The following is a 142,362-nucleotide window of genomic DNA, read 5'->3' as shown; positions in this document are numbered from 1 at the left end:
AAAATATACGTTATGTCGCTACGCAATATGTCGCTAAGTTCACTTTTGGTTTTCGCTCTTATGTCGGCATTGTTCATCGCAGTTTTTTTTTTTTTGGGCAAACCCCACACCTGATATGTAAACTTTTAATAGCACGGCTTTATTATATGTTCTTCTTTCTTGATCGGCGTATTCGAATGAATGTGTGTTGGCATATCGATACTTGTCGAGGACAAGTATCGATATATCGAGTACATTGGTATTTCTTATAATACTATCGATAATATTATAAGAAATACCAATGTACTCGATTTATCGCTACTTGTCCTCGACAAGTATCGATATGCGAACACACATTCATTCGAATACGACGATCAAGAAAGAAGAACATATAATAAAACCGTGCTATTAAAAGTTTGTTATGATCCGCCTCTTTGCCACCCTGGCCTATCGTTCCCAGCTAGCACACGGGGAAGTCAGGGGTGTTTCCGACCCGATAAGCCAGGGGACGGATTGAACAAAACAAAAAAACATACAAAAAAAACAAATCTAATTTATAGGACAGACTTGTCCTCGTTGGCACTTTCGTCAGCGGGGATAGTTGGTTTCGTTATCCCTAGCAGGGTCCCACCCTTCCATGAGCGCCACCTTTTGAATTCGCTCCCTTTTCATATTCAGGGTCCCGCTCTTCTTCTCGCTCTCGTCCCACCCAACTACCGTTTTCTATTCACTCATGACTCTTTTCAAATTTTCATTTTTATATCTATTATATTTTCATATTTAACTTGAACATTATTAATTACTAATCTAAGTTTATATAAAGGAAACAAATACTAACACAAAAATACTAACAAAATAAACCCTATTTCGGCCGAATTGGCAACCCCCTTTGATAAAAGTTGTTGCTTCCTGATGCTTGCTGATGTTTACGTTTGATCGTGGTGTTTTTTTATATGATCGTGATATATTGTTTAATTGTGGGTCGGACGGGTGTAGATGTGCGAAATGTGGTGATGTTATGTGATGTGTTATGAATGAGGGTATACATGCGTGGGTTGTGTGTGATGTGGGTGGATGAAGGTGGGTGTGTGTGAATCGTGTGTGTGTATTGCTGCTTTGAAGTCCGGATTCTTTCCCCGGGGGGCTGGTGTGTGGGGACAGAAACGTGTCTCCAGTCGGTGCTCCGCTGACGGTCCCTTGGTGCCGGTGCTCCGCTGACGGTTCTCGCATCAGATTCCCGGCCTGGCCAGTACCGGGATGCTGCTGCCGATGTCCGCCGCTTCTGCTGATGTTGATGCCTGCCGCTGATGTCTTGGTGGGATCGTCGTCTCCACGATCACCAATTTTGTTTCCTTTTTTTCTTTTAGGGCACGTGCGGCCTCCACTATTCTCCACCGGAAACTCTCTCTTTTTTTTCTTCCTCGCCCCGTTTCCTTTTCTCCCACGCAACTCTGCCACTGCTTCCCAGGATCCACTATAGATGCCGCTGTCTCTTTCTTCTCCAGCCCTGATACCTATCGGCTCTCTCCAAAACCGCCCATAACACCACACTACCGTTTCCAGGATTACTCCGCCGAAACGGGAGTGCCAAGCTGGCGGGCTTTTTCAATTAAGAGGCCCCAAACGTAGGCCATCGCCCACACCCTGAGATTGAGAGTCTCTGGCTCCATCGACTGAGATGCCTGGGCTACTGCTTCAGATCCTTTGCGTGAAACACCCCAATACGTGAGCCTTGCAACGTCTCCAGCTCGTACAGACTGTTGCCCATACTCCGGATCACTCGGCACTTGACGTATTTTGGGCTGAACTTCGCGTTGATGTTGTTTTTAAATTTGCTCAACACGAAATTCCGCTTATATATCTCCTGACCCGGTGAGTACCTAATTTCTCGAGCTTTTCGATTATACCTGTTCTTCGCTCTGTTGTAGGCTTCATGAGAGTTTCCTCGGACCTCATCTCGGACTATCTCCATCTTGTCACTCCTCGCCAAGAGTGACATTTGTGCATTATTTAGGGCGCCCAGTCTGCGTGCCAATTTATAATCTCGGCCGCTAGTAAACATGTGCTGCCCAAACAACACAAAGTATGGCGACGTCCCGATACCCGTGTGTATAGCGCTCCTAGCCACACACTGGATCTCCGTCAGCTTCTCGTCCCAGCGCTTGTGATCCTCACTAGCGTATGTCCTTATTGCTGCCAGTACAGTCTGGTTCACTCGTTCGGCCGCGTTCGCCTGCGGTGCATAGTTCCCCGACTTCAGGTGCGTTATGCTTCTCCTATCCAGGAATTGAGAGAATTCAGCTGACACAAATTGCTTTCCATTATCGGTATGCACTATTTAAGGCACGCCAAACTGCGCGAAGACCTCGGCGTGCAAGAATCGGATCACGGCCGAAGACGTCGCCTTAGGCAAAGCCTTCAACCAGACATATCTGGACATGTGATCTAGGACTATTAGTATGACCACATTGCCACTTCGAGTCCTCGGATATGGACCCAGGAAATCCAGGTACAGTTTTTGAATCGGCCTCTCGGTTCTGGTTTCGGCCCCCATGAGTGGACGGTGAACCTGTGTTGAATGTTTTGTTTCTTTGCAGGTGTTACAATCAGCCACATATGCCTTCACCTGCACGGTCATCCGGGGCCAATAATAGAACTGTCGCAGCCGTCCCAGTGTCCTCGCGATTCCTCCATGCATTGCCACATCGCTGTCGTGAGCCTGTTGGATCAGTGTGCTCGTCAGGGCTTCCGGGATCCATAGCTTCCACGAAAACTCCTCTAATTCCGGCCGGCCAAATTGTGTGCGCTTAAACAGCAGTCCTTCCTCCACCTTCAGGTCTGGGAATTCATCCTCATCGCTCTGGACCGACTCAATTTTTCTTCGGTATTCTTCATCCTCGAAGGTTGTGGTGTCGAACTCCAGGAAGTCGATAGCGTCCACGTCAAAGGGACGTGACAGCATATCGGCGACGATATTTTCCTTTCCTTTGCGGTGCTCGATTTCGAAGTCATAAGCCTGGAGAGCCAACGACCACCTGGCTAGCCTCCCATCCAGTGCTTTGAATCGCATGAGCCACTGCAAACTCGCGTGATCTGTTATCACCGTGAATGGCATCAGTTCTACGTATGCACGGAACTTCTCTATGGCTCTTACCGCCGCCAGACACTCCTTCTCTGGCACGCTATAGTTGAGCTGTGCCCCTCTTAGCTTCGCCGAAAAGAATGCGATCGGGTGCTCTGCTCCTTCATCATCCCTCTGGAAGAGAACTGCTCCAATCCCCACGTGGCTCGCATCACACTGGTTGAAGAAGTGCTTCTTAAAGTCTGGGTGATGTAGCACGGGGGCACTGGTAAGTGCTTTTTTGAGCTCCTCGAACGATTTTCCTGCCTCCTCCGTCAGCTTAAATTGCCCTTTTCCTTTCAGACAGTCTGTCAGAGGAGCCGAGAGTGCCGAGAAATTTCGGATAAACCGCCGATACCAGCCAGCTGTCCCCAAAAATCTCCGGATTTGTCTCACGTTCCTTGGCATTGGTATTTGGGTGATCGCCTGTACTTTCTCCGGATCTGTCCTAAGTGCGCCGTCGCCTACGATGTACCCTAAATACTTTAAATATTTATAGCCGAATTTCGATTTTTTTCTTCCAATTGTCAGGTTTGCCTCCTTGAGACACTTGGCCACTTCCTCTAACAGGTGTATATGCTCCTCAAACGTCCGGGAAATAACTAGTAGATCGTCTAAGTATACAAAGACATGGCTTCGGAGTCGTTGTGGAATTACTCGATCCATCAACCGACACAGCCGTTGGGCTGCATTGCACAACCCGAAGGGCATCGATTTAAATTGATAGAGTGGTCTGCCCGGCACCGTGAATGCTGTGTACATCCGACTTTCAGGCTCCAGCTCTATCTGCCAAAATGCGTGCTTTAAATCGATGCTGCTGATGTACACCGTATCCTCTACGCGGCTCAGAATTGACTCGATGCTCTGCAGCGGGTAAGCATCCTTCACGGTTAATTTGTTTAGTTTCCGCGCATCCAGACACAATCGGTTTTTTCCCGGCTTCCGTACCAGCGTCACGCGGTTGCTCCACGGGCTCTCGCTGGTTTCGATGACTCCGAGGCGCAACATTTCGTCCACCTCGGCAAACAACAGCTCTTGCACCGCGGGAGACACCGGGTAGAATCGCTCCTTTACGGGTACGGCTCCCTCGATTAATTGAATTTCGTGCCTTTCGAGCGTCGTTCTTCCCAAACCATGTGTGTCGAATGCCCTGAAGTTGTTCTTCACCTGGTCCAGACGTGTCTGCTGCGTGTGCGTCAATTCGTGCGGTTCCGTTGGTCTACTCCTAGTCAGCACCTCAGCATCAATTTCGGCTAATTCCTTGTGTCGTTCTAGGCCTACTATATGCGGAGCCAGACCAAACTTCCGCCAGAAATCGACCCCTAGGTACAGCGGTTGTTTCAGCGAGGGACACAGGAACAACTCCATAGTCTGCTTCTGGCCTCCATACGTCATTACTGTCGACACATGTCCCAGTATTTTATGAGGATTGCCGCCCGCTGTTTGTACTGAGAATTTCTTTATGCCTTGAAGTTTCAGCTCCAATTCTCCTATCAGTTCCAGGCCACCTTTCCCCAGAAGGCTCACCGATGCCCCTGTATCCAGTAGTCCCATCAGCGTCCTCGGGCCCAACTTCACTCGTGCGAATGGCCTGTCATCCTGACGAATTGCCGAGTGGACTGCAGCACACACCTGGAGCCGCCTTCTCTTTCGCCCCTGCAACCTGTCCCGAGCCCGCTGTGCTCTGACTGCTCCCGTTCGGATACTCTCATCGAGTTCGTCCCCCATTATCCGATTCCTGGCCTGTTCGTACTGCCGCTGTCTTTCCTTTATCGGCTTGCGCTCGGACCATCTAGCTTCGGGTAATACCGCTTGGTTAACCTTATATATGGTAGTATAAATATTCTTATTGCTACTTCTTTCCTTAGGGGTATCTAATTTAACGTTGGAGGGCCTATCTATTGGCTGCTTCGCGGCGACGTGGAACTCGACTCCTCCAATTGCGTCGTGCTCCTTTTCGCGTTTCCCGGCCGACATTTAGGACATTTAGGGAGGATGACCCCGGCCAGCCCGCACTTGTAGCAGAACAGGTTACGTACGGCCGACTCACACTCAAAATAGGTGTGACCCGGCTGAGCGCAATTCCAGCACTTCAGCTGGGTGCGGTCGCCTCCGGATTCCCTCGTCCTATGGACAGCATCCAATGCCTCGGTCTGTTCCTCCGGGTCGTGAGTGTTCGCATCCAATTCATGTACTTTGTGATCTTCCCTGCGCCTACTACCCCCATGGTCTGGACCGCTCCTTGTCCATCGCGTCGCCAGCAGTTTCTCGGCGTCCGCACACTCTTCTCGCAGCTTCTGGAGATTTGGTATCTGCATTGGATAAATCACCCTCGAAATTGCATCCCTAATATTGATCTTTATGATCTTTATGATCTTTATTAGATCATAATCCGAGAACGGATTCAGCAATCTCGACCTCAACACCAACATCTCCTGGATCCAATCCCTTGCGTGGCCACTGACCAATGTGTGAAAGGCTTTCAACACCTCCGCCCACGGTACCTGATACGACGTCTGTAGATGCTCCACCCGGAATATGAATTCCGCCACGGGCATCCCCTTTGGATCGCCGTCGAAGCTAAGTCCCCATCTTCGTATCTGCACTTGCTCCTGCCTAGCCTCTCCGAAACTGGGTCGATTCCTGTTAGGGTTTGCTCCTGCGCCCATCCCGTTGAACAGCCACTCCTCCACGGGTCTCTGATCGGCTTGGGTCCTCTGATCGGCCTCCAATGTTCGGTTGTCCACGAACAAGTGCGTTGGATGTGCTTGCTGGTTCCCGGGTGCTTCCTGTTGACCTCCTCCCAGACTGGTTGCATTTGATCCCCGATTCCTTCCATTCGCATCACTCGCCGTTCGCTCCGCTTTTAACGAACCCACCACAGCGTTGATCTCTCGCATGAACTCTAGCATGTCTGCTTGCATTGACGATCTCAGCGCTTCCATTTGCTGCCCGAGCGACGCTCGGTAGGTCTCCTGTGCTTGGGCTAAGGCTGCGTTCACGGCTGAGCTTAACTCGGACGGTAACACCAGGTCCTTACGGGTTCGCTGTTGATCTCCTACCGCTCCGGCTTCTGGGTCCTCCTGGTACAACCCCGCATGTACGTTTTCCGCCACTTGCGACGGCCTATTCCCTATTTACTTAACTATCTTGGTGATAAATAAATTGGATTGTTTATTATCTGACTACCCTACTCCACTAAACACCTACTTCCTGGCTAATTAATCCTCAATACCTTCAATCGTAAGGAGAAAACAAATAAATAAATAGTGCAATAAATAAATAAGCGAATAATTAATTCCATGTTTAGATAACCAAATAAATAAATTTAAATCCATAAATCGGCTAATTTAAATCAATAAATTGATAAATCTAAATATCTAAATTGATTCAATCAAATAAATAAACACCTACATCTACAATTAATCGCCTAATTAAATGCAACACTAAATAACTAAATACTTCCTCTCCCAAACAAAAACTCTTTTTCCGATGACTTGCCTAATGCCTACTTCTAAAATTGCTTTTAAACAATGCTAGCGAGAATCGTCAGTCCTCAAAAAAAATGATTTCCCTTTGGGTTTTCTTGCTTCGGCTTTCCAATAGTCTGCTAAATCACTAACAAAAAAAAACATATAATTCCCAAACTGCTTCAGACAAAAATTCACCTTTAATTTGTTTGGTGGGACGAGAGACAACTGCATTAATTGTTTTGCAGGTGAGCGGACTCCCTTCTTTTCCCCTTGCTATTTACCTTCGCTTACTTTTTCTAAGTGCCAACTCCCTTCGCTGTTTCCTCCCTCAGATCACCGTGGATCCCCCAGAATCGGACAACGACGTTAATGCCTCTGGACATAACCCGGACCACGACTCGACAGATCCTCCGGCACCTCTTCCTCTTTTCAGATCCGGACAGCGAGCTCCACGAGTCGGACAACGAGGCTACTACCACCTGGTAATACCTGGACCACAACTCGGGACACACACTTCCTTCCCTTCTACCTCCGATACATAACTACCATGTCCATTTTCCTCTCTTCTACTCATCTCAGCGGCTACGACGGCTAGGATTTATTCCCGGCTCGCGGACCGGCTGAGTTTCGTTCTACCAGGGTTCCATTTTACACCGGGTCTTTAAGACTCGCGTTTAAAATCGATCTGTTCTATTACCATTGGGCGCCATTTGTTATGATCCGCCTCTTTGCCACCCTGGCCTATCGTTCCCAGCTAGCTCACGGGGAAGTCAGGGGTGTTTCCGACCCGATAAGCCATGGGACGGATTGAACAAAACAAAAAAACATACAAAAAAAACAAATCTAATTTATAGGACAGACTTGTCCTCGTTGGCACTTTCGTCAGCGGGGATAGTTGGTTTCGTTATCCCTAGCAGGGTCCCACCCTTCCATGAGCGCCACCTTTTGAATTCGCTCCCTTTTCATATTCAGGGTCCCGCTCTTCTTCTCGCTCTCGTCCCACCCAACTACCGTTTTCTATTCACTCATGACTCTTTTCAAATTTTCATTTTTATATCTATTATATTTTCATATTTAACTTGAACATTATTAATTACTAATCTAAGTTTATATAAAGGAAACAAATACTAACACAAAAATACTAACAAAATAAACCCTATTTCGGCCGAATTGGCAGCCCCCTTTGATAAAAGTTGTTGCTTCCTGATGCTTGCTGATGTTTACGTTTGATCGTGGTGTTTTTTTATATGATCGTGATATATTGTTTAATTGTGGGTCGGACGGGTGTAGATGTGCGAAATGTGGTGATGTTATGTGATGTGTTATGAATGAGGGTATACATGCGTGGGTTGTGTGTGATGTGGGTGGATGAAGGTGGGTGTGTGTGAATCGTGTGTGTGTATTGCTGCTTTGAAGTCCGGATTCTTTCCCCGGGGGGGCTGGTGTGTGGGGACAGAAACGTGTCTCCAGTCGGTGCTCCGCTGACGGTCCCTTGGTGCCGGTGCTCCGCTGACGGTTCTCGCATCAGTTTCCCGGCCTGGCCAGTACCGGGATGCTGCTGCCGATGTCCGCCGCTTCTGCTGATGTTGATGCCTGCCGCTGATGTCTTGGTGGGATCGTCGTCTCCACGATCACCAATTTTGTTTCCTTTTTTTCTTTTAGGGCACGTGCGGCCTCCACTATTCTCCACCGGAAACTCTCTCTTTTTTTTCTTCCTCGCCCCGTTTCCTTTTCTCCCACGCAACTCTGCCACTGCTTCCCAGGATCCACTATAGATGCCGCTGTCTCTTTCTTCTCCAGCCCTGATACCTATCGGCTCTCTCCAAAACCGCCCATAACAAGTTTACATATCAGGTGTGGGGTTTGCCCAAAAAAAAACTCTGTGATGAACTATGCAGACATAAGAGCGAAAACCAAAAGTGAACTTAGCGACATATTGCGTAGGCAAAACGTATATATTGATCAAGATGCCAACATACCCCAATTACGTACAGCAGTAAAAAAAATCATGGAAGACACGCATGAGCTAGGAAATACGGCGCCAAGCGCAGACGAGACTATGCAGGCAGACATTTTTGCAGTCCCGGTTGAGCGCGAGATAGATAGAGACAACCGTAGTGCACAACACGCAGTAAAAGCGGCGCCAGAAGAATATGGTGAAAATGTGCAGAAGGCTCGAGAAGCATTCATGCCGCGACAAGACAACGCTTGTTCGAAATTGACCATGCGATCAGATGAATACGAAGAAGAATCGCGCCGTTTGCAGCAGTTGGAACAATTGTACGTTTCTCGCAAGCGCTTAGCTGATCTCAAATTAAGCATATTGAAAACGGAGAAAGAGGCTATGGAGTTGGAAACGCCGAGAGATTGCATCGACTTGACACACATTGAGGCGTTGATGCGTCCATTTTCTGGAGATGACGACCAGGCTGTAACCAGTTGGATAAGTAACTTTGAGGACATTATGAATTTCCATGGTGTATCCGAGTCCAAATGCTGGATATTAGCGAAGCGGCTGCTATGCGGATCGGCGAAGGCGTACATTGACCATGTGGCGCCTTTGACTTGGCAATTGATGCGAGCAGAATTGCTCAACGTCTTTGAGCAGAAAGTGACAGCGTGGGACATTGGAAAGCGACTGGAGGCACGGAAAATTGCAAATAATGAAAGCGCATTGCAATATTTCGTCGCAATGTGCAGCATAGCGTCGCAAGCAGACATGGCCACGAGCGATGTGGTCAAATTCATCGTAGAGGGACTGCAGGACAAGACGGGCATGGCAGCATCCATGCTATATTGCAGCACACTCAACGAGTTGCGTGACAAGATGGTCACCTATGATAAGGTCAGAAGAGCTCCTGGCGTCGTAGCAATTCGTAGCGAATGTATGACAAAGGGAAAACTAAATGTGAGTATGGCAGTTGGGCAGCAGCAAGGTGGTGGCGCAATGCGTTGCTACAACTGTCGGCAATTTGGGCACGTTATGAAGGAATGCAGTCAGCCAAAGAGACCGGATGGGGCATGTTTTAACTGTTGGAGTACCAGCCACCTATATTCGCAGTGCCCGAAACGAAAGATGGCCACTAGGGTAGCTGCAGTTCAAGATGAGGAGCGACCAGGAGAAAAAAACAACGACGATTTAGCGGCTGTCCAGTTAATCACTTTATGACTTCCGTTTGGTGAACAAAGAGGAGTCAGTATTTTTAGTCTATTTGATACAGGTAGCCCTGTAAGTTTTATTCATAAGTCTTTGATACCGAAGTCGGCTATAGTTGAAGCCTATAATGAAGTTAGGAAATACTATGGAGTAGGAGGACAACCAATTCCCATAAGGGGTAAATTTAAGTGCCATATTGAATTTTGCACAAAGAAATATATCGTTTTATTAAACATCGTAGATGATAACATGCTGCCTTTGCCGGTATTGTTGGGACGCGATGCCCTTAAAGTTATTGAAGTAAAATTAGTTCATAAGAAAAATATCAATGCGAAGCAACACACACCATTAAGCTCGTTAAAGCAAAAAGCTATTAGTTTAACCTGCGCGTCTTTATTCACCGAACGTAAAAATAATATTAACATAAGACTATATGATAAGTTAGATGGTAATCAATCAGAAAGAAGCGAGCTAATCAAACGTTCTAATCCATTTAAAAATCAGACACAAGAAAACTCAAGGAATGACAAAATGGCCATCGAGAATATGAATCAAGGCGACGAATTCAGTAACTTTTGTGCGTCGGTAGAGATTGATGAAGAGGAACATATTAACGTAGGTTTCGAATTTGGCCTCACTCTTGCAGAAAATTGTAGGGAAGTTATTAAGACATACTATTTACACAATGAATTTGACTTTAAAGCACCACCAAAGTATCAGATGCAGATTCGTGTAACAGAAACAACACCATTTCATTGTACTCCGCGTCGTTTATCCTACCATGAGAGAGAGAAAGTAGCTGAAATAGTAGATGATCTGTTAGAAAAGAAAGTAATCCGTCATAGTGAGTCTCCTTATGCTTCCCCGTTGGTCCTAGTAAAAAAAAAATCAGGAGAACTTCGAATGTGTGTCGATTACCGTGGTCTGAACAAACGAATTGTTAAAGATAATTTCCCATTGCCCCTTATTGAGGACTGTCTTGAGTTTTTAGAAAACAAGTGCTGTTTTTCCATTATAGATTTGAAAAGTGGGTATCATCAAATAGGCGTAGAAGAAAAATCAGTTCCGTATACATCGTTTGTGACACCGCAAGGACAGTATGAGTACTTGAGAATGCCCTTTGGGTTAAAAAATGGATCCGCTATTTTTCAGAGATTTATTTCGGAGCTCTTGAGAGACTTTATTAGGAACAAAAGCATTGTAGTGTACATGGATGATATATTAGTAGCGACTAAAACAGTTGAAGAACACATGGATATATTAAAAAGACTATGCATTCGGTTTAGCGAGCAAAATTTAGAGATAAATCTAAAAAAGTGTAGGTTTGTCAATCGAAACATCGATTTCCTGGGGTATAAAGTTAATCAAAACGGAATAGTTCCTAGTGACTCCCATATTGAGGCCTTGAAAAAATACCCAGTCCCTCAAAATGTAAAAGCCCTGCACTCATGCTTGGGATTCTTTTCGTATTTTCGACGTTTCATGTTGTCATTTGCGACGACAGCTAAGCCCTTGGTGCAGTTGTTAAAAGAAGGTGGTCCGTTTCCCATGAATAGAGAACAGGTGAAGACGTTTGAAACTCTTAAGAATGCGTTGGCAAATCCTCCGGTATTAGCCATTTTTAGCCCAAATAGAGAAACGGAATTACATACAGACGCAAGTTCATACGATTATGGCGCAATACTGATGCAAAGACAAGATGATGGGAAGATGCACCCTGTGTCCTATTATTCCGGCAAAACAACAGAAAGAGAATCACGTTATCATAGTTTCGAACTAGAGACATTGGCTATAATTTATGCATTGAGGCGTTTTAGAGCATATTTGGAGCATAGGTCCTTCAAAATAATCACGGATTGTAATTCGTTAGTACAGACGTTAACCAGAAAGTCAATTAGTCCTAAGATAGCACGGTGGTCCCTAGAGTTAGAGAACTATGATTACTCCATTATGCACAGACCTGGAGCCAGTATGGCGCACGTTGATGCTCTGAGCAGACAAGATCAAGTGACGAATATGTTAGAGGATGGTTATAGAGTCAAATACGGTTTAGAAAAGTATAATTTAGAAAAAGATCTGAGTAGAAAGCAATATACAAGGAATAGTGTAAGTAGAGACAACACTGGTAGTGAGCATAGAGGTACCGTAGAGAACCCTGTGATTAAGTGTAGAGAATTAAATATCAATAGAGAGCGTAGTAGTACCGTACAGAACCCTGCGATTGAGTGTGGAGAATCAAGTGCAGTAGGAAGTAGATTGGGAAATAGGTGGAAGTCTGATGATAGAGAGAACCTTGGTGGTGATTGTAGAGATAACATAGAGAATAGTGAATATAGGGAAAAGGATGGATGGAAGATTGAAATTAGAGATTTGAGCCAATGTAGAGGAAGCGTTAACGATGTGGTGGGGGAGTAAAGTACATTAGTAGTAGGAATTCAGATAAAGAGAAAAAATGTGTTGAGGATACAGTAGAGAGGGACAAGTTAGAGTTTCAGGAGGAAAGATTACTAAAATCATTGATAGTTGGGGTAGTAGGTGCAACGCCAGAAGATGTTGATTTGATATTGCAAACAGAACAGATGCGAGACAAGGAAGTAGTTAGGATTCGAAAAATGCTAGAGGATGGAATTAAAGTAGATTTTGAAATGATAGATGGTATTGTTTACAAGAGGAGTTGTGAAAACAAACTATGTTTCTATGTACCAATGTGTATGGAAGAGCAGTTGATAAGGCGGTCACACGAAAAACTAGGACATCTGGCCGCAGAGAAGTGCGTGAGTGACCTTTTGAGGACCTACTGGTTTCCGTCAATTAGAAGTAAAGTGGCAAGGTTCATCAGAAACTGTCTACCGTGTATACTACACTCGATGCCTAAAACAATCCATAACAGAACGCTCCATAGTATCCCAAAGTCGTGTGTTCCTTTTCATACCCTACATGTTGATCATTTGGGTCCGTTGCCGAGTATTAGATCTAAGCGAAAACACCTCCTTGTGGTAATAGATTCATTCACTAAGTTTGTCAAATTGTTCCCGGTTAATAGTACCAGCACGCGGGAAGCACGTGGGACCTGTTTCACCTCGTTAGAGTTCTCTAGTTTTCTGCAGGAGAGAGGGATAGAGCACATTAAGGTAGCTACAGGTGCACCGCAGGCGAATGGCCAAGTGGAGCGGGTGAATCGTGTTCTTACTCCTATGTTAGGAAAACTGTCAGAGCCCCTTGAGCAAGCCGATTGGTATAGGTTGATGAGCAAGGTAGAGCACGCCATTAATAACTCCGTTAACAGCAGTACGAAAAAGACACCTAGCACATTGTTATTTGGAATACCCCAGAAAGGACCCGTTGTAGATGAATTAACCGAATACCTAGAGGAGAAGTTAGCGTCAGAACTTAGAGAGTTGGAAACTATAAGAGAAATAGCAAGTGAGAACATACGGTTGTCGCTGAAAAGAAATGAGAAGATGTATGCCCATAAACATAGAGCCCCATTAAAGTATGAACCTGGTGACTATGTAGCAGTCCGGCATGTGGACACAACACCGGGGATCAATAAGAAGTTCGCACCAAAGTATCGAGGACCGTACAGGATCAATAGAGTATTGGATAATGATCGTTATGAGGTTGTCGACATTGAGGACTGTCAGTTGACGCAAATGCCATTCCGAAGTATATTAGAACCAGCAAGGCTTAAACCCTGGGTAGAGTGTAAGGTTAAAACCATGGTCTCATGTTGTTAATCGATGAAATAGTATGTTAAGTAAGACAATACCGAATAAGAAATGTTTAACCAACTGTATGCCTTAGTGTGTAGATCGTGGGCGATCTGTAGTCAGGTTGCCCGAATGTAAGATATGAATATTAGTTTATAAGATTTGAATATTAGTTTAAGATTTACTCATCGATAATATTATAAGAAATACCAATGTACTCGATATATCGATACTTGTCCTCGACAAGTATCGATATGCGAACACACATTCATTCGAATACGACGATCAAGAAAGAAGAACATATAATAAAACCGTGCTATTAAAAGTTTACAAAAAATATTCTTTCGATACTATTGAATCGATTTTGCCAACGATGGTTCTCTGCAGCCCAAGAGAAAGATCCGTTATGTTATGTTTTGGCCGTCGCCTTGTTGTTATTGTTGAAAAATGGAGCGGGATCATCTACAACCTAATTTCCACTACTTCAGTGGAGAATTATCCGGTCATTTATCCGACGCGTCCTCGCTGTCTGCCGCATCGACAACAACAGTCAGTCCTACTGCAGAGCGGCAGTCCTTGCGAGCATTTGCCAAAAAAACCAGCGCAAGCAAGAGGTGCTAAGTTCAGGAGAGAAACGGAGGCTTTCTTCTCTTATAGCCGAATATTTCTTTAATAAAATGACATCAGAAGACAGCAGATATTTGGCGCTAAAGATGAAGAGAGTCTTTCCGTTGGTGGCTGAAAATTGGGCCCTGCAAAGCCAAGCAAGAAAATGTCACTGCTGCTGCCCGTGGATCTTCCGCATCACCAACGACACCGATCCAGACGATCCTGCTGTTTTTGAAAACATATTAAACAAGGTATGTATGTAGATATGGGTATTTGGTAATTTATTTAAAATTCTCAGCGTGGTAGGTGGACAAACAAGGATTAATTTCGCATAAGCAGTCTCACAAACCCACTCCCCTGGACAAAAGTCTTCCAAAATTTGTAAATTTACAAAATTTTGATTTTTGAAATAGACAAGGACAGGACTAGTGTTATGGGCGGTTTTGGAGAGAGCCGATAGGTATCAGGGCTGGAGAAGAAAGAGACAGCGGCATCTATAGTGGATCCTGGGAAGCAGTGGCAGAGTTGCGTGGGAGAAAAGGAAACGGGGCGAGGAAGAAAAAAAAAAGAGGTTTCCGGTGGAGAATAGTGGAGGCCGCACGTGCCCTGGAAGACGAAAAGGAAACAAAATTGGTGATCGTGGAGACGACGATCCCACCAAGACATCAGCGGAAGCGGCGGACATCGGCAGCAGCAGCCCGGTACTGGCCAGGCCGGAAAACTGTTAGGAGAACCGTCAGCGGAGCACCGGCACCAAGGAACCGTCAGCGGAGCACCGACTGGAGACACGTTTCTGTCCCCACATATCTTTTATATAAACCTAGATTATTAATTAATAATGTTCAAGAAGATAAATAAGAAAATATAATGGATATAAAATGAAAATTTGAAAAGAGTCATGAGTGAATAGAAAACGGTAGTTGGGTGGGACGAGAGCGAGAAGAAGAGCGGGACCCTGAATATGAAAAGGGAGCGAATTCAAAAGGTGGCGCTCATGGAAGGGTGGGACCCTGCTAGGGATAACGAAACCAACTATCCCCGCTGACGAAAGTGCCAACGAGGACAAGTCTGTCCTATAAATTAGGTTTTTTTTTTATGTTTATACCCGATACTCAAAATGAGTATTGGGGTATATTAGATTTGTGGTAAAAGTGGATGTGTGTAACGGCCAGAAGGAATCGTTTCCGACCCCATAAAGTATATATATTCTTGATCAGCATCAATAGCCGAGTCGATTGAGCCCTGTCTGTCTGTCTGTCCGTCTGTCCGTCCGTCCGTCCGTCCGTCCGTCCCCTTCAGCGCCTAGTGCTCAAAGACTATAAGAGCTAGAGCAACGATGTTTTGGATCCAGACTTCTGTGATTTGTCACTGCTACAAAAATATTTCAAAACTTCGCCCCGCCCACTTCCGCCCCCACAAAGGACGAAAATCTGTGGCATCCACATTTTTAAAGATACGATAAAACCAAAAACGCAGAATCGGTGAGGATGACCATATCTGACCAAAATCTGAACCAGATCGTATAATGATTATAGCCAGAATCAAGAAAACAATTTCATCCTTTCTCGCTCTGTCTCTCTCTAACACACAGGTTTCATGGTCGGTTTTGTCAATTGCAAAATATGAGTTCAAGGATATCAGAACCTATAAGAGCCAGAGCAACCAAATTTGGTATCCACACTCCTGTGATATCGGACCTTGACCGTTTCGTGTCCAAATTTCGCCATACCCCCTTCCGCCCCCGCAAAGGACAAAAATCTGGGGCATCCACAAATCTCAGAGACTATTAAGGCTAGAGTAACCAAATTTGGTATCCGCACTTCTGTTAGATCTCACTATAAAACGTATATCTCAGAATTTCGCCCCACCCCCTTCCGCCCCCACAAAGAACGAAAATCTGTTGCAACCACAATATTGCACATTCGAGAAAACTAAAAACGCAGAATCATAGATAATGACCATATCTATCAGACTGCGGAATCTGGATCAGATCGGATCATTTTTGTAGCCAAAAGCAAGAAATCAATTTTCAGTGGCTACGCAGCGCCCGACGTCACGCTCAGACTGATTTTCTGTCTCTCTCGCACGCACTATTTGTCGTGTGGTTCAATATTAGCGGCGTCTGCCCGTGAGCTAGCTGGGAACGATAGGCCAGGGTGGCAAAGAGGCGGATCATGACAAATGGCGCCCAATGGTAATAGAAGGGATCGATTTTAAACGCGAGTCTTAAAGACCCGGTGTAAAATGGAACCCTGGTAGAACGAAAGTCAGCCGGTCCGCGAGCCGGGAATAAATCCTAGCCGTCGTAGCCGCTGAGATGAGTAGAAGAGAGGAAAATGGACATGGTAGTTATGTATCGGAGGTAGAAGGGAAGGAAGAGTGTGGCCCGAGTTGTGGTCCAGGTATTACCAGGTGGTAGTAGCCTCGTTGTCCGACTCGTGGAGCTCGCTGTCCGGATCTGAAAAGAGGAAGAGGTGCCGGAGGATCTGTCGAGTCGTGGTCCGGGTTATGTCCAGAGGCATTAACGTCGTTGTCCGATTCTGGGGGATCCACGGTGATCTGAGGGAGGAAACAGCAAAGGGAGTTGGCACTCAGAAAAAGTAAGCGAAGGTAAATAGCAAGGGGAAAAGAAGGGGGTCCGCTCACCTGCAAAACAATTAATGCATGGATGGGCGCAGGAGCAAACCCTAACAGGAATCGACCGAGTTTCGGAGAGGCTAGGCAGGAGCAAGTGCAATCTGAGCAGCAGTTTCAAGTTCGTCGGACAGAGTACGAGCTGGAGACGTTGCAAGGCTCACGTTTTGGGGTGTTTCACGCAAAGGATCTAAAGCAGTAGCCCAGGCATCTCAGTCGATGGAGCCAGAGACTCTTAATCTCAGGGTGTGGCCGATGGCCTACGTTTGGGGCCCCTTAATTGAAAAAGCCCGCCTGCTTGGCACTCCCGTTTCGGCGGAGTAATCCTGGAAACGATAGTGTGGTGTTATGGGCGGTTTTGGAGAGAGCCGATAGGTATCAGGGCTGGAGAAGAAAGAGACAGCGGCATCTATAGTGAATCCTGGGACGCAGTGGCAGAGTTGCGTGGGAGAAAAGGAAACGGGGCGAGGAAGAAAAAAAAAGAGGTTGCCGGTGGAGAAAAGTGGAGGCCGCACTTGCCCTGGAAGAAAAAAAGGAAACAAAATTGGTGATCGTGCAGACGACGATCCCACCAAGACATCAGCGGAAGCGGCGGACATCGGCAGCAGCAGCCCGGTACTGGCCAGGCCGGAAAACTGTTGCGAGAACCGTCAGCGGAGCACCGGCACCAAGGAACCGTCAGCGGAGCACCGACTGGAGACACGTTTCTGTCTGTAATTTAATAAGAGGAAGAGAATTAGTGGTGGATATAATATGGTAGAGGGAATTATAATCCGAGCATAAGACCCTAAACGGTTCATGCAAGGAATAATTCGATCTACAAAGTGGAAGGAACAACGGTATAAAATTTCTAGTCAGTCTAATAGGAATCGTGAAGTTTATGCGGCTCAACAGATCAGGGCTGTCTATGTCACCCCTGATCAAGTTGTGCATAAATATCACACAAAGCATTTTTCTACGGTTAACTAAGGATGGGAGGTTTACTAATAGTAGTCTACTAGAGTAAGATGGGAGTCTTACACCCGCATCCCAGTTAAGGCCCCGCAGAGCAAAGAGTAAAAAGTTTTTCTGTACTGATTCTATACGGTCCTGGTGTACTTTGTACTGAGGGCACCATACACAGGAGCCGTATTCTAAGATCGGACGAACAAGCGAGGTATAGAGAGTCTTTGTTATATAGGGGTCGTCAAATTCCTTTGACCACCTCTTTATAAACCCAAGCACGCTCATGGCCTTATTTACCATGGTAGAAATGTGTTCGGAAAACTTTAACTTGGGGTCTAACATAACACCCAGATCATCCACCAGGGTAATTCTCTCAAGAGAACCACCAAATAGGGTGTAAGGAGCCAACAAAGGGCTAGAACGATGAAATGTCATAACTTTGCATTTCGAGGCATTAAGGTGTAACAAGTTTGCACAACACCATGACTGAAAGTTATTGAGATCGGATTGCAAGCGAGAATGAAATGAAATGTCCTTGTACTGGACACAGAGTTTAACATCATCCGCATACATAAGTACTCGAGAGTATGTTAATACTGAAGGTAAGTCATTAATAAAGAGTGTGAAGAGTAAGGGGCCTAGATGGCTGCCTTGTGGTACTCCCGAAGAAACCTTTACTGGGAAAGAGAGGGAGTTTTTGAAGAGGACTCTTTGAGACCTAGAACAAAGATAGCTAGAAATCCATCTCAGGAGGTTGGGCGGAAACCCTAAAAGGTCAAGTTTATGCGCTAAAAGGGAATGGTTTACAGAGTCGAATGCTTTACTAAAGTCGGTGTAAATAACATCCGTCTGTAAGTTACCTTGAAAGCCTTTAATAATGAAAGAGGTAAACTCTAACAAGTTCGTGGTGGTTGATCGCCGCCTTATAAATCCATGCTGAGTTGGAGATATAAGTGACATGCAGAGATGTTGCAAGTGCGGAGTTAAAACCCTCTCAAACATTTTAGGAATAGCGGATAACTTTGCTATACCTCTATAATTTTTTGCATCAGACTTGCTACCTTTTTTATGGAGAGGAATTATAAACGATTCCTTCCAGATCGGGGGGAAGCAAGAAGAATCAATGGATAGGGTGAATAGTTTAAGCAAAGGTCCACACGGAGCCTCGGCGCAGTACCTGAGTACACAACCTGGAACCCCGTCTGGACCCGGTGAAAACACCGGCTTAACTAGTCGAAGATCATGAAGTAGGGAACATTCATTTAACAAGGGACTGAAAATGCCGTTCGACCTCGGTAAACCGTATGGGTACGGATGACCAGAGTAGCTTTCCTCAGAATAGGTGGTTTGGAAGAATTGGGCCAAAAGATCGGCAATTGCCTGATCATTATTTGCCGACGTATTACAAAATGATAGCGAGGATGGGTGTGCGGACGTTCTACGCTTACTGTTTACGAAGCTGTAAAACTGTTTAGGGTCCTGAGAAAAACGTATCCTGCATCGAGATAGGTAGTTCTTATAGCATTGAGCATTAAGAACTGAAAAGTTTGACCGAGCTAATACATAGCGAGAGTGAGAAGTAGGAGAACCCACTTCTTGAAATTTTTTATAAAGTCTTGATTTTAAGTTTTTTAGACTGGATAACTCTTTGGTAAACCAAGGGGGTTTTCCAGATCTAGTCGGACAAGAAAGCGGGACACAAGAATCGAAAAATGTGCCAAGAGCATTGTAAAAAATGTTTCTGCCTTTTATGATATCAGTGCACAAGTACAAAGCGGACCAATCAAAATCCCTAATGAGTTTATTAAGCTTCGCAAACTCGGCTTTACGAAAGCAGGTAGGCGTCTTCAGGTATAGTGAGCGGAAGGGCTCGGGTTAACAACACTATGGTCGGATCCGATACAAAGCACAGATCAAGCAATCGACCCAAGGAATTATTCACATGGTTGACTTGAGACAAGGATAGGTCAAGCAAGCCGTCAACAAAGTCATGTCGTGACATGGGCACTAGGATACTAGACTCGTTTACCGAAGACCAAACAGTTCCTGGCAAGTTGAAGTCACCAAGAACTATCATACGATCTTTATCAGATAGCGAGGAAGAAACAGCGGTTAAAGCGGACAAGTGCTGCTCATAAATTGAAATATCCGAAGAAGGTGGGATATACGAGCAAGTAATGAATATAGCGAAAGCGGGAAGAATCAGTTTTACACACAGGAATTCCAGTTCCTGTTGAACTTGGACTGTGAAGTGTTCCGACGTGAAGTAAGAGTCCACTGCAATTAGAACCCCCCTGCCCGTCGAGACGAACGGTCCTTTCTAAAAGTTGTGTACCGACCTGCCAAAACCTCGGAACTAAGAATGTCCGGCTTTAACCAGGTTTCAGTAAACACAATAACGTGGGAAGCAAATGCAACACTATCCCGGAAAAGAATGCTGAGCTTACTACGCAAGCCTCTTACATTCTGATAGGTTACTAAAAGAGAAGTTAGTTTTTTGGAAAGGTGGAAGCAAGACGGGAAGTTGAGGAAGAGGAAGTTGAGGTTGAGGTTGAGGGTGGCACACTGGAAAGGTTTGGAAGGGATATGGGGGGCCTATTCTTCTTCTTAGCCTTAAACTCCTTCACCACCAAATGCTCCGGCCAAAATTTGGCGGAGCAAATGGTGTCAAATTGAGTTGGGGAGATGCTTATCTTAAACGAGGCTATCTCCCTGGCATAAGAGAAGTTAAATTTCTCCACCTTTAAACCCACGGCTTTTATTTTGCTTTGAATAAAAGCAATTACATCATTAGATGTGAGGTCAGGGGCCAGCCGTGAAACAAAAACTTGTCGTTTTGGTGGGACTCCCACCAGTGGTTTAGTCACCACAGGCCTAGTACCTGTGGTGGCAATATCCGGAGGTCCGGAACGTCTATTTACTGGTGGGATCGGTATAGACGGGACAACTAGCGAACTTGCGGACACCACGGACACGGACGCTGCAGACGTACTTGGCTGCACATTCTCCGAGGCGATGAATTCGGCTACCGAATCTGCGTCGCCAGCAGCTGTCGTTGCCCTTGGAGTGGCAAACGAGATCAACTGCTGCACACTTGGAGTGGTCGGAGTCAGTTTTTCGGCGGCGCACGGCTGAGTGACGGTTGGCAATTGCAGATCCCGCGGAGTGACCTTTTTGCGCCTCGGAGACTCATTCAGCAGTTTTAAGCCGCTAAACTGAGCCTCCATGGCTAGGAGCCGATCGTATTGGTTTTTAAAACCAACGGTCAGCTCCTTAAAGCCACTCCGCGTCTGCCTCATGAAAGCCACCATGTCTTTCTCCACCGCACGGCATGCCTCGCAACTGTAATGCAAGCCATTACGTTTGGCTATAGCATCACTCACGAGGCCAGAAAATCCAGCGCATTTTGCATGCACTACGCTGTCGCAGAGCCAGCAGGAGACATTCGGCTGATCGTGGGTGATCTGCTTCTTACAGCTTTTTTTGGCACAGACCACTTCGGATTCCGTTTTATTTTAATATTTATTTATATATATACTATTATTTGCAAAACAAATTGGTATCAGACCAATGTGCCACACAACGCTCAAAGCGGAATTGGTAAAAAAAAGAGAGCAGAGTGGAGAGCGGTTATAGCGAGAGCTACTAAGCAGAGAGCGCTATTGCTCAGAAAGTTTAAAGAGCGAGAGAGAAAGAACAGTTATTGAAGTTGAGGTGATAGCGAGAGAGTGATAAAACAACAAAAGCTACCAGACGAGAGCGGACTGCAATGCAATGTAATGCGTACTCACTCACTGCAACAACACAAACACAAGCACAAGCACAAGCCGACGCCGAAAAATAAAAAGTTAAATAATGTTTTAACACAAATCAAAAGGCATGCACTCGCGTAATAGAATAGGTTTCCAGATTGTTGTCTGGTTAGGAAGAAAATTTAGAATTTAGTTAGGAAAACACCGGCTGTTTATTCAAAACAAAAGGAAAAAATGCGGAGCGCAAAACAAAAACACGTCTGATCACTACGAAAGATACGAAATACCTTCATCCACCCACACCACACACAACCCACGCATGTATACCCTCATTCATAACACATGACATAACATCACCACATTTCACACATCTACACCCGTCCGAACCACAATTAAACAAAATATCACGATCATACAAAAAAACACCACGATTAAACGTAAACAGCAGCAAGCATCAGGAAGTAACAACCTCTATCAATTCGGGCTGCCAATTCGGCCGAAATAGGGTTTATTTTTTTTGTTAGTATTTTTTTGTTAGTATTTGTTTCCCTTATATAAACCTAGATTATTAATTAAGAATGTTCAAGAAGATAAATAAGAAAATATAATGGATATAAAATGAAAATTTGAAAAGAGTCATGAGTGAATAGAAAACGGTAGTTGGGTGGGACGAGAGCGAGAAGAAGAGCGGGACCCTGAATATGAAAAGGGAGCGAATTCAAAAGGTGGCTCTCATGGAAGGGTGGGACCCTGCTAGGGATAACGAAACCAACTATCCCCGCTGACGAAAGTGCCAACGAGGACAAGTCTGTCCTATAAAGTAGGTTTGTTTTTTTTGTTTTTGTTTTGTTTAATCCGTCCCCTGGCTTATCGGGTCGGAAACACCCTTGACTTCCCCGTGAGCTAGCTGGGAACGATAGGCCAGGGTGGCAAAGAGGCGGATCATGACAAATGGCGCCCAATGGTAATAGAAGGGATCGATTTTAAACGCGAGTCTTAAAGACCCGGTGTAAAATGGAACCCTGGTAGAACGAAACTCAGCCGGTCCGCGAGCCGGGAATAAATCCTAGCCGTCGTAGCCGCTGAGAGGAGTAGAAGAGAGGAAATTGGTCCTTCGAGCCGGATCTTCGCCTTCCCCATAAGGAGAAGCTTACCCCAGCCAGCATCGGCGGATCGCTCTAAGTTCAAGATAAGTAAGCCCAACACCAGTGCAGTGATTTTGTGCGAGTTTTCCATCCCAGTCCGAGTACCCGTGGCATACATATGTACATACATATGTATTAATTTCTCGCTCTAGCTCCAAATTAAACCATACTTCGTTCTGCCAACGGTTGTGGCCACCTACTTCTCCAAAGGTTTAATTTGATCCGAGCAAGCTCCTGCGGTCAACCTCCGATCCGGTGTATATATTCCTACCTCTCCCAGCTACCAGCTGAGCTTTGGTTGCTGACATATGCACATGCATACAAGCACATGTACACATCGCAACGCAATCCAAGCGGCTGACAACAATCATAAATTCATATGCTTGCAATTGGTTTGTTGTTTTTTTTTTCCATGCTCAACGCTCCATCGGTTTTCGGTTTTATAAATAGAGAAAATAAATCACTGCGTCTCCGTATTTAACTATTATATTGCCAACAAAAATAAGACACGATCCATACATACGGCACCACATATATATTTATCTTACATATACATACATACATACGTACGCATTTTAAAATTATACATATTGCATATAAAACGGTCATCCACCGTTTTAACCGTTGTTCTACATCTCGCCAAAAGGTTGGGTCGTCAACCCAAGCCACGGTACATAGCACTTACATCCATACGCACACACATACAAGCAGCAGCAGCGGTGCATTCGTTTAGCGCTACCCAGCACTTCGAGGGTATATTGTTTTCAACATTCGTTTGCAACCAACTCTATATAGGGGTACCTTGTGCATCCATATCATTGCTCATCCTTATTAGTCGCTCTTGGTTGGCCCTTTGTTTTTATACCCGATACTCAAAATGAGTATTGGGGTATATTAGATTTGTGGTAAAAGTGGATGTGTGTAACGTCCAGAAGGAATCGTTTCCGACCCCATAAAGTATATATATTCTTGATCAGCATCAATAGCCGAGTCGATTGAGCCCTGTCTGTCTGTCCGTCTGTCCGTCCGTCCGTCCGTCCGTCCGTCCGTCCGTCCGTCCGTCCGTCCGTCCCCTTCAGCGCCTAGTGCTCAAAGACTATAAGAGCTAGAGCAACGATGTTTTGGATCCAGATATCTGTGATATGTCACTGCTACAAAAATATTTCAAAACTTTGCCCCGCCCACTTCCGCCCCCACAAAGGACGAAAATCTGTGGCATCCACATTTTTAAAGATACGATAAAACCAAAAACGCAGAATCGTAGAGGATGACTATATGTTCTAGAGTGTAAAATCTCAACCAGATCGTATAATTATTATAGCCAGAATCAAGAAAACAATTTCATTCTTTCTCGCTCTGTCTCTCTCTAACACACAGGTTTCATAGTCGGTTTTGCCAATTGCAAAATATGAGTTCAAGGATCTCAGAACCTATAAGAGCCAGAGCAACCAAATTTGGTATCCACACTCCTGTGATATCGGACCTTGACCGTTTCGTGTCCAAATTTCGCCATACCCCTTCCGCCCCCGCAAAGGACGAAAATCTGGGGCATCCACAAATCTCAGAGACTATTAAGGCTAGAGTAACCAAATTTGGTATCCGCACTTCTGTTAGATCTCACTATAAAACGTATATCTCAGAATTTCGCCCCACCCCCTTCCGCCCCCACAAAGAACGAAAATCTGTTGCAACCACAATATTGCACATTCGAGAAAACTAAAAACGCAGAATCATAGATAATGACCATATCTATCAGACTGCGGAATCTGGATCAGATCGGATCATTTTTGTAGCCAAAAGCAAGAAATCAATTTTCAGTGGCTACGCAGCGCCCGACGTCACGCTCAGACTGATTTTCTGTCTCTCTCGCACGCACTCTTTGTCGTGTGGTTCAATATTAGCGGGGGCTGCCGCAGGAGAGCCATACTGACTTAGTATCGGGTATAACTGTAGAGTTGCGGTGTTCGCAGCAACTCACAACGTTCCCCCTCGTTTTTATTTGATCTTAGTATTTTATATTTATATATTCCGGCCACGGTGCCCGACTTCTACTATATAAATACTCGCGATAAATCCCGCCAAGGCCACATAACCACGGTTCGTCGTTCACAGCTTCCACTTCTCCATTTCCGCTCACCTGCTTTGCGACTCTGATACGCGCTATCGCAAATCCATCAGCCAACCATGCCCACTGGTGAGAAGAAATCTCGCAAGAAGTTTAGGCGGGGGAGTTCGCTGAGTTTGACCCATCCTCCCAGCTCCAACGGCTCAATCACTACGCCCACAGCTTCCCGTCCGGCCCCAGCTGAGCGAGGTCCGACCACGTCCAGGGCTCACACAATGGCCCAATCGGTCGCCAGTTCCGCACGGTCTAAGTTTGCCTTGGCTGCAAGCAGACTGACACGCTTCGACCAGAAGCTCAGCGCTCCAGATGCTAGCACACCAACCCGCTCGCTCTCCCAAGTCCATCGAGATCAACTCCGAAGCCTGTGGGCGAAGGTGGACGCGGAGTTCGAGGCCTGTGTGGAGGCGATAACGGAAGTAGATCCAGAGGGGGGCAGCTGACGTCCGGGGGATGTACGATGACTGCTACGCGGTCTACGCGCAATGCCTTGCCGAACTGAACGATCAGCTCGAACCCCCGACTATCCCTCACACGCCTCAACTGGCCATTCAAGTGCCGACTTCCGGCGGTTGCCGTCTTCCTCCATGTGATACTGATGTTTTCAGTGGGGACTACCAGCAGTGGCCCACGTTCCGAGACCTGTTCACCGCCATATATATAGAGAACCCGAGGTTGGCTCCAGTAGAAAAACTGTTCCCCCTCAACAAAAAAACAAGCGGTGAGGCCCACGACATAGTGGCACAGGCTCCACTCACGAACGAAGGGTTCGCGTCCGCATGGAGCGCCCTCCGTGAGCGTTTCCAAAACAAGAGGCTGATACTCAAAGCCCAGCTGAAGATCCTTTTCAGTCTGCCCCAAATCCGCACCGAGTCAGCTGCAGCGCTAAAAGAGCTTCAGAGGGCCGTCCACAAGTGCCTTACGACACTCAACCACTCCGAGGTCTCCACAGACAGCATTTTCGCTGACGGAGTCAACACTCCGTTAGTGTACCTCATATCCGCGAAGTTGCCGAAAGCGACTTTGGAGCTTTGGGAGCAGTCCGTGACACACAAGTCCGAAATTCCCACCTGGCACGCTATGGACAAGTTCCTGGCGGAGCGGTACCTGTCTCTCGAGGTGACCGAGGATGGCCATCCAGGCATGGAGACTCAGGCCCACTCCAGGGCGAGTCTACCCATGTCAGAGAGTTCAAAGGGCAATCCCAACCCATTCCGTTCCCAAGGGAGCCCTGTTGCAAGGCGGGTTCACTCGTTCGGAACAACTGTGGATCCGAAGCGGAGAACGTGTGATCTTTGCTCCAAAGAGAACCATCCGATCCGGGTATGCCCTCAATTCCTTCAGATGAGACCTGATGCTCGCTCCAGCTATATTAAGCAAAAAATGCTTTGCTTAAACTGTTTCGCAAGAGGTCACCAGATTCGTAAATGCCAAAGCGCCCACAACTGCAACACGTGTGGAGACCGGCATCATACGCTGCTGCACCGTGGCACTCCAGTTTCCAGCCAATCCGTGCCCAACTCCGTACCACTTCCGACTGCTGCCGAAGCTCAGCCTAGCGTTCAGAACTATTTCACCTCCGGCAAGAGGGCGGTACTCCTGGGCACGGCTATTATTAATATTTGCCACTTGGGGACAAACTTTCGCGCCCGCGCTCTAATCGACCCGGGCTCCGAGGCGACGTTCATTACGGAACGTCTCTTCCAGATCATTAAGTTGCCATTCCGACTCGCCCAGGCACAGGTCTCGGGCCTCAATCGGACCATATCCGCTCAGTCCAAGAAGCTCTGCCATTTTTCCATCCGCTCCCCGACTAAGCCGGGCTTACACTTGGACGCCACAGCCTATGTCCTGCCGGAACTATCAGGCAGCCTTCCCTCCCATCCGATCCCGCAACACTCGTTGCGAGACTGGCCGAACCTGCCATGGGCAGACCCGACATTTTACGCAAGCTCACAAATAGATGTCCTGATTGGTGCCGACATCCTTCCATCCATCCTCTTGAGCGGCTCACAGACGAACATCTGTGGATCTCTCCTCGGACAGGAGACCATTTTCGGATGGGTTCTTACAGGCCCAGTGCCAAACACGGTACAAGGCAGGGTCGCATCCTTCTCCACGCAAATTTCCACCGAGCTAGAGACTCCGTTAGACAAACTCCTCACAAAGTTTTGGGAGGTGGAGGACATTCCTACTAAAATAGAAAGCGAGTCGGATTCGTACTGCGAAAGAAATTTCCTCCGAACTACGTCAAGAACGCCAAGCGGGAAATACGTCGTCACGTTACCGTTTCGCGACCCAGATCATCTCGGATCAGATCTGGGGTATTCAAGGGCAACCGCGCTGGCCCAGTTCCTAAGAAACGAAAATTGCTTGAAAAGAAACAGTCCCCTACAAGAGCAGTACGACACCGTGATCTAAGAATACCTAGAGCTTGGACACATGACAGAAGTTCTTCCGACTCATGGGACCTCAACCTACTACCTGCCGCACCACGCTGTCTTCAAGCCTGATAGCACCAAGTCCGCGTTGTATTTAACGCATCCAGCCCGTCGACTAACGGTATCAGCTTGAATGACCTTCTGCACCCCGGCCCTGTTCTCCAGTCCGACTTAACCCTTCAGATCCTGAAGTGGCGCTACTACCGGTACGTCTTCAATGCTGACATCACCAAGATGTATCGGCAGATTTGGGTAGATCCGAAGCACACCCCCTTCCAGCGAATTTTGTTTCGCAACAAGGAGGGCGAGATACGCGACTATGAGTTGCAAACTGTCACCTTTGGAGTCAATTGTGCTCCCTTTCTCGCCATCCGTGTGCTGCAACAGCTTGCAGACGATGTCCAGTCCCGATTCCCAAGAGCCAGTCACATCATTCGGTCCTGTATGTATGTCGACGACGTCCTAGCGGGAGCAGACTCTCCCACTGAGGCTCAACTAGCTATCCGCGAGTTACAGGCCGCCCTGAGTTCTGCCGTGTTTCCACTGAGAAAATGGACGTCCAACCACAAGGATATCCTGACTACCATTCCGAATGACCATCTCCTTCACACCGACTTCCTTGAAATCGAGGCAGAACGCACAGCCAAGACTCTCGGAATTCGCTGGAAGGCGACAACAGACGATTTCTTCTTCGTTCCGCCAGAACTGGCATCTACGGCATCCAATACCAAGCGAGCGGTGCTTTCCCAGATAGCAATGTTGTTCGACCCTGCGGGCTGGTTGGCGCCTTTCATTGTCCGGTCAAAGATCTTCATGCAAGAGATCTGGTTGCAAGAAGTGGGATGGGACGAAGATCTTCCGACCGAGATGCGTCAGCGCTGGCAGAGTTTTCTGCGGAGCTACTCCGCTCTCGACCAGATCCGCATTCCAAGGTGGATTGGCTCCGAACCAGCTGTAAGGGTCGAGCATCACGGATTTTGCGATGCGTCCGAAAAGGCGTACGGTGCGGCGATCTACGTACGCATCGAGACTGACCACCTGGTCAAGGAGCAGTTGCTTACCGCGAAAACACGAGTCGCACCCGTTAAGACTGTATCGCTCCCCCGGTTAGAGCTGTGCGGCGCCGTGCTGCTGTCCGAAATGGCGACGGCTATCCTGCCAAATATGCCAAGCGCACCTACAACCTGTTACTTCTGGACAGATTCCGCTATAGTCCTGTCCTGGCTGAAAAAGCCTGCTTGCCACTGGACTACCTTCGTGGCCAACCGAGTGACCAGAATTTCGCAAGCCACCGGGGTCGAGAATTGGGGTCACGTTCCGTCCGCACAAAATCCCGCCGACCTCGCCAGCAGAGCGTATCCTTACAGGAGCTCGTCGAGAACCAACTCTGGTGGCACGGACCAGCGTGGTTGCAAGGGCCCCGGCATCAATGGCCAGCCCAAGGCGGGGACGATCCCGTGATAACCCTCGAGCAACGTGCTCTGAAGGTTCATTTTGCACCGAGCCCATCCGAAGACTTCCTCGATCGGTTCTCCAATCTGGAGAGAGCCCTGCGAGTCCGTGCTTATGTCCTTCGCTTCACAAAACGCTGCCGGAAGCTGGTCACCGGTCCACCTTGCAAGCGAAGACATTACCGAAGCTGAGCGCACTCTTATCCTAGAGACTCAGCGCAGGGAATACTCCCAAGAGCATCACTGCCTAAGCGAGAAGCGGCCAGTGCCAAGGTCAAGTTCTATCCTGAATTTGAACCCGTTCCTAGACCAACATGGGCTCATAAGAGCATGTGGCCGTATCGCAACTTCTACCTTTCTGAAGTACGACGAACGGCATCCCATTATTCTGCCGTACCGCTGCCGGCTATCCCGCCTTCTCGCGCAATTCACCCACCGGATAACTCTTCATGGCGGGAACCAACTAATGGTGCGGCTTATCCGATCCAAGTTCTGGATTCCCAAGGTTCAGAAACTCTTGAAGGGGGTGGTAAACTCCTGCAAGGTATGCGCCATCCACAGACAGAAGTTGCAAGCCCAAATGATGGGTGATCTTCCTACGGAACGAACGTCCTTTTCCAGACCGTTTACGCACACCGGAATTGACTACGCGGGTCCCTTCGAAATACGGAATTACACAGGCAGAGCGTGCCTGATAACCAAGGGGTATGTGTGTGTGTTCGTGTGTTTTTCCACGAAGGCGATCCATTTGGAGCCCACGTCGGATCTCACGACCGAGAAATTTCTTGCAGCCTTCGCTCGTTTCGTCGCACGATGAGGGTGTCCGCAGCGCATTCACTCCGACAATGGCAAAACTTTCGTTGGTGCCGCCAAGGTGCTTTCCCGTGACTTCCTAGAAGCATTCAAGAGCTCGATAACTGATGCGTACAGCCATCACCGGGTTTCGTGGCGTTTTATCCCACCAGGAGCTCCACACATGGGAGGTCTGTGGGAAGCCGGGGTAAAGAGTTTCAAAACTCTCTTTTACAAAGCCACGTCCACTCGGAAGTACACTTTCGAAGAGCTTTCGACGCTTCTCGCAAAGATCGAAGCATGCCTTAATTCCAGGCCGCTCTCGCCGATGTCCAAAGATCCAACTGAGTTGCTGGCCCTTACTCCCGGGCCCTTCCTTACCGGGGGACCCTTGATGTCCACGGCCGAACCCGAAATAAAGGGTGACCTTAAATCAATAATCAATCGATGGCAGCATTTAAAGGTGCTCACCCAACAGTTTTGCCAGCGCACTAAGTGGCAGACGCCGACGCCAAACCTCCTGGTTGGGGATATGGTTGTCGTCAAAGAAGACAACCTGCCCTCCAATGAATGGCGGCTCGGGAGAGTCCAGTCCGTGTACCCCGGCGCTGACGACAGAGTCCGTGTGGTAGATATCCTCCCAGTAGAACGCCCTAGTTCCGTCCAACAATAACGCGGATGTACCTTCCAAAGCTCCAAGTTTCATTACTTCTTCGACCACTTTCCTTCCTCCTAGTTCATAGTATCCAGACATGGCCCCACGCTCACGCGCCAACCGCACCGGGGAGAGCCGGCTACATCGGCCCACGCCGGACGCCGCCCTCGTCGCCCAGCCCGTCCAGACCTGGCTGCACCGCCGCCATCTACGCCGGCTCACGCCGAACGCCGTCCTCGTCGGCCCGTCAGCCGACCGGTCGTAGGAACGGCGACCTCATCGTTTGCGAGTCCAGCGGCTCAAGCTGAGTGCCGTCCCCGTCACCCCGTGAACCGCCACGTCGTAGGAACCCCGGCGCCCTCCGTAAGCTCCCTTCTAAAACATAGGAGCCTCAATATCCTCCCGACGGCGCTGGTGGTCCTGGATACGGGCTCGAAGGATTTCGAAACGGGCGCGCTCATCGACCCATGCACGCCGGTGAGCTGCATTGACGACTCATTGGCCTCCGCCGCAACGAGAAGGTGTGCACCGCGGTCATTCGTACCAAGACGGGCGACTTCCGACTGGAAGCCATCCTGAAGGTCGAGCCCCGTTTGCGCATCCGCACGCCGATCCGACCTTTGAGCGATACGATCCGGGCTCGATTTGACGACCAGCCACCATCTCTCTGGTCTTAGGCGCCGACGTCTACCCGAAAGTGATCCAACCCGGGTTCCTGGCACGCGAGGACGGCCTTCCTGTGGCCCAGAACACGGTGTTCGGATGGATCGTATCCGGTGCATGCACACCGCCATAGACACCGATTGGGCTTTGCATCCTGCAGGGGGGGGAGGATGTTCAGGCCAGCAGCAGACGATTGCCGCGCACTGTGCCAACTTCGTGCGCTCCGGTCTCAACTCGCTCTCGCGCGCTCGGAGGGGCGCTCGGGAGACTTTACGAGCCACGATCCACCCGGCGCTCAAACCATCATGGAGCATAGATCGTAAGGCATAGTTTTAGTTACGTTTCCCACCCCGCTACAAGCTGTCGTCGTGCACATACGCGCACCTACAGTCCACAACATATATACCGAAATACAAGGAACATATTTATTGGAACAACTCTGACTTCTTCTTTTGGATATTTTCCCACTCGTCGCTGGAAAGCCGCTCCGTTGATCCGCCCTCCTACAAACATTGGTGTGCATATTTATGATTGGCGCTCTATTTTGCGATTGTTTATGCCAGTGAGACGGGGGAATGCAGTCCGCTGAAGCTGTAAAGATTTAAACATTTCCAAGTGAACAGATTTTCCTCAACAAAAGCAAACAAAAACCTTTGCGAGCCTAACCCTTGCACTGTGCGAGTAATTAACCCATTAGGGTGTGCAGAAAGCGACCTTTGAATGACGCAAATCGTCTTGGGCCGACTGTAAAATTTCATTTACCTCGCGATTACAGTACTTGTGCCGGCAAAAATGTAGTAATTTTCCCATTTTCATATTTTCGGCCTTTTATGTGGTATGTGGGTCGTCGCTGGGGATCGCTTGGTTGATCTCTCCGGCGGTTCGGCGGTTGTGCAAGGTCTATGCCTGGGTCGCTGTTTCTTCTCGCACACATCGGTTGTTCGTGTCTTCTGGACTGTAAACTACGAGTCCACGAGTATGGAAATGCGAAGACCTTTATTTTAAGGTTTTAATTACGGCATTTGCATGCAGAGTAGGTCAAGAGGGGAAGCTGGTTTTTCCATTTTCACATACGAGTATATGTACGAATTTCTGTATTAGTCAAGATCACGAACGATTTCAAGGTCTGCGATCTGCAATGGAAATTCCATTACAGAATCTTGCATTCAAATCTATTTATACCCGATACTCAAAATGAGTATTGGGGTATATTAGATTTGTGGTAAAAGTGGATGTGTGTAACGTCCAGAAGGAATCGTTTCCGACCCCGTAAAGTATATATATTCTTGATCAGCATCAATAGCCGAGTCGATTGGGCCCTGTCTGTCTGTCTGTCTGTCTGTCTGTCCGTCTGTCCGTCTGTCCGTCCGTCCGTCTGTCCGTCCCCTTCAGCGCCTAGTGCTCAAAGACTATAAGAGCTAGAGCAACGATGTTTTGGATCCAGACTTCTGTGATATGTCACTGCTACAAAAATATTTCAAAACTTCGCCCCGCCCACTTCCGCCCCCACAAAGGACGAAAATCTGTGGCATTCACAATTTTAAAGATATGAGAAAACCAAAAACGTAGAATTGTAGAGAATGACCATATCTTTAAGATTGCGGAATCTGAATTGGATCGTATTATTATTATAGCCAGCATCAAGAAAACAATTTCATTTTTTCTCGCCCTGTCTCTCTCTAACACACACGTAGCAGCATAGGCGGCTTTGCTTAGAGTAAAACATTAGCGCCTAGATCTCAGAGACTACAAAAGCTAGAGCAACCAAATTTGGTATCCACACTCCTAATATATCGGACCGAGACGAGTTTGTTTCAAAATTTCGCCACACCCCCTTCCGCCCCCGCAAAGGACGAAAATCTGGGGATATTCAAAAATCTCAGAGACTATTAAGGCTAGAGTAACCAAATTTGGTATCCGCACTTCTGTTAGATCTTACTATAAAACGTGTATCTCAAAATTTCGCCCCACCCCCTTCCGCCCACACAAAGGACGAAAATCTGTTGCATCCACAATATTGCACATTCGAGAAAACTAAAAACGCAGAATCAACGATAATGACCATATCTATCAGATTGCTGAATCTGGATCAGATCAGATCATTTTTATAGCCAATTGGAACAAATCAATTTGCAGTGGCTACGCAGCGCCCGACGTCACGCTCAGACTGATTTTCTGTCTCTCTCGCACGCACTCTTTGTCGTGTCGTTTAATATTAGCGGCGTCTGCCGGAGGAGAGCCATACTGACTTAGTATCGGGTATAACAGTAGAGTTGCGGTGTCCGCAGCAACTCACAACGTTCTCCCTCGTTTAAAATTACAATTGTGCATTATTGAATTATTTTAGAAATTCTATTCTTTTCTTAAGCAACTTCCTATCGCATATAGGTTTCCCTGTAAAGGTCGTATTATACCCAGCAAACGACACCCATTAGTTGTTAATTCTTTGATTTCTAGCATAAGATCAGCAAATGTTTAAATAACTGCGGTAGCGGATTGTGTTTTTAAAAAGTTTTTATTTTACTTCTAACTTCACTGATATAGATTTAAGTAGAGGGTCACAAAGGATTCCGGACAAAGGGTTTGCGCGATCTTAATTTTTAGCTCGACTTTGCGGTGTCGCTTCTGGATCAAGACTGACTTGAACTTTCTGATCTTTGCATCGTTGATCCCTTTCGGGAATAGTTTTTCTATAAACATTTCAATTGATTTCGCCATCCCGAGTATTGGATTTCGTCATCCAAAGAGAGAACTGTAAAATGCCTAAAGTGCAGGATCTGCAGAAAGCCGGGAGTGAGATTGTTTATGAGAAGCCGGGTGTGGGCAAACATTGGTTTTCCATTTAGGCGAGTGTCAAAGATTGGGATTGCGGCGGGAGCCCTTGCGATTGTAAATTTTAGAAATCAATTAGGCGGAGGCCCAAGATTGAAATTGTTTTCGTTTTGGAAAGCCAAAGATTGTTTACAACTCGTATAAGAGCTCAATAGAATTGGGTACGTTAACTCCCCCCATTCTTAAATGTTTCGTCCCGATACATTTTGAAGTTCTGATAGAGCTCTAATTTCTTCTGACAGTATTTGAATGTTGCTTTCCACTATTTCTTCTGACGGTATTCTTATTGATATAATAAGTACAAATTTGGTTAATTTATAGCCGAAGTAAAATAACATTATCAATATCAAAATGATTAAGAATAATGTTGTTAATGGTAAGGCCGTATTACCTAATGTTATAAGGGGATTTAAAATATGAACATTATCAAAAGAAAATTGCTTATCATTCGATTGTATATAATCAACTAATTCAAAATCGCTATATCTATGATGCGATATATATCTTAGAATTTTACCCTTATCATTTATGTGGGTTATATTATTTATTACAATTGTGTTGTTGAATATAAGGAGATACGATCCTAACAAAGTAGTATTGTCTACGATATTTTTGCCTGAAACTTATATGGCACCATCCTGAATGATGTCTATTTCTTTGTTTTTTCCCCTTTTTTTAGTGCAGTTGGCTTTAAAGCCATTAAGTAAATTGGTGAAACAGGTCTTCTTTAAATTTATTTGTGCGTAATTGTTAAAAGTTTCACTTTTAAAATTATTCATTAAATAGTATTTCTCCTTACATTCACAAACTTTTTCACTTATAACTAACATTCCATCATTTTGTGAGATGGCTCTTGCATGGTAAAACTTGCAAATATCTTTAATTTGAGGATATTTTATGTAAATGATTATTAAGTCAGCATTTCGAATTATTTTAACCGTTGCAGTGTCCAGCAGATCAGACAGTTCAACAGGATGTTTTTCATGCTTTTTAAAATTTTAAACGATGCTTTCTCAGTATCGTTTCTTCATTGAAGATGACATTTTTTAATGAATTTGATAGCAATTCAATTTCTTTGAAAAATTTGGAATTTATTACAAATTGTTTATTATTATTTTCAGTTAATTCATTTACTTTATTTTGTATTTTCAAAAAGTAAAAAATATTTAATATTTGATGTTATCTTTATGTATAATTCTGTTTCTATTGTTGATTATAATTTTATTCGGTCGATTTTCCTTAACTACCTGCTTTTTGTATCGGGATTGAAGTTTATTTCTTTCCCCGAATTTCTTTTCAGAAACTACTTCTCCTATTTTATAATCTTTTTCTCTTCTATCTTTGTTATGTAGCTTAAGCATTTTGGTCTGAGCTTCCTTAAGTAATATTGGATTATGCTTGTGTTCTATTTTGTTATACAATTTGTCATATGGCATTTGATTGGTCGTTGAATGTATCGTCAGGTTATATTTCAGTGCCGCCCTTATTATTATTTCTGAATAATCTGTTAGATTTAGTTCATCCTTGATGCACCGCGCTATTTCTGTTAGTGTGGAATGTACCCTTTCTACCTGACCATTTGAGGTGCTGTGTCTGGGATCAGCATAATAAATAGTTAAGTTACTTCTTTGTATGAATGATCTAAATTGTGCTGAAGTAAAGCTTGGTTCGTTGTCAGTCATTAAAGATGTTGCTAACGGAAAGTGTTGCAAAATTTCCATTACCTTATTTTCAATGTTTAATTTACTTTGAATTTCCTTGACCACCAAGTATTTGGAATAAGAATCTATACAAGTTATGAATGTTAGGTTTTGGGCATAGTATATGTCTAAGTGTAATTAATCTCCTTCTTTTGCTGGAATGGGAGCTTCCCCAATTGGAATTTTTACAGGGTGTCTGTGATATTTGTTTTTGTTACAGATCTCACAATTTTTTATATATTCTTTTAATTTTTTGTGCAGGTTTGGCCAATAATACAGCTTAGTTATTTGTTTGTAATTTTCGTCTAGTCCTCTATGGGCTCTGCAATGTGTTTCTTCTATAATTATAGCTTTATCTTCTGAATTTACTACATCTTGGAGGAACTTTCTCGTGAAGAGAAATTTATTTATGAAGTTTTCCTTTAGCTTATTTTGGATAAGGTATAAATCTTCTAAAGTGCAGTGTATTCCTGTGGTTAAGTGAGGCTGAATAAATTCTTTTAAAATGATTAGCAGATTGTCTACCGTATCAAATTCAATAATATGTCGGGTATTTTAATAAACTCTTACTAACTCATGAACTGTAAATCTCCCTTGCGCTAATAGTAGCTGCTGTTTAAATTGGTTTAGAGGCTTGCTAGTCTCTTTAATGACGTTTTCAAAACTACTCTCTGCTGAATGCTGAGTATTTATGTCTGATTCTGATTCTGTCTGGTCGACATCACTATCTGTCATATGATTTATTTTAATCCGAGATAAAGCGTCCGCTACTACGTTAGTTGAGCCTGGCTTATAAATGATTTTTGGTGTGAAACTTTCTATGAAGTAATACCAACGTTTCATTTCAACATTTGGATTTTTTTGCGACATTGCAAAGGGCAAAGGTTGGTGATCTGTATGTATTTCAGTTCCACTCACTCCGTATAAATAATTTCGCAAATTTTTTAATGCCCATACAATAGCTAATAATTCCTTTTTATTAGTAGCATATAATTGCTCGGTTTTACTTAAAGTTTTAGAAATAAATGTTATGGGATTCGCATTTTGCGACAAAACTGCACCTATTGCTATGTCCGATGCATCTGTGGTTAATGTGAATTTTTTATTGTAATCTGGTTGTACTAATTCAATATGTGCTATTAAACTGTCCTTTAAATTATTAAATGCTCCCATTGCTGGTTCATCCAGCTGTATTAATGTTTTCTTGGATGCCCTTCGTGAAACTTTCCCATTTACTCCACTCAGATATTTTGTTAATGGTTTGGCAATTGTAGCATAATTTCGGACAAATTTTCTGTAATACCCTGTTAGTCCTAAGAAGCTACGTAGCTCTCTGATATTTTTAGGAATTGGATAGTTTTGTATTGTGGAGATTTTGTCTGGATCTGTTTTAATGATATTTTGGGAAACAATGTATCCCAGAAATTTGGTTTCCAATTGAAAGAATTTAGACTTTTCTAGGGAAATTTTCATGTTAGCGTTTTGCAATATCTGTATTATATGAATTAGATCTTTATAATGTTGTTCTATAGTTTTTGAAAATATTATTATATCGTCCATATAGACGTGACAAGTTTTCCCAACTTGTTCTCTAAGTATATCGTCCATTGCCCTTTGGAAAATTCTGGGAGCGTTCGTCAATCCCATAGGCATTCTTAGAAATTCATATTTGCCGTTATTTATGGAAAAAGATGTTTTTTCAATATCTGATTCCCTAATTAAAATCTGATAGAAACCTGACTCTAAATCAATGGCCGAGAAATACTTTGCCTTACCTAAATTGGCAAGGATTACTGAAGGATCTTGCATAGGGTATCTATCCGGTATGGTGTTTTCATTAAGTTTCTTAAAGTCTATTACTAATCTATGTTTAGGAGTTCCGTCCTCATTTACTCCCTTATTTGGTACTACTATTACCGGTGAATTATATGGGCTTTTACTAGGTCTGATTATACCTTTATCTAACATTTTACTTATTTCGTTATTAACGAAATCGTTAACCGAATAAGCGTATGGATACTGCTTGCCATATACCGGTCTATCATGTTCAGTGTTAATCTCTCCTTTTATATCCGTTCTGAACGGTAACTGTAAATTTATATTGGCATGGTCTTCTTCGATGATAGATACCATTTTCTCTCTGAGATTTTCTAAATTGTCCTCTTTGTAGGTTATTGTGTTATACAATTTCATTTTTTTCAATTCAGAATTTGCATAATTTTGCATGTCGGATATTTCTACGACGGCGCGTTCAGGATTTTTGCATCCCAAACTTTTAAATTGTTCATTGTCGGATAATTCAACAACGGCGTGTTCAGGATTCTTTAATCCCAAACTATTCGAACTTTTAGTGTCGGATGATTCAACGACGGCGTGCTCAGGATATTTTATTCCCAAACTATTAAAACTTTGGATGTCGGATAATTCAACGACGGCGGGTTCAGGATATTTGAATTCCAAACTATTGACGGATAATTCTTCGTCGGCGTGCTCAGGATTTTTTGATCCCAAGCTATATAAACTTCCTTCTACCTTTACTGAATCACTTTTCCTTTCTTTTTCTTCTTCAAAATATTTTTTTATTATATATTCCTTCAACGGAAGGATGGTTTTTCCTTCTATAAAGGTTAATTTGTTTAAAGAAAGGACCTCGTGATATATATTAGTTTCTCCTCATTGTCTTTATAACTTAAAGTCCCCTTTCCTGTATCAATAACAGCTCCGATTTTCTTTAATAGGTTAAATCCTATTAGTAAATCTGCCTCCATTCCATCTATTTCATAAAACACTTGTTTTGTGTTGAAAATAGTTATATTATGGAAATATTTAATTATTGAAAACCCATTCACTGTAGCAACTTTCTTATAAATTGATAATTCTTTTTTATTTTCGTAAATTCACTTTTTTTATATAACAGGAAGTTGCTCCCGTATCTATCAAAACTTTTAATTCTCTGTTTATTTTTGTATCTACTCTTTTTAAGTAGGGCAGACCTACTTCGGGGGCTGATCTAAAAAATGGTCCTCCTCAATGTTATTTATCCGCATTGCTTTATTAGCCGGTTGTTCCGACATTTCGTTTGGCTTTCGTTTCTGCGCCTGATTTTCGTTAGACTGATTATTCGGTACTACGTTTGCCCTAAAATGCTGAGCTTGGTTATAATTGTTATTATTTCTCCTATAATAACCGTTAGTATTCTCCCGATAATTTCTATTATTATTATTTCCCCTGAATTGATTGCTGTTCTGTCGGTTCTTGATTTGTATCAATTCGTCTACATCCATTGGTTCTGGGGCCTGATTTTGTTGTCTATTACCCAAGAAATAGGGTTGTCCCCATGATATGTTATTCCTCTGAAGATCCCTTTTCTGGTCGAATGGTGAACTATTAGTCCTTGGTTGTCGTTGGTTGAATCTTAATGTATTGTAGTTATTATTCCCTGAATTTCTGGGGCCACTGAATTGGTAGGCAAATTGGGCCCGAATGTTATTTGATTGCAATTCCTGTACCTTTGCCAAGGCATTCGGTAAATCTGGGGGATTCAATGAAAATAGGATTTCTGCAATGCCGCCGTTTAGGCCAGTGACAAAAATGCGTAAGGCATTGTCTCTAATTTTCTTATTTGATTCTTTCGTGATTTCACTGTCCTTTCCGTGAGACATTATTGTCTTATTTATTAACAAGGTCATTTTCTTGTTAACCTCGTTATAGAAATCTATTATTGAAAGGTTCCCTTGTCGGAGAACGCTTAACTCCTGTTCTATTATGTAAATTGGTCTCTTGTCACTGTAAACAAAGTCAAGTCGTGAAAGTATGGCATCAAAATTTAAAACTGTCCCGTGGTTGGTCAGTGCGTCATGTGCTGGTCCTGTTATTTTGTTTCTCAAAATTGTTAAGGCAATATAATATTGCTTACTTCCTTTCTTATATAACTTCACTGCAGTTTCTGCAGCTTCCCTCCATCCTACGTATTGGTTTAATCCACCATTGAAAATTGGTAGGGATTCTATTACCTTTAATGTGGTGTCATCTTTTATTGTCTCGTCTATTGCTTCTGCCTGATAATCTGATACCTGATCGGATTTAGTTTCTATTTGTTGTTTTAAATTTACAATTTGCTCCTGTACTTGTGAAATTTGAAGTGCTATCAATTGTTTGACCAGATCTGCAGTGAGATCGGTCCTTGTTTGTGAGTTAATCATTTTTAGTTTTTCAAAATCTAAAGTTAGTTGATCCACCTTAAATTTTTCTTATATGTTTGTTTTTATAATCTAATATAACCTAATTGAACTTATATATTTATTAATACAACTTTTGCTCACGGACTATCCGGTAGGGGTCGTCCTTCTTAGTTTGGCTGACAGATCTTCGAACGGGTCTTCCTTCTTGATTTGGCTGACAGGTCTTCGAAAGGGTCTTCCTTCTTAAATTTCTTTGTTTAACTGGGTCTTCTGGGGGTCTTCCTTCTTTGGTTTAGCTGATAGTTTCACTTTCTTTGTGTTTTGGTTTGGTTGGTTTTGTTTAAAAACTTTGGTTTTTTTGGTTTTTTTGTATTTTTGAATTGTCTTGATTAGCTTTTGTATTTATTTGTATTTTGTATTGTATTTGTATTTGTATTTGTATTGTATATTGTATTTATTTTTGCACACCCTAAGCTCCGGTTTGTTTCCTTTTTATCTCACTTTTTCTTATCTTATATCTCACAGTCACTCCGCGTTTTTATATCTGAAGGATTTGTTCCATTAATTAATTGTCCTTCGGGTTTCGGCACGACGCAACACTTTTATTATTCGGTGCTTTTTATACAACGTCGCCCCACGTTGGGCGCCAATTAAATAACTGCGGTAGCGGATTGTGTTTTTAAAAAGTTTTTATTTTACCTCTAACTTCACTGATATAGATTTAAGTAGAGGGTCACAAAGGATTCCGGGCAAAGGGTTTGCGCGATCTTAATTTTTAGCTCGACTTTGCGGTGTCGCTTCTGGATCAAGACTGACTTGAACTTTCTGATCTTTGCATCGTTGATCCCTTTCGGGAATAGTTTTTCTATAAACATTTCAATTGATTTCGCCATCCCGAGTATTGGATTTCGTCATCCAAAGAGAGAACTGTAAAATGCCTAAAGTGCAGGATCTGCAGAAAGCCGGGTGTGGGCAATCATTGGTTTTCCATTTAGGCGAGTGTCAAAGATTGGGATTGCGGCGGGAGCCCTTGCGATTGTACATTTTAGAAATCAATTAGGCGGAGGCCCAAGATTGAAATTGTTTTCGTTTTGGAAAGCCAAAGATTGTTTACAACTCGTATAAGAGCTAAATAGAATTGGGTACGTTAACTTGCATACATGCGATCGATCATCGCAATATCAAATTATGTTAAAGGTTCGCTGATACAATTAAATAAAATTAATAAAATTAGATAGAAGGGAAGGAAGTGTGTGTCCCGAGTTGTGGTCCAAGTATTACCAGGTGGTAGTAGCCTCGTTGTCCGACTCGTGGAGCTCGCTGTCCGGATCTGAAAAGAGGAAGAGGTGCCGGAGGATCTGTCGAGTCGTGGTCCGGGTTATGTCCAGAGGCATTAACGTCGTTGTCCGATTCTGGGGGATCCACGGTGATCTGAGGGAGGAAACAGCAAAGGGAGTTGGCACTCAGAAAAAGTAAGCGAAGGTAAATAGCAAGGGGAAAAGAAGGGGGTCCGCTCACCTGCAAAACAATTAATGCAGTTGTCTCTCGTCACTCCAAACAAATTAAAGGTGAATTTTTGTCTGAAGCAGTTTGGGAATTATATGTTTTTTTTGTTAGTGATTTAGCAGACTATTGGAAAGCCAAAGCAAGAAAACCCAAAGGGAAATCATCTTTTTTGTTGAGGACTGACGATCCTTGCTAGCATTGTTTGGAAGCAATTTTAGAAGTAGGCATTAGGCAAGTCATCGGAAAAAGAGTTTTTGTTTGGGAGAGGAAGTATTTAGTTATTTAGTGTTGTATTTAATTAGGCGATTAATTGTAGATGTAGGTGTTTATTTATTTGATTGAATCAGTTTGAATATTTAGATTTATCAATTTATTGATTTAAATTAACCGATTTATGTATTTAAATTTATTTATTTGGTTATCTAAACATGGAATTAATTATTCGCTTATTTATTTATTGCACTATTTATTTATTTGTTTTCTCGTTACGATTGAAGGTATTGAGGATTAATTAGCCAGGAACTAGGTGCTTAGTGGAGTAGGGTAGTCAGATAATAAACAATCCAATTTATTTATCACCAAGATAGTCAAGTAAATAGGGAATAGACGAAGGAAACGAGTACGTTAGGAAAATTGGTTGATGAGTGACTCGGAGATTTTTAAAGGGTCGGGAAAGACAAGGCGTAGCCCAGAGACACAGCGCAGGTACCAGCCGTACAACATGCCGACGACTCGGTCCCAGGACGGTAAAGCCGGCAGTATGCCTGAAGGGCCGTCGCAAGTGGCGGAAAACGTACATGCGGGGTTGTACCAGGAGGACCCAGAGGCCGGAGCGGTAGGAGGTCAACAGCGAACCCGTAAGGACCTGGTCTTACCGTCCGAGTTAAGCTCAGTCGTGAACGCAGCCTTAGCCCAAGCACAGGAGACCTACCGAGCGTCGCTCGGGCAGCAAATGGAAGCGCTGAGATCGTCAATGCAAGCAGACATGCTAGAGTTCACGCGAGAGATAAACGCTGTGGTGGAATCGTTAAAAGCGGAGCGAATGGCGAGTGAGGCGAATGGAAGGAATCGGGGATCAAATGCAACCAGTCTGGGAGGAGGTCAACAGGAAGCACCCGCGAACCAGCAAGCACATCCAACGCACTTGTTCGTGGACAACCGAACATTGGAGGCCGATCAGAGGACCCAAGCCGATCAGAGACCCGTGGAGGAGTGGCTGTTCAACGGGATGGGCGCAGGAGCAAACCCTAACAGGAATCGACCGAGTTTCGGAGAGGCTAGGCAGGAGCAAGTGCAGATACGAATATGGGGACTTAGCTTCGACGGCGATCCAAAGGGGATGCCCGTGGCGGAATTCATATTCTACAGACGTCGTACCAGGTACCGTGGGCGGAGGTGTTGAAAGCCTTTCACACATTGGTCAGTGGCCACGCAAGGGATTGGTACTGGATGCATGTTCGGACGGTAGGAATGCCGGACTGGCCGAATCTGAGATATGGTCTCCAGCAGCAGTTTCAAGTTCGTCGGACAGAGTACGAGCTGGAGACGTTGCAAGGCTCACGTATTGGGGTGTTTCACGCAAAGGATCTGAAGCAGTAGCCCAGGCATCTCAGTCGATGGAGCCAGAGACTCTTAATCTCAGGGTGTGGCCGATGGCCTACGTTTGGGGCCCCTTAATTGAAAAAGCCCGCCTGCTTGGCACTCCCGTTTCGGCGGAGTAATCCTGGAAACGATAGTGTGGTGTTATGGGCGGTTTTGGAGAGAGCCGATAGGTATCAGGGCTGGAGAAGAAAGAGACAGCGGCATCTATAGTGGATCCTGGGAAGCAGTGGCAGAGTTGCGTGGGAGAAAAGGAAACGTGCACGTGCCCTGGAAGAAAAAAAGGAAACAAAATTGGTGATCGTGGAGACGACGATCCCACCAAGACATCAGCGGAAGCGGCGGACATCGGCCGCAGCAGCCCGGTACTGGCCAGGCCGGAAAACTGTTGCGAGAACCGTCAGCGGAGCACCGGCACCAAAGAACCGTCAGCGGAGCATCGACTGGAGACACGTTTCTGTCCCCACACACCAAACCCCCCCCCCCCCCCCCCAAGCACCGGGGAAAGAATCCGGACTTCAAAGCAGAAATACACCCACACGAATCAGTATCACACACCTTCATCCACCCACACCACACACAACCCACGCATGTATACCCTCATTCATGACACATCACATAACATCACCACATTTCACACATCTACACCCGTCCGACCCACAATTAAACAAAACACCACGATTAAACGTAAACAGAAGCAAGCATCAGGAAGTAACAACCTCTATCAATGGGGGCTGCCAATTCGGCCGAAATAGGGTTTATTTTTTTTGTTAGTATTTTTTTGTTAGTATTTGTTTCCTTTATATAAACCTAGATTATTAATTAATAATGTTCAAATTTCAGAGTTTGACATATTGTCTGACAACATTTTTCCTGGCCCAAAATTACATTGATGATGAGAAAAATCTACCCTCCAAAAAGTGTGGATCCACATAATAAATTCAGCGCAATATATAGATATTTTAAAAACCGACGTAATTTACGAAAAAACATCGATGTAAGCTTTCTAAAAACATCGATGTCCAACTTACTTGCATTGATTTTTACACTGGATATTGGTGCTTTTATTATATATTTTGTAGTTAAATTAAAAGTTAGTTTAGTTTAGTTAGTTAAAATGTTTTGTGCGTACAAACCAAAGAGTTGGACCTCGAACGTACTTCGCTGCAGATGGCAAAAGAAACTAGTTTTGTTATTAATACTAATTTGTATGTGTGTTCTTATTATTTACGCCAATACACATCTATTAGTTCGAGGAAATATATTATCAGCATTTCTTTCGAGCCGGCTTAATAAATTATCGCACATTGAAAAACAGGAGACAAGAAATTCCGATGTTCAACAAACAACGACAGCCGTTCAACCCATCCTGAAGCCTTCCCACTATTTGCTGAACTATTCGTCCACGCAACTGGAATTGGGCGGACAGTTAAATGACTTTTCTTCGGACTACCATCTAAACCTAAAATTCGATCTATTTGCACATAGTCTGCTTAAAGACACGAGTGCCCAACTTCATCTACATGTCATCACCGACAAGGAGTCGTCACCAAGCGTGATGGAGATTCTTCAAAGGCAAATACGAAGATTTCGGAGAACGGTGATATATACGATGTATGACGTCAAAGTCTGCTCTAATATAATAGAGGATATAGCTGCTAAGTTATCCCCATACTTTAGCTCAGCACCCAACTCATATTATAGCGATTCACTGTTTTTTTTTGTCCCTTGGATTGCATAGGATTGCCGATGCAAGCTTAAATAGAGCTATTCTGCTTGATCGTGATATAGTCTTCCGTTCCGATGTTCGACTACTGTTCAATGAATTTGATCACTTTCTGCCGCATCAACTTTATGGATTGGCGCCAGAACTAACTCCTGTATATCGTCATATCCTGTACCGCTATCGCGTACGGTATCCAAAGAAAAGCTTTGGAAACCCATATTATCCAATGAACCACAAAATGGGAAGTCAACATAATCACAACCATGAGCGCCATGGCTATCCAGGTCTCAACTCTGGAGTCGTTTTGTTGCTTTTTAATCGCATAAGAAACTCGAAATCATACCTGGAAAAGCTTACAAGCTCGGAAGTGCAGACGCTCGTCGCCAAGTATTCATTTAAGGGTCATTTGGGAGACCAAGACTTTTTCACATTACTGGGATACGAGTACCCTAACTTAATATATAGATTAGATTGCGTATGGAATAGGCAGCTTTGCACTTGGTGGAAAGATCATGGCCACAGTGACATATTTGATGCATACTTTCGCTGCGAGGGCAATATCAAAATGTATCATGGCAATTGTAATACACGTATTCCAGAATAAATAAATAGTTAACAAATTGTTATAGTAATAGAAAAAGGTGTTGTATTACTTTAAAATCTCTCAATGATGATCGCCCACCGCGATTTTTTTTAGATTTTGTTTCGCTGTTAACAGTTGGTCCATACAATATGTGCAATGCGACCAATGTTATACTTGGCTTGTTTCCCAGGGGGCAATGCCGGCTAGCTGTCGACCCCAGGGCTGGGTAGTTCCCCTTGCCCGCCAAATGTAGACAAAAAAGGAGACATACTACTTCTCGGGACATCAAAACTAACAACAACCTAAAGACAAAGAAAATCATAAACAGACAGCTATCAAGTGGGATAAGGTTGGGTGTTATCACTTCGCGCGCCCGCCCTACCTGTGACCAAACACAACGTTCATTTTGGCCACCCTCTGCTGGAACGGTAACGGCTGGCCTAATCCTAATCCATCCTCCCTCTCTTTTAATTTACTGCATCATTCTTCAATATATATCCAAGCCTTAATAATTATAAGTTGACAATTTCATCTTTCTCATAAATAAATAGATATACTCAAAATTATCACTAACCAAAAAGAAACACCAAAACGTTCGACACAAAGGCAAACACGGAAATAACTGCTGAAATTTCGTTCAACCAACAGGGATACCCCCACCCATACGTAATGGAATATGTGTACATGAGTGGAGTCCCAGTTTTACGGGAGTTAATTTAACTCGGGCACCTACGGAGACTTAACCTACCAAGAGCTCTTGTTAAGGGTCCCCGGGACATAAACAATAAACAATATTTTTCCACAAATCGCTCGACCAAATACGGTGGACTGACGGGACCCCCGCGTCACCCACTAAGGGCTAATCTTCTGAAACTGAACAGCTGATCGCAGATTTAGGTTCGTGAACGGTGTTGGTGTTTTTACATATTTTTTTTTGCAATGGCCAAGATGTTACGTTAAACGGTTTAAGCTAATACTAAATAAAGGACAACACACGGAACAAAATAACATTTAATGTGGAACGGTGTTTGGAGTGCGGATTATGTTTTTTTTTCTTTAAGTTCAAACGATGCAACGACGTTGCGATGTCGCTAGGATCGCCCTGGCAGCTAAGTCGTCCTCTTTCACCCCCCACTTCACGCGTCTCGCGCTTCTTGGCTCACACATGCGCAACTGGAACGAACTCACTCAGGTTCACGTTGGACAGTCTTCTTCTCTGCAGTCGACTTTCTCAAACTCCAGTGTTCCTCTCCAGGAAACCTTCTGGCCCGGTTCTGGTGGCTATATTCCTTGCCGGCTGTGAGTAAAATTTTCTTCATTACAACCTATTTGCACGCCCGCCTTTTCTGTACTCACTTCAAACTTTCTGTTTTAAGCACAAAATTTCAAATTTCGACGTTACTCTTCCGTCCACGCTCCACGATTTCCATAATCCAATCCACGTTTTCCCTTACTAATACATATAACTAATCCTATTCTATTCCTTATACCCCCAGTACCGGCTCCGGCTCCCCCTGATGTCCCCATACACCATCGAGCCTCCCTGGACTTCCGCTAGATGGCGCGGACTGGAACACCACCACGAGTATGTCGTCAGTCCCAGGAGGGACAACATACGCGTGGGCATGCCCACCGGATTCCGGACCACTTTTGAGCACACGCCGGCGTGCCCTGCATTCTTCTGCCGCGCCCAACGTAAGCCACACCCACACCTCACTACATTCTCAGGTCTTTGGCGTGGTACACTCCTATGGGACGGCCGTTAAGGTCCTTCAGAGCATACGCGTTCTCTCCTACTGGCTTCACTACCCGGCATCGGATGAATTTGCGCGCGAACTTGGCATTAAAGCCTTTGCCGAAGTCACTACGGACAAAATTTCGGCGGAATACCTCTTGTCCCGGCCTCGCGTAAAACACCCGAGCTCGCTGGTTGTATCTTACCCTACTACGCTCGTATGCCTGATGTAAACTAGCGCGAATCCTTTCTTGGATGAGTTGTCGCTTGTCCTGACCCTCCAGCAGCGATATGTCATGCTCGCCGATTGACCGCAGTCGCTTTGCCAGCTTGTAGCATGACCCATGCAAATACATGCTGCCCGAAGACTGCAAAGAACGGTGTTACGCCTGTCGCCTCGTGAACCGAGTTCCTAATAGCCAGTTCTATCTCCGGCAGATGCACATCCCAGTCCCGGTGATCGTCTTCCAGATACGCCCGAATCGCGCTGAGTACTGTGCGATTCTCGCGTTCGGCTGCGTTACTCTGCGGAGAATACACTGGCGTCCTCATATGAGTGACTCCGAATGCATCGGTCATCTCCTTAAAAGTTTTCGAGACGAACTGAGCCCCATTGTCCGAGTGAATCATCTCCGGCACTCCAAACTTGTAAAACACCTCGTGAGCGAGAAATCTTACAACTTCCTTTGCTGTGGCCTTGGTCATGGTCTTTAGGAATGTGAACTTAGAGAACTGGTCAACTACAATAAATATCAACGCCTGACCGTTCTTTGACCGCGGATATTTGCCCAAAAAATCAATATAAAGTTTTTGGAACGGGCGCTCAGTGACCACTTCTTGCCCCATCCCGACCTGCATCCGATAATTCGGCGCTTTCGACTCCTTGCACACGGTGCACCGTCGGATATAATCCCGCACCTCTATCGCCATGTTCGGCCAGTAAAACTGCCTACGCAATAAGTGCAAGGTTTTCGCGATTCCTCCGTGCGCTGTCTTCTCTTCCGAATGTGCTTTGTCTATCAACGCGGCCGTCAGCGAACTCGGAACCCACAATTTCCAGACGGCGCCCTCCAGTTGATCATCCAATCGTTCAAAGCGCATGCGCTTGAATATCATGCCGTCAACAATCTGGAGATCAGGTAAGCGGTCTTGGTTCTCTGTTATTTCCTTCCTTAACTCCTGATATTCTCCAGATTCAAACTCCACCGTTTCAAAACCCAAGACACTACTCGGATCCACTTCCAGCTCTTCAATACTGCGCGACAATGTATCTGCCACTACATTGTCCGCTCCTTTCCGGTGTTCTATGCCGAAATCGAAGGCCTGCAGTTGAAGGGACCAACGAGCTAAGCGACCATCCAGGTTCCTCTTGGTCATGAGCCATTTGAGACTGGCGTGTTCAGTTATGACTGTAAACGGCATAAGCTCTACGTACGGACGGAACTTAAGGATCGCCATGAGGGCTGCCAGACACTCCTTCTCTGTCACCGAGTAGTTTTTTTGGTGGCAATTCAGTTTGGCAGAGAAAAACGCTATGGGCCTCTCGTTCTGCTCGTCATCCCGTTGGAAGAGTACGGCTCCTACCCCATAATGTGAGGCGTCGCACTGTATGTAGAATTGCCGCTTGAAATCCGCGTGTACCAGGACTGGTGCCGAGGTGAGTGCAGCTTTTAGCTCCCCCATGGCTCGTTTTGCCTCCTCCGTCAATTTAAACATTCCATTTCCCGACTTTTCCAGGGCGTCTGTGAGCGGACCGGCCATCTCAGCATAGTTTTTCATAAAGCGACGGTACCAGCCCGCAGTTCCCAGGAAACTACGCAATTCTCGAAGAGATCGCGGCTCGGGAATGCGCAAAATGGCCGACACACGATCCGGATCCATCTTCAGCGCTCCTCCACCCACTATAAATCCCAGGTATTTAATGTTTTTATAGCAAAAATGAGATTTGCTCAGCCCTATCGTTAAATTTGCTTCTCGTAGACGCTCGGCAACCTGTCGCAGAATCTTCACGTGCGTTTGGAAGTCCTCAGCTATAATCAGCAAGTCGTCGAGATACGCATAGACGTTTGAACGCATCTCCACCGGAATCACCTTATCGACCAGTCTACATAGGCGTTGTGCGGCGTTGCAGAGGCCAAAGGGCATCATACGGAACTGGTACAGAGGCCGTCCCGGCACCGTGAACGCCGTATATGGTCGACTCTGCTCGTCCAGCTCGATTTGCCAAAAAGCGAATTTTAAGTCGACGCTGGAGATATATATCGTCTGATCGAGACGCGACAAAATCCCCTCGATGCTAGGAAGTGGGTAAGCGTCCTTGATGGTTACCTTGTTGAGCTTTCGGGCATCGAGACAGAAACAATTTTTGGCCGGCCTTCGCACCACGGTGGTACGGTTGCTCCACGGACTATCACTGTACTCGATGACTCCCAAAGCCAACATCTTGTCCACCTCACCACACACCACTTCCTGCATCGCTGGCGACAGCGGGTAATGTCGATCCTTCACACGCTCGGCCTTCTCCACTAACTGAATTTTGTGAGTCTCTCTCCGGGCCTTCCACATAGTGAGCGACTTGATCAGCCAGCACTTCTTCCACTAATCTGTAAGATGCCCCTACTGGACCTTCTCCCATCACCTCAGGAGCCAATGAGAATACCCGCCAAAAGTCTACCCCCAAGTAAATTTCCTTTTTAAATCTTTTTACCTCTCCCTTGTATTTCACCAGTAATTCTACTCGGCCAACGATTGCGCGATCTTCCCCATTCGCTACCTTCACTATAGAAGAATATCGACGAGCCTCCAAGCCCAGCTTCTCCAGGAATTCCTGACCATTACACCCTAGCGCCTGAATCTAACAGGCCTCGCACGGACTCGCCCATTATAGAGATTTCTGCGAAAACTCTCGGGTCTTTCTTTCAACAACGCTTTACTGAAGCAATCACCTGCCTCCTCATAGCTCGCCTTTGCTTAAACCGGGATCTCGCCTTTCTCACCCGCACCGACAGTGCTCGCATACCATCCACTCGTAGTTCAGAAAATATTCTATTTCGGGTTTCTAAATAATTTCTTAATCGCTCTTCATATGATAAGTTCCTTAACCTAGCATGCAAATTACGTCTATCTAATTCTATCTAATTTTTATTTTCTTCTACTTTCTCTGCGCAGGCCCCTTCTGTGAGCGTGATTCGCCTGCTTGGATCGCACCCCTCTTCACGTTTCCCGCGCAATTCGGACAGGTTGGACAATATGCATCGGGCTTTCCACACCGGTAGCAGAAAATTCGCCTCTCCGATGCCATACAGTCCCTAAAGCCATGATCGGTCTGCCCGCAGTTCCAGCAAATCAACTTCTGTGGAACACGCTGTGTTACTTGCGCTTCCTCAATGACCTCTGCCTCTTCATCGCTAGTCGACCGATCCTGCGCGACCTCGCTGACGTTCGCATTCGCCCCGCGACCATAGTTTGTGGCTTTGGGTGCTCCTCGCGACGAAGCCTTCCTCTTCAGATGTGCCTCTATTTCCACGCACTCATCCCGCAGTTGGTCTAAGGAATAAACCCGTAAGCCGTAGACGAAACTTGTTATCTCATCTGTGAGTGCCTTTTTGACGATTTTTACCATCTCCTTTTCAGGTGGTGGCATCTCCAACCTCGACGCGAGCTTTCTCATGACATGGAAAAAGTCTTCCACACTCTCGTTTGACCGCTGCATTCTTTCTCGCAGTTCTCTCATGCGGTCGAACTCGGACGCCGTGCCTCGGAAACGAGCAATTAAGTCGCCCCTTAGTTCCTGCCAAACACCACCGCCATGATCACGGATGTACTGCCAGTACCATTCCCGCGCCATTCCGGTAACCAGGTGATGAAATCCCTTTAGAACTTCATCCCACGGACAGCGGCATTGTAGGAATTAAATTCGGAACACAAAATCCTCGACTGTCTTTTTGTTGCTGTCTCCGTCGAACGTCACGTCCCATTTTTCGACTCGGCTCCACCGTGGCCAAGGTCTATAACCCGGGGGATTTGGATGCGGATCTTCTCGAGGAATCCCACCAGCTCTCCTACTCTCGACACGACCCTGACCCGAGTGTCTGAGTGCTATCGGGTTTCGCCAATTTCACGCTTGATGCCCACCTCGTTGATGCCGCTCACTGGATGCGGTCGGTACTACTCCTGAAGACGGTTCCGGACCAATACCACCTCGCCCCGAGCGAGCCAAAAATGGTTTTGGTGGCGGAATTGGCGCATCAGTCGTGCTAGACGGCTTCCTTTTCGGGATTGCTCCTCGATACTCCTGCTCGTGGTGAACCTCCTCCCGCTGCGGTTCCTTCTGCTGCTGCAGCTGTCTAACCTGCTGGAGTACCTCGTTGAGTTGGTGCATCATCTCGATAAACCCTTTACGCAACTCTTCCTGCAACACCCGACTAATCGAGTCAATGTTCGCTGCCCTGTGTGTCGCATGAGCCTGAGCCAACGATACGTTGACTGCTGATGCCAGTTCGGAAGCAAGCGTGGGTGTAGGATCGGACATTGGCCATTCTTCTGACCTGGCCTGGACCGGTGTTCTCGGCAACCCACCCACAGCTCCAAGTTCCTCCCGATCTTGATCAAACATCGCCCCTGACACTTCTCCAATCTGGTCCACTGTTTTGTTTACGCGTGATCGCGTATGATACTGTCGACTACCCCCTTCTTGTAGCATCTACACCGAGCAACACCAATATTACAAAAAAAGGGAAACTCCTAAACTAGATAATATATATAAATAAAGAAATAAATAACCAAAGAAATAACTAGCAAGAATAAATAACACCACGCTTCGGACCAATAAATACTCCGATAAATAAATAAATAAATACCGATATAAATATTGCGCCAACTAGCGCAATTAAATATTTGAATAAATAAATAAATAATAACATACATGTTTATTAGGTTGACACCTAAGACACTCAAACTTCAAACACATTCAACACAACACAAAACCTAACAATAAAAATTCCTAACAGTTCTTCTTCTTCTTACAAGATTCATTAAGAGGGGGATATGTGACTAGCCGGGACCAGTAACCGCTCCAGTTTCTGCGCTCCACTTGACAGTCGCCCTACGGATATCCTACAATTACGAACACCACCTTTGTGTGGCCTGTCATCTACTCTAGTGATCGCTCTAAGCGATGGCCGATAAACGAGAAGCCTCACGGTGCATGAGCTCACTTTGCTTGTGATTTGTTTCTGTCATCCATCATACCGATCTGCCATGACAACAGATGCATCGCGGGTAGTCTTTACGACTACACCTACTCCTCACCACCTCTCGGCAGACAGACAACAGGTTCAAAAACACGAAAGCGGCTTTATTTTAAACAAACAGGTGCGAAACTACAATGAACATTTACCTACATGACTTACTCTAACTTATTCCAATATCACCAGGCAATGTGTCCGTCGCAAACTCCCTGTCCATTTTTTTGTTGAACGGCAGTGACTTACGTTCACTTGCGACGTCGAATAGCGACAAAATGTTCAATTGCAATTCGTAAGTCCCTATCACATGCTTTATATTTCCGTTAACTGCCTCCGTCTATCCATCCCTAGCATCAATCACCCCGCGCCATTAAGGACCAGCTTTACGCTCATCTTAAGCCTGCAGCAGCGACTTCTGCTGGGACAGCTAAACTGCACTTCGCGAGCTGTCGTCTTCTCCACAAAATTTATTATTTTTTTTCATTCCCCACATCTGCCTTTACCAGCCCGAGTGACATTTGTTGTGATACCACCCGAACCTGCGTCAGTCCAGATGCATGCGAATTCGAAAATAAGTTGGGCGCCATTTGTTACACTTGGCTTGTTTCCCAGGGGGCAATGCCGGCTAGCTGTCGACCCCAGGGCTGGGTAGTTCCCCTTGCCCGCCAAATGTAGACAAAAAAGGAGACATACTACTTCTCGGGACATCAAAACTAACAACAACCTAAAGACAAAGAAAATCATAAACAGACAGCTATCAAGTGGGATAAGGTTGGGTGTTATCACTTCGCGCGCCCGCCCTACCTGTGACCAAACGGTAACGGCTGGCCTAAGCCATGGCTTACGCCACGCGTCCTCCCTCTCTTTTAATTTACTGCATCATTCTTCAATATATGTATATCCAAGCTTTAATAATTATAAATTGACAATTTCATCTTTCTCATATATAAATAGATATACTCAAAATTATCACTAACCAAAAAGAAACACCAAAACGTTCGACACAAAGGCAAACACGGAAATAACTGCCGAAATTTCGTTCAACCAACAGGGATACCCCCACCCATACGTAATGGAATATGTGTACATGAGTGGATCCAGTTTTACGGGAGTTAATTTAACTCGGGCACCTACGCAGACTTAACCTACCAAGAGCTCTTGTTAAGGGTCCCCGGGACATAAACAATAAACAATTTTTCCACAAATCGCTCGACCAAATACGGTGGACTGACGGGACACCCGCGTCACCCACTAAGGGTTAATCTTCTGGAACTGAACAGCTGATCGCAGATTTAGGTTCGTGAACGGTGTTGGTGTTTTTACATATTTTTTTTTTTCAATGGCCAAGATGTTACGTTAAACGGTTTAAGCTAATACTAAATAAAGGACAACACACGGAACAAAATAACATTTAATGTGAAACGGTGTTTGGAGTGCGGATTATGTTTTTTTTTCTTTAAGTTCAAACGACGTGGGCGATCGCTGGCCGTGGCCGGTCAGCCCTAAATTTATATATGTAGGTCGTGTGTATACGTGTATACGTGTGCTCGTGTGTGTGTGTAAATAGGGTTTCGGGGTTTTTACGTGGTGAATGAGACCAAACGTGTGGCACGCACTGGAAGGCGATGCAACGACGTTGCGATGTCGCTAGGATTGCCCTGGCAGCTAAGTCGTCTTCTTTCACCCCCCACTTCACGCGTCTCGCGCTTCTTGGCTCACACATGCGCAACTGGAACGAACTCACTCAGGTTCACGTTGGACAGTCTTCTTCTCTGCAGTCGACTTTCTCGAACTCCAGTGTTCCTCTCCAGGAAACCTTCTGGCCCGTTTCTGGTGGCTATATTCCTTGCCGGCTGTGAGTAAAATTTTCTGCATTACAACCTATTTGCACGCCCGCCTTTTCTGTACTCACTTCAAACTTTCTGTTTTAAGCACAAAATTTCAAAATTCGACGTTACTCTTCGGGTCCACGCTCCACGATTTCCATAATCCAATCCACGTTTTCTAATATTTTCACTCCTATTTATCCCTTTTTCCCTTACTAATGTCCCCATACACCATCGAGCCTCCCTGGACTTCCGCTAGATGGCGCGTCGCCCTCAGCCCTGGCCACCTATCGTTCAGGTGGGACTGGAACACCAATTAACACTTATAAATCAAAGTCAATTTTTTAGTTTCATTAATTAAAAAAAAAGAGAAAGGACTTGATTTTTTAAATTTTCACGTTGTTTTTTTAGCAATATAATATCATATTTTTAAAAATAAGTGGATCGTCAAAAATATCTGTTCCATTTTCAAAGGTTACAAGGGACAAAAAGGTTATGAAATTCTTTGCAGCTGTCAAAGCTCTTCTCGTATATAGAAAAAAAGTACAGTTGTTTCCTCACACATGCAGCCAGGCTCCTTCAATTTCACAAAAGTCCGATTTTTTTTGAAATCATATAAATTAATAAAAACACTTTCCTCGACGAAATGAAAAGTAAACGGCTTTTTATATAACAAAACGAATCTTATTATGAATTATTGATGCATTAACACAAATTTGACAACATTAGCAGGCAACATTTAGCTTGTGACTTTTCTATAAATAATTTTGTGTGACCCAACCTCAAATTTGGGTCAGAAATAATTGGTCAGGGCAACAGCACCATTCGTTTTCATTCAAACAGCTGGCGCAGTCCGATTTGGTTATCGAAACGTTAGCAAGACTGGGCTTGTAACATGCGCGTGAGCCTACCTGATAGAAACATTAATTTGAGAAAATATTCGATAATTTATTTTAGTTCAGTTTTTAGTTAAAAATGAGTATAATCACTAACCATACAATATATAGATGTGCCAGTTCATACAACGAAAGCGTCACACACTGGCTAGCGCGTTCAGTACCCCAGAGTGACGTCATCATGAGAGAGAGAGCGCAGAGAGAACATCTTTGCATGTGTTAGTACACATGCAATCCCAGCAAACCAACTAATGTGCCTTTTGCGAGAGTTCCGCAAAATGCTCGCAAACGAGCTCGCAAGCGAGCTTGTGTACGAGCGATATGGTTTTGTGTCGCAAAACGCAAAAGCTCACAAATGATATCGCAAAAGGCTCATAAATGATATCGCAAAAGGCTCGCAAGCGATTCCTTTGCGAGCTATCATAAATGATACTTTCAATGCCACAAACTGAACGACACAAGTATCATATTTCTATCATATACGGGTCCGAATGCGAGCGTTTTGTCGGGTTAAGTCTCGCAGTTGACTCGTATGCGATATCATTTGTGAGCGTTTGGTTTGCTGGGTTCTCACGTACTTTGCGTGTGTGTGTTTAGTATTGCTGGCCGCTAGAACTGACATTTGAGTTTGGTTCTTGTTTTGAGTCTTTTGATGGACTGACCTACCGCCACAAAATTTTATTTTTTTTTTTTTTTTTTCATGTGGAAAATTTGTATTTTATTGTAAACAAGTTTACTGCTACCTTTCGTGGCAACTTAATCTAGTTTTACATTTAAGGGGAAAAACAATTGATCACAGGAGATACATACTTAAACTTAATGTTACATATATGGAGTAGGTACATACATTATTTAGAATATTTACAAAAAGTTAATGAGATGTTATAGGAGGGATCTAGTAGCGAGATCCAGGGGATGACTCCTTTTGAGTCTTCTTTTCCTTGGCGGGTTAATTAGACGTCTGGCTAGCGCATTAGGGTGACCACCAAGTCGTTGCAAGTACCTTGCTGCATGTAATTGTATAACATCGCCCACTTTGGGAACCTTTAGGTCCCTCTCGATGTCGCTGTTTCGTATGTACCATGGAGCATTGCATATTCGTCGTAGAATTTTTGACTGAGCAACTCTAATTTTATTTAAGTTGGTTTTTGACGCGATGCCGTAAACTTGAAGTGCGTATTTCCATATGGGGCTGAGGATGGACTTGTATAGCTTATAGCTTATATAGCTTATAGCGATAGCTTATTTCTTGGTGCAAGTAGCCACGCCATCTTTCCCGCTTTCGCCATCACAGACTGTCGAACCATGGTAGTATGGGTTTTGAAATTTAGTGACCTGTCGAGTACAACACCCAGGTATTTGTACGAGCTCTTGTGCGTAAGTGTGGAGCCCAGCATATTAATGCCTCCGCAAGAAAGTGTTCTCGTAGCAAAAGTAACATTAGCACATTTGCTGCTGTTGATGCCTATGTTCCATTTCTGAGCCCAGACCTCAAAGCTGCTCACATATTGTTGCAGAGCTTCCGTAGCTAGATTTATGCTTGGACTTCTGGTCAGCACTGCAGTGTCATCCGCGTAGGTTGCTATCAACACATCGTCCTCGTCCAACCCAGTTATTACCCTTGAGGAAGGCATATCGGCTGTATATAGGGTATATAACGTTGGTCCAAGAACGCTGCCTTGTGGGACGCCTGCACAGATTGGGCGCTTCGATGAATTTGCTCCATTTACAACAACTCTAAAACTTCTGTCCATTAGAAAGCTACTCACCAGCTGGAATAGCTGCGGCGGCAATATGTTTCTCAGCTTAAAGAGGAGGCCATCATGCCACACCCTGTCAAACGCTTGTTGAATGTCCATAAACACAGCTACCGAATACATTTTTTGCTCCATTGCATCAAGCGCGAAGTTGACCACTCGATGAAGTTGTTCTGGCGTGCCGTGACCTTGTCTAAATCCAAACTGCCACTTTGGAATTCTTTTCTTTACAGGTTCAAGCTGCATGATGCGGTTCAGTATCATTCTTTCCGCCATCTTCCCTAGCGCTGAGAGCAGGCTAATTGGTCTGTAGCCATCGACTTCTGTGTGTTGTTTTTCTGGCTTAGGTACCATGGAGATTAGCGCCATCTTCTAGGCCGCCACAAAATAAATGAAGAATGGGCAGGGGGTGGGGGTATGGTACACTGAAATAAAAGCTGTTATTTGTTTGATTTATACCACAAAATATAAAATATTACAATAATATAATTACACATTTATTTCCTTATTTTAAGCAGGTTTATTATAAATTATAAAAATTTATGCAAACGCCGTCGGTTCTCGACTTTTTTGTTTATTATAACTAAAACAATGATGTATGTAAATATACAATATAAGAAAAAATATATATACGTATACTTAAATAAATTTGCATAAATATATATATTTCTTTCTATAAATAGAGGATATGCCTTAAGAATGTTCATATATGTATGTAATTACATATGATCCCATACACTAAAACATGCTGGTGGCAAAACAGAACCAGACCTGAGAGAGTTCAAAAAATCTGAAAAAGCATACAATCACATATTTTTGTCGAAACATATTGCGTGTGTACTAGCACATGCAACGATGTTCTCTCTGCGCTCTCTCTCTCTCATGATGACGTCACTCTGGGGTACTGAACGCGCTAGCCAGTGTGTGACGCTTTCGTTGTATGAACTGGCACATCTATATACTGTATGGTTAGTGGTATAATAGGGTGGTTCGTGTGACTTTGTTCATAAATGTGTAATGCAGCCCTGCGGTAATATAAACTTCCGTATCTTTTGAGCAATAAAAAACCGTCAAAAATGTTCTTCAAAACATAAAAATGCATTGCAAAACATATTGCTGCAGCAAAGATGTCATTGACCTACAAGAAGAATTTACAATCAATTTACCAATAAAATGGTGTTTAAAATAGGCCACTAATCGGATAATATTATATGGGCATTGCAAAATGTTCTATATAGCTGGGAATATTCGACGAAAGATCAAAATTGACGAGTTCGTCGTATTTTTTGAATCGGTAATGGCCCGGGTGACAACATTTAAATCCTTGACATTCACATTCAAATAATTTGTATTTGGAGCGCACCTCTTTTACCTTTTGACAACAATGAAACTAATTCCATACACAATGTTGCCCATTCCATACACGGGCAACATAGAAATTATGTGGGCATGGCTAAATGTTCTATCTAGCTAGTAATATTTCACGGAAGATCAAAAACGAGGAATATGTAAAATAGACCTTGAATTCGTCAGTATATTTACGGTAAATTTTTTAAATGATTTTTTATGTTTCGGTATATTTCTAACGGTCGGTCACACTGCCGAGTATACGAGTATATTTTGAGTTAAGACTTAAGTAAATAGTTTTGTAAATAAATCAAACGATGGCGCCGAATTTAGCTGTACCAGTGGAGCGATATGAGCCCCAGACTATTGGAATCAATGCAATTTTGTTAGGACCGCCGGGTTCCGGCAAAGGAACGCAGGTGGGTTCAATGTTACATAATGTGATTAATGTGACAGACGCACGTTTATATGCATGTATGGCGTGTATGTGTAAACGTGCACCTTGGACGCATTTATCTCTTCCTGTTTATCAAAGAAATTAATATTACATAACTACATATACATATATATAAAAAAAGCATTCATTCAAGCACATTCATACACGTGTCCATATTTACATCACATTTGTCTCACTTAATGATGTATTTCCACCCGTATATAGATTATAAAATTCATACTCGGCCATATAAAACCGATTTCAGTCCCCCCTTTTGAAGGAAAAATATTGTGTCTGCCATTTGTCAACAGGCGATATGTTGAGGGCGGAAATTTCCTCCGGCTCCAAGCTTGGCACTGAATTGAAAAAAGTTATGAACGCTGGAAAATTGGTATCAGATGAGCTTGTAGTGGATATGATTGACTCCAATTTGGACAAACCCGAGTGTAAAAACGGATTCCTTCTCGATGGATTCCCCAGGACTGTCGTTCAAGCTGAAAAGGTAACACAGATTTATTTGAATGTGTCATGGTCTATACCCTTAATGTATTTTTTATATTAAGCTTGACTCACTACTTGACAAGAGGAAAGCTAATCTGGATGCTGTAATTGAGTTTGCCATTGATGACAGCTTGTTGGTGCGGAGGATTACTGGGCGATTGATCCACCAAGCAAGTGGGAGATCTTATCACGATGAGTTTGCTCCTCCCAAAGTTACAATGAAGGATGATGTACGTAGTATAATCTCATTTTCTATCAGAGAAAAGTTAGTTCCTAACACAGTTGAATTTAGATTACTGGCGAACCTTTAATGCGACGAAGCGATGATAACGCTGAGGCTTTAAAAAAGAGACTAGAATCATACCACAAGCAAACTCGCCCACTAGTTGACTACTATGGCCTGCGGGGACTGCACTACAAAGTCGATGCCGCCAGGAAATCCAGCGATGTCTCTTCCACAATTGAATCGATATTCCAACGCCAACGTACCGCCCAGCCCCAATCGTGATTTGTTCCAAAAACATGATTACGAACTGCAACTGCCTCCTGACATTTTACTTTGAAACACACAAAATTTAGGTCTAAAGTTTATGATACACCTAGAGATCATAACAGGACAAAACTAATCATTTGAAAAAGGTCTACAGCTACTTTCCTTGTACAGATTTCCAAATTGTATAAGTGTTTGCTACTTTTTACATTTCAATATTTGTAACTACAATAAAACACAATTAATAAATATATGTATACAATTTTTCGTTGAATTGATAAAAGACAAACTTCAAATTCGGAGAATACTTACGATTCGAGCACGGTTCTGGAATATCCAAGGACATACAAGTGCTTGAAGGAGCAGAACATATGGGTTCCTGAAATTGTTTGCAGGGATTTATGTTGGGAAGCACAACAAAAATATTCCTTGCTTAAACGTGTGTAACAGACTGGGAAAGGTCATTAATTTTATTGCTTTTACACGTTATACGTTGAGTATCCACAAAGCACTTTGAGTCTGAAGTGGTTCATTCGTTTTAAAGTCATTTAGTACAAACTCGACGATTTGATAGTTCGTAGAATAGCTTCGTATGTCACCTGCTTAATATTAAAATCAAATTAAGCATGTTTAACTATCCGCATACACATTATATAAAGTTATAACGACGATTGACTAATCACCGGGTTGACTTTTTAGCAATAGCAATTTGTGCTTCAAAGTCTAAAGTATATACAATCCTAAGTCTCTGGTCTCTGTACAGCCTTACTACACGCTTACAAATCGATGTCTGTACGTATATATTACACCTGAAGTTCAATCGTAGCTAGGTATAAAAGCGAACTTCATAGACACAGTTTGTCAGTTAGTTCAAGCTGTTGCATTGCTACGCATCTACCTGTCGTTCGTCGTTAACTTGTCGCTCTCCACTGTAAGATAGCTAATATTTTTACATTTAGTGCTGCTGATTGCATATCTAATTTATTCAAAGCCGATTCGGCAGAGGCTGAACCTGTTTTTGCTAGTCTAGTAATTAATGTGAATCGCGTTTAGGCATCTGTAGGCATCGCGTAGGGCATCTGAATCAGGCAGTCATAAGTAGTGCTTTATGCAGTCCCACTCAGATACATTTGTATCAATAATCAGATTGAAAGCGATTTCATTGACTCAAGCCCCAAGATTGTGTTAGACTTTAAACTGGTTTGTTACCAAAACATATATGCATATACTGAGTATTTGAGCTGTAGAGTGTGACCAAAAGTGCCAATCCACGACTGCTAAAAAAAATTTCATTGTACTTTTTTCGCAGCTCCCTTTCAAAATGAAAATGCTACTCACGCTGTTGCTCCTCGGAGTGGTGCTGGTTGCCGCCGAAGAAAAATATACCACCAAATATGATAACCTTGATGTGGACGAAATTTTGAAATCGGATCGACTCTTCACAAACTATTTCAAATGTCTGATTGAGACTGGCAAATGCACACCCGAGGGACGGGAGCTGAAAAAGTCCCTGCCGGACGCCTTGAAAACAGAGTGCAGCAAGTGCAGTGAAAGGCAAAGGTCCAACACTGACAAAGTCATTCGGTTCATTATCGACAACAAGCCGGAGGAGTGGAAGCAGCTCCAAACCAAGTTCGATCCCGAGGATATTTTCATCAAGCGTTACCGTGCACAGGCAACGAATGCCGGAATCAAGATCTAATTCTATTGATCTACATAATTCGATTGCCAAAAAATCTATAATTGTTGTTATCTGTTATTATATATCTATCTGCTCATCAAAATTTTATATATTTCGATTGTACGTTGAATAAAGAGATTCATTTTGTACATAAGGCTTTGTCTATCACATCATTAGGGGATTTCGAAGGTTGGCTAAGAGCAGTACATTTTGACAAATCAGCGAATGGTATTACGTAGGTGTATTATATGGACTATAATAGCCCACTTAGAATGTGTTCTATTAAAGCCAAAGACATTGATCTACATAATTCGATTGCCAAAAAATCTATAATTGTTGTTATCTGTTATTATATATCTATCTGCTCATCAAAATTTTATATATTTCGATTTTACGTTGAATAAAGAGATTCATTTTGTACATAAGGCTTTGTCTATCACATCATTAGGGGATTTCGAAGGTTGGCTAAGAGCAGTACATTTTGACAAATCAGCGAATGGTATTACGTAGGTGTATTATATGGACTATAATAGCCCACTTAGAATGTGTTCTATTAAAGCCAAAGACAGTATCGATATGACAATATACAAATGATACTTCCCGTCATCTTTGGCAACAGCCAAGGCAACAGAGCTACGACTATTCGGGCATTGCATTGCGTGCGTGTCGAGTCTCTGACGTATTCCGAATAATATATATATTATATAGTTTGATGGAGGGGCAGTGAAACGAATCCGATCGCTTGTCCGTCCACTCAACCGTGAAAGGAAGAAACAGCATGGAAGGAAAGTCTTCAAAGAACGTCCAACGCGATAACAATGGTTTTGTATGTCATGGAAATTGGTAATACATAAAAAAAAAATTATTCAGAAAATATATGCAACAGCTAGGGGTTTATCATTATTTTTAATTGTCTTATAAATGTACAAAGCTTAATATAAATGTTAGAACATAGCTTGGGTTGAATTTACGTTAATGTTTCCCCTTGAGCTACACAGGCTTCCAAATAGTCTATGCGCCGCTCTAGGATCGTTAGTTTTTCGTTGAGTACTGCCAATCGAGACCGACAGGACATATCTGAAAAGACAAAAAGTTACATATGAGTCTTGTTTAACGAAATCTGACAATTTTAGACCAATTAATTAAAAAATCACATAAAATAGCAGAAGGATAAATCATAGCTTACAATATATGTAGAAAGATTATCATTTCGAGAACGCTATAGATGTATATATATATATAGACTATAGACTCGTGAGTCAAAAAAACTCTGAACATCCGGAAGAGTTTATCGTGAGCATCATTCATTTGTAAGCACATAACAGCTACCGGATAATAATACGAAATCAGCACCTGATTTCGGACAGACAACGTGCAAACTACGCCTAATTCGCACGTTATATGTAGAGTCCATTTAAAATTCATAACAAGTGTAAATATGTACACTTACTGGCAATGACACTCTTTAAGCCTATAATCACAAATCGTACACACAAATATGAATAAATAAATTGTTTGTATGAAGAATCTTTCCGGTGCGACGAATAGGAAAAAAAGCCGAAAAAGAGTTTGAAATACAAATTTTTAATTCAGGATCAAAAGGGAGCGTCTTCGCAGCCAATGTAGAATCAATCGAATTTTTAATCGATGAAACTTTGTACTTTATAGGAAAACTGACGAAATTGATTCCCATTTGATATCCGATAATCTAAAGTTGCAGCTGGAAACGCCTGATAATCTGTCAATCTGTTAGAATGATGTGAGTGTAAATGTTTCTGGTAACATTGAAATTTCGCCTGATCCACCTCGATGGCCAGAAATCTTCAACAACAAAAGTTTCTGAATGACAAAACACATAATTGGAAGCGCTTTCTAGAAAGTCTTATTATGATAGCTACGTTTCTCGCTATACACAATCTATCATTTTGTGACTCATCAGACAATCTTTTCACGCAGAATACGGGAAATTTCTTCGGTCTAGTGGAGATGTTTGGTGAGTTCGACCATTAAACGACCATTATTGTGGTAAAATGATTCAAGGGAAATTGATATATCTTCTGGCAAACGACGTTTTAGCCAAAATACAGAAAATTATATAAGAAGCGCGATATTTCGCGATCTACGATAACAACGTGAGCATCAAAGAGCATTTTCTAGGATTCAAAATTGCTTGGACAAGGCATAAGGCTGTAACATGAAAAGAAATAACTAAGAATTCCAAAATAGGGTCCTAAACCCGAGAGCCGCATTTGGCCGTGTGGATTTTGCACAAATCGTTGGAAAAGCAGACTGGGCACGGTGAAAACCATTAAATATGAAGCGAAATAAGTTTATTAAGCTCTGATGGAGATTTTAGGCTCCGATTCAAAAGATCCTGATGTCCAAAAAGTGCATTTTTGAACACAAAAGTCAGGATGAGTCTACAAACTTCACACCAGAGGATCAATGCTGAACTGATTATTTAATTTATCTGGTTGGTACGGCTCTCGCTTTTGTGAAGGAAAGATTTAAGCAGTTGATTGATTTAAACATCATGAAAATCTATGCAACTTTTAAGACGATTTCTGTCCTTGCTCACAATCGCAAGAATGGTTTTTGATGTCAAATTTCGGGCTTGTGATTGTGAGTTGCGTACCGCCCTCATACCTGAAAGGGAATCGGAAATAAATTGATTGCATCTGTATAAACAGTTTCAACAATTAACCGACCTTAAAAGTTCTCCAATATCTCTCTTTTATACTAGGTATACAAAAATGTTTTGGACGTGTAGGGCGTTGCGTAGCCACTGCAAATTTATTTGTTCCTTTTGGTTACAATAATCATCTGATCTGATATAGATTCGTCAATGGTCATTCTCTGATTTTTTGATTTTCTCACATCTTAAAAATTGTGGATGCCACAGATTTCTGTCATTTGTGGGTCTAGCTCTTATAGTCTGTGAGATCTAGGCGTCAAACAAGACGGGCGAACAGACGCTGAGCAATAATATATATACTTTATGGGGTCGGAAAAGCTTTCTTCTAGTCGTTACACAAATCCAATCATTTTGAGTATCGCATATAATAACAAAATCATCAGACCTAAAGCCGGCCCTGTGTATTTATGCATTTACATATCGGCAGATGTGACACACTCCCTCACATGTATGTATGTACGTGCTATATACTCGGCTATGCTTTCTTACCAAATGAGTTTAAAAAGTCCGTAATACGTTTAATGCTGGCTGTTATGACTTCAATGTATTCCCTATTCGCCCAATCCTGATGAATTTGCTTCTGAATCGCCTCTCTGTGAGCACCACTCATTTTTATATCTTAAAATGTTTATTTTCTTAATTTCTTGAATGTGGGTGTGAATGTGACAGTGTGACCAAGTAGAAAAGTAAGGCTATTAAATACCAGAAATATCGAATCCTAAAATACTCCTTTTATAATTGAAATCGATGTATCGCAAGATTAATAGAATTTAAAATATCTGTGCATTATAAATAAATGAAATTAAACGAATATTTTATTTATTGCCTTTCCTCACAGTGCCCATCTACGGGGAAAAAAACAGCTTATAATGAATAAATTGGGAATTTTTCTAGCAAGCAACCAGCACAATCGCTTCGCTCGCGCGAAAATAAATTTCTGACGACGACAACCCACACTATTTTATAACAAAATTTGAAGCAGCGTGGCTTGGAATTTTGTTTTCTCCTTCGTGCTCCTCCTCTCATTTCTGCTGCTCCTTCTAATGCTCATCAGGTGCTTTTTGACGGATAGGGGATGTTGGATGCCAGTGTGAATCGGTGTTTCACATCTGTCCAAAAATCCCACCGTTCTCCGAGGATGTGCTCAGTGTGCACAGGGTATTAGTGATACCGATTGTTATGTTTCATTTCTTTTTGCTCCAATTTATTTTTTGACGTTGTGTTGGCACACATACAGCATATACATATACAAACATACATTTTGGCCTAAGTTGAATGCTGTTTTCGTAAACAAAAATGGATTTTATTGACGATTTCATAGAGGAATACAAAGTGAATCCGTGCTTATGGAAAGCGGATTCCGTGGACTTCAGAAACAGGAGCAAACGACAGGAGGCTTACATGAAGCTAATAGAAGTGGCGACTAAGCATGGAGAGATGTACAATGTGGAAAGAACAAAGCAAAAGATAAACAATCTGCGGTGTGCATTTCGTCATCAATTAAGAAAATGTAATGAAATTAAAAAAAAAGGCGAGAAATTTGAGCCCTACTGTCCCAAGCGGCGATATTTTGAGTCGCTTATGTTCCTAAAAGACGAAGAAATTCCTGATAAAAAGACAAAGCGTCACGATAACCCCCCGCTGCAGCAACAATATTCCGAGAGCACTGTAACTTTAATCCCGTCGGAAATCTGTGAAGAACTATCCGATGCCGAGAGTCTGCCAAAGCCACAAAAAGCGGATAATCAAAAGTTATCACCCAAATACTGTGCAACCGAATATTTATTCGAGGATGCATCTGCTGCATGCACTGCTGACCCTATTATCAGTATTCAAACAGTCAATGCCAACAACAACCATCCCTCAGGGGCTACTATCAAGGAGGTGGAAATTGTCATGACATCGTCCGACAGCAGGGAACGAAGAAAATCCCTACCCGATATTCCCAAACAAATAGATTCCGAGCAGGCCAGGCCAGTCCAGGCCGCCATCCAACAAAAACCGAACAAAATAAGTCGAAAGCGCTCTTCTTCCCTATCATCTCAAGTATCCGACGATAATAAAGTCGTGGTGCCCGCAGCCAAGTTTCGAGCGGATATATCTACAATAGCCTTTGAGCGGTTGTTTTCGTTGGCGCTCAAGAGTGCCGACCACCAGCTCGACGATCACTTCTCGAATTTCGGAAAAATTATTGCCCACAAGCTGCGTTCCATGGAAGCCACCCAAGCTATATATGCGGAGAAAATAATCGCTGATGTTCTCTATCAGGGCCAGATGAAAATGCTCTCCACATTAAGTATACACCAGTTCTTGGGCGTAGATAATGCAACAGTTTATGTTGATAGTCACAGTAAATAATTAATTGTCTTTAAATGCATATATAAATTTATAGATTTTATATAATAATAATAAGAAGAAAATATACATTCATGTGTACAAAAGTTGTATCACGTTATTTTGTTTGCTTAAACGGGGCTAGATTAATTTTTTGTGGCATGCCGAACCACATCAGGATCTGGGGAATGGTACCTCGGAAGCAGCAACCAATGATCACAAAGCCAAATGCAAGGACGTTGTACGTGCCAGACCCCGAACAGCCCCTGCCATACACAAAGAGCACAACAGAATACAGAAGTAATGTGGCACGATACTACGATTTTATTTTTGAATTCATGGGTATAAATAGCCCGGTGATATATTTAGACACTTTGATATTTCCTTATAAGCATTGCCCAGACATCGGGGTATCTTGTTTGTAAAAATGTTGTTAGCTTTTGCGCCTTTTGAGCTTGTTGAGGCGAACAGTTTCTGCATTTCCTGGTGATAACTTCTGGCAGAGCAGCTGCGAATGGTTATGATTGAATAAAATATTGTGAATGTAGCGTCGCAGCTTTTCGATGTCTATAGATGTTATACGCTACCTTTAAGTTGCTGCCCCAATTGGTCGCATTCGCTCTTCTCAAGAATGCACATTATTTGGCGACTGACCACGACCTGGTTATTCAGCAGCTTGTTAATATTTTTCTCTTCGGCTTGGGCCTTTGAGGAAATAAAAATGATGAAGAAAATAAAATAAAGAACCAAAAACTGCGCCTGATTTTTATTTAGTGAAAGCATTACTACTCCTTCGAATACGCGACTGTGTGACTGTATATCTGAACGAGAGCCAGAAACTGTGTATCCCATTTATTCGTGCATGCGCAAAAGAGGCTGGACCTCGAATGCCATTAAAAAATATCTCCGCGTAGTCACCATCAAGGTACGGATAGGAATCGAAATCTCAAATGAGACGGAAATAGTACTTATCGCTGGAAAAAAACACCCATGCCAGATGTGCGATTTTTCTACACTAAATACTCTATTATCTAAATAATTTATCATCTAAGCTAACACAAAATACGAAAGAATTAACAGAAAACTTCCAACAGGAGATACTTTTACTTTCAAGATAAAATCTTGCTGTGGTCTTTGGCTCTGCTCTACAAACAATATCCTTTATACTTGTCGCCTCAATCATAGATTGCGATTCGGATCGAATCTCAGCAGAAGCAATGCTTAATCGATTCGAAAATGGCTAAAAGAAATGTTACATAAAGCTAAAAATCTAAGAATACCTAGTCAGGATACAGGCTGGGCCGTCGAAACGGGGTCTGGTCTGTCGAGGAAACTAGCCCGGGCCCGTCTCCTCTTGGCCCGATTACGTTGCGTTGCGTTGAATTATCAATGTAGAAGGGCCCCTAAGAGCCCCAATGCGGCTGTCGACAGCCCTTGGTATGAGCAAATAAAGTTACTTAAAATATTTAGAGCGTTGTGCTTAAAAGTTCTGCTTTACTAAAACACAAATTACTTTGAAAGGCAGTCAAGACAGAAGTAGTGCCTACGCTACAATTATATAATAGTGTGTAGAGTAAGACAGCTTAAGTGTAATTATATATATGTATATGTATGTATTTTTATGTATGTATGTCTTATATACATTTCCTAAAACTTGAAAGCTTTATTTAAATATTTTTTACATGCAAGTATGAAAATACATTTGACAATATAGCGAAATATGTTTTATTAACTTCTATTGCGATACAATGGGGCTCTTTTTATCTATATCAGATATATTCGCGTTGTTCTGCGGCGCAGCACCGTTGCCGGGACTGGCTGGAATATTTCCCGCTCGGTCAATACTCCACGGATTCGAGCCAGAGATGGGCGAGTCGGCGTGACCGAATCCGGTGTGATTATCGTGCTCCACGGCATTGGTACCGTCATATTGCGTGTTCTCCAGCCGCGTTATCAACCGCTCATCCTCCTCGCCAAACTCCCCGCCCATCAGGGTGGGCTCACCCACAACCATTACATCTTGCGAGGAGAGGGAAAAGCTGGGCCCAGAGGGTGATCGCTTCTGATTTGTCACAGGCGGGGGGTTTGCATTATTGGCCCCGCCGCCCGAGTTGGAGCCTTTCCGCTTGCGCCGTTTATTGGGCGGCCTTTGGGGATCTTTTTTGCCCGGCGGTGCTACCATGCGCTGCCATTTTTGAAATAAAGTTGTCTTCAGGCAGTCCCGTGGACTAAGTGCATAGGCCTTGTGTCGAGACATTAGCTCCTGCATCGGTTCAAGTATAACACATAATCGTAGATAATTTAGTGTTGAGTTGGTTATGCCAGCTCTTGTAATGTTCTTAGTGATTTGATCTAGAAGCATCGGATCGGGGGGAAGCGAGGTGCCAATCACGGATCTTGGAATGAGTTCCCTGTGTCCCTTAATGGTCATATGCCAAGACTTGATGCGCATATAGTCGTCATACATGAACTCCAAGATCAGCCTGGCATCAGCACATACTTTCGTAAAAAACGGCTTGCCATGTTGTGTTATTACCGTGCACTGATCACAGTCCAGGGTTATAGACGTATTGTGAAATGACTCCTTAGCGTGCTTCAATTGAAAGTACAAGTCAGACACTCCGCCTTCATATATGCTTCGGAAGAAGCGCGGGATGAGTGTTCGGCCAATCGTATACCTTTTTGGTCCGTCCTCCAGGCAAAACAGGATTGTCAATCTGGCATCGTCCTCGAAAAACTCCGTTGTGAAAGAGTCCCACCAGCAATTGTCGCTCTCTTCGTTCCGCTGCTGAAGGCGTTTGTTTAGCTCGAATACTCGGTGCTCGGTGTGACTGAAGTACGAGTTGTGCCGCCTAAAGCCTTGATCAATTCGGTCCATTTGCTGGTGACCGCCCATCATGGGATGATTGCCTCCGTGACCGAAGGGAGATGCTGGTGGCATTGGGTTGAATTGACCGCCCACTCCAAAGACCGTGGGCGATGAAAAGTGGCCAGCCTGTCCGCTGTTGAAGGGAGTGCCCGAACTGGCTGGTCGACTGAACTGGCCCAAGCCAGTAGATGGCGATCCAAAGGGTCCTCCCACAGGACCATTGAAGTTTCCAGCTGTCGCCGACTGTGGATAGTTTCCAGGAATGTTCTGTGAGCCAACAGGACCCGGCGTGGATGACCCAGAGGGTGCAGGTGAAGAGGTATATTGAGGTGTATTCGATCCAGGTTGATTAGAGTTTTGAAAAACTAAAGACTGATTTCCAGCGGGAGAGGATTGGCCAGCAGGTGGATATGGATTGCCACCCGAGTTGTACGGCAATCCTCCTTGTGAAAACCCACTCTGGTTGCTCCCATCAGGATTCAGAGCTGACGAGTTCGACGTGGGCAACATAGATCCACCCTCAGAAACTCCTTTCCAGCTTCCGTCGTCAATATTTGATTGAGAAGACATCGTATTTCCAGAATTTAAACCTCTACGATTCATGCCTACAGTAATTATTTAAGGACATGCGGTTCGGCCTGAAATTAATAAACGTATTTTAGGTACAATTGTATTATTCCGTTTAAATCATCGTGTTTATAGCCGTGTTGTATTTAATACGCATGTACGTATGTGTGCACTTGTCTTAAGGCCGAAATGATTTTAAAAATATGTGTATATACATTTAGGCACACTGTTTTTCAGCCAATAATATTTTAAAAACGAATCGTGCTAATGTTCCGCAATAATTATACCCGATACTCAAAATGAGTATTGGGGTTTATTAGATTTGTGGTAAAAGTGGATGTGTGTAACGTCCAGAAGGAATCGTTTCCGACCCCATAAAGTATATATATTCTTGATCAGCATCAATAGCCGAGTCGATTGAGCCATGTCTGTCTGTCCGTCTGTCCGTCCCCTTCAGCGCCTAGTGCTCAAAGACTATAAGAGCTAGAGCAACGATGTTTTGTATCCAGACTTCTGTGATATGTCACTGCTACAAAAATATTTCAAAACTTCGGCCCGCCCACTTCCGCCCCCACAAAGGACGAAAATCTGTGGCATCCACATTTTTAAAGATACGATAAAGCCAAAAACGCAGAATCGTAGAGGATGACTATATGTTCTAGAGTGTAAAATCTCAACCAGATCGTATAATTATTATAGCCAGAATCAAGAGAACAATTTCATTCTTTCTCGCTCTGTCTCTCTCTAACACACAGGTTTCATGGTCGGCTTTGCCAATTGCAAAATATGAGTTCAAGGATCTCAGAACCTATAAGAGCCAGAGCAACCAAATTTGGTATCCACACTCCTGTGATATCGGACCTTGACCGTTTCGTGTCCAAATTTCGCCACACCCCCTTCCGCCCCCGCAAAGGACGAAAATCTGGGGCATCCACAAATCTCAGAGACTATTAAGGCTAGAGTAACCAAATTTGGTATCCGCACTTCTGTTAGATCTCACTATAAAGCGTATATCTCAGAATTTCGCCCCACCCCCTTCCGCCCCCACAAAGGACGAAAATCTGTTGCATCCACAATATTGCAGATTCGAGAAAACTAACGAGGTGGAACGGTGGGAGTTGCCGCGGACACCGCAACTCTACAGTTATACCCGATACTAAGTCAGTATGGCTCTCCTGCGGCAGACGCCGCTAATATTGAACCACACGACAAAGAGTGCGTGCGAGAGAGACAGAAAATCAGTCTGAGCGTGACGTCGGGCTCTGCGTAGCCACTGAAAATTGATTTCTTGCTTTTGGCTACAAAAATGATCCGATCTGATCCAGATTCAGCAATCTGATAGATATGGTCATTATCTATGATTCTGCGCTTTTAGTTTTCTCGAATCTGCAATATTGTGGATGCAACAGATTTTCGTCTTTTGTGGGGGCGGAAGGGGGTGGGGCGAAATTCTGAGATATACGTTTTATAGTGCGATCTAACAGAAGTGCGGATACCAAATTTGGTTACTCTAGCCTTAATAGTCTCTGAGATTTGTGGATGCCCCAGATTTTCGTCCTTTGCGGGGGCGGAAGGGGGTGTGGCGAAATTTGGACACGAAACGGTCAAGGTCCGATATCACAGGAGTGTGGATACCAAATTTGGTTGCTCTGGCTCTTATAGGTTCTGAGATCCTTGAACTCATATTTTGCAATTGACAAAACCGACCATGAAACCTGTGTGTTAGAGAGAGACAGAGCGAGATAGAATGAAATTGTTTTCTTGATTCTGGCTATAATCATTATACGATCTGGTTCAGATTTTGCACTGTAGAAGATATGGTCATCCTCACCGATTCTGCGTTTTTGGTTTTATCGTATCTTTAAAAATGTGGATGCCACAGATTTTCGTCCTTTGTGGGGGCGGAAGTAGGCGGGGCGAAGTTTTGAAATATTTTTGTAGCAGTGACATATCACAGAAGTCTGGATCCAAAACATCGTTGCTCTAGCTCTTATAGTCTTTGAGCACTAGGCGCTGAAGGGGACGGACGGACGGACAGACGGACAGACAGACAGGGCTCAATCGACTCGGCTATTGATGCTGATCAAGAATATATATACTTTATGGGGTCGGAAACGATTCCTTCTGGACGTTCACACATCCACTTTTACCACAAATCTAATATACCCCAATACTCATTTTGAGTATCGGGTATAAAAACGCAGAATCATAGATAATGACCATATCTATCAGACTGCTGAATCTGGATCAGATCAGATAATTTTTATAGCCAAAAGGAACAAATCAATTTGCACTGGCTACGCAGCGCCCGACGTCACGCTCAGACTGATTTTCTGTCTCTCTCGCACGCACTGTCGTGTCGTTTAATATTAGCAGCGTCTGCCGGAGGAGAGCCATACTGACTTAGTATCGGGTATAACTGTAGAGTTGCGGTGTCCGCAGCAACTCACAACGTTCCCCCTCGTTTTTTGTTTGAATTTAACTTGGATGTTGCCTATATTTACCTTTGCAAAAGGCATACAATATTTTAGTTCTTAAGCCACAAACACATAGAAATGTATCTACATTTCAAGAAAACGGATTGGCCCCTGCCGATAGTTTGCCATCGCTTTCTGTGCGAACCTGTTCGATATACACGCCACGAATGTGAAAACAAGTGAACATCCGAAATGGAATGGTTGAAACAAAACATGGCTGGTTTTGTATACATTCGGGCAGTCTTCGGTTTTCCTTTACCTTTACAGAAAATGCGCGATGTAAGAAGATCAAGACATCTTAGATGCATTAACTGTGTATTTAAAATGTCTGACGAACAGTGAGTAAAAGATTAAATTTCTAATTACATTTTGAATTATAAGTGGCGGAAAACAGTTTTCTTTACCCAGATGATCTGTTACGTGCATGTTACGGGCACATTTTCAAAAAGGAAATCGCAAAATTTTTGTGCAAGTCAAACCGAAGCCTGCCTAAATACTTTCTGCCACCGATGCCACATCTAGCTAAATCATTTTTGTAAACTATAATTCTTGCTGCAACCAGCTCGACTACCTATCCAAACTAGAATATATGTATGTTTCTCTTGCTCAAACCTCCTGATTTTTCCATAATTTGTATATATCTGGGCTCACCAACCTAAAGTTAGGTTTGACACGAAGTTTGGTGGAATACGACCATATATAAATAAATATGTTGTGAAATAAATCTGTACATTTATACAATGAATACTGAAATAGCTAACATAAGTTTAACTAGTATAAGTATTATACCTATAACAAATAAAAAAGTATTGCAATAATAATAAGCAACATTAATGAAACCATTAGCTTCAGTAAGCTACCACTTACTTCACTCGTGATTAATTTTATAGTTATTTCCAGAGTATAACATCGATGTTGCGAGAATTATTTCAATTCATGTGTTCCATTGAAATGCATTTGACGCCGCACCCTTGACTGAATGATTTAGTAAGTGCCGTATGAAATTGTAATCAAAATATGGTGTTTGAAACTGTTGCTTGAAAACAAATTACAGTTTTCGTTTATATTTTATGTAATTAAAAATTTATATTTTGCAAAGTATAGATTTATGTGATTAAATCATATGTTCAACTCGTCCAGTCCACGTGTATTTGTGTAAGTATGTTATCTTCCAACTGCATGAACACTCGCTTCGATGTTTGTGAAACTATAAATAGTTTTGAGGAATATTTTGGTTGAAGCGACTGTTCGGAGCAGAACCCAGCCGATTAGCTGCTTGCCAAATAGCACCTAATTCTTGGCCCTCAGCCGCTTATTTTGATTGTTACTTATGTCTATGTCACTCATTTGTTTGTTAAAGCTTTGCGCTTGCTTGCCCTGCTAAACGCTCTCTGCCAGCTCGCTCTTCGCTATCTCCGCTTTGCGTCTGCCTACCGACGTCGGCCGAGCGAAGCTGCGCTTAGCGATCGGAGCGGCAATCTAAAGGGCAGGCAAGCCACACTTGCAATTTGGATGTCACGCATTAAAGAACATATCGTAATTTTATTTCTGCGCCGAGTTTTATTTAATTCGAAATAATTAGTCGGCCGATTGGGGATAAAAAACATTATCTCCACATAAAATTTGGTGACCCCGACGTGATCTCTGAGTTGCAGTGTAAATTAATAATCATTCGCGATCGACATTCGTTAGCCTTAGCAAATTTTCGGCGGTTAAGCACAATTCGGTGCTAAAACATACTTACATACACCTACATACACGCATTGCTGGCTATTAATTTCTCTGTCGCGACAATTCGGTCAGTGCAGTGCAGCGAACTCACTAATACACACAAGCGGAGTACAAAGCGGAATCGGACAGCTCGCACAGCATTAGCTGTAATCCCTTTGCTTTCGGTTCTCACGTTTATACGTATACAGGATGTCTTTTTCGGTCGTGCTGAGTGACTCTTTTAAAACCTCAACATGGCAGCACCTGAGCCTACCAATGTCGCGAACGCAGCAATGCCGAGTGATGTAGATTTCTACAAGCACAAGGCCGAGTCCATCGCGCGCCAACTAAAGCCATGGATCGCTTTCTCACCAAGGAAGAGCTTGCCGAGTTAGATGAGGCAGAACTTCAAGCTCGCTTAGAGCAAATCGAGCGAATGAATGCGTATTTCGATGCCGCTCAAACGAGCCTTGAAAGGCTGTATTTCCTGCAGTTAGCCCATGATGCCCGGCTGGACTTTTCGAATGTTTATGTCAAGGTTAGGTCCAGGCTGTCGCGGGAGTTGATGGCTGCTCGCACGGTAAATGTTGCCAATTCAACGGCTCGGCATACTCTCGAGGGGAATTCGTCGATGTTCGCCTATAATAGTATAGGCCGCTCTCGAATGCCCGAGTTGCAGCTTCCGCGATTCTGTGGGAACTACATGGATTGGCCAGAATTCCACTCGATGTTCTCGACAATGGTGCACAAAGCCCATCGTATACCAATCATCGAAAAATTCCAATATCTTCGTGGATGTCTAGATGGTGCTGCGCTGGATACGATTCGTTCCTTGCAACTTTCTGAGGAGAATTACGACAAGGCGTTGAATTTACTAATGTTGCGATTCGATAATAAATTGTTACATTTTCAGGCACACGTCAAGGCTATCTTCGGGCTGCAAGGGGTGGAGAAGGGCTCGGCTAACGGCTTGCGCGCGCTCAGCGACAAAATCAATTCGCACTTGCGTGCACTTCAGACCTTGGCGACCCCGCAGGAGATATCCGATGGGTTGCTGATATTCATCATAGGCACGAAATTGGACCACAAGACCAAGGAGAAATGGGAGGAGAACTTACCGACGTCAGGATTGCCTCGGTGGTCAAGCATGGCCTCATTCTTGGAAGCAAGATGTCGGATGCTGGAAAATTTGGGGTCGGCTATGGTAACAATTCCTAGCCAGCAGGTGGGAGAAGACAAACCTGTCACCCTTATCACCTCCAGTAACGACCATCCTAACCCCATATGTAACCATTGCAATTCCTCCGAGCATTACATATCTAGATGTCAGGAATTCCTGAATCTCTGCGTTTGAACGATACAAAGAAGCAAAGAGCCGCTTGTGTTTGAACTGCCTCAACAAAGGCCATGAATTGCAGAGGTGCAGGTCAGGACTTTGCAGGCATTGCCAGGCCAAACATCACACGCTACTCCACATTCCATCGGGAACTGGTGCTTCATCTTCCTCTCCACCGGCCGAGGAATCGATCCACCAAGAGGCCGCGACTGTGCTTCTAGCAAGCGGGTGTTCTAGCCCTCCCCCCTCGATCCAGAAATCTCAGCCTAGCAAGAACATGTTGCTACCTACTGCCCTCGTCCATGTTACAGATCGTTATGGAGCACTTATCCCATGTCGTGCCATTTTGGATTCTGCATCACAGGCAAACTTTGTAACATCTAGACTTGCTGATCAGTTGCAGTTGGATCATCGCTCGTCTTATGTTCACATCCCTGGAATCGGAGATTCCATTCTACCTTCGAGCAAGTCTGTACATATAGTTGTACAATCCCAGGACGCAAGCTATCGAGCTTCCTTCGCTGAAATTGTCACCAACTCAATTACGGAAATGCAGCCTAACTTCGGCGTAGACGCAAAGGATTGGCCAATGCCGAATAATCTAAAACTAGCTGATCCTAATTTCTCCAAGCCCCAACGTATCGATCTGTTGATAGGTTCTGTTTTGTTCTTCGATTTAATGTGCGTCGGACAGATTCGACTATCAGCCCAATTGCCAACATTGCAGGAGACAAAACTTGGTTGGATAGTATCAGGAAGCATTGATAGCTCGGAGAATAAGCGTGCAGCTTTAGCCGATTTTGAAAATTCCTCGTGCATCTCTATTGACGATTTTCGACCCACAACGCTGGAGTACCAAAACTTAGAGCAGCAATGCAGGAAGCAGCTGCTCGAGTGCCAGGTGCAAGTGAAAAAACTGCGATCGGAGAATCAGGAACTGCAGCGCGAACTTTTTCATATATTAAAAACCTACATATCCACGCTAAATGAAATTCAACTTTCAACAATTTCTACATTGCCAAATTTCCTGCCATTCTATGCAATTACAGAGGTTCCCGATGATCAAGACGTAATCACGACAAGCCGCCTTCGTAAAGAAGCGCCGATTGCTGCGTTCGACGATCATCCCAGCGTAGCCGCCAGCTGCGCCCAAGCAAACATCTTCAAGAGGGCCGTTGGAAAAATAGCGGTTCTGCCCCTTCGGGATGGATCTGTTGAAAGCCTTTGCCTTCCAACGGGTGGTGAATGTTCGGAGCAGAACCCAGCCGATTAGCTGCTTGCCAAATAGCAACTAATTCTTGGCCCTCAGCCGCTTATTTTGTTTGTTACTTATGTCTATGTCACACATTTGTTTGTTAAAGCTTTGCGCTTGCTTGCCCTGCTAAACGCTCTCTGCCAGGTCGCTCTTCGCTATCTCCGCTTTGCGTCTGCCTACCGACGTCGGCCGAGCGAAGCTGCGCTTAGCGATCGGAGCGGCAATGTAAAGGGCAGGCAAGCCACACTTGCAATTTGGATGTCACGCATTAAAGAACATATCGTAATTTTATTTCTGCGACGAGTTTTATTTAATTCGAAATAATTAGTCGGCCGATTGGGGATAAAAAACATTATCTCCACAGCGACTTTTGAATTTTTATCCACATCAATATACATAACTTCATCGGATCCTAGGTGGATTTAAGCAATAAATACCAATTTAATCAGTTGAAGGTCCAAGCATACATGCGGACATACATGCATAAATATGTTCACATATCTCTGCTGAAGTATGCCGAAATCTAAAACTTCTTTTTTTAAATACAACCATCATTAGAACAACACTCACATATACCATTTACTATTTCTTCTTGCAGATAACATATACCTAAAATGTCAACGGAAAGCTTAAGCAGCCTGAGCGACCTCGATCTGCATAGAAAGCTGATTCAATGCGGATTTCCAAGCACTCCTGTGACGGAAACAACCAGAGCGGTGTTAATTCAAAAGTTAAAAAAACACAAAAAGGCGGAGAAACTAAAGAGAAGAAGTACCAAGTATGCCCTGTACTCTCAAGAGCAGCGCGAACCACCTATATTTAAATATCCACAGCGTTTGTCTGCTGTAAACAACAACAACGACATTGAATTGTGCAGAAATCCTTCAGTATTTAACCAGCGTAACTACGACGAGCCCGATTTAAACACACTGCAAATGTCGGCTTCCAAGATGTATGCCCCACCACCTGTTGTGGCAGCCAATTACGACAGTGAGTGCATGCCGCACAATATGAATATGAATGGCACATACCGCCCACAGTGCTCCATGCCCTTCTCGATTGACTCGTCCAACAGCTATGCCAAGCAGAGTGGAAAAATAAAAATTTCAGATGGAGGCGTGGTTAATAGATTGCTAAGCTTTCGGGACACCACACTGCAGAGGAAGATCAGTCCCAAAGTCACGCACGCTGCTCAAATGTCGAGGATGCCGCAACCAAGGAATGGAAAATTTAAACGTTTCGTCTTATCCGATCTTAAGTCGTTTTTTAAAAACCCCGATATTAGACAATACATCATACCACAAATGCTGATTGGTCTCTTGGTGATATTTCTGGCAATTATTACAGTCCTCTATACGAGCAAGAAATTCGATCAGAGCCCCATGGAGAAAACAGCATTGAAGTATACATTGTGTAACCAAAATGACTTGCAATTGGCCAAAGAGAAGGTGCACTGCATAGGAAAAGAATCTTTAAAGAGTTCGTTGCTCATGAGTGAGGAACTTTTTAAGCGTTTGAACGAGCGAGCCAGGCTCCATCCCTGTACAGATGCCAGCCAGTCGCCAAGCCTTGACGTGAGCGAGTTTGTCAGAGAGCTAGTCATTAATAGCAAGACTCCGAGGGCGAATATGCAGAGCAATCTGCTGGCCATTCAATACCTAATCTCGGAGAATCCGCAATGGATGATAAACATTTTGGGTACAACGGGCTCGGCCAACACTCTGGAACAGGGCTCTTACTTTGAACTGTCTGAACCAAATCTGCCTCTCAAGTGCTTTGTATTTAAGAAAATTAAACGCTTTTTTGCAGTAATGGGTACTCTCATTCTGGTGGTATTCGGCGTCCTCATGGTCTATTTCGGCATAGTAGTGTATCGCATGCAACAAAAGAAAGCCCTGGTTGCTGTGGACCAATTAACAAAAGACATCATACAAGAACTGAAAAACCAGAGCTTGCAGTCTGAAAGCCCTGAACTGACATTGAACCAGCTGCAGGAAAAGCTAGTGCCTTCGGAGAAACGCTCTAAGCAACTATCGTATTGGAATAAAGCCATCAAGATGTTGGAGAAGAACGATAGCCGGGTGCTGTTCGGCATGGCCTTACGAGACGGGAAGACACTGCGCACCATTGCCTGGAACAGGAACTTGGAGAAAAATGAATTGGTCAAGAAGTGGCAGATTTCCGCACTCGATAATTCAAACAAAATTGCGAACCCACCGACACCCTGTCTGAAGGTCAGGCACATGTTTGATTTGACAGAAGTCGAACAACCCAATTTGAAGCAGTCCATCGTGGAGTCAATCATTGAGAAGGTCGGGCCCCGCTGCAAGATATGTGACGTGCAACTGGATATACAGTCGTGCTGCGTCTATATCCGATGTGCAACTGAGGAGGACGCTGGCATGATACACAATGAAATCAATGGATGGTGGTTCGACAATCGCCTAATATCGATTAAATTTCTAAGACTTGAACGCTATCTAAGCCGTTTCCCAAAACCAGCAGCCGAGCCCCCATATTTTCTTCCAAACGAGGCAGCCAATACTCACTCATAGAATACAAATCTTCAACTAGATACTTAATTTATTAAATGCGAAATTGTTTTTACATGTAGTAAATGCGTTTCCTCCTTTTTTTTAAAATCTATTTATGTGGTTTCCCCGGGACCGGCCAGGGGCGGGTATGGGTGCACTCTAGAAATTATTGGTACAATTTTGATTGGCTTTTCATCAACAACCTTTTCATTGTATAAAAAAGTTACAAACACATGTAGGTTAATAATAGAATTGGCTATTGCTTCGATATGGAATTCGAGGACAGTGCACTTTCTCCTGTTTCCAAATGTTTAATGAGATGATATAATGCTGCTGCTTCCTTAATTTTGCTAAAACCAACGCAGAAGGCCTCAATTTCAATGAACAATTCCTGCAATTGATTGAATGTAATATTAAAGCTATACTAAATCGATAACTCAGTCACTTACCTTGACGTTAACGATCTTATTTCGAATTAAAGACTGTAGAAACACACATACTAGCCGTACCAGACGGGACTGCATGTACTTATCTTTGACTGTTTCACAGGTTGAGATACAATTACTGATGTACAAATGAATGAACTCTGTGGGTAGAGGACCAGACGTTGTTAATCTGAGTAGAAGGAAAGGACAAAACAGAGTTAATTTAATGTACAAATAGTGCATTGATTTGTGTCAAACTTACCTGTTGACCACCTCCATGGAATGCAAAGTTATGTCCATATTAACCAATATGTTAAAGTACTCTGTAATGTCCGAGGTCATCATCAGTCTTAACAAGATTTCGATGGAAATGAGTGGATTGTTTTCAACCAGCAGGGGAAGCTATAAAAGACATTTGGCTATCAATCAACACAATTTCAATGAAATGAAACATACCTTTGCGGGTGTCAATCCATATTGGTGCGTAATGTCAGACTTCTGTTTCAGCAAATCATCAAACAGTATCTGTTGATCTTGAAGACTTAGAGGCTGTATAAATGCTTGTTCAATGAGGAGCTTTGTATTGGGAGTAACATAATTCGATTTGTCATATAATATTTTCAGTTTTCCACTGTTTGACTGATTTATCCACAGCAATTCGTCTTCAAAGTCCATTAATGGGGGGGCGATAGATAGAAACATGTTTGAGTACAGTACTGATATTATGTTGGAGCTCCAACTGTTGCTTGACCTTCCATCCATGGCCACAATTATTAGTTATTGATCTGAATTATGAAGTCTAGTGTAAGTTAGGCTAGGGCAAAGCGGGAGCGCAATAAAAGCTCGCTCTCTCGCTCTTGGCGAATTCGCCCCGCTTTGCCACCGTAGGTTAGCTAGAGTAAGAGATTTGAATTGTGAAGAAAGTATATGTAGTTGTTCGCCAACCTTGAATTAGAACGAGCGTATCAAGTTTTTCGCCCCGCAAAATAAATAATTTAAATTACAGCCACCCAAAGTTTTCGGTAATTGATTAGAAAAACTCTTCTTATTTTTCATGTCGCCCCCGGGTGGACTGTAAAGTGAATTATAGGCAACAACAATAAGTGACAGTGACACAAGAAATTGCAGTATACATACATATGTATGCAAACATATTCGTTGCCCGCGTCGTGTGTGTGTGCAATCGGCAATCAATTTGTAAAATATCATAGCGTCGGTCGCGCCAACAATAATTTTGTGCAAATTCTGCTACCGCCGAGGGATGCCCTGCGATAAAGACAGGAAAGTAGCAGTTGGATTCAAAGATCCAAAAGAGGAATCAGAGGTATTTGTGCAGAAAATTGAAGGCTGAGCAAAAGACATTCAGATCTCTCTTTGAGGTGTCTTGTGCTGAAAACATTGCACATCGCCTTCAATTCTAGGCACAGACGTATGATATATGTACATATAGTAGAGCTTGATTGCATGCATTTTATTAGTAATTGCATAAATATAACTAAAAACACATAAATACATACATATCGACACATACAGACATATGTGATCCGCTATTTGGACGCAACAGTTATATGTACATACATCTTTCGTTTTATTCCCCCCCCCCCACCCTTTTATTTTGTTCTACCTTTCTTGTCGTTAGAACCTCACAAAGTTTGTTCGTACGTTCACCCAAGCCACGGCGTATAGAAAATACCCACACATACATACAAGCAGCAGCACCGGTGCATTATTTCGTTTTCGCTTTCGCTTCTCCACTGCTGCTTGCGTTGTATTTGTTGGAAGAATTTTCGTTGCCGCTCTTGAGCTTAACGGTGCGCCAAGTGACGCGCTATCTGTATCTAACGGGTATATTGTTTTCGGCTGTTACTTGCCAAGTGACGCGCTACCCTGTATCTAACGGGTATATTGTTTTCGGTCGTCACTTGCAACGACTCTTTCCCTTGATACCTCGTGCCTCGACATTCAATTCAAATTCTTTTTCGATTATCGTTCTCGTTCAAACATAAAAAAAAATAATAATAATAATAATAAATAAATAAATAGAAATAATAGTGGGGTTTGTTGTGTAAAATCTTCATACACAAACATTATGGCAGAAAAAAGTAAATCCACTCTTGAAGACTTAAAGATTAAGCTCAAAAGTCGAGTAAAAAGCATTCGCCGCTTAGAGGATCGATTAGATCAAGGGTCGATTCCTTTGCAATTACCGGAATTACAATGTAGATTAGATTGTTTGAATGCTTCAATTGAAAAGGCTAACCATTTGCAGGAGCAAATCGAGGACATAACAGGTGATGATGCATATGCAGCCGAGTTGGAAGAGCTGATAATTGTCACCAAAGGAAAGATAATGTCGCTTATCGCCGCCTTTGATGCAGCAAGCGAGACGAAGCCAGTGTCTTCTTCCGCCCCAACTCATGCTAGACTTCCGAAATTGGCATTACCCAAATTTAGTGGTAAACACTCGGAATTCAAAAATTTCATTATCCTTTTTGAGAGACTAGTCCATAGCGACAACAGCATACCGGTGATCGAAAAATTTAATCATTTGATTTGGTGCCTCTCTGATGAAGCATTAGGAACAATAAAGGCGTTCCAAGTCACCGAGGCAAATTATGAAAAGGCCATGGCTGGCCTAAAACGAGTATATGACAACGATTATTTGATTTTCACGAATAATATTTCCACATTGATCAATCTGCCGAGAATGTCGCATCAATCTGCATCATCTGTAAGAACTCTAATCGATACTGTTTCGTCGATTTACGGATCATTACTGTCGATCGGAGATGATACAAAAATTTCGAATGCAATGCTCATTCATCTCGTTTTAAACAGAGTCGACCTTATGAGAAGTTGCCGCTTTGGTCCGACTTTGAGAAAGTCTTGAATCGTCGATACCAGCATCTGTCTGCTGAAGAATCGACCAAGCCAAGGCAAGACAAAGTCATGCCAAGCCATGCAGCCGCTCACATCATACATTATTGCATCGATACACAGTGTCGGCTAACAGTCTCGCATTGCCACCACCCCAAGAGAGTCCTTCTCCTCCATCAAATCAGAATCAACCTTCCACGTCACATGTTTTGCATGCGACAGCGTTGGACAGGGTAATTCTGGCTACGTCGATCGTAAGCGTCCGAACTAAGAGCGGTGAACACATTCTGGCCAGAGCTCTGATCGACTCTGGATCACAAACAAATTTTATTACCGAGGACCTCGCTAATCGCTTACAGATCCGTAGAGAGGAGTCCTGTATTAACTTGCTTGGAATTGGTGAATCTAATTCTCAAGTAAAGGATAAAATACACACAGTGGTGAAGTCGCGAATAAATGGTAGTGAGTTCTCCTTTGATTTTTGGATCCTGAAATCAATTTCAGGTTATCACCCTGACCAGTCAATGAATGTGACTGACTGGCGAATCCCAGAGAACCTACCACTGGCAGACCCTTATTTCTACAAGCCACAAAGAATAGATATGTTTATTGGAGCAGAATCGTTCTTTGAATTATTAGCTGTTGGTCAAATTAAACAAGGTCCTGACTTTCCAACTCTTCAGAAAACCCTTCTTGGTTGGGTTGTGTCGGGAAAATATGTTTCCAGGAGTTCTGCTCCTCAAATTACAAACAGTTTGAGTTGCAGTGAAGAGTTGCTAGTATCCATCGATAGGACCTTGAAAAAGTTTTGGTCACTGGAAGAAATGGCATCTACCAAGAAAATTGCCACACCTGAGCACAAGCTATGTGAAGAACACTATCGTAAGACGACTCAGGTACTATCATCAGGTCGGTTCGAAGTAAGGCTCACGTTTAAATCATATCCAAATTGTTTAGGCAACTCCTTTGAGGTTGCGAAACGGCGGTTTTTGTCGCTTGAAAGACGATTGCATCGTGACCCTGAGTTGAAGAAAATGTACTTGGAATTCATGGAAGAGTACCTCTCCTTAGGTCATATGTCTCCTACTGACAATACGATTCCTTCTACTCCACACTACGTAATCCCTCATCAGTGTGTTCTGAGGCCGCAAAGTACGTCTACCAAGCTCCGAGTCGTGTTCGATGCTTCGTCCAAGACGTCCTCACAGGTGGCCTTAAATGACATTCTGATGGTGGGACCTACCATTCAAGAGGAATTATACTCGACACTGCTCCGTTTCCGTCTGCACAGGTTTGCCCTGACTGCTGATGTTAAAAAGATGTATCGCCAAGTGATGGTGAACGAAGCGGATCGGCAGTTTCAGCTCATAGTGTGGAGAAGAGACCCTTCTGAATCCTTGAGATTATACAAGCTCAACACTGTAACCTATGGGACTGGACCAGCCCCATTCTTAGCTATCCGGTGTTTAAAAAGGTTGAGTGAGTCTGCGAAGCTCTCATTCCCTAGAGCTGCTAACATTATTGGGTCCGACTTTTACGTCGATGACTTGTTGACTGGTGCTGCATGCGTAGAGGAGCTAATGGCAATTAAGTCCGAAGTGTCTCAGGTTCTTCAGACCGCAGGGTTTGAGTTGACTAAGTGGTTTTCAAACTCACCCGAGATCACCGCATCTGAGAGCACAGCCAAACCCATAACAATCTCGGATTCAGAGTCGACAAATGCGTTAGGAATCTCATGTTTACCTACTGACGATGCCTTTAAGTTCAAAATTGACAATTCAGTTATGGGTCTCCGAGCGACAAAACGGAACATACTATCGGTGACATCAAAGTTGTTTGACCCCCTTGGTTTATTAAGTCCTATCGTTATAAAAGGCAAGATCCTATTGCAGGAGCTTTGGCTTAACAAACTAGATTGGGATGAGTCGATCCCGCTGCATTTGGAAACAGCGTGGAATAAGTTGAAAAATACACAATCTCAATTGGAAGACATATCCATATCTCGGTTTGTGTATTCCGATCCGATGTCACCGGTTCAAATACATGCCTTTGCTGACGCCTCCATGAGCAGAACTGCAGAAGGTTTAAGAATATCATTGTTGACTTCGAAATCCAAAGTAGCGCCGCTCAAGACCAAAACGCTCCCAAGGCTTGAGTTATGTGCCGCTCACCTTCTCGCAGATCTCTGTCACAGAATCAAGCCCCTATTAAACGTGCCCATTGAACGAGTCGTTTATTGGTCGGATTCAGAGGTAACTCTCCATTGGATCCGGTCTCATCCATCGTCGTTGTCGACTTTCGCTTCAAATAGAGTGGCTGAGATTCAAGAGTGGTCAGATGATGCTACGTGGCGGCATGTACCCACGAAACAGAACCCAGCAGATATTGTCTCAAGAGGTTGTGACGTCGACGAAATCGTTCAGTCAATTTGGTTCGAAGGACCATCATTTCTGAAAGAGGAAGAAGAAAACTGGCCCAAGAACGCTCATTTCGAACACTCCGATGATCTTCAGCTGGAAAAGAGGAAGACTGCGGTCGGGTTGACCGCGGCTGTGCGAAGTTCGGAGCTGTTAGATGTCATCGAGGGATTCTCGTCACACCTCAAACTGCTTAGAGTGTTCGTGTATGTGTTCCGCTTTATAAGAAAATGTAAAGACCCAAGCCTAAATTTCGAAAAAACTATCTCACCGACCGAACACAATGAAGCTTTTTATAAAATTGTCGAAATCATCCAGCATCACGAGTATCAAGGAGAAATTGAAAAGGCTAGGAAAGGATCTACAATTGGTCCCAGTCTTCAGCGGTTGAACCCATTCATCCATGAAGACACAGGGACTTGGTGCAACTTTTCGTTGTTGCGAGTGTGGGGGCGACTAGCCAAAGCTCCTATATCATACGATGCCAAGTTTCCTCTGCTTTTGACTAAGCGCTCGCAATTCGTGCGAAGCTATATTCGTCATCTGCACCTGTCGAATTTTCATGTCGGCCCACGAGCACTTGTGAGCATCCTTCGACAGAGCGTGTGGATAGTGAACGCTCAGGAGGTCTGCCGTCAGACAGTTCGATCGTGTATGCGCTGTTTTAAATGCAAGCCTCGATTGCTGACGCAACTCATGGGGAATTTACCCGCAGATCAATTTGCGGCGTTGATTTTTGTGGACCAGTGCACACGACATTGAAATTTCGCGGAAGGCCCCCATACAAGTCATACATTGCGCTTTTTGTTTGTTTTGCGTCCAAGGCGGTTCACCTAGAAATAGTTTCCGATCTAACCACTGATTGTTTTTTGTTGGCTTTTCAAAGGTTCGTCGGGCGCCGAGGATATCCCCAAGTCGTTCATTGCGACAACGGGACGAACTTCGTCGGAGCGAGCCGCCATCTCAGCGCTCTGCGGATCAGGCTCAAGGAGCAAGGAGACGCAATTCGCGACTTCGCGTCAAAGAACGGATGCGAATTTGCGTTTATACCGCCGCGAGCTCCTCACATGGGAGGGCTATTGGAGGCAGGTGTAAAAACTGCCAAGAGCCTACTCCTAAGGGCGGTAGGCAGCGCGCTCCTAACCGCCGAAGAGCTCGCCACAGTCCTCGTCGGCATCGAGGCCATAATGAACTCGAGGCCGCTGGGAGCCATCAGCCAAGATCCAAGCGACGGCGAGGCCCTAACACCCGGGCACCTGCTGACAGGCGGGTCGCTCATCGCCCCCCCAGCACTGCGGACTCCGGACCAGGAGAGTCTCAGTTGCTTGCAGCGATGGCGACTTGTCTCGTCAGTCAGGCAAGCGTTTTGGCAGCGATGGTCCCGCGAATACATATGTCCTGGGGCTGCAAATTCGGGGCAAATGGCACCAGCAGCAACCGAACCTCGAGGAAGGAGACCTCGTCATCGTGGCCGAGGACAATCTGCCGGCTCAGGAGTGGCTCGTGGGGAGGGTCATCGCCACGCACGCAGGAGAGGACGGCATGGTCAGGGTCGTCGAAATAAGGACTAGCACTGGAGCGGTTTTTCGGCGGCCCATACACAAATTAGCGATCAATTAGTTATTGATCTGAATTAAAGTCTAGTGTAAGATAGGCTAGGGCAAAGCGGGAGCGCAATAAAAGCTCGCTCTCTCGCTCTTGGCGAATTCGCCCCGCTTTGCCACCGTAGGTTAGCTAGAGTAAGAGATTTGAATTGTGAAGAAAGTATACGTAGTTGTTCGCCAACCTTGAATTAGATCGAGCGTATCAAGTTTTTCGCCCCGCCAAATAAATAATTTAAATTACAGCCACCCAAAGTTTTCGGTAATTGATTAGAAAAACTCTTCTAATTTTTCACCAACTATAATTACTCTATCTTAATAATATTGTGTAGAACTCCCAATTTTAATGAAATTTTTGTATAAACAATGTTAGATGCAGCTAAGAGTGACCTTAACTAGATAGCTACAAAACGGCACCGCATCTTCAGTGAAATATTCGGAACGAAAAGTCACTTTTCACAATAACATGTTCACATGTTAAGTTGAAAACGAGCAATTAAATCTAAAAATTCTTCTCCAATTAATGGCTGTGAAGTTTATTTTTAAAAATTCACTTATAAATTTAGTAGACTCAAAAAACAAAACAAAGACAAATAACTCTTATTTGATAATTAGCGGAAGGACTTGTTAATATATGAAAATAGCTGTATTCGGTTTTACAACTATGATGTTAATAGCAACAAAGTTTATGTATGAATGTGTATTTATTCCATCGTTTCAAAGTCGTCCCAACAACTTGGAACCCGTTGGTACATTTCTGCTCTCCAAACTGCCACTGTCGCACTTCATGAAAGCTGGTCACACCTGATGTGTTAATCCTCAAAATAAAAGTAAAAAATGGATCGCGGAAAAGGTGGATCGGGTAGATCACAGAAAAAGGTGCCACTTGGTGGGGAACTGTTTGCGCTTGGAACAAAGAGCTGTCGAGATGATCCAAAATCCAAAATTATTCCCATTAAACCCATATTGTCATCAGAAAGAAAGCGGGAAGCATCGTCCGCCTTAGGAAATCCATCCAAACGATTCCGAGGAAATCTGAAAGATTCTGGAGCGGACACATCCAATGGCAGTAGTCAATATGAAACCTGGGAACAGTTTGCCGTCGAATGCGACTTGGAAAATATTATTGAAGCCATATATGCAGCACTGGAGCAAAACGACACTGATTCCGTGGGTAGACTAGTATGTGGAGTCATAAAGCACACGACAACAAATGCATCCAGATCCAAGGTGGATAATATTGGCATTCTTGCCCTGATATACGTGGCGAAACTGCAGCCACAAGTATTCTGCACAGATATCGTTGCCTTCGCTCTGTTGTCCTTTTTGCGTCGCGAAGCCAATGTTAAGATGCGGTACAATACCAATCTGCACATACTGTTTACGAACCTGCTAACCAGGGGATTTGTGGACGTACCGCAGTGGCCAGAAGTACTGCTGCGAACGTACATCGACGATGCTGTCAACGAGCGCTACTGGGCGGACAATGAGTACTGTGCGTCTTACGTTAAGAATGTTTGCGCAGCTTTCAAAACACGCACTCCCCACCTAAGCCTACTCCGCTGGGATGCGAGCACGGCCATACCATCGGCTCACAGGGATAGTGTTACCATCGACGACGACTCTGGAGATAATTCGACGCAAAGTCTAGATGCCAGCCCCTTAAATTCCGAGCTAGAGCCGTTGCCAGACTCAATTGGAGCCGTCAAGGCACGATTCAGCGATGAGACTGTCCAGAAGCATGTCAGCGAGGCGATTCGGGACCAGTTGAACAAACGCCAGCAGCAGGATAATTACACTAGGAATTTCCTGAAGTTCCTCTGCACCACGTCAGGCATAGCCGAGGTGCGCTGCCTGAGTATTTCCCGCCTGGAGCTGTGGATACACAATGGCAAGCTCGTGAAGTTCGCCCAGCAACTTCTCTCGTATATCTGCTTCAACATCAAGGGGCGCAACACTCAGGATAACGAAGTTCTTTTGGTGTTGGTGAAAATGCGTCTGAAAACTAAACCCCTGATCAATCATTATATGTCCTGCCTCAAGGAAATGATCTACTTGCAGCCAGATATATTGGCCACTGTCATGAAGCTGGTGGTTCAAAACGAGCTTTCAAACACCAGAAACCCAAACAATATGGGAATGCTAGGTGAGCAAAAAGTTTTACTAAACATTACCTTTTATTTATACTCTCCTTTTTATAGCCACAATGTTTCAAACATCTGCGGACCAATCAGCTGCAAATCTGGCCGAAATTTACCAAGAATTTTTACTACAGAGGGACGATTGCCTGAGGACATTGCGGGTCTTCTTGAGGGAGCTTGTGCGCATGCTGCGCTTCGACGTGAATCTAGTTAGGTTCTGCAAAACATTTCTAAGCGAACGAGAGGACCTCACCCCGCAAATAGAACAGTTTGAGTTCAAGGAGCGCATATTCCATTCAATGGTAGACATTGTCTGCCTCTGCATGTTCCTTTCGGCCACACCGCAGGTGCGTGAGGCCAGCCTCTCGCTGAAGAACAATCGCGATGTGAAAAATAACCAAGCCCTGCTCAAGCTGTACAACCAAATGGGACAGATTCAACTGGACACGGTGTCGTGGATGTACGAAACAGTGCCAAACGTTTTCAAAATAACTGGCATTGAGTACCACCAGGCGCTGCACAAGCTGCTCCTGCTGGACACCCCCGAGCAGTATTCACGGTGCGATCAGTGGCCCTCGGAGCCAGAGAGGGTGGCCATATTGCGGATCATCTCGGAGACGCCCATTCACGAGGAGACCCTGCTGCGCATTATTTTGATTGGAATCACCAAAGATATTCCCTTTTCGATTGCCAACACCTTCGATATATTGTTTTTGGTTATCAAGCGTGTTTCTGGAATGAAGACCAGCAATATTCCCGCCGTGCAGGCCAATAAGTTTGACATAATAGACTTCCTGTTTAATATGTCCGAATACCACCATCCGGAGAACATTCGACTGCCCTCGGACTATGAGCCCCCAAAGCTGGCCATCATTGCCTTTTATTGGAAGACCTGGCTGATTCTACTCATGATATCCGCCCACAATCCCTCGACATTTGGGGCCTTCTGCTGGGATCACTATCCCACAATGAAAATGCTGATTGAGATATGCATCACGAGCCAGTTTGTGAATACCGCAGCCAGCAAGGACGAGTTGCAGGTAAATTGTAAACAAAACACTAGCATTTCCATTACCCGATTATCCCTCTTGACACTTGCAGATAATGACTGTGGAAAGAGACCATATCCTGCAGTTTGAAACATATTTGGCGGCGCAAACGTCTCCGAATGCAGTCATCACGGAGGAGAACGCAATTCTGATTACCCAGCTAATGCTAATGGCTCCGCTGGGAGCACCGCGCAAGGTGCCGTCTATGGTATTGGATCAAATGAAGTTCCTCAATCAGACCTTCAAGCTCGGCCACTTGTTCTGCCGCTGTCGCAAGCCCGACCTGCTTCTGGACATAATTCAAAGGCAGGGCACCACTCAGTCCATGCCGTGGCTGTCGGATTTGGTTCAGAATAGCGAGGGAGACTTTAGCCACCTGCCGGTGCAGTGCCTGTGCGAGTTCCTGCTGTTCAATGCAGTTAATATTAACGAGGAGAACAGCCGTGATGCCGAACTGGTGAATTTCCTGCGCAATTTAACATTTGATGCCAGCCTCAACCATCAGATCGTGTGCGAGCTACTGGATTATATATTTAGACGGCTCTCCTCCACTGTGAAGCAGTCGCGGGTGGCCGCTCTTTCCGGCCTCAACATCATCTTCAGGCACTCGGATGACTACGAACATGAATGGCTGTTGAAATCGATCCAGCAGATACCACATTTCTTCGAGGTGAAACCGTTTATAATTCCACAGCTGCGAGCTGCCTGCCAAGTGGAGAACTGCCCAGAGCTGATCATGGCATACATTCAGTTCATTACGGCCCACACGATGGGCGATCCTGTGAACGAAATGCTCGACCATGTGATCGATATGGCCCAATTGATTGTGGAGCGCAGCACCATGTTCCAGCACATCATCATATCACAGGAGGACTATGACTATGCGCCAGACGATACTCGCATCCAGACGCTCAAGTGTTTGTTTGTCATGTTCAACAACTACATTATCAAGCTGAGGGAGTACCACGAGCCATACGAGTGGACCGAGTACCCGGATCTGCTGATGGTACAGTTCGATGATGGCGTGCAGCTTCCTCTGCACATCAACATCATACACGCTTTTATTATACTGCTCACGTATTCGAACAACAACATGCCAGAGTCCATACCGATTCTGGATTACTGGTTTCCCCCCGGACGGCCGGCGCCCGTCGCCTTTCTGCCCAGCATGCCGCAGGAGCAGGTGCAACTGCTGCCCGACTGGCTGAAGCTGAAAATGATCCGATCCTCGGTGGACAGGCTAATCGAGGCCGCACTGCATGACCTGACGCCCGACCAGATTGTGCTCTTTGTGCAGAACTTCGGCACCCCCGTAAACTCCATGTCCAAGCTACTGGCCATGCTGGACACGGCAGTGCTCGAGCAGTTTGATCTGGTCAAGAACGCCATACTCAACAAGGCCTACCTGGCGCAACTAATTGAGATTCAGCAGGCGCGCGGTGCCAAGAATGGACATTATACGGTCCAAGCCCTCGACCTGCACTCCCATTCTCAGACGGTGCCGGATCTGCCCAGACTCAGTGTGATTATTCAGGAGAATATTGAAATTGGGGACTATGATGCCAACGATGCCAGCAGTAGCAGTAGCAGTAGCAACATCAGCAGCAGCAACAGCTTAACCAAACAGTTGGTTCAGAGGGTACTCACCCAGCCAGATCAGGGTTTGATTTGCCGCACCGATTGCCGGGATCTGATCCATCATCTCCTCGAAATTGTGATAAGTCCACATAGAAGCAGCAGGAACAACGATCTGCTTACCGCTGTAACCGAAGTGGTGGCCAAGCTGCCGCCCGATCGTAGCGTGGATTTTGAGAGGGCCATCACAATGAGTCGGCATGCCAGCACCCTGCTGCGGGCATTCTTCAGCTGTTTGCTGCACCGCGACAGCTATCGCATTCTGGAGAAAAGCCTGCAAAAGAATTTCAAAATCTTCAGGCACAATTTTAGCTTAGATCTGAGCCTGCTGCAGAGCACGGAGCTGTATCACGATAGCCTGGTGTTTATGCTGCGCAACTCTCGGGACATTTACTTCCAACAGTTGAAGGGCAACAATGCTTTATTGGCCAGGAAGAAGATCGTTAGGGACACCATCAAAAGTTTCGATACACCGAAAATGGATAGCAGCAGCAGCATAAGCCACAGTTGCCACAATGAACAGATCTTCCAAAATGGTCTCTTTATCGATTGGCTATCTGAAGTAGATCCCGAAATAGTGTCCAGCCAGCTGCTGAAGGAGAAGTTCCTGTTCTCCAAGTCGTGCAGTGAGTTTCGATTCTATCTGCTGTCGCTGATAAACCACCAGACAAATTGGGACACCATCGAAAGGATAGCAGAGTTCCTGTTCAGGGAGTTCCGGGCAGAATACGATTACAGCACGGTACTTAACTATTTCGAGGCACTGACCACCAATCCGAAACTGTGGAAAGGGAGGGAGAAGTCCTCTTCCAAGAATGCCCGCCCCGATCCCTTTTTCCTGCTCAAAGACTCAGAGCTGGAGCCATTCACACATTTTATGCTGCACGAAGGAGTCTCCGAGATTAAGGTCGACAGCAGAGGCTACGACTTCAAGCTATGCTCCAGAATGCAGCTGCTGTTCAAGCTAACAGAGAAGCGAAGGGACCTGATGGTCAAGGTTATGGATTATGTGGAGGAGAGCTCGGTGTCCGATTATCTGAAGCTGCAGGTCCTGCAACAGATGTACATCATGTATCCGCGCACCAAGTTTCTGCGGCCCAGCAAAGATGGCGAGAGATCGTATAAGTTACAGACCCTGAAGGGCTGTCAGGCCGACAATGTCTCGAATAATTTGATAACGTGCTTGGGTAGCCTAGTGGGAAAGAAAGACTTTGAAACATTGTCGACTGACACGGAGCTGCTTCTGCGAAAGCTGGCCGCATCCCATCCGCTACTCTTTCTGCGTCAGTTGAGCGTACTCTCTTCGATAATGCAGGGCCGGGCACAGATCACCATGAAAGCGCTTCGCGAGGAGCACCACTTCCATCGGTTCGTGCAGATCCTTAGGACCCTGGAGCTTCTGCAGCCAACTATTTTCGAAGACTCGTACAAGACCGAAATCCAGACAACCCTCTCCTGCTATTTTAACTTCTTCAAGCACCACAGCTCGGTCAAGGAGGCCTTGCAGATGCTCAGCAAGTTTGTGCAGGTACTGCAGGCATATATCAACTATAACCCGTCCAGTGCCCTGCTGTTCATCGAGCAGTACGTGGGCATACTGATGGAGCTGGCCGCTAAGTACACATCGCTGGGCAAGCTGCAGGTCCTCGTCCAGGCATTGGCCCTGCTTCAGCACAAGTCGAACTTCCTCTCTGAGCTGGACGACGAGGAGGTTCGGTACGAGTATGAGCTGGACGAGCACTTTGAGGTGAAGCCATCGGCTAGCAAGCCAGTGGTAGCCGAGATTGAGCCTTTAGAGGGCAGCGCGGGCAATGTTCCGGTGGCAGACGTTGTGGGTGTCCGAGGGCCCTCTTCAGTCCTGACTTTGAGCTCGTACAGCAGATCGAACTACACGGACATATCGCCGCACTTTCTTGACCTAATCAAGATCATCAAGCAGTCCAACATGGAGGACGTCGTGCTGGGGCCAATGCAGGAGCTGGAGTGCCTCACATCTAAGAGGTTTGTGTTCATCAACGAGCTGTTCGAGCGGCTGCTCAACCTGATATTCTCGCCGAGTGCCCAGATACGATCGATTGCCTTTATAATCCTGATTAGGCATCTGAAACACAATCCCGGAAACTCGGACATCAATGTGTGCACCCTAAACGCCTACATACAGTGCCTGAGGGACGAGAATTCGTCGGTGGCAGCGACAGCGATTGATAACCTGCCAGAGATGTCGGTACTACTGCAGGAGCATGCCATCGAAATCTTATCGGTTGCATTTTCCCTGGGCCTCAAGTCGTCACTGAACACCTGCCCTCCCATCCGGAAGGTTCTGCAGACATTAGTGATTCAGCATGGCTATTAAGTGTCCATTGGAGGTTGTTTTCACTCCTAATCGGTGAATACGTATTGTAAAGATAGTCTTATCGAGTGTTTAAGTTTCTTGGCCTGCGGGGCCCTGCGGACAGGGTGGCAAACAAATAAATAATAAGTTATATCTTTCATTCATTTTCTTTATTTCTACTGAAAATACAAATTATGTAGAAAATTCTCTTACAAATTGGCGATCTCAACAGGATACATATGTTTTGATCGCTGTTTTATGTATGCCTTTCTTGTTCGTTAAATGCAAATGCACAGTGCTCTCTCCATACAGTTTATTGGCGGTCAGTGGCGCGAAGCTTCTCCTCGACGGCTTCCCGGGAGGCTTCAGACAGATCGGTGGCTTGTATATACTTTTGTACGCCCACCAGCGATTTCTTGAGAGCATCGAAAGAGCTGGAATACAACATCTTCTTCTTAACCTGCAACAAAAAAGAACAAAGAAGAAATGTGGCATTAATGAACTGTAATTAACCCACACATGACTGGGTTGGGTTATCTTCATACCTTAGCAGTATCGGGACACCACGACATAAGGAACAGCTTTTGCTTCTTTGAACTCTCAGAGGTGCCTTGGCATTGATGCATGTACTCAAAGTCAAACAATCCATATCTGTTGAATTGAAATAGAAATCGGATATTATAGGCTGTCCAGTTATCCGTTTTAACGAAGATTAAGCTACATTTACAATCGCAGATCTGCTTGGTTCGTGCGGAGGAAACCAATGCTTGGCGAATCCCGCTTTTAAAGTCTTCGATGTTCGGATGCGATCCGGATACGAATAGACAAAATAAAGATAAAATAATGGGAAAAACGTAAGAATCTTAGAGGAACAGGTCCCTTATACTATTACGAAATAATAACTGAGAGATCACATTTAATTTGTCTTGGATTTTAAAATGTGGATGCATGCGGAACAGACACTACTATATATGGTATATGGTATATGGGAGTGAAACTTACCGGCATTCGCCAGGACCGCATTTCTGGATATCTTCTAGAAACTGGTCGTATTCGCTGTTGCGATCTGCCACAGTTTCCACATCGATCTGCTTTTCGTCACGGATGTAGAAAATGACATAACGATGCTTTTTGTCCTTTTTGATTTCCTCGTATGTAGTCTTGCAGACATCGGACACAGTTACACCTGAAGCCTGTCAAAATTCAGAGTAAATATTTTCCATGTTAATGGCAAGAACTAAATGATTAAATGATTAAAAGTTTGTAAAGGCGCCAAAAACCATTCTACCGTATACTATACATGTGTACCACTGTGTGTGTATTTGTGTCTGGTGTGCGTCAACACAACTCAACTCCCCCTGTGTCTGAGCAAAGACTATACAATACCAAGATGTCGCATGAGGAACAAATGCTTTTTCAATTTTCGTTTGACGCTTCATGGTACGGGCGCTCGGGGCTAGTTCTTCAATTCTCTTTTACGCTACCTTCGCCTCCGAAGTGCTACTCGGCTTCGTCAATGCCTCGGTCAGCACGAGCTCGAGCCAACCCAGAAATATGCTTGTAGTTGTGTATAAGTTAACACAATCGATCGAAAAAATATATAAAAACAAGATCAGCCGTTATACAGGGGATGTTGCCCAGCGACACCGGAGTTTTGGGTACGCAACAATGTTGCAGAACGAGCAGTGAGCGTCGGGAGTGCTGGGAACTTACTTGTAAGAGTAGAGTAGTTCGGGGGGAGAAATTAACCGCGTCGGCCGTCGCCACGCCTATCTCAAACCGAATAAAATAAAATAAAAATTGAAAGAAATAAAATTAAAATTGGCGCCCAACTAATTCGAACCCACGGCAAAACCTGAACCAGCGGCAAAAATAAAAAACCAATACACGCAATTGAAAATAAAAAAAAAAAAAACCAGATTCAGCAGCATCTGGAAGACAAAGAAGACACCATACTACCATACACCATAAATTGTACACCATACAACTACCAACAAGAAGACATCAAGAAGCAGCTATACTAACATAGTATAAATCCAGCAGCATCTGGTAGACAAGGAAGACACCATACTACCATACACCATAAATTGTTCACCATACACCATAAACCGTACACCATACACATACCAACAAGAAGACATCAAGAAGCAGCTATACTAACATAGTATAAATCCAGCAGCATCTGGAAGACAAAGAAGACACCATACTACCATACACCATAAATTGTACACTATACACCATAAACCGTACACCATACACCACCATACACCTACCAACAAGAAGACATCAAGAAGCAGCTATACTAACATAGTTTATGACAAAGAACATGTGAGTAGAGTGTTCATTAAAAAAAAAAAAAAACTCAAAACCCCACATAAAACACAATTTAGTCTTGCAAGTTGATTGATAGTGAAATAAATAAAAACAGGTGCATTTTTTGTTTAGGTTAAGAGTGATAAGGAAGTACAAGATTTGGTAAAAGAACTTCAGAAACTAAAAGGAACAAATTATCAGGAAGACGTAATAGAGAACATAAATTTAGAAATGAATATATCAAACGAGCAGCTCAGAATCATGATAGAGGCCGCGGTTTCAAGCGCACTAGCCGTACAGGAACAGAGCTTCACTTCAAAACTACAGGGTATTCAGGAGAGCTTAAATAGTGTACAAATTAACGCTCCTCAAGTGGTGGCGTACAAGGATGCGGAGATAAGAACAGACGTTGTCTGTAATGAGACTCTTGATATTATGAAATCCCTGCCCGACTTTGAGGGAAAGAATGAAACCTATGTCTCATGGAGGAAGGCTGCGCATACCGCATACAAAGTTTATGAGAAATTTGACGGTAGCTCAAAACATTATCAAGCTTTAGGAATACTGAGAAACAAAGTTAAGAACTCAGCTGATATGGTACTCTCTTCTTTCGACACTCCCCTTAATTTTAAAACCATTATAGATCGACTAGACTTTACGTACGCAGACAAACGACCAATATACTTAATTGAACAAGAGATGTCAACGCTCCGGCAGGGAAATTTGACATTATTACAGTACTATGACGAAGTAGAAAAGAAACTGACCCTCCTTATAAACAAAACAATTATGACTAACGAAACCACTGTAGCTTCTTCATTGAATGAGAAATACAGAGCGGACGCTCTACGAGTGTTCATCTCAGGAACCAAGAAGACTTTAAGTGATGTTCTATTCTCGGCAAGACCAAAAGATCTACCCTCTGCTTTGGCATTGGCTCAAAAAGTTGAGGCTAATCATGATCGATATATGTTCGCTTCAAACTACGCCCGTAGCATAGAAGAAAAAGCTCAGAGAACTGAACAAAGACAGCATGGCAGAGAGAATTTAATGACGGACACAAGGCAAAGACAACTAGGGAAACTCCCACAGTATAGGAAACAAGAATTTTTACCAAAATCAGAACAGGTCCAACCAATGGACGTGGACACATCCTCACGTTTTAGGCAGACTACTCAGTATCAACAAAATAGCGCGCCTCAGAGACAAAACCAGTGGCAAAGTCAGCAACAAAACAACCAATCGGACTACAACAACCAGGGACAAACAAACAAGCGACCGAACAATAGTAGCGCACGTTTTACGGGACCGAAACAACAAAGAATTAACCACGTAGAAGTAGAAGATACCCTACTCGATCAGGAAGAACAGGATTACCAAACTATAGCAAACGCCGAAGTTGATGGCATAGAAAACGACCTTTCAGATTATGACCAGATTAATTTTTTAGACATAACTCCTTGCTTCCGTTCATAGAAAGGACAGTAGCAGGGAGAACAATCAAATTACTCATAGATACAGGAGCTTCCAAAAACTACATAAAACCATTAAAAGAACTAAAACATATTACCCTAGTAAATAAACCCTTCCGAGTGAAGTCAATCCATGGCTATAGTGGCATAGACAAAAAATGTATAATGCACCTTTTCAATACCAACTCAAATTTTTTTTACTACCAAACCTCACGACATTTGACGGTATAATTGGACTTGACCTATTAAAACAGAGTGACGTTCTACTGGACTTAAAGAATAAGAAATTAATAACAAACTTCGGTTCCGAAACAATCCAATTTTTAAAATGTGCAAACATAAATTTCACAAATGTCGAGGAAATACAGGTCCCTGAGACTATATCCCAAAAGTTTCAGCTGATGTTAGGAAACCGAACAGGGGTTTTCGCAGACCCAAATGAAGCACTCCCATATAATACAAATATCATTGGCACTATCCGAACAGAAAATGAAGATCCCATATATTCAAAATTGTACCCATATCCAATGGGCGTTTCAGAATTCGTAAATGCAGAAACTCAAGACTTGTTGAAAGGTGGTATAATACGACCGTCTCGGTCACCATACAACAACCCCGTTTGGGTTGTAGACAAAAAAGCTACCGATGAACAGGGAAATAAAAAAAAAGTTTGGTCATAGATTTCAGGAAACTAAATTTAAAAACAACAGATGACAAATATCCCATTCCCAATATAGTTTCTATATTATCCAACTTGGGTACAGCTAAATACTTTACAACCCTAGATCTTAAATCTGGATTCCATCAGATTTTACTTGCAGAAAAAGATAGAGAAAAAACAGCTTTCTCCGTAGCAAATGGGAAGTATGAGTTCTGTAGACTCCCCTTTGGCTTGAAAAATGCACCTAGTATTTTTCAGAGGGCCATTGACGACGTGCTCAGAGAGCAAATTGGGAAAACTTGCTATGTTTATGTCGATGATGTAATCATTTTTTCCGAAAACATGGAAAGCCATGTCAAGCATATCGCATGGGTCTTAGACAAACTGTACGATGCCAATATGAGAGTTTCGCGCGAAAAATCGCACTTTTTCAAGGAGAATGTCGAATACTTAGGATTTGTCGTCTCAAGTAATGGTATAAAAACATGCCCCAATAAAGTGGAAGCGATTCGTAACTACGAACAACCAACCACTTTGTTCAACGTCAGATCATTCCTTGGACTTGCAAGTTACTATAGATGTTTTATTAAAGACTTTGCATCCATAGCTAAACCCATAAGTGACATCCTTAAGGGCGAAAATGGCAAGGTAAGCGCCGGACAGTCAAAGAAAATACCAGTCAAATTAGACGAAAGTCAGTGCGCGGCATTCAATAAACTAAAAGAGATTCTGGCATCCGAAAGCGTAATGTTACTCTATCCTGACTATAAGAAAGCATTTGGACCTAACAACAGATGCTTCGTCCTTCGGTCTGGGAGCCGTCTTATCACAAGACGGGAAGCCAATTACCATGATATCAAGGACACTAAATGATAGGGAACTTAACTTTGCAACAAACGAAAGAGAGCTGCTCGCTATAGTTTGGGCTTTGAAAAACCTCAGAAACTATCTATACGGAGTAAAAAATTTAAATATTTGTACAGACCATCAGCCTCTAACGTTTGCAGTTTCTGATCGCAACCCAAACGCAAAAATAAGACGTTGGAAAGCTCTCATAGACGAGTACAATGCAAATATCTTCTACAAGCCAGGAAAAGAAAACTTCGTCGCTGACGCACTATCACGACACAACATCCATACCTTAGAAGATGATGCACAGTCAGACAGGGCCACAATACACAGCGAAATATCACTTACATACACTATAGAATCAACAGACAAACCAATCAACTGTTTTCGAAACCAAATTATAATAGAGGAACATGAAGTAGCTTCAAATCGCACAACCATTTTGTTCGGTGAAAAGATCCGACATACAATATATTTCTCAAGTAGGGACTCGTTAATTAAAAAAATAAGTGACGCTGTCAAAAAAGATGTCGTAAATGCAATCCACTGCGAATTACCCATATTAGCATTCATTCAACATAAATTAATAGAAACATTTCCAACAACAATATTCCGATACACAAAACATATAGTAAATGACATTTTGGACAAGAACGAACAAAAAGAAATAGTTATTACAGAACACAATAGAGCCCATAGGGCGGCACAGGAGAATGTAAAACAAATTTTACAAGACTATTTTTTCCCGAAAATGACCAAATTAGCAGTCGAGGTTGTTGCAAATTGTAAAATTTGTCAAACGGCCAAGTACAACCGACACCCACAAAAACAAATACTTGGGGAAACACCCATACCCTCGTATGTGGGCGAAATGCTACATATCGACGTATATTCAACCGATAAAAAATATTTCCTCACATGCATAGACAAGCTTTCAAAATTTGCAGTTGTCCAACCCATCGCTTCAAGAACAACAGTTGACATACAATCAGCAATTTTACAACTTATCAATTTTTACCGGAACACCAAGACAATCTATTGCGATAACGAACCTTCCATAAAGTCCGAGACAATAAAATCATTATTAAGTAACCAATATAACATTCAAATTATAAATGCTCCACCACTTCATAGTACTTCCAATGGACAAGTCGAAAGATTCCATAGCACCCTTAATGACATTGCGAGATGTTTAACAGTCCAAAGGAAGCTTAAAAATACTGTGGAAACGATACTTCAAGCAACTATTGAATACAATAACACAGTTCACTCCGTAACGAAGAAACGTCCGGTCGATGTAATTCACTCGTCCTCCCCTGAACTTGAGGTGGAAATCAGGAATAGAGTTCATAAAGCACAACAACTCCAAATGAAAAAACTGAATGAAGTAAGACATGATAGACAGTTTCAAGTAGGTGACACAGTCCTTGTAAAAGCAAACAAACGATTAGGAAACAAACTGACACCTTTGTACACCGAAAATAAAATCGAGGCAGACTTGGGGACAACGGTCCTAATGAAAGGAAGGGTGGTCCACAAGGACAATTTAAGATAGACATCAGTTCATAATGAGTTCTTATTCCTCTTCACTATTCAATATACAACAATAATAGAGGATACAGAAGGTTAAGAAACCAATTCCTACAATCGCAAATGAGACATTACTTTCAAGAAACAGAATAATTATTTCAGAAATAAAAGCATTAATGTTATCAGTTACACTTGCAAAGATAGGAATTGTTAACCCTTCCGTATTAGACTCTCACGATTTGAGAAGAATAATTAATGAACACTCTACGAATTTAACTATTACTGATTTAATAGAGGAAGCTAAAATCAAAGTTTTATTTAATAATGAATTCTTTCCTAAGCCTTACCTAGTTTGCAAAAAAAAAAAAAAAAAAAAAATATTCTGTAAGATTAATCTGTAATCACCCTGTTGAGCACAACGGCATCACAATTAACTTCGCCGAAGACGAAAAATTGCCGACGGTGGTAACCATGTTACAGCTATCGGAAACCGCGCTACCACTCTTACAACAACATTCTGTAATAAACTTCCCTACACAACTTGTGCGCAGCAACTACACTCCGGTGTCATCGCGCACTGTCCAACTCGGCCCAGCCATCTCGAACCTGTAACACGCATCGATGATGGCATAATCATCATAAACGACATAGTGGATACAATCGATAAACAGAACTACGCGAGGAAGTCTCCAGGATCAACAGTATCCACATTCCTCGACATAACAAACCATGAAGACGTACCGAGCTTGCCGTACTTATAAAGGTTAAGTATGGAAACTTACGACACATCGACCAACTGGAATCAGGACTCGTAAGAAGACCGATAATATCTGGATTGGCTCCGAGAAACAGACGCCAACGTGACCTCCAAGTGCTAATTGACGGCTTAAAGGAATCCGAGGACGTCTTCCACTTAAGTGAAGGAGGAGTTAACACAATCGATCGAAAAAATATATAAAAACAAGATCAGCCGTTATACAGGGGATGTTGCCCAGCGACACCGGAGTTTTGGGTACGCAACAATGTTGCAGAACGAGCAGTGAGCGTCGGGAGTGCTGGGAACTTACTTGTAAGAGTAGAGTAGTTCGGGGGGAGAAATTAACCGCGTCGGCCGTCGCCACGCCTATCTCAAACCGAATAAAATAAAATAAAAATTGAAAGAAATAAAATTAAAATTTATTTGTGTGTATGTCCTAGGTCGGCACGGCCATAAACCGGTTTCGCCCGCAGCATATACGGCTTTTAGCTTCACACACAAGCGCACTGAAAGCATGTCAGTGGCTGCGTGCCGAAACCGTAGGGCAGCGTGGTCGCTGATGTCTTTGGCGCGGCACAGTGGGGACTCAGCCGAAATAGTCAAAAAATTGTATGAGTGCTTTATATAAATTTAATGTACGCATCTAATAGAGAATTTTCCAATCGAATTTTCAAGATAGTTTTAGTTTAGGAGATATAAGCACTCAAAGTTTAACATTTTTTCAGTGTGCAAATATTTATTGACTAACTAACTAATTTAGCAAGCTGAGACGGCCAAAGGTCCCACTGTGCCGCTCCAATGACATCGGCGATCCGCGACCACCGCTTCGACGGTGAAGGCATTGCCGAACAGACGAAACCGATGAGCAGCGGGGTCGCGGTAGAGACGAAGGTACAGGCGAAAAGGGAATTGAAGCCCCGCGCGCTCCCTCGTGCCTTTTGGGTCCTAATGTTAGGACCCGCCATACGGCCAGGCTCCGTTTTTCACTTTCACAAAAGTTTTCCGATTTACTTTTGAAATCACATAAATTGGGGCTCTCTTTTTCCCATTCCGCAAGATTTCTTCGTTTTCAAAACGAAAACATTTTCGTTGACGAAATGAAAAGTAAACGGCTTTTTATACAACAAAACGAACCCTAATTGCAAAAGGAAAAAAATAGATGACTTATTGATGCATTAACATAAACTTGATACCTATATCAGGGTAATTTAACTTGTGCTTTTTTTATAAATAATTTTATTTTAACCCAACCTCAAATTTGGTTCGGACAAAATTGGCCACAGCAACAACAAATTTCGTTTTGGTGTAAGCAGCTGACGCATTCCGATTTGGTTATCGGAACGTTGGCAAGTAATCAATTTTTGCGTATAACAGCACAAATGTGCATGTAACAGCTCAGACTGTGCTTGTAACATGCTCTTAACAGAACATCTGGGTGAGCACAGCTGTTTCCCGCCCAATTTAATTCGGACTTCAAAATGTAAGTGCAGCAAATTAATTTTTTATTTCAAAATTACCGCTTTGTTCTTTATATCCAGGGGAAAGCATAAATCATCTCTTTAAGATGAAATCCTGGTGGGTTTTATGAACGACAACCCGGACTTGGCAAAAGGATTTGTGAAGGGCGACCTAGTTGTTGTCGATGCCAAGTGGGCAGAGCTTTGCGGCGCTCTCAATGCTGTTGGGCCGCCAATCAAGGACGCATTGGGTTGGAAAAAGGTATGTGTTGCACAACAAAAGGTAGCACACTACTATATTCAATTCTACAATTTCAGGTTTGGGCAGATTGGAAAACAAACATCCGCAAGAAGATGGCGAAAAACAAATCAGAAACTCGAGCTACAGGTGGAGGGCCCTTCGCTCAGCAATCGCTTGGGGAATTGGAGGAGGAAGTGGCCAAGCTATGTGGCCTCTACGAAATGGTGGAAGGAGTAGGTGGGCCAGCGTATGGACTTCCCCCCGTACGACCAAGGAGGCCGACACTGGGGTTATGTGCGTGATGGAAGACCCCATTGAGGAGGAACCCTCAGAGAAGGACGAACCCTCAGAGAAGGAGGAGCCCATGCCGAAGCGCCGTCGAACTAGACCAGCGCAGACCATGGACCACAACGATCTGTGCGCTGCTCAGCTGGTTGAAATGTCGGCAATTTCCAAGAAAATTTCGGAACATTTCGAACGAATGTAATCGTTAGAGAAGGAGAAGCTCGAGGTCCAAAAGGCGCTTGTAGACAAATTTAGCCAAATTTTGGACAAATTTGCGAAATAATTAGTTTCCTATTAGTTTTTTTGTGAAACTTAGCTTTATTAGTTATAAAGAATATCGAATGACATAAAGAAGAAAACATGAAAAATTTTGCATTTTAATAAGGAATGGCCTGAGCTATTTCATCGCGTATAGATGATCCATTATTTTCAGTGTCGTCGAATTCATTTTCAGTGTCTAAAGGGTCGTCAAATCGAACATCCTCCTCGATTAAGACATTACGTCTTCTACAAATATTGTGCAGGGCACAGCATACATTTATAATTTGGCAACAAAATATTGGTGGGTAATTTAAAGTGCGTTGCAAGCAACGGAAACGGCTTTTAAGGACTCCAATGGTGCGTTCTATAATATTTCGTGCTCCAGTATGCTTTATGTTGAATCTGTGCTGATAGGTGGCTATCTCCGCGCTCCTATAAGGAGTCAGAACAAAACTCTCTAGAGCGTAGCCCGAATCAGCCAAAACAAACCCATTAATGGTCGTGGATAAATATTCCCTAGCAGGGGAGTGATTCCAAATGAAGGAGTCATGGCAGGAACCAGGGTGCGTGGCATCAATAGCAATTATCTCCATGTTGTAGTTACACACCACCATGGCATTCATGCTATAAAATCCTTTCCTATTATAGAACACGGAGTGGTTTTGTACAGGCTTTAGTATTCTGATGTGAGTTCCATCCACACAGGCACCAATTCGAGGCAATTTAAAGTTTCGATAGAAATATTCATATGATTGTTGCAATTGATGATTATTCATCTGCAACGAAATGAACTCAACACATAACAGCCTGTCCATCAACGGAATAAGTTTGTGAAGAATCTTTCCAAATGTACTGCGTCCAATGTTTATATGGTGGTCTTTGGCAACTGCCCACTGGTAGCAGCCAGTGGCGAGATATCGTATTACTGAAGCCAATTGCGTAGAGGGAGATAACTTCCTGGTAACACCTAAATGGGGTTGAACTTTCTCCAAAATCATTTTGAAAGTTTTTTTGTCGATCCGAAATGACTTCACAAATCTGAAAGCTTCACCATTAGCAATTTAATTTTCAATACGCATGCTGTTACTCACAGTTCGTCAGACATGATAAATACACAAGTGTTGCATCTAAGATGTCTAGATCTTCTTAGATCACGTAATTTCTGCAATCGTTTTGCTTCAAAACAAGCAATTGAAAAAATAAAAGGCATTTTAATCACGCTGTATTTTTACAAAGCAGCCAGGTCAGCTGTTTTTGTTTGCCAGAAACGATGAAAAAAGAAACATATCGATAAAAAAAAATATGTGAAAACTGGAGCACCTTAAAACGAAAACGAAACGTTTTGGCTGAAAACGTAATCCGCAAAAGTAAAAATGAAAAACGGAGCCTGCCTGATAGAACAGCTTTTTGGTCGCTCATGCGACATCTTGGTATTGTATAGTCTTTGGTCTGAGCCAACACTATTGCCGTCTCTTTTTAACTATACGAAAATGTTGCAGTCATTGCCGGCAATAACAACAAATACAGTGACGAACTAAATTTTTGGCACAGTAAGCTTTTTAAACTTTCTGGCCACCGTGTGACCCTTTCGATAACGATATATGGTAAAAATAAATTTAGCCAACCAGATCATAGTATTTAGTATATATATATATTAAATTTGTTTACAAAAATTCAAACTAAGCATTAGTATTAAATAAAAAACTTTAAAAAGTGTATATTTCGTTGAACAAAATTATTGGCACACTAGGCTTTATACATTAATTTTTCAGTATTATGTCCGATTGGGAAACTAATTTTTTTGGAAATATGGCAGCCTTGTTATCCCGTTATTTAAAATTTTGCAAATTAGCATTTGGAAATTTAAAGTTGCGCTTAAATTGGGCTTGTTTTGATTTTTGCTGTCAATATGCCACCGAAACAAAAGGAAACCACCGTAGCGCAGAGGAAAATAATCCTGCACTTGCATAATCAAGGCAAATCGTATGCGGAAAAAGGCAAAATTATGGAAAGAAGCCGCTTCACAATAAGGAGCATCGTTCAACGCTTTAAGGGAGCCTCAAACTTGGAGAGCTCTAAACACACAGGTCGCCCAAAAGTTTTAAGCAACCGCGAATGCAGCCAAATCATTCGCAAAGTGAAATTGAACCCCACCATATCCTCCACACAGATCGCTGCTGATCTAAAAAAAGACATTGGGACGGATGTTCACCCGATTACGGTAAGCCGAGTACTACACGAGGCCAACTACCATGCGCGTGTGGCTCGACGAAAACCTTTGATCTCGGAGACTAATAAAAAAAAACGTCTGAACTACGCCAAGGAGTTTATAACTAAGCCCAAAGATTTCTGGCAACAGGTGCTATTTTCCAATGAAAGTAAATTCAATATTTTCCGATCGGATGGATTCCAAACAGTGTGGAGAAAGCCAAATACCGAGTTCGACAATCAAAACATAACTCCAACTGTTAAGCATGGTGGTGGAAGTGTCATGGTGTGGGGTTGCATGTCTGCTGCTGGTGTGGGTGAATTGGTGTTTATAGACGGCATAATGGACAAAAATATCTATCTGAATATTTTGAAGGATAACCTAAAAAAAAGTGTCGAAAATCTAAATTTACCAAATTCCTTCACATTTCAGCAAGACAACGACCCCAAGCATTCGGCCCATATAGTCAAAATGTGGCTTACTTACAATACCGCCCATGTTCTGCCACACCCACCACAGTCCCCGGACCTCAATCCAATTGAACATTTGTGGGAGGAATTGGATAGGCGCATTAGAAAGCGGGCTATAAGGACAAAAGCCGACCTAAAACAAGCCTTAATGGAAGAATGGCAAAATATAGGGGAGGAAACTACTAAAAAATTAGTAGACTCGATGCCAGCACGCTTATCGGCCGTCATTAAGGCTAAGGGATTAAACACCAAATATTAAAAATTTTTTACATACGTACAATATCTTATTTTTAAGTTTTTCTTGGGGTGTGCCAATAATTTTGTTCATCGAAATATACCTTATTTTTTAGTTTTTTAATTTTTACTATTACTATGTTTAAGTTTTTGAAATAAGTTTTTTGTTTATGTATAATAAATACTTTAATCTCTTTGTTCAATATACTTTTTACGATTTATTTTCATTCCAAGGGTCACACGGTGGCCAGAAAGTTTAAAAAGCTTACTGTGCCAAAAATTTAGTTCGTCACTGTAAGTATGCAAAGTAATAACTTTTTCTTTATTTTATCCGTATTTATGCACCGTATTTATTCATAGCTTATTTATTTACATATCTTAAAATGGTTGCAATAAAATCAATTTCCGAAAATAATTTACAGGGATGACAGTGGGTGTGGCACCATTTACAGTTTCAACCCGGCAAAAGTTCAAGGGTAATTTTACAACTGCCGGCAAACATAAGAGCAAACAAAAGTCTAAAACATGAAATGCTGTGGGTTTTAGTCGAAGTTGAGAAACGCCACATGGTTTAATAATTTGAAGACCTTTACTTTCTAAGTACACAAGGAGTACTCACATATTTTCCTGCAATATTCGGCAATCGGGAATACATTTTTCCTACATACAAACGTCTGTGGCCATCACACACACTTTCATACAAATGCAAGCGACCATGTATTCAAGCATACACACGCACAGGCGGCGGAAGGGAAATGATCGGATAGCTCTCCACACACCTTAAATATTTATACATATTTCGGCATAGTTATATATTTGTACATTCGTCCGTGGGAGAACATGCAGATACATACAGACATGTGTACATATTAATAGCCATCGAAATAAAAAAGCGGCATATACCTACACACATGAATACATATATACACATCCAAAAGTGTGTGTGTATAAGCGTGCCTATTTTTCTCAAATTTTTCTTTCTGAATTGTTTCTGGTTCGGTTCGGCCAAGACGTCGCCTCCGCCACCCATTTGGAAGAGAAAATTGTACATATGCACCGCCTAAAACCTTGCCATTTGGCAATTTTCGTGAATCGCGAAAAGTATGGAAGCACTTTAATAAATGAGTAATATCCGTTCCTACCAATGACTAATTTGGTTTACATACATACATGTGTATGGATGCATACATACACATGAACATATATCGCCGAATATAGCCAAAGTTGGTTACATATGTATATTTGCAAAAAGTTTGAACAGATGTACACATACATATATATACTACTATTTTATATATATAATAAATATATGCACACCCTTGTAAAAATTTATGTCCAGATATCAAACACATATATAGTTTTCAAAGGAGCTGCTTATATGATTCTTCCAAACATACAAATATGCATGGATTTGTGTATCAAGATATACACTTAATCAGATATACCTATGAATATATATGTACATATCTATATACATATATATATTTATATGGTTGGTCCTTTTTATTTTTATTAATAATTAAATCGTTTTAATACATACCATTTTTCTTTTAGTGTAGTACTTTCACAAAATTCAGATTTAAATGTTACAAATACTGTTTAACCTTCCGTCTTTTATCAAAGCACAACCGGATGAACAGTGTGACCGCGGACTTATCGACAAAACATCCCGTCCGACCCTCACAAATATACCGTCTCATTTTAAAAATATACCGTAAATATACTGACGAATTCAAGATCTATTTTACGTATTCCTCGTTTTTGATATTCCATGGAATATTATTAGCTAGATAGAACCTATTTTCTAATTAATGGTTTATTTTAAACATTTGCTTTTATTGCATGTTGCGTAAAAAGAGGTTTTAGCGAAAATGGTCAACCAATAAAAACGAAAGAGGGTAGTCTTTCCTATTGTTCAAGTTTGATCTTCCGTCGAATATTATTAGCTAGATGAAACATTTTGCCATGCCCACATAGTTTTATCCGATTAGTGAATAAATTTTCTACTTGACTGGCCTATTTTAAACATTTGCTTTTATTGAATATCTTTTTACCGTTGAAAATACAATAAACGGTGACACGAATCAATTTTTTTAGCGGAGTTGCCAAGCGAAGTCACGTGTCTTTCAAATTGGCACGATGGAATCGGCACATCGGGAGTACACGGAATTATTTTGTATCAGCCATGCAAGATTCTTACGATTTAAGAATGGTAGTACATAAATGCCCATTTTTTTGAGCGGTAACAAATATATTCCTTTATGCTGATGTTTGAAATCTTTATTACAACAATCGAACATTTATTTTCGTAAATCTTAATATTTTCAATAAATTTATTTTCGTTTTCCGTTGACAGGTTAAATATCAATATCAATAGCTGGCATCGGTTACAGATGTCGTTCGCTTGTTTTTTTATTTTGTTGTTTTTTTTTCATAAAAATGAGATTGACAAACCGGATGCATGTTTCAACCAAAATATTTCAATTTTCAAAAGAGAAACACATTTCTTTATCAAGTGAAATATCTCAAAACAATTTGGAAATTAAACACTATCGAATCCGCTAGCAAGACTGTATATTTACATATTAAAACCATTCAATGTATTTCAATTTAATTCCTAGTTGTCCATTAATTTATAAATTATGTGTGCGGGATCTTTTGCTATTATTTGCCAATCGAAGTTGCAGCACGACGATCTGGCAGTGTCAGACGAAGCAGCTGTATATTTGTGGTTTTGTGTGCAGAAATGTGGAAAGAAGGAAGCGTTCGACGGTGGATCCGGGGATAGACGCGTAAACCACCGGATCACTGATACCTGATCACTGGAAAAAACCCATTTCCAGGTAAACATCAATTACTATGAACATATTATTAGTATTACTTTGTCGCTATATATGTATATTTTCCTTATAGATCAAACATTAAATTATTATTATTTTTTTTAATAAAATACAACGATTATGATGAATATTTTATTTAACAATTATTTTAAGGGGGTATTAGCTTGCAGATTAACGAAAATTATGATTTTCTAGGGAAGAATGCTGTCAACCTTTAACAAAATTAGCATATTCCTTCGTCCTCGTCTTCGTTGGTTGTTACAAAAAAAATGATTACTTAGTGTACTTCGTGTAACTCGTGAAAATTTAACTTACAATGCCAGCATTATCTTCAGATTTCTTCTCCAGCTGCATACCTTCTGGTAATGGAATATTTTTAGCTAAAATCGCGTACTCCACATCCATATGTCTGATAAATGGAGTTGCCAACATTCTGGCCGCCATTTCAGCATCTTCTTCATCAAATGCATTTAAAAGTGTTTGCAGTGTAGACACCTCTTCGGGCTCGCAACAACTTCCCCATTCCTTGAATGCCTTTTCTGCTTCCACAGAATCGGCACGGGCTAATTGAACCAGCACCAAAGCCACAACCAAGCGCCCGATTTGGCCATAGGATTCCGTTTGCTGATATAGATCCATCTCTTTCAGAATTGCTTTTGCTGCTTCATCGTATCTGAAATAAGTGGTTGACTTTAAACATAATACTGTCATTGAAATTTTAACTGTAATACCTCCTTAATTTGACTAGTATTCGTGAAACTTTGGATGAATATTCAGTTGCCTGACGGATGGAGTCGTCAATCTGAAAATTAATCAATTAATTAATTTGTTTTAAATGTTATTTAAAAAGATACTTATATATCAAAGACTTGACTTACCTTATTACTTCTATAGCATGCTGGTAGAATCGTAGAGCCATCTCAGGATGCTTTTGTTCAGTTAATTTGGCAGCTTTATCCAAAGCGGATGCGGCTGCTTCCGGCGAACCATGTTGTTGGTATAAGCTACAAGCTTTGTTCACGTATTCTTCAATCTCCAATAGTTTGTCTGTATCTTTTGATAGCAAAACAATCTAAAAGATATTCAAATGTTATACATTATAAAATCAGTTTTCATCTTATTTCTTATTGGAAAACCATGTAAGGTTGACTGTTAAAGCATTATACAAGTTGCAGGTAAAGTACCAGTATGATTATACACACCTGCTCGTAACATTTTGCGGCATGGAACCAAGATTTGTTGTTTTTGTAACACTCAATGGCCTTCAATTGATAAACCTTGCTTTTATCAAAATGTTTTGCTATTCGGAATGCAGTAGCTGGAAATAATTGAATGATAAATGGTTATACAGGTACTACTTAATCGCATAAAGGTACATTTATGCACAAAATATGTGATCTGGGAGAAATATTAATGAGGTTTTCTATTTAATCTTTATTTACATATGTATACAAAAACATGCATTCATATGCACATACGTATGTATCCCTATACACAAAGTGTATACATATGTAAATACACAGAAAACTACAAATCCAACAGAGACACGAAAACAGTTTTTAAAGCTTTGTTACGTTCATTGGTGTACTTATGTATGTATAAATATGTAATCCCGAAAACATATCTGGTAAAAATATATATACATAGATTTATTTAAATGTACTTTACCAGCTTTGGAATACTCATCAGCTGCACTGTCATAGTCAGGTACCCATTGCAAGAGCGATGTTTTTAGACTGCAATGTCATTGATGATTTGTTCATTGGCTATTTAGGTATATAAAACATGGACACCTACCTTTTCTCTGCCTGTCTAACTAGCTCCTCCGCTTCGGCCACTTTTTTGGCAGCAGACATTTTTTATAAATTGTTTGTAGATTTTGCAGGAAAAATCAATTGTTTACATTTATATTAGTGTGGCCGCGTGTTGCAGATAAAATACCACGGCTTAGGTACAGTAATTTTACATAATCGATGGGAAGCGCATGCCCGTTAGTTGTCCTAGTTTTTTGCATACACTGGAAAAATGTTCTAAACTAGTTTTAAAATGGTTTTGTTCTAATTCGGACAATATAATGTGCCTTACAAAAATGTGTTTGACATTGTACTATGTTGCGACTTCTGAAATACATTTACTTAACAACTACAGTAACTTTACTTAAAAAATCATGGTAGAAATATAATTTTTTATCTTTGAACTAGCTATGATTTTTCTCTGTGTATTGCATACTGCGTTCGTATTAATATAAATATGTGGGTACATTCTTGAATCACTTTTTGGCAAATTCCAAACGGTGTAAAGATTGAAACTGAAAGGAATTCCTTTTTATATTTTAATTAAACTGTGCACCGAGGTAAGAGGAGGAGTGTGAAACTTAGGATTGCTTGACTGCCGCGGCGTGATTTTGATTGGATATTTTTAGACCTAGATTATTCATGAGGTCTATCACAGTGGTCGATTGGCTTTCTAGATCAAAATCTAAATTTTATTACTTTTAAATATTTTACAGATATTAAAATGTCCCACAAATCTTGTGTAGAATTAAGCGAAATCCGAAAATTGGATAAGATAGTGCAACAGTGTGAGATGTACATGTCCAATAACAATATCAACGATGCCGCAAAAAAGCCGCCATTGAAAGAGTTTAAAAGAAATTGTGTAACAAAGTCTAATAATTTTGTTGAAAGAGAACTATTTTCCCTCATGTGCAACCTCAACAAAACTGAAAAGAAACAAGTTTTTGTTTCAGATATATTGATAAACGCCAGTATGTTCGATGACAAAAAGGAGAGTTTATCAAGATTCCCGAAAAATGTGGCGGAGCACGGCACACTCGTCTATCATAAATTCCTACGGGCCAGTGACAGCAGCGTTTCCATTGATCTCAAAATCAAATCAAAAGCTGAAGGGAAATCCGAGCACAGTGTAAGGAATATAGCCGACTGCTACTTTTCGCCTCTGATATTACAAATTAATAATAAAAAAGAATGTTTGAAGAGAGTCAAAACTATTAGAAGTGAACATCAACTTGAACCATCTAATATTACTGCGAGAGGTTATATTAAGTCGTGCCAATCAAAAAGCTACATCAATAAAAAAACGGCCAGAAAATGTGGGAAATGCGATAAAAAGAAACTATATTTTCGGTATCAGAGTTCAGAGAGAGAGTGCGAATCGTTTTGTTCGTATAAAAACAATAATGATGTTTATCGAAGTCATAAGGGTAGTAGCAGCTCTTATGAATGCATGCTTAATAATATCAAGTACAACCGCCCGATTGAGAAATCGGCTGAGAACGGATTGGGAGAGCATTTCGACGATGTTTTGGACAAAGAAGCTCTGCTTGGATCAAAGAGTGAACCCAAGATGCAAGAACCCATTGAGACGGTATGTATATTTTAATCACATGAATCGTACTCTTGAACCGTTCAGTAACTTTATTTACTTTTCAGATTATTTCTTTACGAGGGAACATATTACATGATCAGAAGCTGCAAAACAACAAGTACCATAAATGGACTCTTTTGCACTACTCGCCATTCAAAGCTGTATGGGATTGGATTATATTAATACTTGTTATGTATACTGCAATATTTACGCCCTATGTTGCTGCATTTCTGCTGGGTGAAAAAGATTACCAAAGAAGAAATAACAAATATATAAACTCAGATCCCATTGTCATAATAGATTTAATCGGTACGTATTTGTACTTCAAGGTCCTCGAATGTTATGAATTTTGTAATTAAATGAATAGTCTATGACCGTTCTTGTAGCTCTTACTAATCTTCATGAATTATTTCAGTCGACGTTACATTTATCGTCGACATTCTTATTAACTTTCGAACTACTTTTGTGAACGGTCAGGATGAAGTGGACGTATAGCCGTTCATTATTTGAGCGGATGGTTCCTTATTGATTTGGTGGCAGCGGTTCCCTTCGACTTGCTTCTGGTTGGCGATGATGAGACCGATGAGGTAAGCGATGAGGTATATTTGACCCACCCATGGGTCCAAACTAAGATTAACCTGCGATCAGCCACTAATAAAAGTAAAATTCTTACAAAATTTCTCAGACTACTACCCTAATCGGACTACTAAAAACTGCCCGACTCTTAAGGTTGGTTCGTGTTGCACGTAAAATTGACCGGTATTCGGAATATGGTGCCGCTGTACTTATATTACTAATGGCCACGTTTATTTTGATTGCCCATTGGTTGGCCTGCATGGTACGTTCTTAATGTTAAAATTACTGTTACTGTGAGAATTTTTCTAATTTTGTATATCTATTTCCTTCAGGTACGCAATTGGAAACGCTGAAAAATCAATGGCTACGAAAAACATAGGCTGGTTGCATTCCCTATCTTTTGATATTCAAGAGCCTTATTTTGAAAACAAAACTGGTGGACCTTCAATAAAGGTACTCAAATATTTATTTTGAAACATTAATTCTGATTCGGTTTTGTGCATAGTCACGCTATATTACAGCTTTGTACTTCACATTTACGTCACTCACCTCTGTTGGATTTGGAAATGTTGCGCCTAACACGGATGCCGAGAAAGCGTTCACAATATGTGTTATGCTAGTTGGATGTACGTTAACGAGTTTCTTTTTATGTAAAATGATCATTTGTAATGCGATTAATTTGTGCACGTTCTTTTTTATCTGTAAAGCTCTCATGTATGCCAGTATTTTTGGAAACGTGTCAGCTATAATACAAAGACTTTACTCGGGAACTGCAAGGTACCATACTCAAATGTTGCGCGTTCGGGAATTCGTGCGATTTCACCATGTAATTTGTCAAGATTAAAACCGATTACAACCATTTATTTTTTTATTTATTTTATTTTTATGATTTCCTAGATTCCAAATCCTCTGAGACAGAGACTGGAAGAATATTTTCAACATGCGTGGACATACACCAATGGAATTGACATGAACTCGCTCTTGAAAGGCTTTCCAGAGTGTCTCCAAGCAGATATATGTTTGCATTTAAATAGAAAGCTATTGACAACGTGCCCAGCCTTTTCAAACGCTAGCCAAGGGTGCTTGAGGTGTGTATATGGCAGAACTGAAGTGATTCCCCAATTTATAAATTTGTTGCAGAGCTTTCTCTCTTAAATTTAAAACCACTCATGCGCCACCAGGGGACATATTAGTACACAGGGGAGATGTACTTACCTCTTTGTTTTTTATTGCACGAGGATCGATTGAAATTCAAAGAAACAGTAACGCGATAGTCGTCTTAGGTAAAACATAAAATTTTAATTATTTAAGGCAATCCTTGTTACCGTTGTATAATTTGTTTCAGGAAAAAATGACATATTTGGCGAGAACCCATGCATGTACCCAACGCTTGGTAAATCTAATGGTGTCGTTAGGGCGCTGACCTATTGCGACATTCATAAGATACACAGAGATGATTTGCTGGACGTTCTTGATCTGTATCCTGAATTTCTTGAAAGTTTCGTTAACAACCTGGTCCTTACATACAATATGAGAGATGTAAGCAAGCAAATTTGCATTGGAAACGAAATTTCCTCACTTTATGTTCAGAAACGTGTAATACTTTTAATCATGCATCTTACAGGACGATAATTGCGGTGTCGACGTTAAACATCGCTACTTGAGGGCAAGGAATTCTGATAATATGAGGAGCTCAAGTGATATACCTTCTATAAGAATGTAAGCTCTACACAATATAATTACACTTTAAGGTATAATTCATATCTTTATTTCAGAGTTGGATTACGTTATAAAAATCATAAATTAAATACTTCTGTCCATAAAGTGAAAACGGAGAATTCCCGAGATCTTAATATATTCATTGAAAATGAAATCGCAAACTATCATTTAGATCTATTTGAAAATAATAATTAAGCAAAGATAGAATTAGATTGCAGATGTACATATATGGCCATTTAAAAGGCACAAAAACACCTTGCACCTAAGTCTGTACAACCAGCAAATTAAAATGTATTTATATCCGGTATGTATAAAATTATGGTATATTAAATGGTATTTTAGATGCGTTTGGATCTCTCTCTTACAATCTTCCCCGACCAGTGTGCACTCTGGTGGAGTGGGAGAGATATAACCGCCGGATGTAAATTCGTTGGTGGAACGAGGGAGAGAGAGATTCGACGGAATGTGCTATGTGGAAACTGAGTACCGGGTATGCGACTAGTTTAATTTTTAAACATAAGCCTAATCTTAGAAAAAATCATTGAAATAATTTCCAAGATGTTGTAATGGGTAACGAGTACTTGGGCGAGATGGTATTACTCGGCTATGACTGGCACGTATTGTTTCCGGCTGCTGGCTCGTCAGCAAGGGGGTGGAGTTGTTTTATTGTCATAGTCCGAGGCCCTTTACTTTCTTTATTTTAAATTTAACGTGCAAGAAAAAAACAAGCCATACACCTCACCGGACAGAGTTCACTACAAATGACCACATAACACGGACGATTACCTAAAAGACAGACGGACGATCCTCAGCTGTTTCGAGGACTCCTTGCCCACCCTACCTTGGTCATGCCATTCCATACATCTATGTGTCGGCCATGACCCCTTGGTGTGCCGACACGCGCTACAGGGGCTTGGAAGGGGAGATCATAAGAATTGTTTAGCTAAACATTATAATGATATTTATTGGAACTAAATTATACATAAAAATACGGGGTATATGTTCCCTCCCATAGGCTACCTGGGCCTGGTTCCTTGAACTAGGATCAGGTAAACTTATAAACTAGTATTTGAATAAATGTGCAATGGTAAAGATTAAAATTTAACGATAGAATATAAATGTTGATTCTTACGGGCTACGAAACGGTGAGGCAATTTGGTCGGAACACCCATAGACAATTTCTTCCATGCCCAAATGATTGTAATCAAATACCTAGTAAATAAACTCACTTTTACTGCGGATCCACCGTCGAAAGCGCTTTCTGATGGGTTCGGGTGTATTATTATTGCATTTCGGTTATAAACATATTGGTTCTTGTTATTTTTTTTTGTTTTGATCTGTGCATGGAAGGTTATCTATTTATGGATTTGTTTTAGTTTCATATTCACTCTTCCTCTTGCCCTTCTTGCCCCTACTCTATGCTCCCTCACTGCTGTTCTTCATTTCTGCATTTCTTTTTTATGTATATGTATGTAAACTTAAATAGCTGTTCTGCTGCTCGATACTATTCTGCTTACTCTTATGTTAACTTATGTTACTTCTCTCGGCTTATCGCCAGCCCCCTTCGGCTCCGTTGCTGGCGAGCGTTTTTATAGCTCGCTCGCTCTCCTATTGGGCTCTGCCTTTGCTGCTTGCGTGTTCTCTCTCTCCACCGCTTTCACTCTCTGCCTATGCGCGCATCACCTTTGGCTCCGCTCGCCCTCTTTATTTTTTTGGGGCATTACCCTTGCAGCTCTGAGTATTGAACTCCAACAACACACTAACTCTTTCCTTCCCTATGTGCTGCAGATCTTAATTGGGCCTTGTTAACTGTATTTGCCATACGGCACGTTTAGGTAGGATTTGCGCTATTTTCCTCCTTTTTCTCCGTTCGTATTTCGCCGGTGCTGAACTTTCCGATATCGCGGATTATCGACCGTCCCGCTTTGTGGCCGCCGCCTCACCGACGTCGATCCGGCTGCCCGCAAAGGTCGAGCCTCTCTGAATTTTTTCTGCGTCTCTGCTCCCTCGCTCTGTGCTGCGACGGATCAGCTGCTTGGAGCGCCGCTGCTTCGCCAGCCCAAATTGCTAGGCGCCAAATCTAGTGCAGGGAGAAACAACCGTCTAACGTATTCGGCCCCGAAAGATCTGTGGTAACCCACTTTTTGTTCCTCTTACCCGTCAATTTTGGCCCCAGTGGCCGACCTAGCTTCAGTTATCGTAGTCCCGCGACTTTTGCTTTGCTGCTGCTTGATACCACTCGCGCTTTGACAATATTCTTTTCTTGACTTTGGAACTTTTTCATTAATGATTTTTGCTGAGCCTGTTCGTCGCTCGACATCCAAATTCCAAAAGGAAGATGGACACGCTCCCATCCACTATGAGACCGGTCGGATCCGCTGGATGACGTTCGAATGTCATCGCTTTCTCCTCTTTCTCTTCACCTGCCATCAGCGTTAACTCACCCCCAGAGGGAGCCAACCTTTCAGAGCACCGTTTAAGAGCCCCTGACTCCAAAACCCCCTGTAGCAGCGAGACTTTGGCTGCCCATACAACGCCGTTGGCGGTCAATTTAGTTTACGCCCTCAGCTACAAGCCTCTTACAAAATCCCCCTGCCAAAGTCAGACTTGGGGATATTGCCTGCCTTGAGAAATCCACAAGGCTGACTGGCTTGTAGCTACACTTGCCGGATATCCTTCCCGTGGTACCTTCCGATGAGCTTTCCTTGCAGATCTTCCAGCTCATAAATCGAGTTCCCCACTTTCCGTCTAACTCGCGCCTTAAGAAACATTGGCCCTAGCTTAGCGTTGTAGCCGGCTTGAAAATTGCTTTGTTTAAAATTTCGCCGTAGCACTTCCTGCCCCACCTGGTACGATACTTCCTGTGCCCTCAGGTCATAATGCCGTCGATTTCGCTCCCATTGCTTCCGCATCACTTCACACGCTCTCTTTCTGACGATATCCAATGAATCCTCACGTGTGAAGGTCGCTGCCTTGTCCTCTAACATCCCCAATTTCCTCAGCAAAGAATACGTTGCGCCTGAAGACACCATCTGCTGGCCGAAAACCATATAGTAGGGCGTGGATCCTAACCCTGAGTGAACCGCCGACCTCAACGCACAGCATATTTTGCTAAGACTCTCATCCCAGTCTTTCTGGTCACTGCGAATATACGACCGAATGGCAGCGATGACCGAACGGTTGACTCGCTCCGAAGCATTGGCTTGGGGAGCGTGGACAGCTGTTAGCGTGTGCGTTATTCGATGCCTTCTGAGCAGGCCTTGAAACTTCTCGGATCGAAATTGCGATCCGTTGTCAGATACAATTCCCTCTGGAACTCCGAAAGTATGGAATAACTCCTCCTCTAAATACCTCAGCACAACATCCGCATTTAATTTTTTTACAGCCTTGAGGAAAACAAATTTCGAATAATGGTCCAGGACAATAAAAATTCCTATATTTCCACTGCGAGACCTAGGATACGGACCTAAGAAATCAATATAGAGACGCTGGAAGAACCTTTGCGACTCGGCCGCTTTTCCCATCGGTGGACGTAACGGAGCGTTTGGAGCTTTTGACATTTTACATTGCTCGCAGGCTGCCACGTAGTCTTTTACGTCATTGACGAGTCCGGGCCAGAAATAATAACGCCGAATCCGCTCGAGTGTCTTGTGGACTCCACCATGGGAAGCCAGCGGATCATCGTGTGCTCTCTTAAGCACTTCTTTGACCATCCCCCTGGGTACCCACAACTTCCAAGCAAACGCGTCGTTAAGGATGTCTCCTTTTACATGCTCGGATCGCCGATAGATCAGAGAATCAACTATTTTAAGGTCGGGGAGTTGAGCCATATTGCTCTTAATTCCCTCCATCAGTTCCAAATATTCTCCCGATTTGAAATGAGCTGACTCAATGTCCACCAGCAAGCCATTGCTGAAATCCACTGCAGCCACTTGGTCATATGGGACCCTGGACAAGGCATCCGGAACAACATTCAGCTTCCCTCTTCTGTGTTGGATACTGAACCGGAAACCTTGCAGTTTTAAAGCCCATCTCGCTAACCTCGAATTCAAATCACTTTGAGACATGAGCCATTTCAGCGAGGCGTGATCCGTAATTACAGTGAACTCCTGACCCTCTACATAGGCTCTGAATCTTTTTATGCTCACCAGAGCAGCGAGACATTCCTGCTCTGTAACCGTATAGTTTCTTTGGGCTTTGTTAAGCTTCTTCGAAACGAAGGCTATCGGCAGTTCTTCCCCTTCGACCGACTTCTGTACCAGTACTCCGCCTACCCCGCTTTTACTGGCGTCGCAATGTATAAAAAATGGTTTGCTGAAGTCCGGACTTTGCAAGACCGGAGCACTGCAAAGCATGCCCTTTAACCGCTCAAAAGCTTCCTTGCCTTCTGTTGTCATCACGAACTTTTGCTTCGGCTTTAATAGGTCGGTCAACGGGGCGGATACAGACGCAAAGTTGTTTATGAATTTTCGATACCACCCTGCCAATCCCAGAAAGCTTCTCAACGCTTTCAACGACGTCGGCAATGGAAAATCCGAAATAGCCGAGACTTTTTCGGGGTCAGTGCGAATACCACCCTCTCCTATTATATGCCCTAGGTATCTCACAGAGCGCACACAGAATTTACTTTTCTCGATATTTAAGGTCAAGCCAGCTTCCCGAATCCGCGAGGCCACGGTGTCCAAAACGAGTAAATGTCTTTCAAACGTATCTGACACCAGCAATAAGTCGTCCAAATAAACGAAGACTTCGTTTCTAAGCGACGCAGGAATGACTTTATCCATTAAGCGTGTCATGGTTTGAGAGGCATTACAGAGACCAAACGGCATGACTTTATAATGATACAAGGGACTCCCTGGAACCGTGAATGCAGTTTTACACCTAGATGCCGGATCCAAGGGGATCTGCCAATATGCATCCTTCAGGTCGAGACTACTTATGAACACTGCCTTCGGTAAACGGCTGAGAATGCCATCTATTTGGGGAAGGGGGTACGCATCTTTTTCCGTAACCTCATTCACTTTTCTGCTGTCCAAACAAACTCTGACTTTTACCGGTTTCCGGACAAGTACTACTGGCGAGGACCAAGGACTCTCAGATTCTTCAATCACTCCTAGTTGAAGCATCCTGTCAATCTCAGTGTACAATAACTTCTCAATTGCCGGGGAAACTGGAAAATGACGCTGCTTAACGGGCTTCGCGTTTCCAGTGTCTATTGAGTGTGACAACACCGAAGTTTTCCCGAGACCCGATGTCGCAAATGATGGAAAACGTTGGACCATTCCCTGCAATTTCAATTCCTGAATGTCTGTCAGAACGTGCTGCTCTGTGGCGGCTGATATTTCCGCCACCTCTAAGGGTGGGGGCAAAAGATCAAACGACATCCAAAAATCAATTCCTAAATAAACATCCTGACTTAACGAAGGGATTATGTATATATCTAATTCTTTACTTATACCTTTATACTCTATACTAGTCCTAAATTTACCAACTATTTTCTGATGACTTCCATCAGCGGTGCATGCCTTGGACAGCACCTTTTTAAACGGCTTCCTGCTGATAATATATTCTTTGGCCAGTTTCCCTCCGATGCAAGTCAGAGCAGCTCCTGTATCGAGCAAACCCACTCGCTTATTATCCAGAAGACCAACTTCAGCATAAGGGCGTTTGTCCCCTTTGTTTCTTCTAATGCTATTTATGTACTTTACTGACTCCCAGAATTTTTTTAACCGCCGACTGCTGCGAGAACTTGTCTTTGCTTTGTCGCCAAAGCTCGGAAACCCAATCTTCCTAATATTTTCCAGCTTAGTATGCCAAAAATACTCTGGCTGACCAGCCGAAAGGTAGTGTGTCATTTCCCGCTCCCCACCACTGCTATATATCCTCACTCCTTTGTCGCCGCTTGCCGGTTGGGAACACTGGTCAGTGGACGAGATGCTGCAGTGCTCCTTTGCGCGTTTTTTTGGCATCGCGCACATGAAGGTTTATAGGCATTAGGAATCCCGCATCCATAGCAAAAAATTTTCCTTTTTTCCGCGCAGTCTTGATACCTATGCCCCTCCTTCCTGCAATTCCAGCATACGAGAGCAAAAGCGCCTATCTCATCCTCTACCTCTCCTTCAGAAAATTCTACGGCATCATCGATGTTCGCTTCCTCCCAGAGCTCTGATATCTGCTTCTTAAAGACCGATGGTTTCTGATAACCATGATTCTTACGGACTTCTTCTAAAAAGCATTCCCTTTTCCTGCATATATCCCTCAAGGTTTCCATCGAATCTACCCGTATGTTAAGAATTTCATGCTGAATTTCCGGACGTAAATTACGCCTCACAATTTCAATCAGCGTCTTCTCACTAAGAGGCTGGTCGAGTCTATCAGTTAGCTTTAGGATGGCATCGTAGAAACTTTCGAACGTTTCTTTTTCCATCTGTTTTCTATCCCTTATCATTTGGCGGATATCCACATCCGTTCTGGAGTCTCGGAATTGCTTCCTCAACGCAGCACAAAGCTCCTGCCAACGAACTACTCCTACCGACTTGTGATATCGCCAAAAGAAATCAGATGCCTTGCCATCAAATTGCGAATTCGCATTACCACACAGAAGTGAGAAATTTCCCTCTAACGTCTGATGAGTAAGGGCCTCAACTCTATAGATAAAGCTATCGATTCCTATTGTATCGGTGGTTCCTGAAAATCTTAATTTCCAGTTCGACATTATGTGGCCTACTTTGTCTGGTCTTTGGGCCAATTCTGAACCTACCGATCGGGCGCTGGTAGCACGCGGAGGTAACCCCGGATCTGGTTGCTGCCCATTGATTCCTAGTAGCTGCTCCAAAGAAGTATTCCTGCTAGTATTTGGATTTGGCGTTTGTCTTTGCTGCTCCATATGATTTATGTGAGCTTCTACATTGGTTTGAATGAGATTCGCCATTTGTTCTGTCAACTGAGTTAACAGCTCGTTCTGCATAGCCTTGACAGCGGCTGCAATTTCGGCAGACGTCTGGCTCATCTCGACGATGGACGGGTTCTCGCTTGCACTTAGCTCTTCACTTATCGTTTCGGCCAAATCTGATAAGCTATCTGCTCTTGGGATTGGTACGAGTCTAGATTGCTGCCTCGTTAACACAGATGTGCTAGCTGGATTTGTAATGGTTTGAGCTATGCAAACCGAATCACAAGTTGGGCAAGTTGTTTTAACAGTGAAATGCGTTTTTATACATGCCTTATGAAACGGATGCCCGCACTTCGTTTTATAATTTTCCCCAGTTCCCAACTCGGACTTGCATAAGCTGCATTCTATGCTTCGAGGAGGCACCCCTTTTCGTGGCGATCTATCCAGACCCATAGAACTATTTAATTTCTTCCCAGAATTAATTACATCATATTGCGGAATAACCCCCCAATAAATGTATCAAATCTATTTATGTAGCCTGTATAATGAATGTACATATGTATGTGAGTATATATAAAAAATATATAACAAAAATAAGATATAAATAAAATTATAAAAAAAAATATAGAAGAAAATATAAAAATGTTTCTATAAAAGAAATATATAAAGAAATTTAATTCTTTGAAATTATACCATCAAAAGAAAAGAATGATCTCCCGACTCCCAATAGCTCCCTGCAGAAGCTGCACACCAATTGTCCGCTTTTTTTGGTAACGTCTAATAGCAAATTTATGAAACTGACCAACACAAATGAATCGTGGACAGGAGGCATTTCATGACAAAAAAACTCTCCTTGTTTCCTACTCGACTCAATTTCTCGATCACAAACAAATAGAAGAACTGCCATGTTTCCGTTCCAGTCCATCTGCCGTGGTCAGAGATTCATCCCTAAGGTTGAATCAACTTGATTTCCAATCGTCAGAATGGCTTTTCAACAAAAACATCAAAACAAATAAAAGATAAAGTTAAGTGAAAACTATCGCTAGGTAAATGTGGTCAGAAGGCAACTGCTCGCAGCCGACCCATTCTGAATTCCTATGCATTCTATCCCAGTCGTCCCTTCACTTGTTGAAAATATAGAAATCCCGCTCGAACCCACATCTCACTGGACAGGTTATCGCCTCTGAGGCTAATTTGCCTGCATTCCAAGTTTTTGTCATGGTTCCATGCTCGCAGAAAACTTTGTAGTGAAACAGATATTTGCCATCAAAGCTATACGCTAACCAGCGTAAACTTTACGGACAGCTACCCTATTCACTATTCACTCAGACAATACAAGGTTGTAAATAAGACAGATGGGAAAGAAGACAATTGTGGTCAATGGAATGTGTGAGTCCTCCTGGTATTAATTAATCGGAGTCAATCCGATGTACAACACAAGGTGGCCCCACGTTGGGCGCCAAAAATAATGATCTTCTTAATTATTACTGTAATGGGTAACGAGTACTTGGGCGAGATGGTATTACTCGGCTATGACCGGCACGTATTGTTTCCGGCTGCTGGCTCGTCAGCAAGGGGGTGGAGTTGTTTTATTGTCATAGTCCGAGGCCCTTTACTTTCTTTATTTTAAATTTAACGTGCAAGAAAAAAACAAGCCATACACCTCACCGGACAGAGTTCACTACAAATGACCACATAACACGGACGATTACCTAAAAGACAGACGGACGATCCTCAGCTGTTTCGAGGACTCCTTGCCCACCCTACCTTGGTCATGCCATTCCATACATCTATCTGTCGGCCATGACCCCTTGGTGTGCCGACACGCGCTACAGGGGCTTGGAAGGGGAGATCATAAGAATTGTTTAGTTAAACATTATAATGATATTTATTGGAACTAAATTATACATAAAAATACGGGGTATATGTTCCCTCCCATAGGCTACCTGGGCCTGGTTCCTTGAACTAGGATCAGGTAAACTTATAAACTAGTATTTGAATAAATGTGCAATGGTAAAGATTAAAATTTAACGATAGAATATAAATGTTGATTCTTACGGGCTACGAAACGGTGAGGCAATTTGGTCGGAACACCCATAGACAATTTCTTCCATGCCCAAATGATTGTAATCAAATACCTAGTAAATAAACTCACTTTTACTGCGGATCCACCGTCGAAAGCGCTTTCTGATGGTTGCTGCAAAACTGTGGTTAATATGATATTTTGGGTTCGGGTGTATTATTATTGCATTTCGGTTATAAACATATTGGTTCTTGTTATTTTTTTTTGTTTTGATCTGTGCATGGAAGGTTATCTATTTATGGATTTGTTTTAGTTTCATATTCACTCTTCCTCTTGCCCTTCTTGCCCCTACTCTATGCTCCCTCACTGCTGTTCTTCATTTCTGCATTTCTTTTTTATGTATATGTATGTATGTAAACTTAAATAGCTGTTCTGCTGCTCGGTACTATTCTGCTTACTCTTATGTTAACTTATGTTACTTCTCTCGGCTTATCGCCAGCCCTCTTCGGCTCCGTTGCTGGCGAGCGTTTTTATAGCTCGCTCGCTCTCCTATTGGGCTCTGCCTTTGCTGCTTGCGTGTTCTCTCTCTCCACCGCTTTCACTCTCTGCCTATGCGCGCATCACCTTTGGCTCCGCTCGCCCTCTTTATTTTTTTGGGGCATTACCCTTGCAGCTCTGAGTATTGAACTCCAACAACACACTAACTCTTTCCTTCCCTATGTGCTGCGGATCTTAATTGGGCCTTGTTAACTGTATTTGCCATACGGCACGTTTAGGTAGGATTTGCGCTATTTTCCTCCTTTTTCTCCGTTCGTATTTCGCCGGTGCTGAACTTTCCGCTATCGCGGATTATCGACCGTCCCGCTTTGTGGCCGCCGCCTCACCGACGTCGATCCGGCTGCCCGCGAAGGTCGAGCCTCTCTGAATTTTTTCTGCGTCTCTGCTCCCTCGCTCCGTGCTGCGACGGATCAGCTGCTTGGAGCGCCGCTGCTTCGCCAGCCCAAATTGCTAGGCGCCAAATCTAGTGCAGGGAAAAAGAACCGTCTAACGTATTCGGCCCCGAAAGATCTGTGGTAACCCACTTTTTGTTCCTCTTACCCGTCAATCTTGGCCCCAGTGGCCGACCTAGCTTCAGTTATCGTAGTCCCGCGACTTTTGCTTTGCTGCTGCTGGATACCACTCGCGCTTTGACAATATTCTTTTCTTGACCTTGGAACTTTTTCATTAATGATTTTTGCTGAGCCTGTTCGGGGCGATGTTGGTCGCTCGACATCCAAATTCCAAAAGGAAGATGGACACGCTCCCATCCACTATGAGACCGGTCGGATCCGCTGGATGACGTTCGAATGTCATCGCTTTCTCCTCTTTCTCTTCACCTGCCATCAGCGTTAACTCACCCCCAGAGGGAGCCAACCTTTCAGAGCACCGTTTAAGAGCCCCTGACTCCAAAACCCCCTGTAGCAGCGAGACTTTGGCTGCCCATACAACGCCGTTGGCGGTCAATTTAGTTTACGCCCTCAGCTACAAGCCTCTTACAATGTTCAACAAGGATGCTCCAGTGTAAAGGCCAATTACACCTCCAATGGCAACTGGAAATCAAAAATGTATTTTTAAATAAACAATCTACAAAAATGATAATTCCAAGAACTTTTGGAAAATAACATCTTACCTACTAAATCCAATTTTGTTTGAGTGACTGCTCTGAAATATCTGGCTGTTGGTGGTGATGTTATTTCGATTTCGACCATGATTGGTCCGTATTCGTTGAAATTTTTTTCTCGAGATCTTGGATGTTTTAGTTGGCGTAATCCGTTTCAAAATAAACTTTTTCACTTACCCAACGTAGCTTATCTGTTGTTCCATGCAGGATGGTGAGCATACCATATTAGAACCAACATAGCTCTTTAGTTGCTAGATTTTCTGGAAGAATTTTATATCCAAAATTTAGAATGCATTTACTTTGGAATAACTAGAATACCTTTGTCCAAGCACACGATCCCTTCAACTCCGCAATATTTTAGAGGATCTAAATTAAGTTAGAAATAAGATAGATTGGAAACAGATTTTATGATCATTTTATGAGAGTGCAAATACTTTGTTCACTCTGGTTAAATAAAGTACAGTTGCAGAGTTTCATTTCAATTTCACTTCGAATTTCGGACATGCTTGAGGAAAAACTGGAAAAATGTTAGATTAATATCTCGTATAGGTATGTGTATGCAGTATTACAACAAAGTACTGATGACTTGCCTGTACAGAACTTTATTGTCATTGGTCTCCGTGTCGAATTTGCACATTCGTTGAGAGACTGGTTCTTCAATAACATCGTGGTGGTTGTCTATTCCTTCCACATTGAAACTGTGCACTGATGGATCCGATGTAATCGTATAGGATAAAGCATTAAAATAAGGCTGGTTTTCAGGGCTGTGAATGTATAGCTACAATCATTATTATAAATACATGTTTCTATTTTTGAGTTTTATTATTTGAGAGTAACATACATACATCATGTCGATATATTAGGCCTGTTCAAAGTGACCGCCACGATAATTAGATATTGATCTCTAACAACACTGCGCATGTGCCCTGCTGCATATCGATATTCTCATATCGATATTCTTCTTTCGGCGTTTGTCTCTTGCGTATGTTACTCGGAAGCACATATAATTCTGTATACTGATCTTCTGCTGTCTTACAAATAAAATAACTTTAACAGGTTATGGGCCCAGACACCAATTCACCCAGAAACAGTATAAAACAGAAACAGTGAGAAACAATAAACATTGTTTGGTGCTTAGTGAAAAGCAGTGCTAAAAAAATGGCATAGACTCATTAGTGTATGTGTGTACATAGAAAGGCAAAAGAACAAGTTGAACAAATTCAACCGAGATTCGCATTGTGTTTTTTTGATTAGAATTTTGCAGCGAATCGGACCGTTGCCGTGGTTTAAAGTCCAAAATAAAGCAGTCCCAACGGATCAAGAAACACAAAAGCCAACGGAGACTCAAGTGTGTATACCAAAAAGTGCGTATGCCAAGCCGCACAAAACCGCGAGTGTGTATACCCAAAAGTGTGTATACCAAGGCATAGAAAATCCCGAGTGTGTGTGTGTAAATAGAAACTCGGAGGGATACTTAAAAGAAAACGAAAAAACAAAAGAAAGACACGGACAACAGTATTGTCGTCGTAGTTGCTTTGTGCATGAGACGATCGACAGTTACAAATTTTGCACTGTGGGACAATAAGTATAAAAAATGAGTGGAAATATGAATATCAATATTGAGAAACTGGACGAAAACAATTATAGCACATGGGAAGTTTTGATGAGAAGTGTTCTCATACAAAATGATTTGTGGCCAATCGTCAGTGGTAAAATTGAGCTTAGTGAAAGTGCAACAAATGAGCAACGTGCAGCTTTTGAACTGATCAAAAGGCGTTGGCGTCAATTTTACTTTGTGTTAAATCGACTCAACTAAACAATATTAAAAATTGTGTATCGTCGTCACAGGCATGGCAAAAGCTAAATAAAATTCACAGGCCAAGCGGACCAGCAAGGGTAGTGCTTTTAATTAAACAATTGTTGACGTTAAAAATGTCGGATGGTATAAGTGCACAGGAATATTTGCGGAAATTCCAGGTGGTACACGAGGCTTTAGCAGAGGTCAACATAAAGGTTGATGAAAAGATCTTATCAGTTGTGTTGCTAAATGGTTTACCTAAATCGTATGAAAGTTTTGTTGTTGCGATTGAGACGCGAGATGATTTGCCGAGCTTGAGCATGCTAAAAATAAAAATTTCTGAAGAAGCGAATAGGCAGGAAGATAGCATTAGCAAGGAAATTACAAGTAGCGCGGAACTACACGTCAGTTATGACAACAAAAATTTTAAGAAAAACTTTAAGAAGGGCAAAAAGGGTTTTAAGTGCGGAAAGGAAGGGCATTTTAAATCGGAATGCCGTGCTAAAAGCAAGCAGGAAGGAGCAAACAACAAGGGCGCAAACAGTAAAAGCGGGGAAAGATTGGGTACAATGCTTTGCGTAACCGAATATGCCAAAGTGGAACCAGAAAAATATGTACCAATCCTAAATTTAGCTAAGCCAAATGACCAGATGTTAAATGCATGGTGCATAGACAGTGGCGCAACGGCGCATCTATGTTGTGACAAGGAACGCTTTGTGTCGTTCACGGAAGATAATCAAAAAGTATTTTTAGCCGGCGGTAAATCACTTATTGCTGAAGGGCATGGAACTGTTCAAGTAAAGTTCGGTGATAGATCCGTTACGCTGGAAAATGTTATCTTGGTACCAGATTTGCAGTAAAATTTTATATCGGTCACAAAACTATTAAAACATGGAAAAAAAATTGTGTTTGAGAAAAATCAAGCGATGATTTTTAAAAACGGAAAAATAGTTATAAAGGCACATCTGGAAAATGGATTGTTTATGGTTCAGGACAATCAGGAAAAGTGTATGAACATTGTAAATGTTGAAGCAGATGCATTCAAATGGCACAATAGGTTCGGCCATGTACATTTTGACGCATTAAAGGAAATGGTTAACAAGGATATGGTAATAGGTCTCAAGGGCATATACAAGCCAAAACAAGTGTGTGCAACATGCGCAAAAAGTAAAATTTGCGTGCAACCATTTCAATCGAGCACAAACAGGTCAAAGGGCGTTCTAGACTTAATACATACTGATGTATGCGGTCCAATGCAAAAGCAGTCTATGGGAGGCAATCGATATTTCGCCACATTTATTGATGATTGTTCAAGATATGTATCAGTAAGTTTCCTAAAAACCAAAGATCAGGTTTTCGAGGCTTCTAAAGAATTTAAAAGTCAAGTTGAGTGCCAAACTGGGAGAAAAGTCAAGGTTTTACGAAGCGACAATGGCCGAGAATACATATCAAACGTTTTTGATAATTACCTAAACCAAAATGGAATAAAGCGAAACTTAACAGTGCCATATACACCTCAACAAAACGGAGTTGCAGAAAGGGCCAACAGAACATTGGTAGAAATGGCAAGAAGTATGCTGCTGCATGCTGGGTTAAGTGAATGCTATTGGGCAGAAGCGATTCGAACTGCCACGTATTTGCGAAATAGAGTGGCAAGCAGCTGCTTGAGCGGGGTGACACCTTTTGAAATATGGACAGGTAGAAAGCCAGTGGTATCGCATTTAAGAGTTTTTGGCTCAGTAGCGATATCTCTAGATAAAACAAAGAAATCAAAGTTCGCACAGAAAGGCTTAGAGTATATAATGGTGGGCTACTCGGATACAGCCAAAGCATACCGTTTGGTCAGTAAAGAAACCAGGAAACTCGTAGAGAGTAGGGATGTCATTTTTGTAGAACCTGAAGGGGGCAAACTAGATGCATGATGTTCCAATGACATGGCATCAATTGAGGTTCAACAAAACCAGGACTCTGAACCCGAAATGGATAGCGAGCAATTTAAAGATCCAGAAAATGAGCCAGAAAATCAGGAGGAGATTAGGTCTAGTAATGACATTCTTGTAATTCCAGAACCAATAAGAGGACCAACCATACTACGGACGGGCAAACCAGGACGACCAAGGAAGCAGTATCATATGCTCAATGCGATACTGGCAGCAGACGTACAAGTTCCACAAAACTACGCACAAGCTGAACGGTCTACTGAAGGCGAGATATGGAAAGCATCAATGAAGGACGAGTACGAATCTCTCGTGAAGAACGGCACGTGGTCGCTTACTAAATTGCCTAGCGGGAAAAAGTCCATTGGATGCAGATGGGTTTATGCAGTTAAGTCCAATCCGGATGGAAGCGTGAACATGCTCAAATCACGTCTGGTGGCGAAAGGTTGTAGCCAACGCTACGGGATCGACTACAACATTTGCACCAGTTGTACGCCACGCAACTATCAGGTTGATAATTGCACTTGCATTCGAACATGGTCTCCACCTACATCAAATGGATGTTGTCACGGCGTATCTCAACGGCGAATTGGAAGATGAGGTTTTTATGAGACAACCTGAGGGCTTCATCAGCGAAGTTCACCCAAATCACGTTTTGAGGCTTCACAAAAGTATATATGGCCTAAAACAATCAGGAAGAGTGTGGAACTCTACGTTGGATGCAACGCTGAGACGCATTGGTTTTATACCGACTGTCAACGAACCCTGTCTGTATTGTAAGCCAGCTAAAAATATGTGTCTAATAGCTGTCTACGTAGGTGACATTATTTTGGCGTGTAAGGACCTAGATGATATATCTGATATCAAGATAAAGATCGCAGCAGAAGTTGATGTGGTTGACATCGGGCCTATGCAATACTTTTTAGGTATTGAGGTGAAACGTGAAGGCAGTACGGGTGCGATTTCAATCAGCCAACGGAAGTATATTAGAGAGTTGCTCGAACAGTACAATTTGAAAGATTGTCGACAGACGTCCACGCCTCTTGAAGCTGGTTACCAGGTGGCATGCAACAAAGAGGACTGGCGCAGGGTCGACATCACATCGTTCCAAAAGCTAATTGGAGAGTTATCTTATCTTGCTGTTATGACTCGTCCGGACATTGCGCATTCGGTGAACAAGTTAGCACAACGTAACAAGGATCCTCATTCCGAGCATGAAGCGGCAGCCAAGCACATCCTTCGATATTTGGCAAAAACTATCGACTGGGAGATATGCTACACAAAGCTAGGAAAGGCAATTGAGTGTTTTGTTGATGCAGATTGGGCAAGTGATATGACGAACCGAAAGTCATTCACTGGCTATGTATGCATGTTGGCAGGAGGAGCGGTTTCTTGGGAGTCAAGAAACCAATCGACGGTTGCCCTCAGTTCCACGGAGGCAGAGTACATAGCCTTATCATCTGCATCAAAAGAGGCGATATACTTTCGCAGCCTACTGATTGACTTGAAGCTGATGTCCAAGGAGTCAGCTATTCAGATGCACGGCGACAACATTGGAGCACAGCAGCTTGCTAGAAACCCCATGTTTTATGCACGTACAAAGCACATCGACGTCAAGATACATCATATTCGAGAGGTTCTCAAGAGAGGTGAAGTCAACATTGCGTATCTGCCAACCGATGAGATGATAGCAGATGTCCTCACAAAGAACTTAGCCAAGGTTAAGCACCATAAATTTGTATTCGCATTTGGTTTAAAAGATCGTTTATAAGTGCTTGACATGTTATTGGATATTAGTTAAGTATATTTAAAGTTTGTAAACATGCATTGTGTTGAGGAGGAGTGTTCAAAGTGACCGCCACGATAATTAGATATTGATCTCTAACAACACTGCGCATGTGCCCTGCTGCATATCGATGTTCTCATATCGATATTCTTCTTTCGGCGTCTGCCTCTTGCGTATGTTACTCGGAAGCACATATAATTCTGTATACTGATCTTCTGCTGTCTTACAAATAAAATAACTTTAACAAGGCCACTTCGAAGAACTAATCTTAAATTCCGGTATTCGTCCGGAGAAGAATATACCAAAGGCATTTTTTCAATAATTTGACTATAAACATTTTACAATATTAATAATTTGCCAAGATATTGGTTGTTACCCTTGATACTTACTAATCAATCAAGTTATTGGCTAGAAAGCAATTTCCCATTTCTAGTTCGTGAAACTTGAATATATCCTCGCAGTTGGGTAGAAGTTTTTCAGAGAAGTAAATTTGTTCCATAAACTCTGTACACGAGCTGGCAAACAACTATGATACGAGATAATATTACGAGTACATATTTCAATAGACAACTTCATCTGTGCAACTGGAGAAATGTACCTCTTTCCTCATATCTAAAATATCAACCCCTGTAACGAACTTGGCAGGTGTCGGGGAGTGAGAGAAGGGGGCACGCAGATATTCCCGGCTGGGAGGCTCGTCGGCTAGGTGGGGTGGTGATCTTGCCCTCCTCTCACTTAATGCCTATTCTCATTATTACAAGGTTATAATCTGTGCGTGCTACGACGAGAGTTAATTTGGACCTAAAATTCGACTGAACACATAATTGGCTCTTTCTTCTACCTGTTCCCGAACGCTTTTCCTCGCCTCCGATCTCGTTGAAGCGGATTGACCCTCCCTTCCTTGGCCATCCCTAGGTCGCAATTTTCACGGAATGACCCCTCTGCGTTCTCATGGGGCTCTCAGGGGCATCTGGCTAGCCGAAGGCAAACAAAAACTATATTCTAGAACATTATAAAATTTATTGAACCCTACATAAACAAATTTCTAAACTAAAACTAAACCTAACCCAATAATAGGTACGCATAAAACAGATAAAATAGATGGAATTTCAAAATGACTTAATAATAGTGATAAACAAAATGAATAATTATTTCACATATAAAAAGATTAACAACGGCCAAACCGAAAGGGGGGATGAAATAGAAACAGTAAGGGGGGAAGCATATAAAGTATTTGTCCCTCTCCTCTTTACTTTTTCAGTGGGACTCGAGTCAAATCGTTTGAGTTGAGCCTTTTACATTTCTCTTTCACACTCACCCGCAGATCCGCATGTCCACCGACGAAAGCGCTTTCCGGAGGAGAATCGGACCTGGAACGAGAACTCCGATAGGGAGTGGCATAAAGCACAACAAAAACTCACTCACAAATTCCCCACTTTCCTCTCTCCACACTTACTTTGAGCGACTCATTACACTAAAAAAAAACTTTCTCGCCCCTTTTCTTTTTCTCGTTCGCGCCGCCCCTTGCCGACTGCCGATGTCTTTCTCAAAAAAAAACTAACAAAAAAAAATTATTTAAATTAACATAAAACACTCGACAATACACATATTAATTCTTTTCAAATTTCTGCCTTCCCGATCTCTTCCCGACCTTCCGCAATCAGGCTGTTTTCGACGACCACTCGCGCCGCCCCTCGAAATCTCAGACTGTTCTTGATCGCGCTCAGTCTGCGCTATGTAGCCCTTCCTTGGCTCGCTCTCCAACCAGAAAATGGAGTTTTTTTTTCTTCCAAAAACCACTCAACTCCCGCTTGCGTCGTTGGTGCCCGGGTACTTGGGCCTGTAAATTCCTATGTGGATGAAATCATATAACTAGTTTGACCAATTACTTTCTCCCCTTCTCCATCTTACCTAGCTTGGAAAAACTAACGCCGGATTAACTCGAGACTTTCTCGTTTCTGAAGCACTTAGATAAAAAATATATTTTTTTTTTCTGATAAAAGAAAACGAATGCTCGGGTCGAGCGCCAAAACGGGAAGAGACCGAAGCCAAGCCCCTCAACATGCTAGAACCTTCGGGCCCTCTCATAGAACAAGGGAAATGCCAGAGAAAGTTGACAATCTGGGCTGTTAAATCTATCACCCTTTCCTATGCCCCTTTTCATGACCTCCCAAACCTAGCCCATAGAGGGTGTATGCTCTGCCACGGCCATTACGGTGCCGACCACTAGATGGCGCTGCGAACTAGCTCTCTCGGCTGATCCAAGCGTTACAAATACCCCCCGCCGAAGATCTGACTTAGTGGTATCACACAAGTCGGATCCCAAACTGCGCGGATCAGCTATTGTTTTAAGTCTTTCGCGTGGTATCGACCAATAGACCGTCCTTGCAGATCCTCTAATTCATAGTAAGCATTCCCTATTTTCTTGCGTATTCTGGCCTTCACATATGCTGGGCCCAGTTTGGCACTATAGCCAGCCTGGAAGTTACTCTGCTTGAAGTTCTTTCTGAACACCTCTTGGCCCACTTGATACGAAATCTCCCTTGATCTCAAATTGTAAATCCGTTCGTTTTTCGCCCTTTGCTTCTCCATTATCGTTAAAGCCTTGCTACGTACCAACTCTAACGAATCCTCCTTGGAAAACACTAGGGCTTTATCCTCCAACAATCGAAGAGCTCTCAGAATTTTGTATGTTTCCCCGGAGCTAACGAACTGTTGCCCAAATACCACATAATACGGCGAAGTTCCGAGGCTGGAATGGTCGCAATGCGCAACAGATACTGCTCAGCTCCTCGTCCCAATTTTTCTGATCTGCCCTCACGTATGAGCGAATGGCGGCAATTACCGACCGGTTTACTCGCTCTGACGCATTCGACTGCGGAGAGTATACTGCTGTGGCCGTATGTGATATCTTGTGCGCCTTGAGAAACTTCTGGAAAACTTCCGACTTAAATTGAGAGCCATTGTCCGATACAATGATCTCCGGAAAGCCAAAAGTATGAAACAGATCTTGCTGCAGATACTTGATCACAAGATCAGCCGTTAGTTTTTTAACAGCTTTCAGAAAGACGAACTTTGAATAGTGATCTAACACTATAAATATACCAATGTTCCCGCTTTTTGAGCGTGGATACGGGCCTAGAAAGTCGACGTATAGCTTTTGGAAAAACCTCTGCGACTCAGGTGCCACTCCCATCGGGGGTCGATGGACAGAGTTCGGTGCTTTAGTAGATTTGCACGTGTCGCACGCGAGTACATATGCTTTTACATCTTTGACTAAACTTGGCCAATAGAGAAACTGTCGCACTCGCTCTAAAGTCTTATGAACTCCCCCATGCGATGCTAAGGGATGGTCGTGAGCATTGGCTAATACCTCTGGAATAAGACTCTGTGGGATCCATAACTTCCAGATAAAATTATCATGAAGAGTACTCCCTGTGGCGAAATCACACTTCCTGTACACAAGACCTTCGACCACCCTCAGATCCGGCAGGTTAACGTCATTGGCTTTTATTCTGCTTGCCAGTTCTACATACTCGGCGGACTTAAAAGCTGGGGACTCGAGATCAACTGCTTGACCATAACCAACATCCACGGCCGCCAAATCTTCTTCATTGACTCTGGACAAGGCATCGGGTACAACATTTAAACGACCACTCCGGTGTTCAATTTTGAAGTTAAAGCCCTGTAACTTTAATGCCCATCGGGCTAGCCGCGAATGTAGATCCGTCTGAGTCATGAGCCATTTCAGAGATGCATGATCGGTGATAACCGTAAAATCATGCCCTTCAATGTAGGCTCTGAAACGGTTGATGCAAACGATTGCCGCCAGACACTCTTGCTCGGTCACAGAATAATTTCTTTGCGCCTTATTAAGTTTTTTCGACACAAAAGCTATCGGAAATTCGTCTCCCTCTGGAGTCTTTTGAACCAAGACGCCCCCAACTCCTGATTTGCTGGCATCGCAATGCACAAAGAACGGCTGGTTGAAATCCGGACTGCGAAGAACTGGCGCAGAGCACAACCATTTTTTAAGTTCCTCGAACGCTGTACGTCCTTCTGGTGTCATGACAAATCTGCACTTAGGTTTCAACAAGTCAGTGAGAGGGGAAGCTATCGACGCAAAATTTGCTATAAATTTACGATACCATCCAACCATTCCAAGGAATCTCCGTAAGGCTTTCAGAGAGTTCGGTACTGGAAAGTCCATCATGGCCGAAATTTTCCCGGGATCCGTTCGAATGACACCCTCCCCGACGATATGACCAAGATACTTCACCGAACGCATACAGAATTTGCTCTTTTCCACGTTAAGCGTTAATCCGGCCAATCGAACATGCTGCGCTACAACTCTCAATACCTTTAGATGCGACTCAAAGCTATCGGAAACGATTAACAAGTCATCCAAGTAGACGAAGACTTCATTGCGAAGTTCCGCCGGGATCACCTTGTCCATCAATCTGGTCATGGTTTGCGACGCGTTGGTGAGACCGAACGGCATGACCTTGAACTGATATAGAGGTTTACCCGGAATTGTGAAAGCAGTTTTGTCCCGAGACTCCGGATCCAAGGGTATCTGCCAATAAGCATCCTTGAGATCCAGACTTGAGATGAACATTGCTCTGGGGAGGCGACTTAGTATACCGTCTATTTGCGGCAACGGATAGGCATCCTTTCGTGTAACGGCATTGACCTTCCGGCTGTCTAGGCAAAGTCTAACCTTTCCCGGTTTCTGGACTAGCACAACTGGAGAGGACCAGGCGCTATCAGATTCCTCAATAACTCCTAATTTGACCATCCTGTCCACTTCAGAATACAGCAATTTCTCCACTGCTGGTGACACGGGAAAATGCCGTTGTTTTACGGGCTTGGCATCTCCTGCATCGATCGAGTGCGACAAAACCGATGTTCTACCCAAACCAGAGACTGCAAAGGATGGAAATCCCGACACAACCTTCTGCAAATCCTCTTTCTGGCTTAGAGTTAGTTCATGCGATTCCTGACAAATTTCTGCTACCTGCATCTCAGGAGGTAATAAATTGAACGTGGACCAAAAATCGATTCCTAGATATAAGTCCTGGCTAAGCGACGGAATGATATGTAGTTCCAAGTCCTTCACAACCTTATCATAGGTGACTGGAGTTCTCAATCGCCCCAGAACCTCCTGCCGCTTGCCATCTGCAGTATGAGCAACTGAGATTCCCCGTTTAAATGGAATCCTACTGGTGATTATTTGTTTAGCCAAATTCCCACCAACTACACTCATCGCTGCCCCCGTATCTAACAACCCAAGCACTGGCCGCTCAAAAATGTTTACCTCTGCGTACGGACGTTTATCTAGCTCTTTGTACCTAATCGCATTTATTGATTTAGCTGCCTTCCAAAATGATCTCATCCGTTTGGAGTGTCTTGAATTGGACTTACGACGGAACAGTGTTTCTGCAGCCTCTGCATCTGAATGAGAATTAATGAAATTGTGCCATAAATTTGTTGCTACACTACTGACGGACTGGACTGGAATGGTTGTATCTATAACTGCCTGGTGTTGCTTTCCTACTGGCTGGCGTCTGGGTTCGCGGATTTTTGGCGAAGCACACTTTGAAGCTGACGAGGCTGTGTGCTCGCCCTGCCGTTTTTTTTCTGACATTTTTCACAAGCTGGTTTGTAAATGTTTGGAATGCCACACCCATAGCAAAAGATCTTGCGTTTGGATTCGCAATCCTGGTACCGATGTCCTTCCTTATGGCAGTTCCAACATACCAAGGCCAACGCTCCTATTTCGCCTTCGCCCTCCCCTTCGGAAAACTCCGTTGCGTCATCAGACATGTGCTCCTCCACCAACTCAGCCACTTGCCTACGGAAAGGGACACTCTTTTGATAACCATAATTCCGTCTCACGTCTTCCAGGAAACTCTCTCTTCGTCTGCATATTTCCCTGAGCTCCCCAACCGAAGTTATGTTTATATTAAGCAACTCGTGCCTTACTTCGGGCCTCAAATTCCTTCGCAGTATGTCTACCACAGACTTTTCTGACAAGGGAGACTCTAAACTATCCATTAGCTGAACTATGGCGTCATAAAAAGCATCGAACCCTTCCTTTTCTTTTTGCTTCCGGTCCCTGATCGCTTCTCGAATGTCCACATCCGTGCGAGTGTCTCGGAACTGTTTCCTTAATGCCTGACAAAGCAAGTCCCATCGTACAACTACCACTGACTTATGAAACCTCCAAAAGAATTCACGAGCCTTTCCGTCAAAGAGGATGCTAGCGTTGCTACATAGCACCGCGAAGTTGCTTTCCAGCGTTGAATGGGTAAGAGCTTCTACTCTATAGATAAAATTATCAACGCTAATTCCTTCCGCATTCCCGCTAAATCGTAGCTTCCAACCATTCATAATGTGTACGACCTTGTCCGGCCTTTGGGACAGGTCGGAAGCTAAACTTCTAGGAGTGTCTCTGCCCTCTCTGTAAAATCCTGTCGATTCTCGGCCTCCGCCTGCTTCCTGACCCTGCGAACTATGGTCCTGAGCTAAGTTTCGAGTATGATGATCTCGGCCAGTCAGTTGAAGATGAGCAGCGACATTGGTTTGTATTATTTGCGCCATCTGCTCCGACAACTGGGATAAAAGGTCGTTTTGCATGGCCCGCACTGCTTGGGTAATCATGATCCCTATATTCCCGCTATCCACTGGAGCCGACCCTGGGTTATTAACGGGTGCTCCCGCCGCTGGGGTGCCTGAAGCTTTTTCTTTGCCTCCTGCCTGCTGTTTGGCGGTTTGCATGCCCGAGCCCGATGCGCCGCCTTGCAAGTCAAAAGTGACTCTTCCACACCTAGGACATTTGGCATTTTCCCTCGAATATGGCACTATGCAAGCTTTATGAAATTCGTGGCCACACCTGGTCTTGTATAACTGCTGAGATCCAAACTCTTCTCTACACAGAATGCAGACTGACCAACGTATATGCTTCTCTTCTCAAGCTTACTACATAGTATCTAGTTTGCCAGAAAAATCGAAAGTGTTTTTGATGTGTGTTCCTGCGATATTGTTGACCACATCGAGATGCGGTTCTACCAATTATTTTGGGTCCCATTGTTGGGCGCCACTAACTTTATAATAATGAAATTAATAATTACTTATAACTGTAACGAACTTGGCAGGTGTCGGGGAGTGAGAGAAGGGGGCACGCAGATATTCCCGGCTGGGAGGCTCGTCGGCTAGGTGGGGTGGTGATCTTGCCCTCCTCTCACTTAATGCCTATTCTCATTATTACAAGGTTATAATCTGTGCGTGCTACGACGAGAGTTAATTTGGACCTAAAATTCGACTGAACACATAATTGGCTCTTTCTTCTACCTGTTCCCGAACGCTTTTCCTCGCCTCCGATCTCGTTGAAGCGGATTGACCCTCCCTTCCTTGGCCATTCCTAGGTCGCAATTTTCACGGAATGACCCCTCTGCGTTCTCATGGGGCTCTCAGGGGCATCTGGCTAGCCGAAGGCAAACAAAAACTATATTCTAGAACATTATAAAATTTATTGAACCCTACATAAACAAATTTCTAAACTAAAACTAAACCTAACCCAAAAATAGGTACGCATAAAACAGATAAAATAGATGGAATTTCAAAATGACTTAATAATAGTGATAAACAAAATGAATAATTATTTCACATATAAAAAGATTAACAACGGCCAAACCGAAAGGGGGGATGAAATAGAAACAGTAAGGGGGGAAGCATATAAAGTATTTGTCCCTCTCCTCTTTACTTTTTCAGTGGGACTCGAGTCAAATCGTTTGAGTTGAGCCTTTTACATTTCTCTTTCACACTCACCCGCAGATCCGCATGTCCACCGACGAAAGCGCTTTCCGGAGGAGAATCGGACCTGGAACGAGAACTCCGATAGGGAGTGGCATAAAGCACAACAAAAACTCACTCACAAATTCCCCACTTTCCTCTCTCCACACTTACTTTGAGCGACTCATTACACTAAAAAAAAACTTTCTCGCCCCTTTTCTTTTTCTCGTTCGCGCCGCCCCTTGCCGACTGCCGATGTCTTTCTCAAAAAAAAACTAACAAAAAAAAATTATTTAAATTAACATAAAACACTCGACAATACACATATTAATTCTTTTCAAATTTCTGCCTTCCCGATCTCTTCCCGACCTTCCGCAATCGGGCTGTTTTCGACGACCACTCGCGCCGCCCCTCGAAATCTCAGACTGTTCTTGATCGCGCTCAGTCTGCGCTATGTAGCCCTTCCTTGGCTCGCTCTCCAACCAGAAAATGGAGTTTTTTTTTCTTCCAAAAACCACTCAACTCCCGCTAGCGTCGTTGGTGCCCGGGTACTTGGGCCTGTAAATTTTCCACCGCAGCTTCGGCTGCTCCTCTGCACCTCTTTTGCGTCCCTCGGTCTCTCGATCTACTCGACGCCTCGGCGTCTTTGGATCCGTGAAGCTGAACCGGGTCGGTATTGTAATGAAAATGCGGCGACACGGCGTTCCTCTTCTGCCGTATAAACTGCGCCAATATCCGGTCCTATGTGGATGAAATCATCTAACTAGTTTGACCAATTACTTTCTCCCCTTCTCCATCTTACCTAGCTTGGAAAAACTAACGCCGGATTAACTCGAGACTTTCTCGTTTCTGAAGCACTTAGATAAAAAATATTTTTTTTTTTTCTGATAAAAGAAAACGAATGCTCGGGTCGAGCGCCAAAACGGGAAGAGACCGAAGCCAAGCCCCTCAACATGCTAGAACCTTCGGGCCCTCTCATAGAACAAGGGAAATGCCAGAGAAAGTTGACAATCTGGGCTGTTAAATCTATCACCCTTTCCTATGCCCCTTTTCGTGACCTCCCAAACCTAGCCCATAGAGGGTGTATGCTCTGCCACGGCCATTACGGTGCCGACCACTAGATGGCGCTGCGAACTAGCTCTCTCGGCTGATCCAAGCGTTTCAAATACCCCCCGCCGAAGATCTGACTTAGTTGTATCACACAAGTCGGATCCCAAACTGCGCGGATCAGCTATTGTTTTAAGTCTTTCGCGTGGTATCGACCAATAGACCGTCCTTGCAGATCCTCTAATTCATAGTAAGCATTCCCTATTTTCTTGCGTATTCTGGCCTTCACATATGCTGGGCCCAGTTTGGCACTATAGCCAGCCTGGAAGTTACTCTGCTTGAAGTTCTTTCTGAACACCTCTTGGCCCACTTGATACGAAATCTCCCTTGATCTCAAATTGTAAATCCGTTCGTTTTTCGCCCTTTGCTTCTCCATTATCGTTAAAGCCTTGCTACGTACCAACTCTAACGAATCCTCCTTGGAAAACACTAGGGCTTTATCCTCCAACAATCGAAGAGCTCTCAGAATTTTGTATGTTTCCCCGGAGCTAACGAACTGTTGCCCAAATACCACATAATACGGCGAAGTTCCGAGGCTGGAATGGTCGCAATGCGCAACAGATACTGCTCAGCTCCTCGTCCCAATTTTTCTGATCTGCCCTCACGTATGAGCGAATGGCGGCAATTACCGACCGGTTTACTCGCTCTGACGCATTCGACTGCGGAGAGTATACTGCTGTGGCCGTATGTGATATCTTGTGCGCCTTGAGAAACTTCTGGAAAACTTCCGACTTAAATTGAGAGCCATTGTCCGATACAATGATCTCCGGAAAGCCAAAAGTATGAAACAGATCTTGCTGCAGATACTTGATCACAAGATCAGCCGTTAGTTTTTTAACAGATTTCAGAAAGACGAACTTTGAATAGTGATCTAACACTATAAATATACCAATGTTCCCGCTTTTTGAGCGTGGATACGGGCCTAGAAAGTCGACGTATAGCTTTTGGAAAAACCTCTGCGACTCAGGTGCCACTCCCATCGGGGGTCGATGGACAGAGTTCGGTGCTTTAGTAGATTTGCACGTGTCGCACGCGAGTACATATGCTTTTACATCTTTGACTAAACTTGGCCAATAGAGAAACTGTCGCACTCGCTCTAAAGTCTTATGAACTCCCCCATGCGATGCTAAGGGATGGTCGTGAGCATTGGCTAATACCTCTGGAATAAGACTCTGTGGGATCCATAACTTCCAGATAAAATTATCATGAAGAGTACTCCCTGTGGCGAAATCACACTTCCTGTACACAAGACCTTCGACCACCCTCAGATCCGGCAGGTTAACGTCATTGGCTTTTATTCTGCTTGCCAGTTCTACATACTCGGCGGACTTAAAAGCTGGGGACTCGAGATCAACTGCTTGACCATAACCAACATCCACGGCCGCCAAATCTTCTTCATTGACTCTGGACAAGGCATCGGGTACAACATTTAAACGACCACTCCGGTGTTCAATTTCGAAGTTAAAGCCCTGTAACTTTAATGCCCATCGGGCTAGCCGCGAATGTAGATCCGTCTGAGTCATGAGCCATTTCAGAGATGCATGATCGGTGATAACCGTAAAATCATGCCCTTCAATGTAGGCTCTGAAACGGTTGATGCAAACGATTGCCGCCAGACACTCTTGCTCGGTCACAGAATAATTTCTTTGCGCCTTATTAAGTTTTTTCGACACAAAAGCTATCGGAAATTCGTCTCCCTCTGGAGTCTTTTGAACCAAGACGCCCCCAACTCCTGATTTGCTGGCATCGCAATGCACAAAGAACGGCTGGTTGAAATCCGGACTGCGAAGAACTGGCGCAGAGCACAACCATTTTTTAAGTTCCTCGAACGCTGTACGTCCTTCTGGTGTCATGACAAATCTGCACTTAGGTTTCAGCAAGTCAGTGAGAGGGGAAGCTATCGACGCAAAATTTGCTATAAATTTACGATACCATCCAACCATTCCAAGGAATCTCCGTAAGGCTTTCAGAGAGTTCGGTACTGGAAAGTCCATCATGGCCGAAATTTTCCCGGGATCCGTTCGAATGACACCCTCCCCGACGATATGACCAAGATACTTCACCGAACGCATACAGAATTTGCTCTTTTCCACGTTAAGCGTTAATCCGGCCAATCGAACATGCTGCGCTACAACTCTCAATACCTTTAGATGCGACTCAAAGCTATCGGAAACGATTAACAAGTCATCCAAGTAGACGAAGACTTCATTGCGAAGTTCCGCCGGGATCACCTTGTCCATCAATCTGGTCATGGTTTGCGACGCGTTGGTGAGACCGAACGGCATGACCTTGAACTGATATAGAGGTTTACCCGGAATTGTGAAAGCAGTTTTGTCCCGAGACTCCGGATCCAAGGGTATCTGCCAATAAGCATCCTTGAGATCCAGACTTGAGATGAACATTGCTCTGGGGAGGCGACTTAGTATACCGTCTATTTGCGGCAACGGATAGGCATCCTTTCGTGTAACGGCATTGACCTTCCGGCTGTCTAGGCAAAGTCTAACCTTTCCCGGTTTCTGGACTAGCACAACTGGAGAGGACCAGGCGCTATCAGATTCCTCAATAACTCCTAATTTGAGCATCCTGTCCACTTCAGAATACAGCAATTTCTCCACTGCTGGTGACACGGGAAAATGCCGTTGTTTTACGGGCTTGGCATCTCCTGCATCGATCGAGTGCGACAAAACCGATGTTCTACCCAAACCAGAGACTGCAAAGGATGGAAATCCCGACACAACCTTCTGCAAATCCTCTTTCTGGCTTAGAGTTAGTTCATGCGATTCCTGACAAATTTCTGCTACCTGCATCTCCGGAGGTAATAAATTGAACGTGGACCAAAAATCGATTCCTAGATATAAGTCCTGGCTGAGCGACGGAATGATATGTAGTTCCAAGTCCTTCACAACCTTATCATAGGTGACTGGAGTTCTCAATCGCCCCAGAACCTCCTGCCGCTTGCCATCTGCAGTATGAGCAACTGAGATTCCCCGTTTAAATGGAATCCTACTGGTGATTATTTGTTTAGCCAAATTCCCACCAACTACACTCATCGCTGCCCCCGTATCTAACAACCCAAGCACTGGCCGCTCAAAAATGTTTACCTCTGCGTACGGACGTTTATCTAGCTCTTTGTACCTAATCGCATTTATTGATTTAGCT

At 43.2% G+C, this 142,362-nt stretch overlaps 13 protein-coding genes, 1 long non-coding RNA gene and 3 pseudogenes across 19 annotated transcripts; 9 read left to right on the top strand and 8 right to left on the bottom strand.

Annotated features, from left to right (window-relative positions):
• Positions 1-43,569: 43,569 nt before the first annotated feature.
• Positions 43,570-44,810, top strand: LOC117189329 (annotated as a pseudogene).
• Positions 44,811-50,229: 5,419 nt separating this feature from the next.
• Positions 50,230-51,227, bottom strand: LOC117191068. Its single transcript, XM_033396034.1, has 2 exons — positions 51,114-51,227; positions 50,230-51,073 (listed from the first exon to the last, which is right to left on the bottom strand). The coding sequence occupies exon 2, from the start codon at positions 51,040-51,042 to the stop codon at positions 50,629-50,631; it is 414 nt and encodes a 137-aa protein (XP_033251925.1). The 5' UTR covers positions 51,043-51,073; positions 51,114-51,227; the 3' UTR covers positions 50,230-50,628.
• A 6,625-nt stretch (positions 51,228-57,852) lies between these two features.
• LOC117189833 (adenylate kinase-like) lies at positions 57,853-59,099 on the top strand. The gene is made up of 4 exons (XM_033394896.1): positions 57,853-58,002; positions 58,285-58,521; positions 58,583-58,750; positions 58,813-59,099. The coding sequence occupies exons 1-4, from the start codon at positions 57,901-57,903 to the stop codon at positions 59,026-59,028; spliced, it is 723 nt and encodes a 240-aa protein (XP_033250787.1). The 5' UTR covers positions 57,853-57,900; the 3' UTR covers positions 59,029-59,099.
• Positions 59,100-59,830: 731 nt separating this feature from the next.
• Positions 59,831-61,074, top strand: LOC117189835 (ejaculatory bulb-specific protein 3-like). Of its 2 annotated transcripts, XM_033394899.1 has the most exons (3): positions 59,831-59,941; positions 60,320-60,716; positions 60,988-61,074. In XM_033394899.1, exon 2 carries the CDS (start codon positions 60,332-60,334, stop codon positions 60,710-60,712), a length of 381 nt encoding a protein of 126 aa, XP_033250790.1. In that variant the 5' UTR covers positions 59,831-59,941; positions 60,320-60,331; the 3' UTR covers positions 60,713-60,716; positions 60,988-61,074. The 2 variants fall into 2 exon arrangements, with proteins under 2 accessions (XP_033250790.1, XP_033250789.1); XM_033394898.1 differs by lacking the exon at positions 60,988-61,074 and having other exon boundaries at positions 60,320-60,845.
• Positions 61,075-61,578: 504 nt separating this feature from the next.
• On the bottom strand, positions 61,579-64,058 carry LOC117189836 (probable protein BRICK1-B). The gene is made up of 2 exons (XM_033394900.1): positions 63,876-64,058; positions 61,579-61,768 (listed from the first exon to the last, which is right to left on the bottom strand). The coding sequence occupies exons 1-2, from the start codon at positions 63,994-63,996 to the stop codon at positions 61,659-61,661; spliced, it is 231 nt and encodes a 76-aa protein (XP_033250791.1). The 5' UTR covers positions 63,997-64,058; the 3' UTR covers positions 61,579-61,658.
• A 560-nt stretch (positions 64,059-64,618) lies between these two features.
• LOC117189832 lies at positions 64,619-65,833 on the top strand. Its single transcript, XM_033394895.1, has one exon. It carries the CDS (start codon positions 64,683-64,685, stop codon positions 65,742-65,744), a length of 1,062 nt encoding a protein of 353 aa, XP_033250786.1. The 5' UTR covers positions 64,619-64,682; the 3' UTR covers positions 65,745-65,833.
• Positions 65,834-66,021: 188 nt separating this feature from the next.
• Positions 66,022-66,708, bottom strand: LOC117189834 (allergen Tha p 1-like). Its single transcript, XM_033394897.1, has 2 exons — positions 66,308-66,708; positions 66,022-66,228 (listed from the first exon to the last, which is right to left on the bottom strand). The coding sequence occupies exons 1-2, from the start codon at positions 66,570-66,572 to the stop codon at positions 66,086-66,088; spliced, it is 408 nt and encodes a 135-aa protein (XP_033250788.1). The 5' UTR covers positions 66,573-66,708; the 3' UTR covers positions 66,022-66,085.
• A 651-nt stretch (positions 66,709-67,359) lies between these two features.
• Positions 67,360-71,749, bottom strand: LOC117189831 (LIM domain-binding protein 2-like). The gene is made up of 2 exons (XM_033394894.1): positions 71,661-71,749; positions 67,360-69,227 (listed from the first exon to the last, which is right to left on the bottom strand). The coding sequence occupies exon 2, from the start codon at positions 69,190-69,192 to the stop codon at positions 67,456-67,458; it is 1,737 nt and encodes a 578-aa protein (XP_033250785.1). The 5' UTR covers positions 69,193-69,227; positions 71,661-71,749; the 3' UTR covers positions 67,360-67,455.
• Positions 71,750-72,596: 847 nt separating this feature from the next.
• LOC117190507 (inner nuclear membrane protein Man1-like) lies at positions 72,597-78,547 on the top strand. 3 transcript variants are annotated; one of them, XM_033395573.1, is made up of 2 exons: positions 72,597-72,620; positions 76,533-78,547. In XM_033395573.1, the coding sequence occupies exon 2, from the start codon at positions 76,549-76,551 to the stop codon at positions 78,487-78,489; it is 1,941 nt and encodes a 646-aa protein (XP_033251464.1). In that variant the 5' UTR covers positions 72,597-72,620; positions 76,533-76,548; the 3' UTR covers positions 78,490-78,547. The 3 variants fall into 3 exon arrangements, with proteins under 3 accessions (XP_033251464.1, XP_033251462.1, XP_033251463.1); XM_033395571.1 differs by lacking the exon at positions 72,597-72,620 and adding an exon at positions 72,662-72,788; XM_033395572.1 differs by lacking the exon at positions 72,597-72,620 and adding an exon at positions 72,662-72,792.
• A 76-nt stretch (positions 78,548-78,623) lies between these two features.
• On the bottom strand, positions 78,624-79,745 carry LOC117190508 (CCR4-NOT transcription complex subunit 11-like). Its single transcript, XM_033395574.1, has 4 exons — positions 79,350-79,745; positions 79,156-79,295; positions 78,918-79,083; positions 78,624-78,859 (listed from the first exon to the last, which is right to left on the bottom strand). The coding sequence occupies exons 1-4, from the start codon at positions 79,653-79,655 to the stop codon at positions 78,725-78,727; spliced, it is 747 nt and encodes a 248-aa protein (XP_033251465.1). The 5' UTR covers positions 79,656-79,745; the 3' UTR covers positions 78,624-78,724.
• A 289-nt stretch (positions 79,746-80,034) lies between these two features.
• Positions 80,035-86,080, top strand: LOC117190509. The gene is made up of 2 exons (XM_033395575.1): positions 80,035-80,217; positions 85,074-86,080. The coding sequence occupies exons 1-2, from the start codon at positions 80,155-80,157 to the stop codon at positions 85,749-85,751; spliced, it is 741 nt and encodes a 246-aa protein (XP_033251466.1). The 5' UTR covers positions 80,035-80,154; the 3' UTR covers positions 85,752-86,080.
• A 545-nt stretch (positions 86,081-86,625) lies between these two features.
• Positions 86,626-93,098, top strand: LOC117189476 (integrator complex subunit 1-like). The gene is made up of 3 exons (XM_033394609.1): positions 86,626-87,934; positions 87,990-88,969; positions 89,031-93,098. Exons 1-3 carry the CDS (start codon positions 86,626-86,628, stop codon positions 92,964-92,966), a joined length of 6,225 nt encoding a protein of 2,074 aa, XP_033250500.1. The 3' UTR covers positions 92,967-93,098.
• Positions 93,099-93,100: 2 nt separating this feature from the next.
• On the bottom strand, positions 93,101-107,350 carry LOC117189477 (cofilin/actin-depolymerizing factor homolog). 2 transcript variants are annotated; one of them, XM_033394611.1, is made up of 4 exons: positions 107,225-107,325; positions 93,948-94,138; positions 93,491-93,596; positions 93,101-93,405 (listed from the first exon to the last, which is right to left on the bottom strand). In XM_033394611.1, exons 1-4 carry the CDS (start codon positions 107,225-107,227, stop codon positions 93,259-93,261), a joined length of 447 nt encoding a protein of 148 aa, XP_033250502.1. In that variant the 5' UTR covers positions 107,228-107,325; the 3' UTR covers positions 93,101-93,258. The 2 variants fall into 2 exon arrangements, with proteins under 2 accessions (XP_033250502.1, XP_033250501.1); XM_033394610.1 differs by lacking the exons at positions 93,101-93,405; positions 93,491-93,596; positions 93,948-94,138 and adding exons at positions 102,805-103,809; positions 103,863-103,947 and having other exon boundaries at positions 107,225-107,350.
• LOC117189478 lies at positions 102,075-102,878 on the top strand. The gene is made up of 2 exons (XM_033394612.1): positions 102,075-102,246; positions 102,303-102,878. The coding sequence occupies exons 1-2, from the start codon at positions 102,112-102,114 to the stop codon at positions 102,525-102,527; spliced, it is 360 nt and encodes a 119-aa protein (XP_033250503.1). The 5' UTR covers positions 102,075-102,111; the 3' UTR covers positions 102,528-102,878.
• Positions 107,351-108,642: 1,292 nt separating the features above from the next.
• On the bottom strand, positions 108,643-110,424 carry LOC117190218 (annotated as a pseudogene).
• Positions 110,425-110,855: 431 nt separating this feature from the next.
• On the top strand, positions 110,856-114,513 carry LOC117190217 (annotated as a pseudogene).
• A 9,256-nt stretch (positions 114,514-123,769) lies between these two features.
• On the bottom strand, positions 123,770-125,300 carry LOC117190219. 2 transcript variants are annotated; one of them, XR_004473659.1, is made up of 5 exons: positions 125,216-125,300; positions 125,100-125,147; positions 124,791-125,041; positions 124,220-124,710; positions 123,770-124,142 (listed from the first exon to the last, which is right to left on the bottom strand). It is a non-coding gene; the product is annotated as an uncharacterized LOC117190219 (long non-coding RNA). The 2 variants fall into 2 exon arrangements; XR_004473658.1 differs by lacking the exon at positions 125,216-125,300 and having other exon boundaries at positions 124,791-124,906; positions 124,959-125,041; positions 125,100-125,190.
• Between the last annotated feature and the right edge of the window lie 17,062 nt (positions 125,301-142,362).

Source organism: Drosophila miranda, assembly GCF_003369915.1.
Source record: "Drosophila miranda strain MSH22 chromosome Y unlocalized genomic scaffold, D.miranda_PacBio2.1 Contig_Y1_pilon, whole genome shotgun sequence".
Classification (NCBI taxonomy): Eukaryota; Metazoa; Arthropoda; class Insecta; order Diptera; family Drosophilidae; genus Drosophila; species Drosophila miranda.
Note: the sequence above shows the minus strand (reverse complement) of the source record. Positions and strands in the feature narration are given on the sequence as shown.

Bases quoted from the DNA above. Each gene is read 5' to 3' on its own strand.
- LOC117189836 (XM_033394900.1), bottom strand. From the start codon at position 63,996: ATGAGTGGTGCTCACAGAGAGGCGATTCAGAAGCAAATTCATCAGGAT. The intron at 61,769-63,875 runs GTAAGAAAGCAT...TTGTCTTTTCAG, and splicing joins GGACTTTTTAAACTCATTTG to ATATGTCCTGTCGGTCTCGA.
- LOC117189833 (XM_033394896.1), top strand. From the start codon at position 57,901: ATGGCGCCGAATTTAGCTGTACCAGTGGAGCGATATGAGCCCCAGACT. The intron at 58,522-58,582 runs GTAACACAGATT...TTTTATATTAAG, and splicing joins CTGTCGTTCAAGCTGAAAAG to CTTGACTCACTACTTGACAA. The intron at 58,751-58,812 runs GTACGTAGTATA...AGTTGAATTTAG, and splicing joins AAGTTACAATGAAGGATGAT to ATTACTGGCGAACCTTTAAT.
- LOC117189478 (XM_033394612.1), top strand. From the start codon at position 102,112: ATGAACGACAACCCGGACTTGGCAAAAGGATTTGTGAAGGGCGACCTA. The intron at 102,247-102,302 runs GTATGTGTTGCA...CTACAATTTCAG, and splicing joins ACGCATTGGGTTGGAAAAAG to GTTTGGGCAGATTGGAAAAC.
- LOC117189835 (XM_033394899.1), top strand. From the start codon at position 60,332: ATGAAAATGCTACTCACGCTGTTGCTCCTCGGAGTGGTGCTGGTTGCC.
- LOC117189834 (XM_033394897.1), bottom strand. From the start codon at position 66,572: ATGGGATACACAGTTTCTGGCTCTCGTTCAGATATACAGTCACACAGT. The intron at 66,229-66,307 runs GTAGCGTATAAC...AACCATTCGCAG, and splicing joins ATTGGGGCAGCAACTTAAAG to CTGCTCTGCCAGAAGTTATC.
- LOC117190508 (XM_033395574.1), bottom strand. From the start codon at position 79,655: ATGGATGGAAGGTCAAGCAACAGTTGGAGCTCCAACATAATATCAGTA. The intron at 79,084-79,155 runs GTAAGTTTGACA...CCTTCTACTCAG, and splicing joins TCCATGGAGGTGGTCAACAG to ATTAACAACGTCTGGTCCTC. The intron at 78,860-78,917 runs GTAAGTGACTGA...AATCAATTGCAG, and splicing joins ATAAGATCGTTAACGTCAAG to GAATTGTTCATTGAAATTGA.
- LOC117189831 (XM_033394894.1), bottom strand. From the start codon at position 69,192: ATGAATCGTAGAGGTTTAAATTCTGGAAATACGATGTCTTCTCAATCA.
- LOC117190509 (XM_033395575.1), top strand. From the start codon at position 80,155: ATGCCCTGCGATAAAGACAGGAAAGTAGCAGTTGGATTCAAAGATCCA. The intron at 80,218-85,073 runs GTATTTGTGCAG...GGCTTTTCAAAG, and splicing joins ATCCAAAAGAGGAATCAGAG to GTTCGTCGGGCGCCGAGGAT.
- LOC117189476 (XM_033394609.1), top strand. From the start codon at position 86,626: ATGGATCGCGGAAAAGGTGGATCGGGTAGATCACAGAAAAAGGTGCCA. The intron at 87,935-87,989 runs GTGAGCAAAAAG...TCCTTTTTATAG, and splicing joins AAACAATATGGGAATGCTAG to CCACAATGTTTCAAACATCT. The intron at 88,970-89,030 runs GTAAATTGTAAA...TGACACTTGCAG, and splicing joins CCAGCAAGGACGAGTTGCAG to ATAATGACTGTGGAAAGAGA.
- LOC117191068 (XM_033396034.1), bottom strand. From the start codon at position 51,042: ATGTCCGATCCTACACCCACGCTTGCTTCCGAACTGGCATCAGCAGTC.
- LOC117190507 (XM_033395573.1), top strand. From the start codon at position 76,549: ATGTCAACGGAAAGCTTAAGCAGCCTGAGCGACCTCGATCTGCATAGA.
- LOC117189832 (XM_033394895.1), top strand. From the start codon at position 64,683: ATGGATTTTATTGACGATTTCATAGAGGAATACAAAGTGAATCCGTGC.